The 144,179-nt window shown below is 44.6% G+C and overlaps 2 protein-coding genes and 1 pseudogene across 2 annotated transcripts; 2 read left to right on the top strand and 1 right to left on the bottom strand.

The window, feature by feature from the left end:
• LOC138637640 (zinc finger protein 850-like) overlaps window positions 1-18,038 on the top strand; it is a 136,413-nt pseudogene extending 118,375 nt beyond the window's left edge.
• A 15,019-nt stretch (window positions 18,039-33,057) lies between these two features.
• On the top strand, window positions 33,058-45,453 carry LOC138681091 (gastrula zinc finger protein XlCGF26.1-like). Its single transcript, XM_069768332.1, has 7 exons — window positions 33,058-33,139; window positions 38,489-38,599; window positions 38,707-38,874; window positions 38,958-39,081; window positions 39,197-39,294; window positions 40,770-40,821; window positions 44,030-45,453. The coding sequence occupies exons 2-7, from the start codon at window positions 38,492-38,494 to the stop codon at window positions 44,869-44,871; spliced, it is 1,392 nt and encodes a 463-aa protein (XP_069624433.1). The 5' UTR covers window positions 33,058-33,139; window positions 38,489-38,491; the 3' UTR covers window positions 44,872-45,453.
• A 23,732-nt stretch (window positions 45,454-69,185) lies between these two features.
• LOC138637639 (zinc finger protein 594-like) lies at window positions 69,186-143,588 on the bottom strand (the record flags this gene model as incomplete). Its single annotated transcript, XM_069726478.1, has 17 exons — window positions 69,186-70,451; window positions 89,142-89,907; window positions 97,757-97,814; window positions 99,965-100,062; window positions 100,178-100,301; window positions 100,385-100,552; window positions 100,660-100,770; window positions 120,309-121,303; window positions 124,136-124,222; window positions 125,556-125,616; window positions 127,688-127,785; window positions 128,408-128,494; window positions 130,111-130,171; window positions 136,532-136,561; window positions 142,980-143,077; window positions 143,193-143,316; window positions 143,400-143,588. Coding segments are annotated over 17 exons (4,026 nt in total), but the record flags the coding sequence as incomplete, so codon positions are not given.
• Between the last annotated feature and the right edge of the window lie 591 nt (window positions 143,589-144,179).

The raw sequence follows: 144,179 nt of genomic DNA, 5'->3' as shown, positions 1-144,179 counted from the left end.
CACTACAAATCTGTTTGCCTTTTTGTATATCATTATCCACCCTCTTGGCTGCACGGCCCATCACACGTCTCTCTGCCTCAGACTGTTCCAGTCTGCTATCTGGCACTCACTCTGACTTTCCCTCCAGACCAGAATGTATATATAGGGATGTTCCCCTTAAACCGGGTTTAGAGCTCCCCCTTCTGGCCTGGAGTGTGAACATGTTGTATGTTATTGGTTACCTGATAGAAGAGATCTTCGTCGCTTCCAAGCGTGACATCACTCTCCCTGTGAGGAAAACAATGCCACTGTAACAACCAGGACCCTGGGGTTTTCCCCAGCGCCCCTCTGAAAAACTCCTGTCAGGGGAGAAAGAAATGGATGTGGATTGGGATTTGGTTAGGGCCAAAATTTTCCACGCACTTTATCCCTCTTTCTGTTCTTCAAAGGTTGTGATGTATGGAAAAAGTCATCACATCATGTTGGTCACTGGTATTTTGTAGTTACGAATTATATTCAGCCAAAAAGAACCTTGTTGGTGTAAACGTTCACATTTTTTACAATATTACATATTTCTTCCATTTTATCAAATTTCTGATATTTTTTATAAAAAAGAAGCTAAAAAAAAAACACCGCAAAACATATCGCTAAAAATTTGCTGCTAACATAAAGTACAATGTGTTACATAAATTAAAAATAATCTCAGGATCCCCGGGAGATGTGGACGCTCCAGCATTGTTACCTCATAAAGTGACATCGGTCAGATTAGCAAAATGGGAATTGAAGGCCAAACTTGGCTCCGTCACTAAAGGGTTAAATAAATTTAGTATTAAAGTGAAGTCTGACGTGTTCCAAAAAAACAATCCCAGAACCACTTGGAGATGTATCGACATTCCTTAGTTATCGCCGTGTAAAGTGACACCGGTCAGATCTGAAAACCGGGTGTGAGACCAAACGTCTCCTATACGCTCTCTGATGTATCCCAGTGACCACAGGACCTTTAGTGATGTCATGGTCATGTGATCAGTCAGAGGAAGGGAGGAGTAAAGCAGTGGCACTTCCTGTCATGTGATCTCATCAAAGGTCCTACACACGCTAACATTTGCTACGTCTCTCCCATGTAATTGATCATATGACTGTGACATCACCGCAGGTCCTGTATCCACCAGGAGGAGACATCTGCAGAGCAGCGACCGGGTACGTGAGACTTGTAGTCGCTGATCATCTTCCCTTGTTTATTATAGTGCAGTGGTGATATATGTGACATAGTGTTGTGATATATATATATAGTGTAGTGCAATATTTTATACCCTTCTCAACATTGAAATTACATCACCAAGACGGAAGTCATGGGATTGTGCAAATCACAGGATGGAGACATTACTGATTTGCAAATGATGGAGAAATGGAAACAAAATGTATAAAACCTCTGGATATATTTAGTCTGGAGTCTGAGCCTCGTGCAGAAATCCCAGCACCTCTGGCCTCGGCTGCTGTTATAAGGTGGCCGGGGTGGTAGTTGTGGTGAGGAGCTGCTGCGCTTCTACACCCTGGCACCCCACAAAGGAAACACAAAGTCCCGTCTGTTGTGTGCGACAAATATCAAGCAGAACACTCACTTTAGATTCTAGGGTTTCTTCTGCTTCTGTAATCTCAGCTCCAGATTCATAGTTCACACAAACAACTCCAGACTCCATATCCATACTCAACAGTTCAACTTTACTTGGAAACAGAGCTCTTGATACAGACGTAGCACAGTTCATATACAATGACATTCCTGGAACTTTCCCTGCCTTCTCTGACAACTTCCTGAAGACACTTGTATCCCTGTATCTTCCGATAGCCTCTGCCCCGCACACAGCCCTTTTCTCTTCTGCAGCGTCCGTGCCCCTAGGTCCACCAACTTCCTCCCATTCCCCTTTGTCCGGTTTCAATTGGAAAAGATAAAAGGCCTACTGCCGGCCATAGCCACTGGATCCTCTTTGGAATGGTTACTTCATTAGATGGTAACCACTCGCAAGCTGTTCAGCCTGGGGTACCTCATTGCCTCAGCAATCCTCACCCCCACGGTTATTCATCTGCCCTCTCTCACTGCTGCATCACTTCTCCCTAAACAGGAAGTCTCACCACTATAACCCACTGCTCTGTACTGCACCTGTTGTGTGCCATGAATGAGAACAACTTGTGTATTTTCTGTGCTATACATTTAATTATGCTGTTACTGGGGAGAAGCTCTGCCCTCTGAAGTTTGTCCATGTCTCTCCTGTAGTTTATTATGTTATCCCCTCCCTTCTTCTTCATTATCAGTTTGCTGTTGCCATCTTTGGATGGACATGTATACTTCTCTGTTTGGGATTACTCTTTCCACCTGCTGCATTGTACTTAATACAAGATTTCAGAGAATATCAACTCTGTTTCTCCTGGACTTTTATTACAAGTCAGTACGGCCGAGTTAGCACTGTCTGAGGAAGCCTGGCATGTGAGTTCAACAATCATACAGTTATCTAAGGGATTGATGGCTAAGGATTTAGAAACTCATACTGCCTTGAAGAGTCAGAATAGCACCCATCTCTAACTCCTCCCAACTGGAAAACCCCTGATTCTAACTATACTTGGTCTGGCACTGTCATCTCCTATCTCTATTGTGTCCCACTAATCTATTCCCAACAGTGTTCTATCCTATTACTACCCTTCTATCTTCCATACCTTTCCCTAACCCTATGCCAAGTAAATGTAAAGTACACGACAGTATAATAATATCAAGCAAATATAATAAGGTATAGGCTCCTCCTATACATAAAACAACTCGGCACAGACGGCAACAACCGTGGCACACGCTGCAAACACGTTTCCTGCAGCGGTGCTCCAGCTGCGCAGAACGTCTGTGGAGAAAATCTAATCTACCCGAAGATTTCATCCATTATAAGTTCATGCTAAAGACATACAATTCTGCCCTTCACCTCTCCAAACAAACCTACTTCAACACCCTCATCACCTCCCTGTCCAATAACCCTAAACGTCTCTTTGACACGTTCCAGTCCCTACTCAACCCAAGAGAGCAGGCCCCAACCACGGATCTCCGTGCTGACGATCTGGCCAATTACTTCAAAGAAAAAATTGACCACATTCGACAGGAAATCATCTCCCAATCTCTTCATACCATGCACTGTCCTCCCTCCCCCACTGCATCTAGTTCACTCTCTGACTTTGAAGCAGTTACAGAAGAAGAAGTAAGCAGGCTCCTTGCATCTTCTCGCCCGACCACTTGCACCAGTGACCCCATTCCGTCACATCTCCTCCAGTCCCTTTCCCCGGCTGTCACCTCTCACCTAACAAAAATATTCAACCTTTCCCTCACTTCCGGTATTTTTTCCTCCTCATTTAAGCATGCCATCATACATCCATTACTTAAAAAACCATCCCTCGATCAAAACTGTGCCGCTAATTATAGACCTGTCTCTAATCTTCCCTTCATCTCTAAACTCCTCGAACGCCTGGTCCACTCCCGTCTTACGCGCTATCTCTCAGATAACTCTCTTCTCGACCCTCTTCAATCTGGCTTCCGCTCTTTACACTCTACTGAAACTGCCCTCACTAAAGTCTCTAATGACCTACTAACAGCTAAATCTAATGGTCACTACTCCATGCTAATTCTCTTGGATCTCTCTGCAGCTTTCGATACTGTGGATCATCAGCTCCTCCTCACTATGCTCCGCTCCATCGGCCTCAAGGACACCGTTCTCTCCTGGTTCTCCTCCTATCTCTCTGACCGATCCTTCACTGTATGTTTTGCTGGTTCCTCCTCCTCTCACCTTCCCCTTACTGTTGGGGTTCCTCAAGGATCAGTCCTAGGCCCCCTCCTCTTCTCGTTGTATACTGCCCCTATTGGACAAACAATCAGTAGATTTGGTTTCCAGTACCATCTCTATGCTGACGACACCCAATTATACACTTCTTCTCCTGATATCACACCGACCTTTTTAGAAAACACCAGTGATTATCTTACCGCTGTCTCTAACATCATGTCCTCCCTCTATCTGAAACTTAACCTGTCAAAAACTGAACTCCTCGTGTTCTCTCCCTCTACTAACCTACCTTTGCCTGACATTGCCATCTCCGTGTGCGGTTCCACCATTACTCCAAAGCAACATGCCCGCTGCCTTGGGGTCATCCTTGATTCTGACCTTTCATTCACCCCCCACATCCGATCACTGGCTCGCTCTTCTTACCTGCATCTCAAAAACATTTCTAGAATTCGCCCTTTTCTTACTTTCGACTCTGCAAAAACTCTTACTGTTTCACTTATTCATTCTCGTCTGGACTATTGTAACTCTCTACTAATCGGCCTCCCTCTTACCAAACTTTCCCCGCTCCAATCTGTCCTGAATGCTGCTGCCAGGATCATATTCCTCACCAACCGTTACACTGATGCCTCTACCTTGTGCCAGTCATTACACTGGCTACCCATCCTCTCCAGAATCCAGTACAAAACTACTACCCTCATCCACAAAGCGCTCCATGACTCAGCACCACCCTACATCTCCTCTCTGGTCTCAGTCTACCACCCTACCCGTGCCCTCCGCTCCGCTAATGACCTCAGGTTAGCATCCTCAATAATCAGAACCTCCCACTCCCGTCTCCAAGACTTTACACGTGCTGCGCCGATTCTTTGGAATGCACTACCTAGGTTAATACGATTAATCCCCAATCCCCACAGTTTTAAGCGTACCCTAAAAACTCATTTGTTCAGACTGGCCTACCGCCTCAATGCATTAACCTAACTATCCCTGTGTGGCCTATTTATAAAAAAAAAAAAAAACAATCAGGTTCCTCGCATCATGTTCTCATTCACTTTATGCAGTTAATAGCCCACTGTGTCTGTACTGCTACATACTTAGGCAGTTAACTGGTTCATGCAGCTTTACATGAACACCCGAGCCTTACACTATGGCCGGTCCGAATAACTAAAGCAATTGTTACCATCCACCTCTCGTGTCTCCCCTTTTCCTCATAGTTTGTAAGCTTGCGAGCAGGGCCCTCACTCCTCCTGGTATCTGTTTTGAACTGTATTTCTGTTATGCTGTAATGTCTATTGTCTGTACAAGTCCCCTCTATAATTTGTAAAGCGCTGCGGAATATGTTGGCGCTATATAAATAAAAATTATTATTATTATATTATTAATAAGGTTCAAAAAACTCAATGGAACAGCATATATGCAATGCCAACACAGTCAGGGGCGGGAGAGGCACATGGCAGCCTCTGTCACTCCCTTATACTGTCACTGAAGTTATTAATTATATGAGGTACGTTCTGCCGCTGAATGTACAAATCATCAAGGTCCGCTGCTGGCAGCTCCTGTGTAATCACAATGATGTCCCCGATGTTCTTGATGGAGACAAGTCCAGAGACGCTGCAGCTCCTGTGTAATCACCGACCAACGACGTACCTGATGTTCCTGATGGAGACAAGTCCGGAGACACTGCCGGCAACTCCTGTATAATCACCGACCAACGAAGTCCCAAATGTGCTTGATGGAGTCAAGTCTGGAGACACTGCAGCTCCTGTATAATCACCAACCAATGACGTACCCAATGTTCCTGATGGAGACAAGTCCGGAGACGCTGCGGCCTCAGGAGCAGGTTTAGGCCACAGAAAAAAGTCAGTCACATTTAGCAACATCAGGTCACTACACTGATGCACTGCTGGATACAGCCCTTATGATAAAGACCACAACAGCAGGAAAAAAGTAGATAAAACCTCCACTATTCTAGAGAAAACACCACAGAAAAAAACAGGCAAAGGTGCTTACCTGTCCAGGCCTCAAATCAACTGCACTATCATGGTGCAGCGGGCCCATGTAAAGATGAGAACACAGGTACAAAATACTGATGAAGCAACCACTCACAAACCGACCATTCATGGAAGGGGTGATTATATAGGACGCTAGTCACACAAGTATATGTGAGACACAGTGTTGGGATTACAGCCTATTGGTCACAAGTATACAAGTAGATGAGGCGATCTGCCGAGCACTATGTAAGAAAGCACCCCAAATACTGAGAGACACTTACCTATCATGTAACACCAACACGAGGCGTCTGATTGGCTCCAAATTTATTCTGCAGCTGGACAACGACCTCCAACATCCAGCGAGGAGTCCTGGGTGTGATGATTCAGCCCCACAGATCCCTGATCTCCCATTATCCCGTCTGTCTGGGATCACAGGAAGAGACAGAAGGATCAACACAAGCCTCATACACATGAGATCTGGGATCAGGTCTCCAAGATGTTTGGCACCAACTCCTGCCAAGACCCTCCATAACCTGTGTACAAGTGACGAGAAGAAATGATGGAGGCGATGGCAGTCACCAGATACTGATGATGGAGGTGATGGGTGGTCACCAGATACTGATGATGGAGGCGATGGGTGGTCACCAGATACTGATGATGGAAGCAACGGACAGTTACCAGATACTGATGATGGAGGCAACGTGTGGTCACCAGATACTGATGATGGAGGCAACGTGTGGTCACCAGATACTGATGATGGAGGCGACGGACAGTTACCAAATACTGATGGAATTTAGATTTCTATTTTAATTCACTTTGTATTGTGTTAATTGATACAAATAAACTATTAATACTTATATTTTGTAAAGAATTCTTACTCTGCAGTGTTTTGTCACACCTGCAAAGTAAGATTGCACAGTACTGTGTTTGCAGGTATGTGTATAGATATGTGTAAATTATGTTATGATGCTTTAGGGGTTATTTACAGTTTTGCCATATGAGGCCTTCTCGGACATGGCACACAAGGCCCCGATTCTTGTTGGGGCCCAAAATTTTGGTCACGGCTGTAAAGACTAAAGAAGCCAGAAGGGAAGTGGTGAATGCCTGATTTTACTTGTCTGATATGGGATCTGATTTTTAAGTTTTGCACTGTTATAAAGTTTTGCATTGGGCCTTGCTTTCTCGTTACTATCTTTTATGGAACATATTTATTCAAACGTGTTTAACCACAGTGATCTCCTTGTGTTCTAAGGTTCCTTATGTTTAGGACTCTTTCCCTTTATTAGACGATGCTCCTTTCCATCAGTGACCCCCCGAGGATGGAGCAGGACACAGACCACATGGCGGCTCGGATATTAGACCTCACCCTGGAGATAATCTACTGGATCACTGGAGAGGTGAGATCTTCACATCACTCTGATCTCTAGGAATAAAGCAGGGAAATGACGGGAAAGGTGAAGGATTCTTGGCGTCTGTGTAGTGATCGGCGTCTCCCCATACACAGGATCACACAGTAGTGAAGACGTCGTCTGGGGAGTGTGTGACCCCCCGTGTGTCAGGAGGGCGGAGCAGGACCCCGAGTGACATCACCGAGCCTCCACCTCATTCACTGATACATGAGCAGAAGATCCTAGAACTGACCAATAGGATCACTGAGCTGCTGAGCGGAGAGGTGAGCGCTGCCGGGAATGCTGGGACATTATACAATAACGCCGGGGGAGGGGTCTGCTAATGGCGGGTCATTGTGTGTGTCAGGTTCCTATAAGGTGTCAGGACGTCACCGTCTATTTCTCCATGGAGGAGTGGGAGTATATAGAAGGACACAAGGATCTGTACAAGAATGCCATGATGGAGGATCACCGGTCCATCACATCTCCGGGTAAGAGGAGACCTTCCTGGGTTGTAGAGAACAGGTGTGAGAGTCGTCTAGATTCCCCATCATCTGCTCATCACATATAGACAATGTATTCAGTCACTGCGGTTATTTCCTATAGATGGATCCAGTCCGAGAAATCCATCGGAGAGAAGTCCCAGTCCTCTATATTCCCAGGAGTGTTTAAAAAATGAAGAAATTGACCCTTCAGATCATCAGGTAGATGAGATTTCTGTCAATCCTCTACGCATTAAAGGGGTAGTCCGGGCATATAATTTTTATTACCTATCTTTAGGATTAATATTAATATGTGGCACCCTCAGCGATCAGCTGTTATTAGTTGTAGTGGTGGCCGGTTGTAACGATTGAATGGAGTGAGGACATCACAGCTTTGTTCAATGTGTAGCGGCCGCTGCGTAGAACTGCAGATCAGCTCCTGTTCTCCTACGTATAGTTATTCAGTCTCATTGAGATCTGAGGAATATGAAGCCAAATTATCATCCCAAACTGGTCAAGACCAGGAAATGTTTTACTTTTTTGCAGATTTGCTTTTTTGAGCTCAAAAATTCATTTTTGTTTTGGATATTCAAATTTTAGCATTTTTTTTTTTCATCATATTTTTTGTAATAACCATAAATGACAATTAAATTATTGCACATTTTTTTCCATCCCACAGCAATTATTTTTATGTAACAGCAATTAGGACCCTGCAGCTCCTGCTCCTTTCCAGCACATGGCGATTATGGAATTGCTGGATCCAATAAAAAAGGAAATGTAATTCTACTGACAAATCATAACTTGCCCTTTTTCTTTTACAGTAAAATGTAAGAAAAAATTTCCCTTAAAGGAGTTTCCTCAAGTTTTGAACTTATTCCCTATCAATATTACAGGGGATAACTTCCCAATCACTTGGGGTCTGACCACTGGGACTCCCACCAATTTCAGGTGTGAGTAGGGTAGATCTGCACATGATTTACCACAGCTCCATTCACATGACCCCAAGTTCTCGGGATCGATGGAGATCTCAGCATTCAGACCCCCAGTGATTATGAACTTATCCCCTATGTTTGAGATAAGACCATTAAACAGGTTGTCCAGGATTAATATTTATTTGCCCATCGTCTTGCTTATGGAAAAAAATACTAATAAAGACACTAATACTAAGGTATTGGTAGGATATACCAAGACTGCTGTATATTCATCATATAGTAGATGCTGAGACTGCTGTATATACATTACATAGGAGACACTGATATTGCTGTATATACATCACTTAGGAGACACCGAGACTGCTGTATATGCATCATATAGCAGATGCTGAGACTACTGTATATACATTACATAGGAGACGCTGATACTGCTGTATATACATCACATAGGAGATGCAGAGACTGCTGTATATACATCACATAGGATATGCAGTGTCTGCTGTATATACTGCAGATAGGAGACGCAGAGACTGATGTATATACATCACTTAGCAGACAGAGACTGCTGTGTATACATCATATAGGATTCGCTGGAACTGTTGTATATACATCATATAGGAGATGCTGGGACTGCTGTCTGTACATCATATAGGAGATACTGGGACTGCTGTCTATACATCATATAGGAGACGCTGGGACTGCTGTATACACATCACATAGGAGATGCTGGGACTGCTGTATATACATCACATAGGACATGGGGCTGTACTTTATACATAACAGGAGACATGAGACTGCTATATATACATCACAGGAAACATGGGGCTGATGTGTATATATCACAAAAGTCACACTGACACTGCTGCATACACTGTATGCCAGTTATGAGGCAATTTGTATTTTGGATGATCATGTTATTACTGAACATCTCCAGTACTGTCTGTCAGTCCAAAAGGATGATAAACCTGAAGTCTTGAAGGTTTAAGTAAATCACAGTGCGGTTTTTTTCTTAGCAGAATCTCTCTGGGTGCAGAATTATTGGGCAACTAAATGAAAAATGTAAATTTTCCATCTAACTCTCTATTTTCAAATAAGAACAAACAGCTCAATGTACAAAATCCATTTCTGACATTTCCATAAAAATGTCAGTGACGATATAGTAATGTATTCGCCCTCTTTCTTAATAACGGTCATAATCTAGAACCATGGAGTCTGCCAGGTTCGGAGTCCAAGACTTGGAACAATTTGTGAGTTTTCAGAGTTGGGGAAATCTCTTTTTTTGACCCATTTCGTCTGAGGGAAAACAAACTGCCTGAATCTTTAGTGTTGACGAAAGGCTTCTTTACTGTAAAAGTGGTGACAGTGCTGAATAATGTAAGAACTTCACCATAGACCAAGATCATTTCACGCAGAGAAATAACAGGAACATTTTTGATGCTGTGTAATATACGAGGTTGATTGTTAATGCTGTTTGATCACCACATGAGGGGATCCTTCTTTTTTTTGCCTGAATCTTTACTGTTGACGAAAGGCTTCTTTACTGTAAAAGTGGTGACAGTGCTGAATAATGTAAGAACTTCACCATAGTCCAAGATCATTTCACGCAGAGAAATAACAGGAACATTTCTGATGCTGTGTAATATACGAGGTTGATTGTTAATGCTGTCTGATCACCACATGAGGGGATCCTTCTTTTTTTTTTCTTCCAAATTGTTGTTTGACCTTCACCTGGATGTAAGATAATCCATAATTCCTTTTCCTTGTTTTACATCTTTACTGTGGGGTTCTTTCAGGAAAGTTCTGGTGGAACGGTGACTGGACTCGAACACACGCCCTCAGTGTCAGTGACCGGTAAGAGCCGCTCATAAGTCTTGTTTTACTGTAAGTTCTAACATTACAAAGTAACAGGTGGGTTCTTAGAGGAAACTAAGGTGTAACACATATTCTGGTTGGTTTATTTACTCCTTGTTTCCATATTTGCCTCTTCCTGGATTTGCTGCCAACAGTCTGAATCTACAATGTGCACATTCCAAAAAGAACAAAGAAAATCAATATATAAACAGGGGTGTCTAAACTTTTGGCTAATGCTCTACAAATGCAAATTTAGAGTGCAGATAGGGGGCGTAAGGGGTAACATTTCTCCTTGTGGAGAGCGACAAGCCAAGCCTGGCATGTCAAGAGTGAGGAGACTTAAAAGTCATGCATGCTCCTCTGGGAAATTAAATGTGCAAATTGCCTCTTCAGACAGGAAGAGGACTAGAACTGTAACGCCAACTTTTTGAAGCTAAAAGTCAATATCCACTCTTTAACGAGCCTTGCAATATGGCTTACGATAAATTGAAGAAATTAACCCTATACAATTTGATAGTGAAAGGATCTTTTTAAATGGGAGGATTTTATGGGAGGACTTTTTAATGTACTGTAGGTTATTTAAATTATTTATCATACTTTTTTTGTTTGCAAAAAAAGACATTAACAATGGTTGATTAAATTGGTGTCCTCATATATTTATTTTCTACAAGTTGTCCACGCAGGGGATCGTTAGTACACATGTGGATTTCTCTTTTTTAGAAATACAGAATAATAATATGGTATATATGGTATATATGAAGCGTTCTACAATGTTTATCCCCTTTCGACATCCGCTGTACATGTACGATGTAAGTTAATAATAATAATAATAATAAATTTTATTTATATAGCGCCAACATATTCCGCAGCGCTTTACAAATTATAGAGGGGACTTGTACAGACAATAGACATTACAGCATAACAGAAATACAGTTCAAAACAGATACCAGGAGGAGTGAGGGCCCTGCTCGCAAGCTTACAAACTATGGGGAAAAGGGGAGACACGAGAGGTGGATGGTAACAATTGCTTTAGTTATTCAGACCAGCTATAGTGTAAGGCTCAGGTGTTCAGTTGGGAATATCTCCATGTAGTATCCTGTTGGAAGATTTCTGGAGACCGTCTTTGGTAATTGTGGTGCAGCAAAGCAACCAGCGCTTAAAGGGAACCTGTCACAAGGTTTGTCTGATAAGAAATATGGCCATTACCTTTCAGGACTGATATACAGCATTCTATAATGCTGTATATCTGCCCCCAACCCGACCTGTAAGAGAAGAAAAATAACTTTTATTATACTCGCCTGCAGGGCGGTTCGGTCCGATGGGTGCCGCTCTTCTTGGTCCAGCGCCTCCCATCTTCTTGCAATGCCGCCCTCCTGCCTGCTTCGTGTTGATGAAGCGTCTCCTCGGCACCACTCTCCTGTGCAGGCTAAGCATCTCCTCGGCACCACTCTCCTGTGCAGGCTCACTTCTCTGCCTTGTTGAGGGCAGAGCAAAGTACTGAAGTGCGCAGGCGCCAGGAAACGTCAAAGATCCCCGATGCATGCGCACTGCAGTATTTTGCTCTGCCATCGCAGAGCAGAGATGTACGCCTGCAAAGGAGCGCTGTGCCAAGGAGACTGTGTGGATGATGAAGGGAAGCATCATCCACACGAAACAAGCGGAGGATGGGGATCGTAAGAAGATCAGAGGCACCGGACCAAGAAGAGCGACACCCATCGGACCGGAACAGCCATCCATAATCTGTCTCCTCCATATTTCTCTGACCTAATCTCCCGATATCTTCCCTCACGTGATCTCCGGTCCTCCCAAGACCTCCTTCTCTCCTCCACACTTATTCGCTCCTCACCCAACCACCTCCAAGACTTCTCCCGAATATCCCCCATCCTCTGGAATTCTCTGCCCCAACACGTCCGACTATCAACCACATTCGGATCCTTCAGACGGAACCTGAAAACCCATCTCTTCAGGAAAGCCTACTGCCTGCACTGACCCCTCTGCCTCCTCACCACTACCGGAGCTACCTCCTCACCAACACCGGAGATACCGCCTCACCAACACCGGAGCTACCGCCTCCCCAACACCGAAGCTACCGCCTCACCAACACCGGAGCTACCGCCTCACCAACACCGGAGCTCCTGCAACCCTCAACCTACTGTCTCCTTCCCCACCACCCTGTAGAATGTAAGCCCGCGAGGGCAGGGTCCTCGACCCTCTGTATCAGTCTGTCATTGTTAGTTTGCGCAGTAACATAGTAACATAGTAACATAGTTAGTAAGGCCGAAAAAAGACATTTGTCCATCCAGTTCAGCCTATATTCCATCATAATAAATCCCCAGATCTACGTCCTTCTACAGAACCTAATTGTATGATACAATATTGTTCTGCTCCAGGAAGACATCCAGGCCTCTCTTGAACCCCTCGACTGAGTTCGCCATCACCACCTCCTCAGGCAAGCAATTCCAGATTCTCACTGCCCTAACAGTAAAGAATCCTCTTCTATGTTGGTGGAAAAACCTTCTCTCCTCCAGACGCAAAGAATGCCCCCTTGTGCCCGTCACCTTCCTTGGTATAAACAGATCCTCAGCGAGATATTTGTATTGTCCCCTTATATACTTATACATGGTTATTAGATCGCCCCTCAGTCGTCTTTTTTCTAGACTAAATAATCCTAATTTCGCTAATCTATCTGGGTATTGTAGTTCTCCCATCCCCTTTATTAATTTTGTTGCCCTCCTTTGTACTCTCTCTAGTTCCATTATATCCTTCCTGAGCATCGGTGCCCAAAACTGGACACAGTACTCCATGTGCGGTCTAACTAGGGATTTGTACAGAGGCAGTATAATGCTCTCATCATGTGCATCCAGACCTCTTTTAATGCACCCCATGATCCTGTTTGCCTTGGCAGCTGTGTCTGTAATTTGTATGTAACCCCTTCTCATGTACAGCACAGTGGAATCAATGGTGCTAGAGAAAATAATAATAATAATAATAATACCAAACCTTTTGCTTATCCACCAACTAAAGTGAGAGGGTGGGAGACTCAAAGGGAACTTAGCGTTGGTGAATAGTCTAGTATGAGGGGAAGGGTTGATGAGAAGATGGAAACGTTGTTTTACGCGAGTGATATGAATTGGGGCCGATTGTTTTTAAATTAGGTTGCGGAAGGTTGTCAGACCAATAAAGAGAATTAATTTTTAAGGGTTAAAAGAAGACCTTTATCATTCACAGAATGGAAGAGTGTCTGCAGAGCTGTATACAATGTCTCTTTTATTGTGAGTCTCTCTTCTCCGTTGTGGAGATAATAGCTTCTAAAGTTTACATTAAAACTAATGATCAGCACAACTGAGGGTTACCAGAGATTTTTCTAAACAGAGAGTAGAAATGAAAAAAATTCAAAATCCCCACACCTGGATCAAACAGAAGCCTCTCCATTCTCTACGATAACACAGGAGGAGGAGACATCGCTGTTCCACCAGCAGCAGGACTGTTGCCTCCTGTGATACGATCAGAGAAAGCTTTGGCCCACAGCCCCCACTGCCCCTCTTAGCTGCTCAACCCTGCTCCTCCAAAACCAGCTTCTCCACCATGACAGAAGATCAGCTCTCCAACCTCCTGTCAAGATCACACCTCACCACCTGCACGCTCGACCCGCTCCCATCCCACCTCATCCCTAACCTTTCCACGGTCTTCACCCGAACCCTAACGCACCTCTTCAACCTCTCACTCACAACAGGTGTCTTCCCCTCATCCTTCAAGCATGCAAAGATCACACCTATCCTCAAAAAGCCCTCCCTCGACCCATCCTCTGTATCTAGCTATCGCCCGATATCTCTTCTCCCTTATGTCTCCAAATTACTGGAGCAACACGTCCATCTTGAACTGTCCTCCCACCTCTCCTCCTGCTCCCTCTTTGACCGGTTACAATCAGGCTTCTGACCCCATCTCTCAATTGAAACTGCCCTAACTAAAGTCACCAATGACCTACTAACTGCCAGGAGCAAGCGACACTACTCTGTCCTCCTCCTGGACCTGTCTTCTGCCTTCGACACTGTGGACCACTCCCTTCTGCTACAGATCCTCTCATCTCTTGGGATCACAGACTTGGCCCTCTCCTGGATCTCGTCATATCTGACAGACCGAACATTCAGTGTCTCCCTCCCCCACACCACCTCCTCACCTCGCCCCCTATCTGTCGGAGTCCCACAAGGTTCTGTTCTAGGACCCCTACTCTTCTCCATCTACACCTTCGGCCTGGGACAGCTCATAGAATCCCACAGTATGCAGTACCATCTCTACGCTGATGACACGCAGATCTACCTATCTGGACCTGACCTCACCTCCTTACTTACCAAAATCCCGCACTGTCTGTCTGCTATTTTACCCTTCTTTTCTGCTCGCTTTCTACAACTGAACATGGGCAAAACAGAATTCGTCATCTTTCCCCCATCTCACTCTACCCCTCCACCAGACCTTTCCATCAATGTCAATGGCTGCTCACTTTCCCCAGTCCCACACCCCGTGCCTCGGGGTGATCCTCGACTCTGCCCTCTCTGTCAAGCCACATATCAAAGCCCTTGCCTCCTTCTGCCTTCTCAAACTCAAAAATATTTCCCGGATCCGCGCATTCCTTGATCGCGACACCACAACAAAAATAGTGCATGCCCTTATCATCTCCCGCCTTGACTACTGCAACCTCCTACTCTCTGGCCTCCCCTTTAGCACTCTGACCCCACTCCAATCCATTCTACACTCTGCTGCCCGACTAATCTACCTGTCTCCCCGCTATTCCCCAGCCTCTCCCCTATGCCAAGCCCTCCACTGGCTTCCTATTACCCAGAGACTCCAGTTCAAAACCCTCACAATGACATACAAAGCCATCCACAACCTGTCTCCTCCATACATCTGTGACATGGTCTCCCGGTTCCTACCTACACGCAACCTCCGATCCTCACAAGATCTCCTTCTCTACTCCCCTCTTATCTCTTTTTCCCACAACTGCATCCAAGACTTCTCCCGTGCTTCCCCCATACTCTGGAACCCTCTACCCCAACACATCAGACTCTCGCCTACCATAGAAACCTTCAAAAAGATCCTGAAGACTCACCTCTTCCGACAAGCCTACAGCCTGCAGTGATCCTCAACCCACTGAACCGCCACACAACCTGCTCTACCCTCTCCTAGTGTATTCTCACCCATCCCTTGCAGACTGTGAGTCCTCACGGGCAGGGTCCTCCCTCCTTATGTACCTGTGTGCCTTGTTTTTTGCCTATGTTTAATGTATTTGTCTATATTTGCCACATGTAAAGCGCCATGAAATGGCATTATAAAAATGTATAATAATAATTGGCTGCAGTGGTCAGGTGATATGAGTATCAGATTTAGACATCTATATAGGAAAGGATTCTTAACAGTTAGAGTATTCAAATAATTGAATCCCCTACCACAATACTACATGTTCAAACTACCAGACTGCCCATTTTATGGGATAACTTGAATTGTTTTTGTGAATGTGTGAGCTTGAGGATTGTATTAATCACCTAGGCAGGTTAACGATGCAGTTAGTTTTATTTTGTCTGTCCACAGTCTTACAGCAACTCTGGGTAGATGGCCACAATGAAATGCCCCCAGTCCACAAGATCCCAACCCAGTGCCTGTAGTTCCACTGTCCCTGCACCAGGCGATACCCACTGTCTCCCAACTTTGGTTGGCCCACAGCTTTTGTATCTCCAGTCTTCAGTCACAGCCTATGCTCCTCCAGACAACGGATACCACGACCGTAACACGTATATCCAGCTCCAGCCATGAACAAACCCCCATTCCCTGGTCAGCGACCTAAATACACCAAGCCATCAACAGTCACTCCCCCCCCAGAATTGAGCACTGCCCTCGGAAAACACCCCCCCAAAGCGAACTGTGGCTGAACTCTTTCCAGGTGAGACTTATGAACCTTAAATTGACAAGCAAGCAAATCTATAATAAAACAACAATAAGATCGACGTAACCGGTGGAAAAGTCTGCATCTCTTAGAGCCGTAGACTCCACTCTACATCTATTGGTCCAATAGTCTTTAGTCTGTGGCCAGCTTCTCATAGTTTTGAACATTTGGATGTATTATATTTTGTAGTCCAGATAGTGGCAGATGTTTCTATCTCTACATAATTATAGTGTAGACCATAATGGCCATGTGGATATTTCTACCATCCTCCATGGGCGCACAAATCGCACGCTAACTCCGTCCACAAAGTACGTCTTGACGCTGGCACTGGTGTCACGACATAATCTTTCATGGCACATGACTCAGCGTTCAGTAGTGAACACTGCGTGCGTGTGCTCATAGAGCAAGAATAAGTTAAAGGGCCAGTGGCCGTCAAAATACAACTGCCGGCCCAAGCACTGCGGCCCCTGGGAATCTGCCCGGGAGCCGGATAAATGGTCATCGAGGGCAGTAAACAGCTAGCGGGTCTGAGGTTCCCCACTCATGGTCTAGACTCTCTGTGGACAACTCATAAATGTTGTTTCCATGTTTTTTCTCCACTTTTATACATGGATGTTTTATATGCTAACTGATATAACACTTGTTTTTTTGCTTCTATGCTATTGTCTAAATAATGCTTTTTGGTTAATGAAATAGAAATTATTTGACAAAATATGAAATCTTTGTTTTCGTTTTTTCCAGGTGAAGTTGAGATGAGATCCTCCAAAGGACATCACCCTTTGTTTCCCTATTATGAAGTAGAAGATAACAATATCAGACAAGATAATTTTGTGTTTCCTACTGAACCCATGGACCTTCATAGCACAGATCTATCAGATGTTGTTGGTCACGAGTCATTTTCTTTTCATGAGACAATTCACAAAAATGATGGTCCATTTTCATGTTCAGAATGTGGTAAATATTTTAATCGGAAATCAAATCTTATGGAACATATGAGAGTTCACACAGGGACCAAGCCGGTTTTCTGTTTTGAATGTGGGAAATGTTTTAGTCGGAAATCTCGTTTAAGAACTCGCACAAGGAAGAAGACATTTTCATGTTCAGAATGTGGCAAATGTTTTAGAGACAAATCGGCTATTGTTGACCATCAAAGAACTCACACCGGGGAGAGGCCGTTTTCATGCTCAGAATGTGGGAAATGCTTTGTCCAGAAATCAAATCTTGTTAAACATCAGAGAACTCACACAGGGGAGAAGCCGTATTTATGCTCAGAATGTGGAAAATGTTTCAGCCACAGATCGGGCCTGGTATATCATTTGACTACTCACACAGGGGAGAAACCGTTTTCATGTTCACAGTGTGGGAAATGTTTTGTTTACAAATCGGATCTTGTTACACATCAGAGAACTCACACGGGGGAGAAGCCATTCTCATGTTCACAATGTGGGAAACGTTTTAGCGAAAAATCATCTCTTGTTAAACACCACATAACTCACACAGGGGAGAAGCCATTTTCTTGTTCAGAATGTGGGAAATGTTTTAGCTATAAATCAGCTTTTGTTAAACATCAAAAAACTCATAACATTAACTAGGACAAGCCATTTTACTGTTCAAATTAGAGAATATGTTTCAGGTGTGATGTACACCTCCTTGATGTAAATAAACGAGAAGAATCCTCAACCTTATGAGTGCTGGTCTTTTGTATTTGAGTTTGGCGAGATTGTCAGTCGGAGTACCGGATGACTTATATTAGTAACCAATGCACAATTACACAAAATCAGATGGTAGCCAACAGATATGGTAGGAGCGTTCTCAGGATAGAGGCTGAGGTCAGGAACTAGAACAAAATAAACAGCAATTCATAAATCAAATCATACAGGTTAGGAAACTTGATCCTCTATTATCAGGCAATATTTGATGGGGTTATTTCCCTTCAAATAGGGTGATGTAATTTTTAGGGATTAATAACTCTACAAAGTGGTTGCCTCTGAGCAAGCAGTCTAGGCAGTTGCAGGAGAGGATGAAGACAATATCTAGTTGTGAGTAACTGCGTACAGTTTTGTATACGTAACAGTATCCTCTCTTTGCATAACAAATTGTGGGGCTCATTTTCTAACTATAATTTCTTATGAAACAACAAACTTAGGAGTAATCCATTTTATTGGAAAACAAAAACATATTTTTTTTATTTCAATTCTCAAAGTTGTAATGTTTTGTGAAGCACCTGTGGGTTTAAATTGAGCACCACATTGTTAGATGAATTCCTGGAGAGGTCTAACCTACAAAATGGGGTCACTTTGGGGGTATCTCCTATTTACGCAACCTCAGGAACTTTGCAGATGCCACATAGCAATCAGAATCTATTCCAGTGAAATTTGCCTTCCATAAATCAAACAGGGCTCCTTCCTTTCCAAGCCCGGCCATGTGACTAAACATTCGTTTCTGGGGGTGTTTGGGAGAAATCGCAAAACAAATTGAGTAATCCACTTTCTTCTTACGCCTTGCGAAACTGACAGATTTGTGGATACTACAACATTTTACTAGACTAGGTTTTTTTTTTTTTCTCTTTCCAATGTTATAAAGTTTTGGGCAACACCTGTGAGATGCAAATGTTCAACACACAAAAAAAATAGGGTCACTTGTTGGGAACTTCTGTGGTTTTGGACCTACAATATGTGGGCCCCTAAAAGTTACCTCTGAAGTGAAAAGGCCCAAGAAAAATTAGAATTATAAATTTCCTTGAACAAAAAAAAAATTGCTGCTAAATTTTAATCCTTCTAACAAACATTCTAATACAGTATTATCACATAAGATTTGCAAAATGGACCTTGGTTATTGACCCCTTCAGGACCCTGCAATTCTGATTTTTTTTTGGAAATTGTTTGTAAGGTGTACATTACGTGGTAAAAATGACTTTGTAATATGATTCTCATCGTCAGTATGATTACAGTGATACCAAACATGTCAGGTTTTTTACTATTTTAGTTTTGAAAAAAAACAATAAGATGGTAAAAAAAACATTTCTAGGGTTGTGCCGCTATTTTCAGAGTCCCATAACATTTTCCTTTGGGGTCTATGGAGCTGTATGAGGTCTTATTTTTTTGCGGCGCAAGACAATGTTTTGATTAATATTATTTTAGCTTAGGCCGGGTTCAGATTAGCTTTTCTGTGCGCAGCGTATGATCCGCATGCGTACATATCTTGAACATGGTGAACGCAGGGACATGCTTTTGCATGTGTTCGCATGCGGATGCGTACGCATGCGTCGTTTCACGGTGTGTGGTGGTGTCCGGCGAACCCAACATGTTGCATTTTTTGAGGCGCCAAATGTTACACAATCGTCCGCATGTGGACGAGTGCAGATGATTGCATCAAAAAAACGCATTACTGTCTATAGGAACGCATTGGTACGCAAGGAGATACGTACGCATGCGTTCGATACGCTGTGCGTACTTCACACTAATCATGTCCAGGAAATGATGTCAACACCTACAAAATCACTGATGTATGAAATGGGGTCAGGAGACAGGTAGTTCATTACCCTCAAGACTCTGGATGGAAGCACAAGACTCTGGATGTAAGTATAGAAGCTTTGAAAATGTCTGTTTATCTTTGCAGTCTGCCGTCCTGTTGCTGCCGTCCTAGTGCTGCTGTCGTCCTGGTGCTGCCGCTGTCCTATTGCTGCCGTCTTTCTGGTGCTGCCATCCTGGTGCTGCTGGATGCAAGTATAGAAGCTTTGAAAATGTCTGTTCCTCTATGCAGTCTGTACTCTGTACTATTTTTTTTCAGGTCCCTTGTAGACTGTTTGCTGCTCCGGTCCTGTTGCTGCCGTCCTGTGTACTCTGTACTAATTTTTTCTTTACCTTATAAACTGTTTTCTGCTGCCGTCCTGGTGCTGCTGCCGTTCTGGTGCTTCTGCCGTCCTGGTGCTGCCTGACTACTGTGCTGTTGGACTACTACCTGTAACGTAAGTACTGGTGTCCATTGTTCTTTTTTTTGTGCTACATTGTGTTTGGCTCTTAACAAGTTCAGTTTTTCTTATCTGTTCTTTTCTCTAGTGTTTCACTTGACTGCTGCCTTCTCTCCTAACATGTCCTTCCGAAAGTGGACATGACACAAATTATGTAATCACATTTGATTTACTGATTGGTATGTATTGACTGTCAATACTAGACATGTGTTAAATCATGTCTTTTCTTTACAGGTACCTGACAGTGCAGAAGAGCAGGAGAAGTCAAGTAGAAATGATTCTTCCCAGGGTCGTCGGACCTTTATCATAGTTGTAATTGAATTTGTTTTCTTTTTCACTTAATTTTTTTTTTTGGTATTTCATCTATAGGTTCCACAACGTGAGGCAAACGGATATCGATAACGAGGTCCTTATTCAAGCTGTGCAAGAGCGAACAGCGTTGTGGGACCCCCGTGATCGGAATCATTCCAACTCAGCCTTGATCCGACGACTCTGGGAAGAAGTGGCCAGAACGCTGTTGGATGATTGGGACCGTGCAAGGCCACAAGTCAGAAAGGATTTTTGTTAAGTATTGCAATGTGTTCTTTTACGTGTCGGTTTTGCTGTAAATGTTGGTGTCTTTTTACAATAATTTTTTTTTCTTCTCCCTTCACAGTGAAGAGAGTAAAGGTTCATTGCCGTTAGATGAAGGATCGCTTCAATAAGGACATGTGTTACGATCGCTGCGCATACTTACCCGGCTTCTCACATCCCTCGGCGCACTCGCTCTCCTGTCCAGTGCCGCTCTGCTTCCTCCTTCGCCGGCTCTCGGCGTCCAGTCTCCCTGCGCATGCGCAGTCGCGTCTCCTCCGCCGCTGAGCCCTCTGGGAGATCGCGACCCGGTGGCTCCGCCCCAACATGGCGGCGCCCATCGGGTATTTCTTCCCGGCGTCTCCCTAGGTAAGACGCCTTTGTTTGTAGGTGCACTGTCTGCCGTCAGTGTCCCTATGTCCTAGGCTCCCTTTCGCCATTCCTGTTTCCCTGCTCAGTCTTCGCTTTGTTTCAGTGTTTTGTCCAGCCAAGTTCCGTGTTCCTGCTGTGTTCCACCAAGTTCCGTGTTCCTGCCGTCTTCTGCCAAGTTCCGTGTTCCTGCTGTGTTCCACCAAGTTCCGTGTTCCTGCCGTCTTCTGCCAAGTTCCGTGTTCCTGCTGTGTTCCGCCAAGTTCCGTGTTCCTGCTGTCTTCCACCAAGTTCCGTGTTCCTGCCGTCTTCTGCCAAGTTCCGTGTTCCCGCTGTATTCCACCAAGTTCCGTGTTTCTGCCGTCTCCTGCCAAGTTCCGTGTTCCTGCCGTCTCCTGCCAAGTCCTGTGGTCCAGCCTTGCCCGTCATCGCCTGTGTTCCTGTCTTTATCAGTTAAGTCCTGTTTTCCTATTATTCCCCGTCATTCTAATAGCTCTGTAGTCTCTATCTTGGGTCGTCCCTTTGGCTCTAGCTGTTGTGTCTCCATTCCCCCGAGGTCCTGCTCCTAACGCTCCCTGTATAGGGGGTGACTCCATCTGGTCCGCTCGACCCCGGGGGCTCTAGAGTCACGACCCAGAGGGTCCACTCTTAGATTTCAGTTCGAATCCCTACAGTAAGCAAAGGCCATGGACCCCGCTGGGGCCTCTGCTGCGCAAAAAGAACTACTCTTTTTGCGGGAGAATCAGTCCCGAATAATGTCCTTTTTGAAAGCTATGGACTCTCGCTTGTCTTCGCTCCTGCCCTCTGATCCTGGCAACGCCGCTCTACTCATTGGCTTACAGCAAGAGTTAGCTCAGCAGCGTGACACCCAGGCCCATATACTTAGTTATATGTCTTCAATAGACGATCGGCTGCTTTCTATCCAGACGGCCGCTTCTACTTCTGCTCCTGCTTCTCACCCTCCACCCCGCTTGGCTAAACCGCCCCGGTACAATGGGGATCCTAAATCTTGCCGAGGATTTTTAAACCAATGCCGTCTTCATTTTGAGCTTCTGCCCCAGCATTACCCAACGGATCGGTCCAAGGTTGCTTTCCTCATTTCCCATCTGGAGGGTGACGCCTTGGCATGGGTTAATCCACTCTGTGAGCGAGACGATCCCCTAGTCTCCCGGTTGTCAGAATTTTTGGTGACTTTCCGTCTGGTCTTTGACGAACCTGGACGTCTGGTCTCTACTACTGAGGCGCTGTTTTCTCTCCAGCAGGGATCGCTATCCGTAGGCCAGTACGCTATTCAGTTCCGCACCCTCTCCTCTGACTTGGGCTGGAACAATGAGGCTTTGGTAGGTGCTTTCTGGCGGGGCCTCTCTGGGCGCATAAAGGATGAGTTAGCTGGTCGGGACACCCCTACAGTGTTGGAGGAATTAATTTCTTTAGCTACCCGCATTGACCTTCGGTTCCAAGAACGCACCCGCGAGCGGAGATTTCTTCGTCCTTCTCCTGCCTCCCGTAAGCCACTCAGCCCACAGCCTAGAGCTTCCTCTCAGGCGTCCACACCGGAACCTATGCAAGTGGACCGTCTTAAGATGTCTGAACAACGTCGTAAAGAGAGACGCACTCAGGGGTTATGTTTTTACTGCGGGAGTGCTGCTCATTTATTGCGTTCTTGCCCTGAACGTCCGGAAAACTCCTCCGCCTAGGTCAGGTAAGAGAGGCCTCCCTAGGTGTGTGTGATCCCTCTCAACCCCTTACTTTGTCCGTGCTGTTGCATATTGCGGGCAAGGGCATTTCTCTGGATGCGTATGTGGATTCGGGCGCTGCAGGGAATTTTATCAGGTTGGAAGAGGTTTTGAAATTCTCCGTTCCAGTCAAAACCTTAGAGGCTCCTGTGATTCTTGCATCTGTGGATGGTAAACCTTTACAGGAGACCATTACTCAAGTGACACTTGAGGTGGAACTTCAGGTTGGGGCTCTGCACAAGGAGAGAATTGCATTTTATGTTTTAGCGGGTCTGTCTCATCCTATGCTCTTAGGTCTTCCTTGGTTACGGAACCACGAGCCCATTTTAGATTGGCGCAATGGTAATATCTTGCGCTGGGGTGAGCTTTGTCGGGAACGTTGTCTGCTGCCGGTGCGTCCTGTGGGATCTTCCTCTAATTCTCCTACCTCTTCTTTTTCTGCCTTACCCTCTGTCTACAGCGCTTTTTCTGATGTCTTCAACAAGAAGGAGGCTGAGGAGCTTCCGCCTCACCGTCTCTATGATTGTCCCATAGATCTCGTGCCTGGAACTAATCCGCCCAGGGGCAGAATCTATCCTCTCTCTCCTGCTGAGACTCAAGCTATGTCTGAGTACATTCAAGAAAATCTTGCTAAAGGATTCATCCGCAAGTCTTCTTCTCCGGCCGGAGCAGGGTTTTTTTTCGTTAAGAAGAAAGACGGTTCTCTCCGTCCCTGCATTGATTATCGAGGCCTAAACAACATCACGGTGAAGAACAAATATCCTCTGCCACTCATTCCGGAACTCTTCGACCGTCTTCGGGGTGCGCAAATTTTTACCAAACTAGATCTACGTGGCGCATACAATCTGGTTCGTATTCGAGCAGGTGATGAGTGGAAGACTGCTTTCAATACTCGTGACGGTCACTACGAATATTTAGTTATGCCGTTTGGTCTCTGCAACGCCCCCGCGGTTTTCCAGGAATTTGTAAACGATGTATTTCGGGATCTTCTCTACTCCTCAGTCGTAGTTTACCTTGACGACATTCTCATCTTTTCTCCGGATCTCTCCACTCACAGGCGAGATGTCCGTCGTGTTCTGCAAAGGCTAAGAGAGAATCATCTGTTCGCTAAGATTGAGAAGTGCGTCTTTGAACAATCTTCCCTTCCCTTCCTTGGATATATTGTCTCAAGGTCTGGCTTAGAGATGGATCCAGAGAAGGTTTCTGCTGTCCTGAATTGGCCCCATCCTCTTGGAACAAAAGCAATCCAACGTTTTCTTGGCTTTGCCAACTACTATAGACAATTTATTCCTCATTTTTCTTCTATGACCAAGCCAATCTCTGCTCTAGTTCACAAGGGAGTCAACTCCAGTCTTTGGACCCCTGAGGCTGAAGAGTCCTTTTTGTCTCTTAAACAAAGTTTCGCTACGGCCCCTGTGCTTCATCGTCCCGATGCCAATAGACCGTTTGTCCTTGAGGTCGACGCATCCTCTATTGGAGCTGGAGCTGTACTTCTGCAAAGATCCTCGTCCGGACGTTTGGTGACCTGTGGTTTTTTTTCTAAAACCTTTTCCGCTCCTGAGCGTAACTACTCTATAGGAGATAAAGAACTATTGGCCATCAAGCTAGCCTTGGAGGAATGGCGTTATCTCCTTGAAGGGTCCCTTCATCCATTCACCATTTACACAGACCACAAGAATCTGGCCTATATTCAGTCTGCTCAAAGACTAAATCCACGACAAGCCAGATGGTCTTTATTCTTCGGACGATTTGAATTTGAACTTCATTTCCGACCCGGAAATAAGAATGTCAAGGCAGATGCTCTTTCAAGATCCTTTCAGCCTCAAGACATTGAGGATTCTCCGGCTCACATCATTGATCCTGCGAAGATCGTCACTCTTGCTCCTCTAAGAGTGTTCTCAACTCCTCCTGGCAAGACTCTTGTGGCTAATCAAGACAAGGAGAGAGTTTTATGTTGGGGTCACTCCTCCAAAATTGCAGGACATGTAGGAGTCAAGAAGACACTTTCTCTGATCTCTCGGTACTACTGGTGGCCATCTCTCCGACAAGACGTCACCAAATTCATCGCTTCTTGTCCTTCTTGTGCAAAAAATAAAGTCCCTAGGCAACTTCCTTCCGGTCTCCTGCATCCTCTGCCTGTGCCTTCCGTTCCTTGGAGTCATATAGCTATGGACTTCATCACTGATCTACCTTGTTCCTCGAATTGCTCTGTCATCTTGGTTGTTGTAGATCGGTTCTCTAAGATGGCTCACTTCATCGCTTTACCTGGTCTGCCTTCCGCTCCTGAGTTGGCAAAGATCTTTTTACACCAAATCTTCCGTCTTCATGGTTTTCCACATCATATCGTCTCAGACCGTGGAGTACAATTTACCTCACGTTTTTGGAGAGCTCTCTGCAGTCTATTGAAGGTTAACTTGGACTTTTCTTCCGCCTATCATCCTCAGTCCAACGGACAAGTGGAGCGAATTAATCAAGTTCTGACTACATATCTGCGACATTTCTCCAATGCTCACCAAGATGACTGGGTCTCTCTTCTCCCCTGGGCCGAATTCTCATATAACAATCTTCCCAGCGAGTCTTCCTCCAAAACTCCTTTTTTTGTAGTCTATGGTCAACATCCGAACGTTACTCTTCCTGTTTCTCTTTCCTCGGGGGTACCGGCAGCGGATTTCTTGTCCCGGGAATTCTCTACAATTTGGAATGAGACCAAGGTGGCTCTTGAGAGAGCTAGCCTTAATATGAAAAAGTTTGCTGACAAGAGGCGTTTGGATGCTCCGCCATATTCTCCGGGTGATAAAGTTTGGCTTTCCTCTCGCTATATCAAGCTTAAAATTCCCTCTTGCAAACTGGGTCCCCGCTATATTGGTCCTTTTCCCATCTTGAGTCGCATTAATGATGTCTCTTATAAGTTGAAGCTGCCTGCCTCTTTGCGCATTCCCAACGCCTTCCATGTGTCTCTTCTCAAACCTGCAGTCTTTAATCGCTTTCACTCCGCTACCTCTCCCTCTCCTCAGCTCTGTACTTCTGATGGAGTCTTTAATGTTAAAGATATTCTTGCCAAAAAGGTAGTCAGGGGTAAAACCTACTTTTTGATTGATTGGGAGGGATTTGGTCCTGAGGAGAGGTCCTGGGAACCTCGAGAGAACATCAATGCTCCTCTCATCATGAAAAGATTCCTTTCTAGCCTTAAGAAGAGGGGGACTAAGGAGGGGGGTACTGTTACGATCGCTGCGCATACTTACCCGGCTTCTCACATCCCTCGGCGCACTCGCTCTCCTGTCCAGCGCCGCTCTGCTTCCTCCTTCGCCGGCTCTCGGCGTCCAGTCTCCCTGCACATGCGCAGTCGCGTCTCCTCCGCCGCTGAGCCCTCTGGGAGGTCGCGACCCGGTGGCTCCGCCCCAACATGGCGGCGCCCATCGGGTATTTCTTCCCGGCGTCTCCCTAGGTAAGACGCCTTTGCTTTGTAGGTGCACTGTCTGCCGTCAGTGTCCCTATGTCCTAGGCTCCCTTTCGCCATTCCTGTTTCCCTGCTCAGTCTTCGCTTTGTTTCAGTGTTTTGTCCAGCCAAGTTCCGTGTTCCTGCTGTGTTCCACCAAGTTCCGTGTTCCTGCCGTCTTCTGCCAAGTTCCGTGTTCCTGCTGTGTTCCACCAAGTTCCGTGTTCCTGCCGTCTTCTGCCAAGTTCCGTGTTCCTGCTGTGTTCCACCAAGTTCCGTGTTCCTGCTGTCTTCTGCCAAGTTCCGTGTTCCTGCTGTGTTCCACCAAGTTCCGTGTTCCTGCTGTCTTCCACCAAGTTCCGTGTTCCTGCCGTCTTCTGCCAAGTTCCATGTTCCCGCTGTATTCCACCAAGTTCCGTGTTTCTGCCGTCTCCTGCCAAGTTCCGTGTTCCTGCCGTCTCCTGCCAAGTCCTGTGGTCCAGCCTTGCCCGTCATCGCCTGTGTTCCTGTCTTTATCAGTTAAGTCCTGTTTTCCTATTATTCCCCGTCATTCTAATAGCTCTGTAGTCTCTATCTTGGGTCGTCCCTTTGGCTCTAGCTGTTGTGTCTCCATTCCCCCGAGGTCCTGCTCCTAACGCTCCCTGTATAGGGGGTGACTCCATCTGGTCCGTTCGACCCCGGGGGCTCTAGAGTCACGACCCAGAGGGTCCACTCTTAGATTTCAGTTCGAATCCCTACAACATGAAAGAGGAGATTCGGGTTCGAAGTGGTGTTGCTCAAAGGCTAAGGAAATACAAATACCACCGTAACCTTGCTTTTCTGAGGCCTGCACTTGCTCAGCAAAAGTGAGTATCCTTTGTGTTGTCTTACTATTATTTAAACTTTTAATTTTTTTACTAATGTTTTTCATTTATTTTTAACACGAAACCTAGTGTAGCACCGCAGAACCTGGATCGTACTCTGTTGGAGCGGCCCCTCATCGACCAGCCAAAGAACAAGCCCAGTCCCAATCATCCACCAGTAATGGAGCAACCAGGCAGGCTTCACAGGCTGGGGAACAGGAAGCCGGTCCTTCTGGTTTTCCGCTCTCCCAGCCCTCTGCCACTACTTTACTTGTGTCTGCTTGCCAGCGGCAGAGGGCCTGGGAGAGGTCAGTCATGCCCGAGTTTTTTCACTTAAGCTCGGTCTTCCAAGCTGGGATGAAGGCAGTTGTAGAAACACTGGTGGTGATACTCCGTTGTCCAGCATGGCTTCTCCTAAGGACTCAGCGGTACCTTCTTTAGAAGACACAGCGGTGACAGCGCGCAGCCGTACAAGCAGCAGCGGATGCTCCAAGCAGAGCAGATCCTCCACAAGGAGCGCTAGAGAAAAGAGATCCGATCGATCTACCTCTCAGCCTGTGCGTCCATCTCCTCTTCAGCCGGTACCTTGACCGAAAGCTTCACTGGGGTGAGTGTATTTCCCACCCTATTAAGCTGATTGTTTTTCCCTCTTTCTTCTATGCTCCCTAGGCAAAAAGAACTGAAAAATCTAAGCATAAACAATGTGCTTTATGCTCCCGGCCCCTCTTAGATAGTTACACAAAAAGGATGTGTCACACATGTATTGAGTCCACCTTACGTGAAGATTCCTCAGTAAGGTCAGAAGATATTAGATAAGTGATCAGAGAGGAATTACGAGCCTTAAGGGGTTCCGATAGTATTCCAGAAATTAAAACCAGGAAAAAATATGATTCACCAAAATCCAACCATTCCACTGATAATGAGGATAAGGATACGGATATATCCCAGGAATACCTTTCCTCAGAAGGTGAACAAGACACATGCTTTCCAACAGAAAGCATTGATAATCTCGTTAAATCTGTCCGAGACACCATGGGTATTAAAGATTCCAAAGACCCCAAAACCCCACAGGACATCATGTTCGCAGGCTTATCAGAGAAAAAAAGACCAACCTTTCCAGTAATTGCAGCAATCAAAAAAGCCAGGGGCAAAAAGGGTTGCTTCATCATCAAAAAGGCGCTATCCCTTTAATGACGAGGATGTGTCTACATGGACAAAAGCCCAAAAAGTAGATGCTGCAGTAGCATTCACATCCAGAAAATCTTTACTACCAGTAGAGGATTCTCGTTCCTTACAGGACCTGCTGGATCGTAAAGCTGACTCCCTTCTAAAGAGGTCATGGGAATCATGTACAGGGGCATTTAAACCGGCAATATCAGCTACATGTATGGCAAGGTCCATGTTAGTCTGGTTAAATGATCTAGAGGAAGGTTTAAAAGGCGGTCTCTCCAGAGATAAACTAATCCCTTCCATACCTTTGATTAGAGGTGCTACAGCCTTCCTGGCGGATTCCTCTGCTGACTCTATTTGGTTAGTAGCTAAATCAGCAGGCCTAACCAACGCAGCACGCTGAGCACTTTGGCTAAAGGGTTGGAAAGGAGATGCTCAGATAAAATCTAAACTCTGTGGCCTACCATGCCAGGGTGAGTACCTGTTTGGTACAAATCTAGATGAAATTCTCCCATAGCGGGCGAGAGGAAAAACGGATTCCCTAATAATTATTTTCCATCTTATAGGAGAGCATTCCAGAAACCTATATTTAATAAGAGCAAGGATTTTAGAAACCAGGACCGCTGGGCCAATAAAGATACCAATCAAAAAGGTGCATTTTTTGGAAAACGTCCATTTAAAATGGAAGACAAACCACGTTAGGACAGATTTACCAGTGGGTGGTAGATTGTCTTTTTTCTCCCAACAATAGGAATAGTAGCATCCAACTCATGGGCAACTAGCCTCGAAACTTCAGGCCTAAAATTAAAATTTGCCCAAGTCCCTCCGGACTCCTTCCTGTTGGCTTCTCTAAAATCTCAATGTCAACAGGAGTTTTTGGAGCAGGAAATAATAAATCTCCTATCCAAAGGGGTATTAGTAGAAGTCCCGTTTCATCAGAGGGGAAAGGGATTTTACTCCCTTTTATTTTTGGTTTCAAAACCAGATGGGTCAAATAGAACTATAATAAATCTTAAGAAATTGAATATCTTCTTAGAAAACCAAACCTTCAAGATGGAGTCTATCCGATCCACTGTAAAACTTCTGTTTCCCGGGTGCTTTATGGCAGTCCTCGACCTCAAAGATGCGTATTACCATCTACCAATTTATATCGAACATCAGCAGTATCTTCTTGTGGCGGTCATGATGAAAGGACAAGTATGTTATTTTCAATATACAGCAATGCCCTTTGGACTATCAATAGCTCCCAGGGTCTTTACCAAATGAATGTCAGAAGTGATGTCATCATTAAGGTTAAAAAATACCCTTGTAGTCCCATACTTAGACGACCTTCTAGTGGTGGGAATTTCCCATTCACAGTGTCAGCAATGCCTATTTGATACAATTTCATCTCTGCAGGAATTGGGATGGTTAATTAATTGGGAAAAATCCAGATTGTCTCCAACAACCCGCCAAACATTCCTGGGTCTTTTCTTAGACTCCGTGAGTCAGAGGTGTTTCCTTCCAAAATCTAAACAGCTAAATCTAAACAGCTAACAATAAGGAATAAAGAACAATCAGTAGTTAATAACCCTATAATTTCCCTCAGGGAAGGCATGTCCCTTCTTGGTTCCTTTACATCATGCATTCCGGCTGTCCCATGGGCAAAATTCCATACCAGACGGCTGCAGTATACCAAACTACAGGAAGGAGAGAGATTACAGGGTCATTTAGAAATGAGAGTCCTCAGTGGTTGATACCTTTTAATGGCTAACTGAAAAGATGGTAACAAATTGCAGCTTTCGAGACTACATACATCTCTTCATCAGGCAAAGACTAAAACAAATTCTGAAGAATCACATATTTATGCACAACATAGTATAGGGTCATTTAGGAAGTCATCTATCCCTACCGATAGAAGTAATCGAGTCCCTGACCTGGTGGCTAAAGCCAAATCATCTTGTAGGTGGGGTCCCTTGGGTGGTTAAACCCTCAAAAACAATTTTTACTGATGCCAGTCCTAGTGGTTGGGGAGCACATCTAGGAGATCAGATAGTTCAATGGCAATGGTCTATGAGTGAGTGAAACGATTCATCTAATGAAAGGGAACTAAAAGCCATCTATCATGGCATGTGTAAATTCCTTCCGCAGTTACAAGGAACACACACAAGAATATTGTCAGACAACATGACATCCGTCGCGTACATAAATCATCAAGGAGGAACGAGATCAGGAGCTCTCATGTCTATAGCAGACAACATCCTAACTATAGCTGAGAAGCATCTTCTATCCTTGTCAGCACTGCATGTCAGAGGAGTGGACAATTCAAAAGCAGATTTCCTCAGCCGTCACACCCTCCACCAAGGAGAGTGGGTACTCAACCGTCACATCTTTAGAATGATAACAGAGAGATGGGGCACACCCGAAATAGACCTTTTCGCAACAAGGAGCAACAGACAAGTCGAAAAATTCGCTTCACTGTTTCTGACAGACAACCCCAATATCCTCGATGCCCTCCAAGTTCCGTGGACATAGCGGCAAGCATATTCATTTCCTCCAATGATACTCCTTCCGACAGTAATCAGGAAGATAAGGGAGGACAGAGCAAACGTGATTCTCATAGCACCATTTTGGCCCTAGAGACCATGGTTCTCCTGGCTCAGAGCCATGTCAATCTCGGATCCGTGGATTCTCCCAGAGGATCAGGATCTCCTGTCCCAGGCCCTTCTATCACCCTCATGTGAAGGGCCTACGGTTGACAGCCTGGAATTTGAGAGGCAGCTAGTAAAGCTAAGAGGCTTTTCAGAAAAATTAATTGATACCCTTCTACTGAGAAGGAAAAAGAGCACAACAACTATATATGTAAGGGTATGGAGGAAATTTCTTAGTTTTTTTTCCCAGCAGCTCTGTCAAAAGAAATTCCCATTTCCGTTATCTTAGAGTTTCTCCAAAGAGGGCGTGATTTAGGCCTATCAGTTTATACTTTGAAAGTACAAGTATCTGTGCTGGGGGGCCTTATATAGTCACAATATTGCAGGAGACAGGTGGATAGCCCGATTCATTTCAGCATGTCAAAGGTCAGAACCAGTCCAAATACAGGGCATTTAGTTAATAAGTTTTTTTGCAAAAAAAGTATGTTAAGCTGCTCCACCAATCGCCAAGGTATACCTTAACATACTTTTTTTTGCAAAAAAAACGTATTAACTAAATACCCTGTATTTTTTCATTTTTTGACTAGCACTTGCTTATTTACTGTGACTTTTTTGCAACAGAGTATTTTTTTACCTCTCTGTGCGCTTTTGTGTTTTCAAGTTCTTTGGTGGTGTGAACAGGTTCCTACAGACTTGTTCGCTATGCAGGTGGCCCATGTGTTTTTGGTTTAAGAATATTGGATTACCTACTAAATCTAGTGGGCGGTTCCTCTCATTCTCTGTAACGCAACTGTGGGAGCGAGGGGGACCGCCCCTTTTATCTCTCCATAGGGTTTCCTGTTTCTAGGGGCGGATCCCCTCTCTCAAGTGGGTGCTGTCATGGCTCCATAAAAGAGTATTACCAGTAAGTAATCAGGTTTTTTCTGCCTAATGGTTTAGAATTCTGTGACACACGCGTGGTGTCAATATGATTACTGCATCCTTAGATTAATTTATTTAGGGGTGTAGTTTGTAAAATGGGGTCACTTGTGGGGGTTTCCACTGTTTAGGCACATTAGAGGCTCGCCAACGGCGATATGGCGTCCGCTAATTATTCCAGACAATTTTGGGTTCAAAAAGTCAAGCGGTGCTCCTTCCCTTCCAAACCCTGCCGTACAACCAAACAATAGTTTTCAACCACATATGGGGTACTGGCATGCTCAGGAGAAATTGCACAACAAATTTTGGGGTCCATTTTCTCCTGTTACCCTTGTGAAAGTAAAAAAAATTGGGGCAAAATTAAAATGTTTGTGATGAAAAGTAAAACGTTCATTTTTTCCTTCCACATTGCTTCAGTTCCTGAGGAGCACATTGAGGGATACAGTTTTTAGAATGTGTCACTTTTGGGTATTTTCTGTCATACAGACCCCTCAAAGTCACTTCACTTGTGAGGTGGTCCCTAAAAAAATGATTTTGTTGGAAAAAAGAGAAATCGCTGGTCAACTTTTAACCCTTCTAACGTCGTAACAAAAAAAAATGATGTTTCCAAAATTTTGCTGATGTAAAGTAGACATGTGAGAAATGTTATTTATTACCTTTTGTGTGATAGAACGCTCTGATTTAAGCGCATAAGAACTAAAAGTTTAAAAATTTCAAAAATGTTCCAAATTTTCACCAAATTTCCATTTTTTTTCACAAATCAAAGTCATATCGAAGAAATTTTACAATATGTACATGAGAAAATTTTCTCAGAATCAGTGAAGCTTTCAAAAAACAAAATGAGGCTCTGTCATTAAGCTACAAAGAGACTTGATCCTTAGAGGGTTAAGGGATTGAAGGGCTTCTGAGTGTTTTTAGTTGCGTCCCAGTGACTACAGGACCTTTGGTGATGTCATGGTCATGTGACCAGTGAAATGAGGGGAGGAGTAAGGCAGCGGCACTTCCTGTCATGTGACTTCATTAAAGGTCCTAAACTCGCTAACATTTACTCCAATGTTGTGTAACTGATCACATGACTGTGACATCACCTCAGGTCCTGTCCGTAGCAGGAGGAAACATCTGTTTAAGTGATCGGTCCAGGTACGTGACACTTGTAGTCAGGGCTCTTTCTTTGTTTATTACAGTGCAGTTGTTATATACGTGATATAGTGTCGTGATCTATATATATTATAGTATGTTATATACCCTCCTCAACATTGAAATTACAACACCAAGAAGGAAATGTTATGGATTGATGGAAATCGCAGGATGGAGATGATACTGATTCGCAAATAATGAAAACATTGACTCAACATTTTCCAAACATCTCGATTTATTCAGTCTGGAGTCTGAGCCACGTGCAGAAATCCCTGGCACGTCGAGCCGTGGCTGCTATCACTGAGGTTATTAACCCCTTCAAGACCTTGCCCTTTTCCATTTTTGCGTTCTCGTTTTTCGCTCCCGTCCATCCCAGAGCCATAACTTTTTTATTTTTCCGTCAATATGGCCATGTGAGGGCTTGTTTTTTGCCGGACGAGTTGTACTTTTGAACGACATCATTGGTTTTACCATGTCGTGTACTAGAAAACAGGAAAAAAATAATTCCAAGTGCGGTGAAATTGCAAAAAAAAAGTGCAATCCCACACTTGTTTTTTGTTTGGCTTTTTTTGCTCGGTTCACTAAATGCTAAAACTGCCCTGCCATTTTCATTCTCCAGAACATTACGAGTTCATAGACACCAAATGTGTAGGTTTCGTTTTATCTAAGTGGTAAAAAAAATTCCAAACTTTGCTAAAAAATAAATAAAATTGCGCAATTCTCCAATACCCATAGCGTCTCCATTTTTTATGATCTGGGATTGGGTGAGGGCTTATTTTTTGCTTGCCGAGCTGACGTTTTTAATGATACCGTTTTGGTGCAGATATGTTCTTTTGATCGCCCGTTATTGCATTTTAATGCAATGTCGCGGCGACCAAAAAAACGTAATTCTGGCATTTTGAATTTTTCTCGCTACGCTGTTTAGCGATCAGCTTAATCCTTTTTTTTATTGATAGGTGGGGCGATTCTGAATGTGACGATACCAAATATGTGTAGGTTTGATTTTTTTTTTTTATTTTGAATGGGGCGAAAGGGGGGTGATTTAAACTTTTATATTTTTTTATTTTTTTCATATTTTTTTAAACTTTATTTTTTTAACTTTTGCCATGCTTCAATAGTCTCCATGGGAGGCTGGAAGCTGGCACAACTGGATTGGCTCAGCTACATGGGAGCGATGCATAGATCAATCCTATGTAGCTGAATTGCAGGCTTGCTGTGAGCGCCGACCACAGGGTGGCATAGCAACCATAGAGGTCTCAAGGAGACTTCTGGTTGCTATGCCAACGCATCGCTGACCCCTGATCATGTGACGGGGGTCGGCGATGCGCTCATTTCCGGCCCAATGGCCGGTTAAATGCCACTGTCATGGTTTGACAGCGGCATTTAACTAGCTAAAAGTGGCGGATGGATCACGATTCCACCCGTCGCTATTGCGGGAACATGTCAGCTGTTCAAAACAGCTGACATGTCCCAGCTTTGATGCGGGCTCAGAGCCGCAGCCCGCATCAAAGCGGGGATACCGACCTCTGCAGTAATAGTACGGCTGAGGTCGGGAAGGGGTTAATGGACTACTTTGTTAGCTGTGTCCGCTACGTGGCATGTGGAAGAAGGTGCTCTGGTTAGATGAGATGAAAGGAGAACTTTTTGGGCTAAATGCAAAACGCTATGTGTGGAGAAAAAGTAACACTGCACATAACCCTGAAAACACCATCCCCACCGTCGCACATGGTGGCAGCATCATGCTTTTCTTCCGCTGGGACAGGGAAGCTGATCAGAGGTGATGATAAAATGCAGTAGAATTGAGACTGGGGTGGAGGTTCACCTTCCAGCAGGACAACAACCCAAAGCATCCTGCCAGAGCTACAATGTATGGTTTAGAGCTCATACTCACTTGCGTGAAACTCGGATGAGTCTAGCACAGCAATACCCGGCACTGCACCTAGTACAGAAGAGCGGAGCATGCAGCTGCATGTATTCCTATGTGGCTGCACGCTCCGATCTGAGTGCCAGCAGCAGCGACGGGTATTGCAGTGCGAGACTCATCCGAGTCTCGCACAAATGAGTATGAGCCCTTTGATTAGAGCATATTCAAGTGTGTGAACGGCCCAGTCACAGGCCACACCCAAATCCCAGAGAATCTGTGACAGGACGTGAAAATTGCTGATGTCAGACGTCTCCATTCCAATCTTACTAAGTACGAGTGTGCAAAGAAGAAGGGGAAAATGTCACCTCCAGATGTGCAAAGCTGGGAGAGACAGACCCCAAAAGGTGGTCTTATAAAGTCTTGATTTAATGGGGCTGAATACAAATGCACCTCACAATTTTCAGATTTATATTTTTAAAATATTTAGAAAACCCTGTATCTTTTCCTTTACACTTCACAAATACTCGCAACTTTGTGTTGGTAGCACAGAAAATCCCAATAAAATACATTTAAGAGTTGTGGTGTAATGTGAAAGCGTGGAAAAGTCACAGGGTATGAATACTTTTTCTAGGTACTGTGTATATATACACTGCTCCAAAAAATTAAGGGAACACTAAAATCCCACATCCTAGATGTCACTGAATTAAATATTCCAGTTATAAATCTTTATACATTACATAGTAGAATGCGTTGAGAACATTAAAACCTAAAAATGATCAACGTAAATCACAATATCGCACAGAGTTCTGAAGTTGGAATGATGCTCAAAATCAAAGTGGAAAATGAAGTTGCAGGCTGATCCAACTTCAGCGGAAATACCTCAAGACAAGGAAATGATGCTCAGTAGTGTGTGTGGCCTCCACGTGCCTGTATAATCTCCCTACAATGCCTGGGTATGCTCCAGATGGGCTCCTGAGTGATACATAGTAACATAGTAACATAGTTAGTAAGGCCGAAAAAAGACATTTGTCCATCCAGTTCAGCCTATATTCCATCATAATAAATACCCAGATCTACGTCCTTCTACAGAACCTAATAATTGTATGATACAATATTGTTCTGCTCCAGGAAGACATCCAGGCCTCTCTTGAACCCCTCGACTGAGTTCGCCATCACCACCTCCTCAGGCAAGCAATTCCAGATTCTCACTGCCCTAACAGTAAAGAATCCTCTTCTATGTTGGTGGAAAAACCTTCTCTCCTCCAGACGCAAAGAATGCCCCCTTGTGCCCGTCACCTTCCTTGGTATAAACAGATCCTCAGCGAGATATTTGTATTGTCCCCTTATATACTTATACATGGTTATTAGATCGCCCCTCAGTCGTCTTTTTTCTAGACTAAATAATCCTAATTTCGCTAATCTATCTGGGTATTGTAGTTCTCCCATCCCCTTTATTAATTTTGTTGCCCTCCTTTGTACTCTCTCTAGTTCCATTATATCCTTCCTGAGCACCGGTGCCCAAAACTGGACACAGTACTCCATGTGCGGTCTAACTAGGGATTTGTACAGAGGCAGTATAATGCTCTCATCATGTGTATCCAGACCTCTTTTAATGCACCCCATGATCCTGTTTGCCTTGGCAGCTGCTGCCTGGCACTGGCTGCTCCAGGTAAGTTTATCATTAACTAGGATCCCCAAGTCCTTCTCCCTGTCAGATTTACCCAGTGGTTTCCCGTTCAGTGTGTAATGGTGATATTGATTCCCTCTTCCCATGTGTATAACCTTACATTTATCATTGTTAAACCTCATCTGCCACCTTTCAGCCCAAGTTTCCAACTTATCCAGATCCATCTGTAGCAGAATACTATCTTCTCTTGTATTAACTGCTTTACATAGTTTTGTATCATCTGCAAATATCGATATTTTACTGTGTAAACCTTCTACCAGATCATTAATGAATATGTTGAAGAGAACAGGTCCCAATACTGACCCCTGCGGTACCCCACTGGTCACAGCGACCCAGTTAGAGACTATACCATTTATAACCACCCTCTGCTTTCTATCACTAAGCCAGTTACTAACCCATTTACACACATTTTCCCTCAGACCAAGCATTCTCATTTTGTGTACCAACCTCTTGTGCGGCACGGTATCAAACGCTTTGGAAAAATCGAGATATACCACGTCCAATGACTCACCGTGGTCCAGTCTATAGCTTACCTCTTCATTAAAACTGATTAGATTGGTTTGACAGGAGCGATTTCTCATAAACCCATGCTGATATGGAGTTAAACAGTTATTCTCATTGAGATAATCCAGAATAACATCCCTCAGAAACCCTTCAAATATTTTACCAACAATAGAGGTTAGACTTACTGGCCTATAATTTCCAGGTTCACTTTTAGAGCCCTTTTTGAATATTGGCACCACATTTGCTATGCGCCAGTCCTGCGGAACAGACCCTGTCGCTATAGAGTCACTAAAAATAAGAAATAATGGTTTATCTATTACATTACTTAGTTCTCTTAGTACTCGTGGGTGTATGCCATCCGGACCCGGAGATTTATCTATTTTAATCTTATTTAGCCGGTTTCGCACCTCTTCTTGGGTCTCCTCCCAGACCTGGACTAAAGCACTAAAGCATCCGCAAACTCCTGGACAGTCTGTGGTGCAACGTGATGTTGGTGGATGGTGCGAGACATGATGTCCCAGATGTGTTCAATTGGATTCAGATCTGGGGAATGGGTGGGCCAGTCCATAGCTTCAATGCCTTTATCTTGCAGGAACTGTTGACACAGTCTAGCCACATGAGGTCTGGCCTTGTCCTGCATTAGGAGGAACCCAGGGCCAACCGCACCAGCATATGGTCTCATAGGTGGTCTGAGGATCTCATCTCGGTGCCTAATGGCGGTCAGGCTACCTCTGGCGAGCACATGGAGGGCTGTGCGACCCTCCAAAGAAATGCCACCCCACACCATTACTGACCCAGTCATGCTGAAGGATGTTGCAGGCAGCAGATCACTCTCCATGGCGTCTCCAGACTCTGTCACGTCTGTCACATGTGCTCAGTGTGAACCTGCTTTCATCTGTGAAGAGCACAGGGTGCCAGTGGTGAATTTGCCAATCCTGGTGTTCTGTTTCAAATGCCAAGCGTCCTGCATGGTGTTGGGCTGTGAGCACAACCCCAATTTTGCCATATGGGGCCCCTCTGGGACTTGGCACACAAGGCTCTGTGCTTGTAGGGGGCAGGAATGATGTTCATAACCCTAAAGACTAAAGAAGCCAAATGTGGAGAGAGGTACATGTTTGACTTTTTTTTCTGCTCTTGGGTCTGATTTCATATTGAGGGCGCTATTATAATGTTTTGTATGAGAGCAAACCTTTCTCGTTCCAAACTTATATGTAAATTTACATTCAGATTTGATTTTCCTCGGATTCCTCCTTGCTTCCCCACGTTCCTTATGTTCGGGAATTCTTCTTCTTAATAGTTGATGGTCCTTTCCATCAGTGACCCCCCGAGGATGGAGCAGGACAGAGACCACATGGCGGCTCGGATATTAGACCTCACCCTGGAGATAATCTACTGGATCACTGGAGAGGTGAGATCTTCACATCACTCTGATCTCCAGGAATAAAGCAGGGAAATGACGGGAAAGGTGAAGGATTCTTGGCCTCTGTGTAGTGATCGGCGTCTCCCCATACACAGGATCACACAGTAGTGAAGACGTCGTCTGGGGAGTGTGTGACCCCCCGTGTGTCAGGAGGGCGGAGCCTGACCCCGAGTGACATCACCGAGCCTCCACCTCATTCACTGATACATGAGCAGAAGATCCTAGAACTGACCAATAGGATCACTGAGCTGCTGAGCGGAGAGGTGAGCGCTGCCGGGAATGCTGGGACATTATACAATAATGCCGGGGGAGGGGTCTGCTAATGGCGGGTCATTGTGTGTGTCAGGTTCCTATAAGGTGTCAGGACGTCACCGTCTATTTCTCCATGGAGGAGTGGGAGTATATAGAAGGACACAAGGATCTGTATAAGGACGCCATGATGGAGGATCACCGGTCCATCACATCTCCGGGTAAGAGGAGACCTTCCTGGGTTGTAGAGAACAGGTCTGAGAGTCGTCTAGATTCCCCATCATCTGCTCATCACATATAGACAATGTATTCAGTCACTGCGGTTATTTCCTATAGATGGATCCAGTCCGAGAAATCCCCCGGAGAGAAGTCCCAGTCCTCTATATTCCCAGGATCGGCCAGAGAAGGAGGAAGATGTCCCCCGGCATCATCAGGTAGATGAGAGACCTACAAATCCTCTATAGCTGAAGGGGTTGTCCTGGCATGTAATTGTGATGACCTATACTCTCGATATCAGATAAGGAGGAGGTCTGGCACCTGGGGCCCCCAGTGATGAGCTTTTATTAGTTCTTGCATACATCAGCTCTTATTTGCTTAAATGTAAATATTCAACCAGTTTGAGTTCTGCAGAAATTGGAAGCCACATTATCCCCTTATCTAGTTCACGACCAAACACTCTTTTTGTGTGTGCATGCAGAATTAAGAGCTTTAACATTTTTTCTCATTCAGATATTCAAATAATTTTTGCATCTTTTTTTCATCACATGAGAGGTCTAATTATTATGTTATTTACATTATTTTTCTTTTTGCTGATATTGCTGTTGGGGGAGATATAACGAGAAAGGAGTGAATGAGGTTTTTTTTTGTTTTTTTCATGACCAAAAAGGAAAACTAAGATAGATTTTAAAATGTGTTCCGTTTCCACAGCAAACATTTTTACATACCGTATAGTTTGTTGTTTTGTTTTTTTAAATAGACTAGAAACAGCAACTCAGATATAGGAGGAATCTTTCTATTTTTTTGCTAATTTTCTTTTTTCTTTTTGCTTTTTTTTAGTCATTTATTTTTCATTTATTTCACATGTTAAGCACCCATATGGTCATAAAAGACTTTTGGAGGCATTACAGCATTTAAGTATATTTTATGTGTATCTTATTTCCCCTGTAACTAGAGCTTAACATACAAGCCCCAGTTACAGGCTCCTGTCTCCATAGCAGAGCTGATTGCTGTGTCTGGAGGAGGAGGACGTCGCTTCCACTTATACTGTATGCGCAGCGCTCATTCAACAATTTGTGTACAACAGTCAGTAGAGCAGATATGGTAATAAACTGAAAAGTTTACTGCTGGGCAAAGGGGGTGCATAGAAATCGAGGGACCCCCTAGCAAAGGTCGAAATTAGACACAGTGGGAATCTCCATAGAAAAGGCTCTGCCTTTTCTATGGAGATTCCCACTGTCTAATTTCGACCTTTGCTAGGGGGTCCCTCGATTTCTATGCACCCCCTTTGCCCAGCAGTAAACTTTTCAGCACTTTGTGCCACAGTACCTTTTATGTGGGATTGAAATTGTTGGGCTAGCATATCTTGTGAAGAGATTCCTGGGGGGAGAACAGGAGGCATGCTGGAAGATGGAAGGTTCAGTCTCCAGTGGTGATGAAAGGCTTCTTTACTGGAGCTTGGAGCTGAATAACGTAAGGACTGGTGTTACTGGGCCACAGCGTCCAGTTCACGATAGACTGAGATTATTTTACCTAGAGAAATAACCAGAAAATATCTGTCTGTGTAACATACGAAGTTAAATGTTAATGTCTGATGTGACAACAATGTGGTATTTGATCTTCAGCGGGATATTCGATAAAAGACAATTCCTTTTTTTTTTCTTCTCGTTCCTTTATTGTGGGATTCTTGCAGGAAAGCTCTGGTGGAACGACGAGTGGACTCGAAACCCCCACGTCAAGGACCGGTAAGAGCCGCTCGTAAATCGTCTTTGACTGTAAGTTTCTTTATTAATGTGATCGAGTCCTCATCGTTAACAATTCGTTTAGTGCCATCGTATTCCCCGGCACTGGCAACATTTTATACAGTATGGACAGATACAGAAACAGTCAGTACAAATGTCGATTGACAGTGAAGGCCCCATGATAGGACACCATGACTGGTCACCACACCAGGTCCTCCCAGGATCCCAGCGTCCTGTTATAAGGTCTTTTTCTACAACATTCTAAATTAGAGAATTTAAACAGAGGCAGGAATAGAGCGTTATCGACAGCAAGCTGCTGGTTTAACCCTTTAAGTGTTGGAATTTTTCTCTCTTCTTCTTCTTCCAAGAGCCATACCTTCATTTTTTTTTATATATATATATTTCATTGTGCGTAACCATATGAGGTCTTGTTTTCTTTTGTCGGACGATTTGTACTTTTGAACAGCCCCATCCATTTACTTGAAAAAAATTAAACATTCTAAGTGTGGTGAAATTGAGAAGGAAAACCCCCATAATTCCGCAATTGGTATTTGGGTTTTGTTTTCATGGCGTCCATTGTGCAGTAAAATGACCTAGTGATGACCTAGTAATATGTTTCTACAGGTCAGTACAATCACAGTGATTACAAACTCGCAATTTTTTTTATTTATTTAAGTCATGAAAAAAATGTGTAAATTGGTAAAAAAAAAAAAAAAAAGAAAATTTGCCATTTTTTAGAATTTATAATGTTTTTAATTTTTGATCAATGAAGCTGTATGAGGGCGTTTTTGGCACAGTGAGATAATGTTTTCATTGATTCCATTTCTGGGACAGACGGGACATTTCAATTGCTTCTTATTGCACTTTTTTGCACAGTTGTGCTGACCTAAAATCCCTGGCACGTCGGATTACGATTTTTTTTTTTATGTCATTTGCCATGGCAATACCAAATATGTGTATTTTTGTTATATTTTTTAATATCTTTATTTTAAATAGAAGAAAAAGTGGGCAATTTGAAATTCAATCTTTTCTTTTTAAATTGTATAAAACATTTTTTTTTGTATTTGTTGGTCCCCTTAGGGGACCTGAACCTGTGATCATCTAATAGCCTATACTATATACTGCAGTACAGCTGTATTGCAGTATATAGTAAACATCACGGTTTCCTACGAACACCAGCCACAGGCTAGACTTCATTGGCTTTCTGTAATGAAAGGCATGGGGGTCTTTATCAGACTGCCGCTTGTGATGACAACCCATCAGCACCCCACAATCGATGCACGGGGGAGCCAATGAGAACTTGGAATGGTGCGCCCATGTGCCGTTCGCTGTAAATTCCGCTGTAAGAGATTGAAAATGGCATTTAACAGGTTAACAACGACAAAGCTTTTAGAGACAGATGATGTCTGAATAACAAAGCCATCATCTGCTGGGAATGGGGTGGGCTCAACTCTTGAGCCTGCTCCATACACCCATTATCAAGAGACCCTGTAAATATACAACATTCTTTGTTAACCTTCGTCCGGCTGAGTAGGTACAACTGTAACTATTCCGTTTTAAAATTGCAATAACTTATTTTTTTTCGAAAAGCCGTAGAGGGCTGAAATTTCGTGACATCTCTGCAGTTTTGAAGATGAATGAAACTTGGCACTCAATTTTTGAGAAGAAAAGCGTCTTAGTTTATTGATGCATCCAGACAAACAAAACCGCTAAACGTTTTTGGTCCACACCGGACCTTCGTCAGAGCGTTTCTTAGACATTGACTGGATGAGGAAGCTAATAAGCCTGAATGAGCGTCAGCCAGAGCACGGGATATAGGAGCTGCAGTCTGCTGCATGATCACAAAGGAAGGTGAAGCGCCAGAGGAGAGGCACAAAGCCTGGAGGGAGTAACGGCGCTGGATCCTGAGCGCTAGTAGTGCAGAGCAGAGGAGAGCGTGTTTCCTTACCGTATCTCTGCAGTTTTGGTCCAGAATATATTGGCCAAATTTCAATAAAATATATATGAAGGTACAATTGTACCTCTGCAGCCTGTTAACGTTGTAAAATTATGCAGCCTGACGAAGGTTAAGGGGTTAATTGTGTGAACTGTAGTTATATAATGGATGTGAAGATGCAAAACTAAATGGATTCACACACAGTTTCTAAATTAAGTAATTCAGTTCACTAAAATAGTAATGAAAAAATACATGCAAAAGAATAAAAAAAAAAACATACAAAATAGCAAAAGAAGTACAATATACCAAAATATATTATCAACAATTAGAAGGATGTAACGTGGCGAGGGGCGATAGCCATGGGCAAGGTACTCGTGTTTCATGCCCAGTCACGCTACATGAAAATGAGGGTCCTGGCTGTGTGAGTGTGCTTCTATTAGCTGAGCGATGCGCCTCTGCAGACTGCATGGTGCCTCTGTGCCGGGCAGGCCAGGACCAGATGTTACGAAGACAAAAATAAACTTCTTTTTACTGAACATGAGCTTGATAAGAGCTATGTACATCACATAACAGTCACACTTCTTCATAAATGTTTCTCTGGATGGAATCCACCTGAAAAGGATGTTTTGTGCGTGTGCCCTTTTGCATTTCACACCTATATCCTGAAAGCTGCATGAAACCATTTCATTGTGGGTATAAAAACTAAGGAAGAATGGGATACGGCACCGACTAGTAAAGATGTTAATTGTTAATTAACCATGTCACTCTTATTACGCCCAGTCTAAAAAAATCGAACCTCCTAAATATGTTCGTTTTCCTCTCTGTCGATGATGAATGTTATCTGAACATGCTCGTGTGCTAACCGAGTGACTTTTGCTTACTCAAATAATATGTTCAAATCCCCGCGGCTGTTCGACAGCGACAACACATGTGGGGAATGCCGAACAAACAGGTAATCCCTGCTTGTCTTGCGGCTGTTTAACAGCCGCGGGGACTTGAACATATTTTTCGAGCACACTGAAGACACCCGGTTAGCACCCGTGCGTGCTCAAATAACACCTTATCCAAGTACATTCACTCATCACTAAACTACTTGTACTTGGGAAGTGTTGAATTCGACTCGTAGACATTAATATAGGAGAGTGCTCTTTACACGCGACCTTATTATTGTAATTTTTTAAATATTGTTGTCTTTTCCATTATGACATAATATATTGTGTAGTCCAGATAGAAACAGCTACCACTAAGTTATATTTGAGATTTTTTTTTTTCCAGGTGAAGTCGAGATGAGATCCGCCAATGGACTCCACCATTTTTCTCCCTATTATGAAGTAGAAAACAATAGCTCCAGAAGTGATAATTCTGGAATTCCTAAAGAATCCATTTTCGGTCACAGCAGAGAACGGTCTACCGATACTGCTGATCGCAGTTCACTTTACTTTTACGAAAGGCCATTTTCATGTTTAGAATGTGGGAAATACTTTAGTCGCAAATCAAATCTCATGGAACACCTGAGTGTTCACACAGAGGAGAAGCCATTTTTTTGTTCACATTGTGCAAAATGTTTTAGTCAGAAATCAAAGCTGAAGAAACATGAAAAAAGTCACACACAAGAGAAACCGTTTTCATGCTCAGAATGTGGGAAACATTTTAGCCTTCAATCGGCCCTATTTGTACATCAGAGAATTCACACAGGGGATAAACCATTTTCATGTACTGAATGTGGAAAGTGTTTCAGTCGGAAGCCACATCTTAAGGAACATCTAAGAATTCACACGGGGGAGAAGCCACATTCATGTCCTGAATGTGGGAAATGTTTTAGTCACAAACCACATCTTGTGGGACATCTTAGAGTTCACACAGGGGAGAAGCCATATTTATGTTCAGAATGTGGGAAATGTTTTAGCTACAGATCGGGCCTGGTATATCATCTGAGTACTCACACAGGCGAAAAGCCATTTTCATGTACACAATGTGAAAAATGTTTTGTCTACAAATCAGATCTTGTTAAACATGTGATAACTCACACGGGGGAGAAGCAATATTCATGTTCACAATGTGAAAAGCGGTTTAGCCAGAAACGAACTTTTATTAAACATCAGAAAACTCATGAATAAAAGAAGACATTTTAATGTTTAGGTTGTAGGAAATGTTCCAGGCTCCTCACGAAAGTAAAATAAACATGTGGCCTGAAGTTATTGTGTTGAAAAAGTCTCCTGGGACACTTTAGAGATGTGGACATACCACTGGTTCCACGACCAAATCCATGTAATGTCAGTGTGCCTGGAATAAAGATTATAGGGGCTCGCCTACTGTACATTTTGCTACCCCACGTCATAAAAATTGGTGATGTGTTCAATATTTATTTAATCTTCTGTATCCTGGATTCTGAATGGAGAGTGATGACAATTTGTCTCTTCCGAACGCCCCATAGGTGTTGGTTTGGGGTCAGATCATTGTTCTCTCTACCACTGAATTGCTGTCACCCTGTTCACATCTGAAAGTTCATGATCCCATCAGTGTCTTATACCCTCCGACACCAGCAGCTCATGTTCCAACACTTGAGGACACGGCTACCGGCAGGTCTCACTGTGGGCATCATGTATTTAGAAAAATTAATTTAGAAAATTCCATGGCGTCTACCGTAAAACAGGAAAAATATATGTTTGAAACGTGTTAGCCAACAAATAGAAAAATAATAAACATTTGACAGTCCTTAGTGGCTGATCTCTTTTAATGTCTAACTAAAAAATAGTTACAAACACCATCATTCAGTTTTTTTAAAAGTTCGACTCAAATTTTTATATTTTTCTACATTGAAACAGAGAAGGGAGACTCCGCAGGGACAGATCCTGGCAAGCCAATGGAAAATGAAGAAGAGGGGGATTTTGAAGGGACAATACAGACTATTCTGATTCTATTCTGATTCTTGTGGACTCCACAGGGTCACTAGTGATGGGTCGTTGTTAAATAGTAATTATTCATTTTTACTCTCAGCTCTGTACGGAGTATATTTGCTGACATGACATTTAGTTACATAGTTACATAGTTATTAAGGTTGAAGGAAGACTATATGTCCATCTAGTTCAACCCATAGCCTAACCTAACATGCCCTAACATGCCCTAACAGGTTATTCTTGCACACTTAGCATGGGTGGATATCGTCACACAACTTCTGTTATGTGAGCCATATACAGTGGGGCAAAAAAGTATTTAGTCAGTCAGCAATAGTGCAAGTTCCACCACTTAAAAAGATGAGAGGCGTCTGTAATTTACATCATAGGTAGACCTCAGCTATGGGAGACAAACTGAGAACAAAAAATCCAGAAAATCACATTGTCTTTTTTTTAACATTTTATTTGCATATTATGGTGGAAAATAAATTTGGTCAGAAACAAAATGTCATCTCAATACTTTGTAATATATCCTTTGTTGGCAATGACAGAGGTCAAACGTTTTCTGTAAGTCTTCACAAGGTTGCCACTGTTGTGATTTCTGTGGTCGAGCTCCCTCCTGTGGTCACAAGTGGTACTTCGGCTGATTCTGTCTATGGGCTTCCGTTGGTGGATGTGAGTGGTACTGCGGCTTCTGAGTTTCCTTCCTCAGGTGATGAGGTTAAGTCGTTAGGTGCTGCTCTATTTAACTCCACCTAGTGCTTTGATCCTGGCCTCCAGTCAATGTTCTAGTATTGGCCTTGCTTCATCCTGGATCGTTCCTGTGGCCTGTCTTCTCAGCATAAGCTAAGTTCTGCTGTTGTTATTTTGTTGCTATTTTTTCTGTCCAGCTTGCTATATTGGTTTTGCTTGCTTGCTGGAAGCTCTGAGACGCAGAGGGAGCACCTCCGTACCGTTAGTCGGTGCGGAGGGTCTTTTTGCCCCTCTGCGTGGTAGTTTGTAGGGTTTTGTGTTGACCGCAAAGCTATCTTTCCTATCCTCGGTCTATTCAGTAAGTCGGGCCTCACTTTGCTAAATCTATTTCTTCTCTATGTTTGTATTTTCATCTTAACTCACAGTCATTATATGTGGGGGCTGCCTTTTCCTTTGGGGAATTTCTCTGAGGCATGGTAGGCTTATTTTTCTGTCTTCAGGGCTAGTTAGTTTCTCAGGCTGTGCCGAGTTGCATAGGGAGCGTTAGGCGCAATCCACGGCTGCCTCTAGTGTGGTTTGATAGGATTAGGGATTGCGGTCAGCAGAGTTTCCACGTCTCAGAGGTCGTTCTATGTTTTTGGTTATTGACAGGTCACTTTGTGTGCTCTGAACTTCTATGTCCATTGTGGTTCTGAATTACCTATTCATAACAGTACTGGAGGCCAAAAGTACTATGCTTCTCAATAGAGGGAAAAAAGAAGTTCTGAGACCATTTTTTTTTCTTTGCACTTTTTTTTCCCCTAGACATTTGGGTGGTTCAGGACACAGGTGTAGTGATGGACATTAAAGGTCTGTTTTCATGTGTGGATCATCTCACTGCAAAAGTACAAAATATTCAAGACTTTGTGGCTCAGAATTCTATGTTAGAACCAAGAATTCCTATTCCTGATTTGTTTTCTGGAGATAGAGCTAAATTTCTGAGTTTCAAAAATAATTGCAAACTGTTTTTGGCGTTGAAACCTCGCTCCTCTGGTGACCCAGTTCAACAAGTTAAGATCATTATTTCTTTATTACATGGCGACCCTCAGGACTGGGCATTTTCCCTTGCTCCAGGAGATCATGCATTATGTAATATTGATGCGTTTTTTCTGGCGCTTGGATTGCTTTACGATGAGCCTAATTCTGTGGATCAGGCAGAGAAAAATTTGCTGGCTCTGTGCCAGGGTCAGGATGAGATTGAGATTTATTGTCAGAAGTTTAGAAAGTGGTCCGTGCTCACTCAATGGAATGAATGCGCGCTGGCAGCTATTTTCAGAAAGGGTCTCTCTGAAGCCCTTAAGGATGTCATGGTGGGATTTCCTATGCCTGCTGGTCTGAATGAGTCTATGTCTTTGGCCATTCAGATCGATCGACGCTTGCGTGAGCGTAAATCTGTGCACCATTTGGCGGTATTATCTGAGCATAAACCTGAGCCTATGCAGTGCGATAGGACTTTGACTAGAGCTGAAAGGCAAGAACACAGACATCAGAATGGGCTGTGTTTCTACTGTGGTGATTCCACTCATGCTATCTCTGATTGTCCTAAGCGCACTAAGCGGTTCGCTAGGTCTGCCACCATTGGTACGGTACAGTCGAAATTTCTTTTGTCCGTTACTTTGATCTGCTCTTTGTCTTCCTATTCTGTCATGGCATTTGTGGATTCAGGCGCTGCCCTGAATTTGATGGACTTGGAGTTTGCTAGGCGCTGTGGGTTTGTCTTGGAGCCCTTGCAGTGTCCTATTCCATTGAGAGGAATTGATGCTACGCCTTTGGCCAAGAATAAGCCTCAGTATTGGACCCAACTTACCATGTGCATGGCTCCTGCGCACCAGGAGGATATTCGCTTTCTGGTGTTGCATAATCTGCATGATGTGGTCGTGTTGGGGTTGCCATGGCTACAAGTCCATAACCCAGTATTAGATTGGAAATCAATGTCTGTGTCCAGCTGGGGTTGTCAGGGGGTACATGGTGATGTTCCATTTCTGTCTATTTCATCATCCACCCCTTCTGAGGTCCCAGAGTTCTTGTCTGATTACCGGGATGTATTCGATGAGCCCAAGTCCAATGCCCTACCTCCGCATAGGGATTGTGATTGTGCGATCGAGTTGATTCCTGGTAGTAAGTTTCCTAATGGTCGATTGTTTAATTTATCTGTACCTGAGCACGCCGCTATGCGGAGTTACGTAAAAGAATCCTTGGAGAAGGGTCATATTCGCCCGTCGTCATCGCCACTGGGAGCAGGGTTCTTTTTTGTGGCCAAGAAGGATGGTTCACTGAGACCTTGTATTGATTACCGCCTTCTAAATAAAATCACGGTCAAATTTCAGTACCCCTTGCCGCTGCTATCTGATTTGTTTGCTCGGATTAAGGGGGCTAGTTGGTTCACCAAGATAGATCTTCGTGGTGCATATAATCTTGTGCGTATTAAACGGGGCGATGAATGGAAATCTGCATTTAATACGCCCGAGGGCCATTTTGAGTACCTAGTTATGCCATTCGGACTTGCCAATGCTCCATCAGTATTTCAGTCCTTTATGCATGACATCTTCCGAGAGTACCTGGATAAATTCCTGATTGTATACTTGGATGATATTTTGGTCTTCTCGGATGATTGGGAGTCTCATGTGAAGCAGGTCAGAATGGTGTTCCAGATCCTGCGTGCTAACTCTTTGTTTGTGAAGGGATCAAAGTGTATCTTTGGTGTTCAGAAGGTTTCATTTTTGGGGTTCATTTTTTCCCCTTCTACTATCGAGATGGACCCTGTTAAGGTCCAGGCTATTTATGATTGGACTCAGCCGACATCTCTGAAGAGTCTGCAAAAGTTCCTTGGCTTTGCTAATTTTTATCGTCGCTTCATCTGTAATTTTTCTAGTATTGTTAAACCATTGACCGATTTGACCAAGAAGGGTGCTGATGTGGTCAATTGGTCTTCTGCGGCTGTGGAAGCTTTTCAAGAGTTAAAGCGTCATTTTTCTTCTGCCCCTGTGTTGTGTCAGCCAGATGTTTCGCTCCCGTTCCAGGTCGAGGTTGATGCTTCTGAAATTGGAGCAGGGGCTGTTTTGTCGCAAAGAGGTTCTGATGGCTCGGTGATGAAGCCATGCGCCTTCTTTTCCAAGAAGTGTTCGCCTGCTGAGCGAAATTATGATGTTGGCAATCGAGAGTTGTTGGCCATGAAGTGGGCATTTGAGGAGTGGCGTCATTGGCTTGAAGGAGCTAAGCATCGCGTGGTGGTCTTGACTGATCACAAGAACTTGACTTATCTCGAGTCTGCCAAATGGTTGAATCCTAGACAGGCTCGTTGGTCGCTGTTTTTCTCCCGTTTTGACTTTGTGGTTTCGTACCTTCCGGGCTCTAAAAATGTGAAGGCGGATGCCCTGTCTAGGAGTTTTGTGCCCGACTCTCCGGGTTTGCCTGAGCCGGCAGGTATTCTCAAAGAAGGAGTAATTGTGTCTGCCATCTCCCCTGATTTGCGGCGGGTGCTGCAAAAATTTCAGGCTAATAAACCTGATCGTTGCCCAGCGGAGAAACTGTTTGTCCCTGATAGGTGGACGAATAAAGTTATCTCTGAGGTTCATTGTTCGGTGTTGGCTGGTCATCCTGGAATCTTTGGTACCAGAGATTTAGTGGCTAGATCCTTTTGGTGGCCGTCTCTGTCACGGGATGTGCGTTATTTTGTGCAGTCCTGTGGGATTTGTGCTCGGGCTAAGCCCTGCTGTTCTCGTGCCAGTGGGTTGCTTTTGCCCTTGCCGGTCCCGAAGAGGCCTTGGACACATATCTCTATGGATTTTATTTCGGATCTCCCCGTCTCTCAAAAAATGTCGGTCATTTGGGGAGTTTGTGATCGCTTCTCTAAGATGATCCATTTGGTACCCTTGGCTAAATTACCTTCCTCCTCTGATTTGGTGCCATTGTTCTTCCAGCATGTGGTTCGTTTACATGGCATTCCGGAGAACATCGTTTCTGACAGAGGTTCCCAGTTTGTTTCGAGGTTTTGGCGAGCCTTTTGTGGTAGGATGGGCATTGACTTGTCTTTTTCCTCGGCTTTCCATCCTCAGACAAATGGCCAGACTGAACGAACCAATCAGACCTTGGAAACATATCTGAGATGTTTTGTTTCTGCTGATCAGGATGATTGGGTGTCCTTTTTGCCGTTGGCTGAGTTCGCCCTTAATAATCGGGCCAGCTCGGCTACCTTGGTTTCCCCGTTTTTCTGCAATTCTGGGTTCCATCCTCGTTTCTCTTCAGGGCAGGTTGAGTCTTCGGACTGTCCTGGTGTGGATACTGTGGTGGACAGGTTGCAGCAGATTTGGACTCATGTAGTGGACAATTTGACCTTGTCCCAGGAGAAGGCTCAACGTTTTGCTAATCGCAGACGCTGTGTGGGTCTCCGACTTCGTGTTGGGGATTTGGTTTGGTTGTCATCTCGTTATATTCCTATGAAGGTTTCCTCTCCTAAGTTTAAGCCTCGTTTCATTGGTCCGTATAGGATTTCTGAGGTTCTTAATCCTGTGTCTTTTCGTTTGACCCTTCCAGATTCTTTTTCCATTCATAACGTATTCCATAGGTCATTGTTGCGGAGATACGTGGCACCTATGGTTCCATCTGTTGATCCTCCTGCCCCGGTTTTGGTGGAGGGGGAGTTGGAGTATATAGTGGAGAAGATTTTGGATTCTCGGGTTTCGAGACGGAAACTTCAGTATCTGGTTAAGTGGAAGGGTTATGGTCAGGAAGATAATTCCTGGGTCTTTGCTTCTGATGTCCATGCTGCCGATCTTGTTCGTGCCTTTCATATGGCTCATCCTGGTCGGCCTGGGGGTTCTGGTGAGGGTTCGGTGACCCCTCCTCAAGGGGGGGTACTGTTGTGATTTCTGTGGTCAAGCTCCCTCCTGTGGTCACAAGTGGTACTTCGGCTGATTCTGTCTATGGGCTTCCGTTGGTGGATGTGAGTGGTACTGCAGCTTCTGAGTTTCCTTCCTCAGGTGATGAGGTTAAGTCGTTAGGTGCTGCTCTATTTAACTCCACCTAGTGCTTTGATCCTGGCCTCCAGTCAATGTTCTAGTATTGGCCTTGCTTCATCCTGGATCGTTCCTGTGGCCTGTCTTCTCAGCATAAGCTAAGTTCTGCTGTTATTTTGTTGCTATTTTTTCTGTCCAGCTTGCTATATTGGTTTTGCTTGCTTGCTGGAAGCTCTGAGACGCAGAGGGAGCACCTCCGTACCGTTAGTCGGTGCGGAGGGACTTTTTGCCCCTCTGCGTGGTAGTTTGTAGGGTTTTGTGTTGACCGCAAAGCTATCTTTCCTATCCTCGGTCTATTCAGTAAGTCGGGCCTCACTTTGCTAAATCTATTTCATCTCTATGTTTGTATTTTCATCTTAACTCACAGTCATTATATGTGGGGGGCTGCCTTTTCCTTTGGGGAATTTCTCTGAGGCAAGGTAGGCTTATTTTTCTGTCTTCAGGGCTAGCTAGTTTCTCAGGCTGTGCCGAGTTGCATAGGGAGTGTTAGGCGCAATCCACGGCTGCCTCTAGTGTGGTTTGATAGGATTAGGGATTGCGGTCAGCAGAGTTTCCACGTCTCAGAGCTCGTCCTATGTTTTTGGTTATTGACAGGTCACTTTGTGTGCTCTGAACTTCTATGTCCATTGTGGTTCTGAATTACCTATTCATAACAGCCACACACTGTTGTTGGTATGTTGGCCCATTCCTCCATGCAGATCTCCTCTAGAGCAGTGATGTTTTTGGCTTTTCGCTTGGCAACACGGACTTTCAACTCCCTCCAAAGGTTTTCTATAGGGTTGAGATCTGGAGACTGGCTAGGCCACTCCAGGACCTTGAAATGCTTCTTACGAAGCCACGCCTTCGTTGCCCTGGCGGTGTGCTTTGGATCATTGTCATGTTGAAAGACCCAGCCACGTTTCATCTTCAATGCCCTTGCTGATGGAAGGAGGTTTGCACTCAAAATCTCACGATACATGGCCCCATTCATTCTTTCATGTACCCGGATCAGTCGTCCTGGCCCCTTTGCAGAGAAACAGCCCCAAAGCATGATGTTTCCACCACCATGCTTTACAGTAGGTATGGTGTTTGATGGATGCAACTCAGTAATCTTTTTCCTCCAAACACGACAAGTTGTGTTTCTACCAAACAGTTCCAGTTTGGTTTCATCAGACCATAGGACATTCTCCCTCTGGATCATCCAAATGCTCTCTAGCAAACTTCAGACGTGCCCGGACATGTACTGGCTTAAGCAGTGGGACACGTCTGGCACTGCAGGATCTGAGTCCATGGTGGCATAGTGTGTTACTTATGGTAGGCCTTGTTACATTGGTCCCAGGTCTCTGCAGTTCATTCACTAGGTCCCCCCGCGTGGTTCTGGGATTTTTGCTCACCGTTCTTGTGATCATTCTGACCCCACGGGGTGGGATTTTGCGTGGAGCCCCAGATCGAGGGAGATTATCAGTGGTCTTGTATGTCTTCCATTTTCTAATTATTGCTCCCACTGTTGCTTTCTTCACTCCAAGCTGGTTGGCTATTGCAGATTCAGTCTTCCCAGCCTGGTGCAGGGCTACAATTTTGTTTCTGGTGTCCTTTGTCAGCTCTTTGGTCTTCACCATAGTGGAGTTTGGAGTCAGACTGTTTGAGGGTGTGCACAGGTGTCTTTTTATACTGATAACAAGTTTAAACAGGTGCCATTACTACAGGTAATGAGTGGAGGAAAGAGGAGACTCTTAAAGAAGAAGTTACAGTTCTGTGAGAGCCAGAAATCTTGATTGTTTGTTTCTGACCAAATACTTATTTTCCACCATAATATGCAAATAAAATGTTAAAAAAACAGACAATGTGATTTTCTGGATTTTTTTTTCTCAGTTTGTCTCCCATAGTTGAGGTCTACCTATGATGTAAATTACAGACGCCTCTCATCTTTTTAAGTGGTGGAACTTGCACTATTGCTGACTGACTAAATACTTTTTTGCCCCACTGTATATTGCTATAGGACATTCAGGGAGGGGCTCATCACTCTCGCCATTCGGGGGTCTCTATGCTCAAGAGCTGATGTGCTCCTGGGGTCCATTATGTCCTGGACTTTGATTAATGGATAAGAAGTTGACATGCGATTCTTCGGCCTACTTTAACTTGGAGGGACACTCATGGACAAGCAGCTGATAAAACTTCTACACAGGATCCAGAGAAAGATGGATGAATAAACCACAACCAATTTAATTAACTAACCATCAGACTAATTCACATGTTTTATATTTTGTTGTAATGATTCTTTGAGGACAGCCCAATAAACCACTACAATTTTTTAGTACCGTGATGTTTTCTTTGGAGCATCGCATCTGGTAAGAAGTCCTGAATAAATAAATATACGGAATATATATATATTTAACAGTGAAGTGATTCAGATAATTAAAAAGAGCCAGACTGACCATCACTAAAAGTCACACAGCTCCATCCTGCAGTATACAGCCTCTCCAGTATACACAGCCCCATCCTGCAGCTCCTCACTCCTCATCTATACACGGCCCCAATCTGCATCTTCTCACTCCTCATCCATACACAGCCCCATCCTGCAGCTCCTCGCTCCTCTCATCCATACAAATCCACATCTTGCAGCTCCTCACTCCTGTCATCTATTCACAGCTCCATCCTGCAGCTCCTCACACCTCTCATCCATACAAATCCACAACCTGCAGCTCTTCACTCCTCTCATCTATACACAAACACAGCTCCTTCCTGCAGCTCCTCACTCCTGTCATCTATTCAGAGCTCCATAGTGCATCTCATCACTCCTCATTATTATTTTTTATTAGAACACAATTGATTCCATGGTGCTGTACATGAGAAGGGGATACATACAAAATACAAATAGAAATTACAATGAACAAACTAAAAGTGACAGACGGGTACACTCCCTGACAGAAGTTAAGTCGCTTATCCATGTTATGTAAATAAAAGCTTATAACCTGGCATTAAATTCATCCATTGGTTGTATAAATTATTCTTTTGAAAGCTGAAACCTTCCGAAATGTGGTTTAGGTTAAGAAAATAAATTGGCATCAATGTAGAAATATTGATCAGTTAATGGACACAGAATGGTCAGATTTTGGCAACACAAAAGTTTTGTCACTTGGTCATATAATGCACACAATCCTAGTTTAAATCCTCACCTGTGCTCAGTAAATTATCGGTTAATTAGTGTGTGTGTATAAAAAGAAATTCAGCACCCCAGACCTTCGCTTGAACTGCAACTTGAGCTCTGACAACATGCCAAAAATCCACCCTATGACCAAAGCCTGGATTATCAAGAGGCTGAAGACCAGATCCACTGCAGAGGTGGCTGGCACCTTTAATGTGTCTCAGCATCAAGTACAAATAATTAAAAAAAGATTTGAAGAGACTGAAGATGTGTTTGACAAGCCCAGGTCTGGCAGATCCTGCTAGACAACTGCTCAGGACCAGAGCTCCAACAGGCCTGGTCACCTCAAGTCCCTGTGTCGGCTAGAACAGTTGTAGGATTCTGTCTCGAAATGCCCAGAAGCCAGCACTAAACAAAAGGTAAATAAAAAACCGTGTGGCATTTGCAAAGTCCCACAGCCTGCTAAACGGATGCTGGAAAAGTGGCAGAAGGTGGATTTCTCTGCTGAATCTTCAGTAGAATTACACCACAGCCGCCACAAATACTGCAGGAGACCTACATTTGGTGGTGGAAAGATCATGGTCTGGGGTTACATTCAGTTTGGGGGTGTGCAAAATATTTGCAAGGTGGAAGGCAATATCAATAGCCTAAAATATCAAGACGTATTAGTTACCTCTTATATTCCAAATCATAAAAGGGGTCAAATTCTGCAGCAGGATGGTGCTTCATCTCATACATCCATCTCTATAACAAAGTTCCTCCAGGGAAAAAAAATCAAGGTGCTCCAGGACTGGCCAGCCCAGTCACCAGACATGAACATCATTGATCATGTCATATTAAATATGACTCTAATAGAACCACAACTTCATTCACCAATGTTATGCAACATATATTTGCATTTTAAGTTAATTATTTGTTTGAATATCACATTACTTTCTGTGGGCGACAAAACTTTTGTCTTGCCAAAATTTTACCATTCTGTGTCCATTAACTGATCAATATTTCTGCATTGATGTCAATTTATTTTCTTAACCTAAACCACATTTCGGAGGGTTTCAGCTTTTAAAAGAATAATTTATACAACCAATGGATGAATTTAACGTCAGGTTATAAGTAGTGATGAGCAAGTATACACGTTGTTCGGGTTTTCCCGAGCACACAATCGGGTGATCTCTGAGTATTTGTTAGTGCTCGGAGATATAGTTTTCATTGCCTCAGCAGCATGATTTACGACTGCTGGACAGGCTGAATACATGTGGGAATTCCCTAACACAGGCATTCCTCACATGTATTCAGCGTATCTGGCAGCCGTAAATCATGCAACTGAGGCGATAAAAACCCGAGCAACGGGTATACTCGCTCATCACTAGTTATAATCTTTTATTTACATAACATGGATAAGCGACATAACTTCTGTCAGGGAGTGTAGGTGCGGGGGTCGTAGCAGCTCCAGTAGTGGTGAGGTGGCTGTGGGGTCATTTCAGGTTGTAAGCTGTTTCTGTTGAAATGTTCGAATGTGGTGGATAATCGGACGTGTTGGAGCCCAGGGTCCCAGAGGTTGGGGATACTTGGAAGAAGTCTACCAGGCGATTGGATGAGGAGCGTATGATTGTGGAGGAGAGAAGGAGGTCTTGGGAAGACAGGAGATTGCGTGGTGGGAGATATCTGGAGATTAGTTCATAAAAATATGGGGGAGACAGATTATAGACGGCTTTCTATTTCAGTGTTAGTAGCTTGCAGTGGATACGTTGTGGAATTGGGAGCCAATGAAGGGATTTGCAGAGGGGAGAAGCGGAGAAATAGCGAGGAAAGAGGTGGATTAGTCAGTCAGCAGAGTTAAGGACAGACTAGAGAGGTGCGAGAATGTGAGCAGATAGGCCACAGAGGAGGATATCGCAGTTGTCGAGGCATAATGAGGGCATGCACTATTATTTTAGTAGATTGAGGGTTGAGGAAATGTTGGATTCTGGAAATATTATTGAGTTGGAAGCAGCAGGAGGCGGTGAGAGCTTGGATGTGCGGTTTGAAGGACAGGGCAGAGTCAATGGTCACTCCGAGGCAGAGGACTTCACATACAGGGGAAAGCATGATGTCATTAATTGTGATAGCTCAGGTAGTGAATATATGTCAGACGGAGGAAAGATAAGGAGTTAAATTCTGTCTGTATTGAGCTTTAGGAAGCTAGAGAAAAAAAAGAGGATATGGCTTATATCTGGGTCAGAGAGGTAGATCTGAGTGTCAGCAGCGCACAGATGGTACTTGAAGTGATGAGACTTTATGAGTTATACCAGGCCAAACGTATAGATGGAGAAGAGTAGGTGTCCCAAGACAGAGTGAGGATGGGATGAAGAGGTAGTGTGGAAGTGGGAGATGCTAAATGTACGGTTAGAGAGGTATGAGGAGAGCCAGGTCTGTGATACCGAGAAATTAAAGGATCTGTAGTAGCAGGGAATGGTCAACTGTGTCGAAGGTAGAGGACAGATATAGAAGGGGGAGATTAGAGAATTGCCTGTTAGTTTTGGCAGTAAGTCGTGGCAATTTTAGTTAGGCCAGTTTTAGTGGAATGGTGGGGGTGGAAGTCGGATTGAAGGTTGTCACAGAGTAGGTTAGATGATCCATGCTCAAGGTCCCCTTGGTCTAAATGATAAATTGGTCATGTCTGTATGGTTATGATCTATGTTCTACTCCTGTATATTTGATTTCATTGTGTTTTGTATGTTATTTGCACTATTAAGGTTTAGCCACTTCCTAATCCTTGTTAAAAGGAAGTGTTGTAACACCCTGTCTGGTCAGTAGCAATCCCTGTACTGCGTAGGTCTACACGTAGCACCAAGAGTCAAATCCCAACTCGTTACAAGGACTAGAAATGTCAATAATTACTGTTATTTGTTTGAATTTCTTGCTTATCTGTTACAGGCTTAAAATGGACATTGAGGTAATGGACAATGCTTACCCAAAAACTTTCATTGTAAATAGTTTGGCACCCTCATGGTGCACATGGATTCTGCCCACTTGCGGCATGGGTAGAACCTTGTTTGCTTCATCTGACCAAGGACTATACCAGATGGATTTTTTAAAACATGTTTTTTGCAATGTACAAGTGTCCTCACGTTCCCTAAGGGGAAGCCAGAGTTTATTATTGTTCAAATGTTTGCCAAATTGTTTGCATTATATAACTTGTATTTTGTTATTCTCTTTTCCCAGTCCAGGAGTACTGGATTTAAAGGGGGGAGGGGGATGTGGCACCCCAGGAGTTCGGGTACCACAGTTGTGCTGTCTTCCTCACGGGGAGGATAGTGCTATGTCTGGAGACAAGTGAGGTTTCCTTTGGTAGGTTTACACACACACACAACACCTTCCACTTCCAGGCCAGGAGGGGGATCTCCAAGCCCTGTTTTAGGCAGCTTCCCTCAATAAAGATCCTGGTTTGGAGGTGAAGAAAGCTCAGTTTGTAGCAGAAGTCTGTGTGCGAGGACAGACAGGAGTGGAGCACAGAGGAAAGAGAGAGCTCCAGGAGGCCATGAGTAGGCCTCTGAAGAGTATCAGCGCAAGAATCCGGGTACCGGGAGCCCGAGGCTTTTGTGGATTATATAACACAGAGCAGAACCGGAGGGCATTGTTCTAAAAGGACTTTGCCCATAATTACCTGTGGCACAGCAGCACCTAGGAGCCTGGAGTCACCGAGAACAGACCCCAGTTCACACGGCCCAAGCTGCCTGCCATACAGGTACCTGTCCTAGGAGAGCAGAACGATTAAAGACCTTGTTGAGATACTTAGTGGCAGCAGGGACTTAGAGACAGAAAGCACAGAGTGGTAGGCTCCTACCTGACTTACCCAGGGGAACTTGCTTGTCTCTGGACTGTCCGGACTTCTCTGCCTGCCCTGTGGTCTGGTGCCCTGGACTGTGGATGCTGAGGTCTTCAGTAAAGGTAAAGAGACTGCAACCTTGTGTCCTCGTTCTTCTCTGCACCTCTCACTATACCACCATCTACACACCTGGAGCCCTGGGGATATACTTCACCTGTGGAAAGATATACCATCTAGCTGCCATAACATCACCCCTGCGGACCCCTTAAAGCAGTCGGTCCCCACTGACCGAATACCACAGGTGGCATCATGAACATAAACTTTATCCCTTTAAAGACCTTTCCCCTTTTATATGGGTGCCCAGGGCCACGTACCTGGTCACAGCCACCGTGACATCCCCCTGTGAACACCGGACCCGGTACCGAGTACCCCTAGCCCGCAGTGTAACTCAATAGAGGCAAACTACCACCAGGGAAGATGGCATCTGAGGATCTTTCTTCAATGCAAGTTTTAATACCTTCTACTTCAGAAAGTGATATTGATGATAGTGACAATTATGGTTGTGAATTTATTGTTCAGATCTGTTAGCTCGAGTCTCAGGTATGGCAAGGGCACCTCTACATTGGTGATAATTTAGTGGAAGACATGCCTGAAAAAGAAGAAAAAAGAATAAAAAGGTAAAGAAAACAACACAACAGGAGATGAGACTGGTCTATGTTACCCATCATGTGGTGCCGATATATAATCGCCTCCGGGTGCGCCCCACTTAACATCCCTAGCCTTGTCTCTGAAGCAAGCCCAGAGGGTAAGAGTGGAAAGAGGAACGTTAAGATGGCAAAGGAAGCAGTAGCAAGGAGAATATGACAGGCTTGGCTGCAGGGCTGAAAAGATCAGAGGCTCAGCAGTGGACAACCAACCCCGGGGGTCTGGCACTGATGTCTCTTCCCCTGGGAGGGTTGAAGTGGTTAGGACACTGGTTGTCTTTTGAACCACATGTTATTTGTGTTGACCGATTTCTTAGGATAGTAGAGAGATGACCATTGTCAGGTGTTAGGATGGACAGGGCTACACCTCGAACCACTCTGAGGGTGGTAGGTTTCAATAATGTCGCTATATTTGATAGATAGGTAGAGTTGATGATGTTGGAGGTCTAGTAGTGTTCAAAAGTTTTACAGAGGTGTAGAAAAAAATAGGCAACATAAGAATGATTTCAAAACTTGAATGTTGATAGATTATTGTTATCAATTAATGATATGCAAAGTGAATGAACAATATTTTGTGCAATCACTCTTTGCCTTTAAAATAGCTTAAAAACTTTAGCACAGTACCATGGATGGCTGTCTAGAAGCATTCGGGTCAAAGTATTCCTCTTGCTGGGAGGAAATCCTGATTTTGGTCTGTTGGACACTGTATCAGGGGGAAAAACCTCTTGGCATCAAATTCAGCCAGAGGAATTATCCCAAGCAAAACTGTGAAAGCAAGCTAGCGATTGCCACCTAGAAGATGAACAAATGGTAAGATTAGTCCTTCAGCGAAAGGGAAACCTGAATAAGGACTACAGGACTACTTCCTTTGTTAATTTAATTGGACCATGTTCATGTCCTGCCAGCCCCTCTTTTGACTCGGGTCTACTGTTTGTTCTTTCAACTGTTATATCTGAATCAGAGGGAGGTCACTTACCATAAGAGGAGACTTAGGGTACCGTCACACTATACCATTTCGATCGCTACGACGGTACGATTCGTGACGTTCCAGCGATATCGTTACGATATCGCTGTGTCTGACACGCAGCAGCGATCAGGGATCCTGCTGAGAATCGTACGTCGTAGCAGATCGTATGGAACTTTCTTTCATCGCTGGATCTCCCGCTGTCATCGCTAGATCGGTGTGTGTGACACCGATCTAGCGATCTAGCGATGCGATCCAGCGATGCGTTCGCTTGTAACCAAACATCCGGTAACTAAGCGCAGGGTCGCGCTTAGTAACCCGATGTTTACCCTGGTTACAAGCGTAAAACTAAAAACAAACAGCACATACTTACATTCTGGTGTCCGTCAGGTCCCTTGCCGTCTGCTTCCCGCACTGTGACTTCCCGGCCGTAAAGTGAAAGCAGAGCACAGCGGTGACGTGCTTTCACTTTCACTTTACGGCCGGCAGTCACAGTGCGGGAAGCAGACGGCAAGGGACGTGACGGACACCAGATGTAAGTATGTGCTGTTTGTTTTTTTTTAGTTTTACGCTTGTAACCAGGGTAAACATCGGGTTACTAAGCGCGGTCCTGCGCTTAGTTACCCGATGTTTACCCTGGTTACCCAGGGACCTTGGCATCGTTGGTCGCTGGAGAGCTGTCTGTGTGACAGCTCCCCAGCGACCACAATACGATTTACCTACGATCACGGCCAGGTCATATCGCTGGTCGTGATCGTAGGTAAATCGTATAGTGTGACGGTACCCTAAAAGAGTTGGGTATGGGTAACCCTGCTGTAACCCTTGTGAATACTTTCATGAAGATCAACCTCTAAAACTTCTGGAAAGAGAGTTCTCCTCGATGGGTATTCACCTGCAGAGAAATGTTTCAGCGTTTCTTTCAGAAATGGGAGAAAGGAAGGCAAGTGAAGGATCTTTGCACACCGCATGGACATCTTTCGAATTATACCACCCTGGTTCTGAAGGTAATTCGCAAGTGGGGTCTAGGATTGTATGAAATCAGATAAACTCCTTGACAAAACGGTTCTGTTTTCAGAAAGTCTCTGGTACTGAAGGATTGCCCAAATCGGAATCTTGGAGTTGGTTCACATCCTTTGAATTCTATTAGGATCTTCTTGAAGTTTTGGGTCTTGGCATGGTGCTGCTTCCCGCGAAAGCTGTGTGCAAGAAACAATTTGTATAGAAAGCTTGAGGATTTGAACTGTCAATAAGAGGAGTCCAGTAACATGCTGGAAAGCATGGAGCACCTCCTGCTTATCTCTTTAATACAGAGCTGTACAACTGGGAGAGTGCCTCCATTGAAAGGTCTAGGATGGTCGATGGTTCTTAATAGTCCTGTTGAGTAGTTGAGATTGGGACACTATATTCTTAGTGTGTTTAGTTGTTAAGTACCATATGTGGAGTGTACGGTGCTTGAACTCTAAGAGGGAGTGAGGTGATTAGGAACTCAGTGACCTGGTAAAGGTGCGCTCTCTGGTGTATGAGAGACTGGGCGCACGTAGGATCTCTTTTATCTGGAAGGGTTTCTCATTTAGTGTGACCAAGTCTAGTCATCTCCCTTGCTGGTGGTGGAAGGTGGGTAACACCGTTTTGTTTTGGTTAGGTAATGTGTAGTATAGGGCAGGAACCAAGCTTGAGATTTTGCGAGTGGGGATAAGTTTTGTTTTGTATTGTTTTTAATTGTTTTTAGGTTGTTCTGATTTTTGGATATACAGTATGGTACGCTATGGGTTGAAATGTTGTGCTTTATGTTAATTTATATTAACAGGTACCTTCTGCATTTTAGGTTTGAGAGTGTTTAGTTATAGATGGGTTTACCTTAGATTTTGTTGCCTTTTTATATTCCTCTTCTTGATTCGAGCAGTGTAACAGTTTTTATTGAGATTAGAGTTGTTATTAATTGTTTTTCTGTCTTCATCTCCTTTTCACGGTGCCTTGTGTGACTGATGAGTTCATGTGTGTTGTATTTTGTAGTGTACAGAGTGGGAAACACAATATAGCATAAAATAATTTTGGGTGATGTGTTGTGATGGTGGAGATGATGATGTGATGGGCTGGGCTAGTGGCTGGACGTGTATTTTTTATTTCTACATTTATCATTTTGTTTATTTGTGAGATAAACACTAAAGATGATGTACAAAGTGACAGGAAATTCTGGACTTATGTATGTTATGCTTACGGTTTTTGAGTTTTCCTATTTGCCCTAGTTGTAATGTTTTTTTCTATTCCTAATGAAAGAGTTCTATCATGGCCAGCAGTGACGTTTTCAGCAGTTTCTGTGGGATTGGACTAGTTAAGATAGACAGTGTTGTGAAGAGACTCCTTGGGTGAGGACATGATGACGAGCACTAGATGACAGAAGGTACAATCTCCAGCATTGATGGAAGGCTTCTTTGCTGTAAATGCAGTAATAGTTTTAAATAATGTAAGAACTGGTGTTGCTGAGCAGAGCATGAACATCACGATAGATCGAGCCGTGTCTATATTATATTATACATTATCGTGTGAAGTTTTATACCGGCGCCATCAAAATCATGGTGTCCTATCGCAAATCAGGTTTATTAATAAAACATACAAATGTTTTACTGTTTGAAAAAAACAAACAATGAAACAAGAACAATGCATGAACGCAACTAATATACCAAGTGGTTTCTCCAAATACAACCCAAAATACCACTTTTACTGACGTGTCAATTTCAGAATTTTTCACCCCTTCTTGACATGATCCGTAGCTTGACAACAGCGTCTGGCAGCGTTCCTGAGGAATGTTGTGTGTGATTTACCCTCCAAACCTGGCATCAAAAGTCAAGTAATTTACACAGTGAATCAAGAACACAACCTCATAGATAATATTTTCCTTTAAAAGATGATGGTCCTGTAGTCTCTAAATTGTACGTGTTCCCCATGTATACGGGACTCTCACCGGTAACATTTCCCTTTAATAGACGATGGTCCTTTCCATCAGTGACCCCCCGAGGATGGAGCAGTACACAGACCACCTGACTGCTCGGATATTAGACCTCACCCTGGAGATAATCTACTGGATCACTGGAGAGGTGAGATCTTCACATCACTCTGATCTCTAGGAATAAAGCAGGGAAATGTCGGGAAAGGTGAAGGATTCTTGGCCTCTGTGTAGTGATCGGCGTCTCCCCATACACAGGATCACACAGTAGTGAAGACGTCGTCTGGGGAGTGTGTGACCCCCCGTGTGTCAGGAGGGCGGAGCAGGACCGCGAGTGACATCACCGAGCCTCCACCTCATTCACTGATCCATGAGCAGAAGATCCTAGAACTGACCAATAGGATCACTGAGCTGCTGAGCGGAGAGGTGAGCGCTGCCGGGAATGCTGGGACATTGTACAATAACGCCAGGGGAGGGGTCTGCTAATGGCGGGTCATTGTGTGTGTCAGGTTCCTATAAGGTGTCAGGACGTCACCGTCTATTTCTCCATGGAGGAGTGGGAGTATATAGAAGGACACAAGGATCTGTACAAGGACGCCATGATGGAGGATCACCGGTCCATCACATCTCCGGGTAAGAGGAGACCTTCCTGGGTTGTAGAGGAGAGAAAGGATTTTGGAATCAACTACAATAGATTCACCCTTTTTCATCAGATTATTACACCTCTATAAATTGCGTTTCTGTTTTTTGCTCCCCTCCTTCCCAGAGCCATAACTTTTTTATTTTTCAGTCAATATGGCCATGCTTGGGCTTGTTTTTTGTAGGACAAGTTGTACTTTTGAACGACACCATTGGTTTTACCATATCCTGTACTAAAAAAATGGGAAAAAATTTCTAAGTGCGGTAAAATTGCAAAAAAAAGTGCAATTCCACAAAGGTTTTTGGGATTTTTTTTTACCATATTCACCAAATTCTAAAACTGACCTGCTATTATGATTCTGAAGGTCATTACGAGTTCATAGACACCAAATATATCTAGGTTCTTTTTTATTTAAGTGGTGAAAAAAGAATCCAAAGTTTGTTAAAAAAAAGCGCACCATTTTCCAAGATCCGTAGCGGCTCCATTTTTCGGGATCTCGGGTTGGGTAAGGGCTTATTTTTTGCGCGCCAAGCTGATATTTTTATTGACACCATTTTGGTGCAGATAAGTTCTTTTGCTCTCCCGTTATTGCACTTTAATGCAATGTTTCGGTGACCAAAAAAAACGTAATTTGGGCGTTTTGACTTTTTTTTCTCACCATGCTGTTTAATGATCAGGTTAAGCCTTTTTTTTTATTGATAGATCGGGCGATTCTGAACGCAGTGATACAAAATATGTGTGTTTGATTTTTTTAATTGTTTTAATTTGAATTATATTTTTTTATTTTTTAAATATTTTTTTATAACTTTTTTTTTAACTTTTGGCATGCTTCAATAGTCTCCATTATAATAGATGAAATGTGGATTACATCCGCGCTGCTGCGACAAATAATAGATCCAGATATACTTGTAAAATGTTCGGGTGGTTTATTCAACGCGTTTCGAAGCTCATGGCTTCTTCTTCAGGAAGTTTCCACACAAAGATATCTTTGTGTGGAAACTTCCTGAAGAAGCCATGAGCTTCGAAACGCGTTGAATAAACCACCCGAACATTTTACAAGTATATCTGGATCTATTATTTGTCGCAGCAGCGCGGATGTAATCCACATTTCATTTATTATAACGGTTCTGAGAGGTCGCAGCGCCGACCTGTGGATCTGCAGCAGCTGACAAACTACACGCTTGTACTGTGTACTGCCAGGTGAGCAGTTCTCTCACAATTGATCAGAAACAATCCTGGGGATAAGACCCTATTTGCGCTTTTTTTGTCTCCTATCTTTCAATACTATCAATATTCTCCATAGGAGACTAGAAGCTGCCATAAAAATAAGGTGATGCTCCAACTCCTTAAAAATGTAAACGTTATTAGTCCTGGTTAAAAAAAATGTTGCAGCGGTGAAAAAACTCCCTGTACAATGTGATTCCAAGGGGTTAAAGTGACGCGTTTCGATCTGAGACCAGATCTTTATCAAAGCTGCCACAACCTGATACATACAGGCGATGATCAGATCACCTGCATGTAGCAGAATATCTCACTTACTATGAGCTCCGACCACCAGGCCATAATCCGATCGGCTCTGCTACATACAGACGATGATCAGACCACCTGTATGTAGCAGAATACCTCACTTGCTATGAGCCCCGACCACCGGGCCATAATCCGATCGGCTCTGCTACATACAGACGATGATCAGACCACCTGTATGTAGCAGAATACCTCACTTGCTATGAGCCCCGACCACCGGGCCATAATCCGATCGGCTCTGCTACATACAGGCGATGATCAGATCACCTGCATGTAGCAGAATATCTCACTTGCTATGAGCTCCGACCACCAGGCCATAATCCGATCGGCTCTGCTACATACAGGCGATGATCAGATCACCTGCATGTAGCAGAATACCTCACTTGCTATGAGCCCCGACCACCGGGCCATAATCCGATCGGCTCTGCTACATACAGGCGATGATCAGATCACCTGCATGTAGCAGAATACCTCACTTGCTATGAGCTCCGACCACCGGGGGGCGCTCACAGCAAGCCGGCAGTGACAACCATAGAGGGAGCCGCTCCTTCTGTCTGCCCTTATTCACACACTGAGGTCACCTGAGGTCCTGAACAGTCGCCTGACTCAGGAGCTCGGGGCGTGATAGAGTCCCTGTAAAAAGGCTCACGCTGACCGTCATGCAGGCCCCTGTCTCAGGACAGGGGGAATAGAGGACTTTGCAGGAAGCCTCAGGCAGCAGGGACCTCACCTTTAATGTCGGTAGTTGGAAAGGCTCACGGACCTCTACTGTGACAAAAGGACGATCCATTGCCTCTGAGCCGGCCGGACCACCATCATCCGTGCCTGGTACCCTGGACTGTGGCCAGCAACCTACAGTAAACCAGGTAAAGATTTACAACTTATCTCCTCCATTTATTCACCGGCACATACCATCATCTCTGCCACACACCATAGGACCCCTGGGGACCCCGCTTCACCTGTGGGAAGTGAAACACCCATGCTGCCACAACATCCCCCAGGGGACTCATTAAATGCAGCGTCGGTCCTAGTACTGACCGAACTCCACAGGTGGCTTCACGACAAACTTTGAACATTTTCCCCTTTAACGTTGGAGCCCAGGGCCAAGGACTGGGTCGCAGCCACCGTGACATCCCCCTTGCGACAGGACCTGGTACTGAGTACTCCACTGCCCTGCGGGTGACTGATACTACAGACACTACACGTGTATATTATAGAGGATGATATAACACGTACCGGTGATGTACAGGCACTACACGTGTATATTATAGAGGATGATATAACACGTACCGGTGATGTGCAGACACTACACGTGTATATTATAGAGGATGATATAACACGTACCGGTGATGTACAGACACTACACGTGTATATTATAGAGGATGATATAACACGTATTGGTGATGTGCAGACACTACACGTGTATATTATAGAGGATGATATAACACGTACCGGTGATGTGCAGACACTACACGTGTATATTATAGAGGATGATATAACACGTACCGGTGATGTACAGGCACTACACGTGTATATTATAGAGGATGATATAACACGTACCGGTGATGTACAGGCACTACACGTGTATATTATAGAGGATGATATAACACGTACCGGTGATGTGCAGACACTACACGTGTATATTATAGAGGATGATATAACACGTACCGGTGATGTACAGGCACTACACGTGTATATTGTAGAAGATGATATAACACGTACCGGTGATGTACAGGCACTACACGTGTATATTATAGAGGATGATATAACACGTACCGATGATGTACAGGCACTACACGTGTATATTATAGAGGATGATATAACACGTACCGGTGATGTACAGGCACTACACGTGTATATTATAGAGGATGATATAACACGTACCGGTGATGTACAGGCACTACACGTGTATATTATAGAGGATGATATAACACGTACCGATGATGTACAGGCACTACACGTGTATATTATAGAGGATGATATAACACGTACCGGTGATGTACAGGCACTACACGTGTATATTATAGAGGATGAGATAACACGTACCGATGATGTACAGACACTACACGTGTATATTACAGAGGATGATATAACACGTACCGGTGATGTACAGGCACTACACGTGTATATTATAGAGGATGATATAACACGTACCGGTGATGTACAGACACTACACGTGTATATTACAGAGGATGATATAACACGTATCGGTGATGTACAGACACTACACGTGTATATTATAGAGGATGATATAACACGTACCGATGATGTACAGGCACTACACGTGTATATTATAGAGGATGATATAACACGTACCGGTGATGTACAGGCACTACACGTGTATATTATAGAGGATGATATAACACGTACCGGTGATGTACAGGCACTACACGTGTATATTGTAGAAGATGATATAACACGTACCGGTGATGTGCAGACACTACACGTGTATATTATAGAGGATGATATAACACGTACCGGTGATGTACAGACACTACACGTGTATATTATAGAGGATGATATAACACGTATTGGTGATGTACAGGCACTACACGTGTATATTATAGAGGATGAGATAACACGTACCGATGATGTACAGGCACTACACGTGTATATTATAGAGGATGATATAACACGTACCAGTGATGTACAGACACTACACGTGTATATTATAGAGGATGATATAACATGTACCGATGATGTACAGGCACTACACGTGTATATTATAGAGGATGATATAACACGTACCGGTGATGTACAGACACTACACGTGTATATTATAGAAGATGATATAGCACGTACTGGTGATGTCCACACACTGTGAGTTGATATAGCAACATAGAAGAAACCAAGCTTCCTCAGTGTACCACATATAATCCAACATGTCTTCTTCAGACACTCACTTTGGCTCTTCTCTAAGGACTCTGTTTTTCAATAAGTTTTCACAATGAGAACACACTCCTCCAAACTGTTAACAAATGAAGAAGGAATTCGGCAGGAGTGAAATGCAAGCACCACACATAGACCTTCCTGCACGTCGGTAGTGAATCTTATAGAGGATATGACCGACGGGGCGACAAGTTGGTGAGGTCACTCGACGTGAGGATATTTCTGGACGATGTCGCGGAGGTTCCTTGTACTCTCACTTCTCATTAACCAAAGTATGTTCAGAATGGTTGACGTCTCTTTTATAAGTTACAGCAATTTTTCTGGACAAAGTAGCGAGTGAATCACTCTGTACTATGACAAAGCACGCAACCCTTCTTATAGTATTAAGGTACGCTCTAATGGCCTCCAATCTGATCTCCATTCACTGACAATTTGCTGAACTGTTTTGCACAACTCATTGCACCTGGCTTGGATTGGCGTCTCTGTATGATATAAGATTATTAATGATAGCACGTGGGAAAAAAGTTTTCTGATGTTTTTATATAAATACATACTTGTCTGGTGGCGAGGAAACAACTACCTCTATTCGAAAGAACACTTAGCTAATACAAGACATACTATCACTTTACTATACGATCATACAAATAGTTAATGTGTGTATGTTCACGCAAAGATCACTTCTAACAAAGATGCTGGTGGTCAAGATGGCCGAGAGAAGACTCATGACTGAATCAAGCAAATCCTAATTCTCCTTCAAGCTTAAATCACAATTTATATAATGTGGAGGCGATCACGGGCCCCAGTGACGCACCTTAGCACTTAACATCAGAGTTTTGACAGCATTTTAACAATTATGAGTGATTCCACTGTTTGTACATATGATCTTAGACTGTTGTCCTTCACCCAATATGTTACACTATTTGTTAGCTTGATAAAGACCGTTGCACATATGGAACATCAACATTCTGAAGTCCTGTAAATTAACTTGGCTTCCCAGCTCGATGTTTCAACACACACTTGGAGGGTTTAGTCCATGCCCAGTGCATTTCAGGTCCTAATATAGACTTTCCATTGACTGCATTTCCTTTAGTTCAAAGACGTCCTTTACATTATCTTGCAGATTGGGTCAAGTCTTAAATGCAAAGTAACAAAGCCTGATTTTGATCAATATCTTACTTATTGTGACATGGGCGTGATAAATAATAATAATAATAATCTTTATTTATATAGCGCCAACATATTCCGCAGCGCTTTACAGTTTAACAGTTTCAAACACAACAGTCATAAGAAACAACGTTAACAATACAATAATTAAAGCAAAATAAGACGACCCTGCTCGTGAGAGCTTACGATCTACAATGAGGTGGGGGAGATGCAAAGTACAGGTGTGTATTTACAATGATGTATTTACAATCATGGTCCAGCCATCTTCAGGGGTTGGGGAATAGATGGGGATAGTGAATGGGCTACACACACACACAAACAATAATATAATATATATAAATGCTTACAGTTTCTATCCTCAAATCCGTAATCTGCTCTGATTGTGGCGTAAAAAGGATAAAATGATGAACATCACCAATCTCCTTCATTCTGAACATAAAACTGGCTTCTGCCCTGTGTGAGTTCTTTCATGTTTAACAAGATCTGATTTGAAGACAAAACACTTCCCACATTGTGAACATGCGAATGGCTTCTCCCCTGTGTGAATTATCTGATGTTTCACAAGATCTGATTTGTAAACAAAACACTTCCCACATTGTGAACACGAAAATGGCTTCTCCCCTGTGTGAGTACTATGATGATATACAAGACCAGATCTGTGGCTAAAACGTTTCCCACATTCTGAGCATGAATATGGCTTCTCCCCTGTGTGAGTTCTCTGATGTTTAATGAGATTTGACCTGTGCACAAAACATTTCCCACATTCTGAACATGAATATGGCTTTTCACCTGTATGAGTTCTCTGATGTTCAATTTGACTTGATTTGTCGCTAAAATATTTCCCACATTCTGAACATGAGTATGGCTTCTCTCCTGTGTGAATTCTCTGATGTTTAACAAGATTTGATCTCTGGACAAAAGATTTTCCACATTCTGAACATGAATATGGCTTCTCCCCGGTGTGAGTCCTGTGATGTTCAATGAGACCTGATTTGTCACTAAAACATTTTCCACATACTGAACATGCAAAAGGCTTCTCCCCGGTGTGAGTTCTTAAATGACCCTCAAGATGTGTTTTCTGACTAAAACACTTCCCACATTCAAGACATGAAAATGGCTTATCCCCTGTGTGAATTCTCTGGTGTAGAAAAAGAATCGATTGCTGGGTAAAACATTTCCCACATTCTGAGCATGAAAAAGGTTTCTCCCCTGTGTGACTTTTTACATGTTTCATAAGATTTGATTTCCGAGTAAAACATTTTCCACATTCTGAACATGAAAATGGCTTAGTCCCTGTGTGAATTGTTGCATGTTCCATTAGATTTGATTTCCTACTAAAATGTTTCCCACATTCTGAACATGAAAATGGCCGTTCATCTTTGTGAATTTGCGCATACAAAGAAAGATTTGATTTCTTTTCAAATTGTTTTTCAGGTGGAAATATTTCCCCCTGTCCGTGTCCACTTCCTTGTTGTCCAATCAGCATTTGATTAAAAGAAGGTTTCCTATGACCAGAAGAATCAGTGGACAGATCTCTGCAGTCAACTACTATTGGGACATTGGGAATTGCATCATGAGGTTGTCTGGTATTGTTATTCTCTACTTCATAGTAGGGAGATAAATGGTGATGTCCTTTGGAGGCTCTCACCTCGATGTCACCTGGAAAAAAAAACAAATATTTCTTATTTTCTCAAATAAAAATAAATTTTTATCCAATAAAAACTTTAATGATATAAAAGAAAATCTGCATCCAGAAATGAGGTTAATTGACAACATCTGTAAGTATATCGCAAATGCATGTATTAAAGTGAAGAAAGACCACGGAAAACAACAGTGTTTGTGTTGCTTGTCGGCAGAGATCCTATACGATCCAGACCATACAATAAAATATCACAATGTCAACAGACAACATAAAATTAAAAATGAACCCTTTCCTATGTAACTGCAGATATTTTGCTTGTGTCTATGTGAGTTATTGTGTAAATAGACCATTTTGTCTTCGATGTCAATGACCTTCCACTGTCTCTGTACATTCATTAGTTTTCCGTATCATTGATGATATTTCTTCCTTCAGCGTGATCATTTGAGCAGGTAGTAAGGATAAAGCAGTGCTTCACACCGAGTTACCGCCATCAATACCGTCACTTACTGTAGGGTCAGTGCTCTGCGGCTCTGGGCTGCCGATATCTCCAGGCTCTGGCTTTGGTATTGGTTCCTGGCTGTGAGCAAAGTCCTCCATTTCTGGCACATCTCACCCTCCTATCTCTGAAGACTCAGCATTCTTCTGCTCATCAGCCAAATGGAGCAAAGAATCATCCTCCATGGAGCACAGAATCATCATCATCCATGGGGCACAGAATCATCATCATCATCCATGGAGCACAGAATCATCCTCCATGGAGCACAGAATCATCATCATCCATGGGGCACAGAATCATCATCATCCATGGAGCACAGAATCATCCTCCATGGAGCACAGAATCATCCTCCATGGAGCACAGAATCATCATCATCCATGGGGCACAGAATCATCCTCCATGGAGCACAGAATCATCATCATCCATGGGGCACAGAATCATCATCATCCATGGGGCACAGAATCATCATCCTCCATGGATCACAGAATCATCATCATCCATGGGGCACAGAATCATCATCATCCTTGGGGCACAGAATCATCATCATCCATGGAGCACAGAATCATCCTCCATGGAGCACAGAATCATCATCCATGGAGCACAGAATCATCCTCCATGGAGCACAGAATCATCCTCCATGGAGCACAGAATCATCCTCCATGGAGCGCAGAATCATCCTCCACATGGCACAGAATCATCCTCCATGGAACACAGAATCATCATCCATGGAGCACATAATCATCATCCATGGAGCACAGAATCATCATCCATGGGGCACATAATCATCATCCATGGAGCATAGAATCATCCTCCATGGAGCACAGAATCATCCTCCATGGAGCACAGAATCATCCTCCACGGGGCACAGAATCACCCTCCACGGGGCACAGAATCACCCTCCACGGAGCACAGAATCACCCTCCACGGAGCACAGAATCACCCTCCACGGAGCACAGAATCACCCTCCACGGAGCACAGAATCATCCTCCATGGAGCACAGAATCATCATCCATGGGGCACATAATAATCATCCATGGAGCATAGAATCATCCTCCATGGAGCACAGAATCATCCTCCACGGGGCACAGAATCACCCTCCACGGAGCACAGAATCACCCTCCATGGAGCACAGAATCATCCTCCATGGAACACAGAATCATCATCCATGGGGCACAGAATCATCCTCCATGGAACACAGAATCATCATCCATGGAGCACATAATCATCATCCATGGAGCACAGAATCATCATCCATGGGGCACATAATCATCATCCATGGAGCATAGAATCATCCTCCATGGAGCACAGAATCATCCTCCATGGAGCACAGAATCATCCTCCACGGAGCACAGAATCACCCTCCACGGGGCACAGAATCACCCTCCACGGAGCACAGAATCACCCTCCACGGAGCACAGAATCACCCTCCACGGAGCACAGAATCACCCACCATGGAGCACAGAATCATCCTCCACATGGCACTGAATCACCCACCATGGAGCATGCCTGCTTGATGTGGGTTGTATCAAATCTAGCAAGCTCCACAGCAGCCAGCTTTCCTATTCTCCCAGACATAGGTAGGCTATTTGCTAAAAAGATCCAAAATATGTTGATAAAAGTTAAGTCATGTAATGAAGGATCCTGTGAACTTCCAATCGGTCAAACATCGGCAGGTCAAATATCTTTCTCTATATGTAGATGGTCGACGTTTGTGGTACTGTGCAGCGCTCCGGCTATATGTAGATGGTCGACGTTTGTGGCACTGTGCAGCGCCCCGGCTATATGTAGATGGTCGACGTTTGTGGTACTGTGCAGCGCTCCGGCTATATGTAGATGGTCGACGTTTGTGGTACTGTGCAGCGCCCCGGCTATATGTAGATGGTCGACGTTTGTAGTACTGTGCAGCGTCCCGGCTATATGTAGATGGTCGACGTTTGTGGTACTGTGCAGCGCTCCGGCTATATGTAGATGGTCGACGTTTGTGGTACTGTGCAGCGCCCCGGCTATATGTAGATGGTCGACGTTTGTGGTACTGTGCAGCGCCCCGGCTATATGTAGATGGTCGACGTTTGTGGTACTGTGAAGCGCTCCGGCTATATGTAGATGGTCGACGTTTGTGGTACTGTGAAGCGCTCCGGCTATATGTAGATGGTCGATGTTTGTGGTACTGTGCAGCGCTCCGGCTATATGTAGATGGTCGACGTTTGTGGCACTGTGCAGCGTCCCGGCTATATGTAGATGGTCGATGTTTGTTGTACTGTGCAGCGCCCCGGGTATATGTAGATGGTCGACGTTTGTGGCACTGTGCAGCGTCCCGGCTATATGTAGATGGCCGACGTTTGTGGTACTGTGCAGCGCTCCGGCTATATGTAGATGGTCGATGTTTGTGGTACTGTGCAGCGCTCCGGCTATATGTAGATGGTCGACGTTTGTGGCACTGTGCAGCGCTCCGGCTATATGTAGATGGTCGACGTTTGTGGTACTGTGCAGCGCTCCGGCTATATGTAGATGGTCGACGTTTGTGGTACTGTGCAGCGCTCCGGCTATATGTAGATGGTCGACGTTTGTGGTACTGTGCAGCGCTCCGGCTATATGTAGATGGTCGACATTTGTGGTACTGTGCAGCGCCCCGGCTATACAGTGCCTACAAGTAGTATTCAACCCCCTGCAGATTTAGCAGGTTTAATAAGATGCAAATAAGTTAGAGCCTTCAAACTTCAAACAAGAGCAGGATTTATTAACAGATGCATAAATCTTACAAATCAAAAAGTTTTGTTGCTCAGTTAAATTTTTATAAATTTTAAGCATAAAAGTTTGGGTCAATTATTATTCAACCCCTAGGTTTAATATTTTGTGGAATAACCTTTGTTTGCAATTACAGCTAATAATCGTCTTTTCTAAGACCTGATCAGGCCGGCACAGGTCTCTGGAGTTATCTTGGCCCACTCCATGCAGATCTTCTCCAAGTTATCTAGGTTCTTTGGGTGTCTCATGTGGACTTTAATCTTGAGCTCCTTCCACAAGTTTTCAATTGGGTTAAGGTCAGGAGACTGACCAGGCCACTGCAACACCTTGATTTTTTGCCTCTTGAACCAGGCCTTGGTTTTCTTGGCTGTGTGCTTTGGCTCGTTGTCTTGTTGGAAGATGAAATGACGACCCATCTTAAGATCCTTGATGGAGGAGCGGAGGTTCTTGGCCAAAATCTCCAGGTAGGCTGTGCTATCCATCTTCCCATGGATGCGGACCAGATGGCCAGGCCCCTTGGCTGAGAAACAGCCCCACAGCATGATGCTGCCACCACCATGCTTGACTGTAGGGATGGTATTCTTGGGGTCGTATGCAGTGCCATCCAGTCTCCAAACGTCACGTGTGTGGTTGGCACCAAAGATCTCGATCTTGGTCTTATCAGACCAGAGAAACTTGAACCAGTCAGTCTCAGAGTCCTCCAAGTGATCATGAGCAAACTGTAGACGAGCCTTGACATGACGCTTTGAAAGTAAAGGTACCTTACGGGCTCGTCTGGAACGGAGACCATTGCGGTGGAGTACGTTACTTATGGTATTGACTGAAACCAATGTCCCCACTGCCATGAGATCTTCCCAGAGCTCCTTCCTTGTTGTCCTTGGGTTAGCCTTGACTCTTCGGACAAGCCTGGCATCGGCACGGGAGGAAACTTTCAAAGGCTGTCCAGGCCGTGGAAGGCTAACAGTAGTTCCATAAGCCTTCCACTTCCGGATGATGCTCCCAACAGTGGAGACAGGTAGGCCCAACTCCTTGGAAAGGGTTTTGTACCCCTTGCCAGCCTTGTGACCCTCTACGATCTTGTCTCTGATGGCCTTGGAATGCTCCTTTGTCTTTCCCATGTTGACCATGTATGAGTGCTGTTCACAAGTTTGGGGAGGGTCTTAAATAGTCAGAAAAGGCTGGAAAAAGAGATAATTAATCCAAACATGTGAAGCTCATTGTTCTTTGTGCCTGTACTACTTCTTAATACTTTAGGGGAACCAAACAGAATTCTGGTGGGTTGAGGGGTTGAATAATAAATGACCTTCTGAAAAAACTTTTCCCAATTTTAAATAAAAATAAACAAAGAAATAACATTCTTTTTTGCTGCAGTGCATTTCACACTTCCAGGCTGATCTACAGTCCAAATGTCACAATGCCAAGTTAATTCCAAATGTGTAAACCTGCTAAATCTGCAGGGGGTTGAATACTACTTGTAGGCACTGTATGTAGATGGTCGATGTTTGTGGTACTGTGCAGCGCTCCGGCTATATGTAGATGGTCGATGTTTGTGGTACTGTGCAGCGCTCCGGCTATATGTAGATGGTCGACGTTTGTGGTACTGTGCAGCGCCCCGGCTATATGTAGATGGTCTACGTTTGTGGCACTGTGCAGCGCTCCGGCTATATGTAGATGGTCGACGTTTGTGGTACTGTGCAGCGCTCCGGCTATATGTAGATGGTCGACGTTTGTGGTACTGTGCAGCGCCCCGGCTATATGTAGATGGTCGATGTTTGTTGTACTGTGCAGCGCCCCGGCTATATGTAGATGGTCGATGTTTGTTGTACTGTGCAGCGTTCCGGCTATATGTAGATGGTCGACGTTTGTGGTACTGTGCAGCGCTCCGGCTATATGTAGATGGTCGACTTTTGTGGTACTGTGTAGCGCTCCGGCTATATGTAGATGGTCGACTTTTGTGGTACTGTGCAGCGCTCCGGCTAACCACAGTCAGGTAGAGCGATCCATCTCGGTGTGACATCACCCTATATAGTCCAGGTCCAATAACCTTTCCAAAAAATTACGATTATATAAGCTGATCTAGTCTCAGGATCACATTATACATCCACCACATAAACAAATTTAATTGTTTATTCTTTTTAATAATAGAAAAATAAAAGTGTTAAGGCAATATCCCTCATCCTCTACAACCCAGGAAGGTCTCCTCTTACCCGGAGATGTGATGGACCGGTGATCCTCCATCATGGCGTCCTTGTATAGATCCTTGTGTCCTTCTATATACTCCCACTCCTCCATGGAGAAATAGACGGTGACGTCCTGACACCTTATAGGAACCTGACACACACAATGACCCGCCATTAGCACACCCCTCCCCCGGCGTTATTGTACAATGTCCCAGCATTCCCGGCAGCGCTCACCTCTCCGCTCAGCAGCTCAGTGATCCTATTGGTCAGTTCTAGGATCTTCTGCTCATGTATCAGCGAATGAGGTGGAGGCTCGGTGATGTCACTCGGGGTCCTGCTCCGCCCTCCTGACACACGGGGGGTCACACACTCCCCAGACGACGTCTTCACTACTGTGTGATCCTGTGTATGGGGAGACGCCGATCACTACACTGAGGACAAGAATCCTTCACCTTTCCCGTCATTTCCCTGCTTTATTCCTAGAGATCAGAATGATGTGAAGATCTCACCTCTCCAGTGATCCAGTAGATTATCTCCAGGGTGAGGTCTAATATCCGAGCCGCCATGTGGTCTCTGTCCTGCTCCATCCTCGGGGGGTCAATGATGCAAAGGACCATCGTCAAAGGAAAGGATTCCTGAACATAAAGAACCTGAGAAAACAAGGTGGAATTGGAAGAAATCACATTTGAAAACATATTTTACAGAAAAAGTAGTAGCTACATAGTGCAGTCCCCCATAATAAACTTTAAACTTGAGCCCAGAAATCAGAACTCAGATCAAACATAAAAAAAATAAAAAATCAGACAATTACATTCTTTTCCTCGCTCCTGACTTCTCATCAATACGACCCAACAAATAATGTACCTACTGTATTTATAACATGACAGTAAAGCATCTAGACTCCTGAACACTGAAGTTGTAGTATCAAGAAGGAAAATGTGTGGAATTCAGAAAATCACAGGACACAGACGTCACTGATCCCCAAAAAGACAAAAAAAGGAAACAAAAATTCAAAACCTCTGGATTTATCCAGTCTGAGCCTCGTGCAGAAATCCTGGCACCTCCGGCCTCGGCTGCTGTCACTGAAGTCATTAATGGTCGTCTGAGGAAGGTTCTGCCACTGAATGGACTTGGGCAAATCATCAAGATCCACTGCTGGCAGCTCCTGTGTAATCACTGAACAATGATGTCCCCGATGTGCTTGATGGAGACAAGTCCAGAGATGCTGCAGCCATGGGAGCAGGTTTAGGCCACACAGGAGGCTCACAGCAGCTCCAGTAACATTCAGCATGATATCCTGGGACACTTTGGAGACATGTCTGCACCACTGGTTCCACGACAAAATCAGAGCCGTTATGAAAATTAGAGGGGTCTACCAACCATATATTGTGCCCCCCCTACATCATAAACCTGGGGGTAGGACCAGTGTGACATTGTCTTATGAATGGGCAATTGTACAAAAAGCTGCCGGCAGCGGATCCTGATGATTTGTACAATCAGAAGCAGAACCGTCCTCATACGACCATTAATAACCTCGGTGACATCAGCCAAGGCCGGAGGTGCCGAGATTTATGCACGAGGCTCAGACTCCAGACTGAATAAATCCAGAGGTTTGAAAATTTTGTCTCCATTTTCCATTATTTGCAGATCACTAACCTTTCCATTCTGCGATTTCGAGACTTCAGAACTTTAATAATAATAACTATTATTATTATTTCTATAGCAGCAGCATATCCTGCAGTACTTTACATTACAGAGGGGACTTGTACAGGCAATATCACACATTACAGGGTAAACACATAATTCAACAAGAGTGATGACCCTGCTGCTTACAATTGTCCTGGGTAATGCATTCCAGAGAATTGGCGCAGCTTGCAAGAAGCCCTGAAGAAGGGAGTGGGAGGATCGGATTATGGAGGATGTTAATCTAAGGTTATTAGCAGAATGGAGAGCACATGTAGGGTGGTAGAAAGACAAGGGAGGAGATGTAGTTGGATTCTGAACCGTGGAGTGCTTTGTGAGTGAGAGTGATAAGTTTCTATTGAACTCTATATCTGATGGGCAACCTGTGGAATGACTGGCACAGGGTAGAAGCGTCGGTGTAACTGCTGGACAGGAATATGTTCCTGGCTGCTGCATTCAGGACAGATTGGAGAGGGGAGAGTTTAGTAAGAGGGAGAACGATCAGTAGAGAGTTACAATAGTCCAGACAAGAAGGAATAATAGTGATAGAAAGAGTTTTTACGGAGTCAAAAGGTAAGAAAAGGTAAGACAGAGGGCGTGCTTCTGGGGAGTATGGGGAGGAAATGGCAATATCGGGCACAGGTAGGTTAGTGGAGGGAGGAAACACAGGGAGACAGTGTTAGAGATAGTGGAGAGACAATCCCTGGTGCTTTGTAGTGAGGGGTGATGTCAGATATTATATATACACTGTACATACTATATACATATATAAATATCACTATATCAGGTATATCACCACTGCACTGATATAAACAAGGAAAGAAGATCTGCGACTATAAGTGTCACGTACCCGGACAGGTTGATGCTCTGCAGATGTCACCTCCTGGTGGATACAGGACCTGCGGTGATGTCACAGTCATGTGATCAATTACACGGGAGAGACACTTAGTAAATGTTAGAGACTGTAGGACCTTTTGACATCACATGGCCACATGACAGGAAGTCCTACTGCTTAATTCCTCCCCTCACATGACATCACCAAAGGTCCTGTGGTGATTGAGAGACAACAAAGACCTGCGCAGATCCATTTAACCCCTTAATGCAGCAGCTTATTCGGGATGATTGGTTGCAGACGCATTACTCCAATCTGACATTTTACATAGTAATGTGGAGGTGCCTGTCTCCTTATAGGGGGGGCACATGACCTGCTGGTGTCGAGGGTCTACATGCCATTGATGGTATCTTGAATTCATAGATGAGCTGCTCTATAGTGATAGAGAAGATATCACGATTTTATTTATTTTGCTTTATTATTATACTTTGCTTATATAGCGCCATCATATTCCACACCTTTGCAAACATCATCACTGCCTCCAATGGGGCTCACAATCTAAATTCCCTATCAGTATGTCTTTGGAATGTGGGAGGAAACCGGAGAACCCGGAAGAAACCCACGCAAACACATGGAGAACATTCAAACTCCTTGCAGATGTTGTCCTGGGTGGGATTTGAACCCAGGACCCCAACGCTGCAAAGCAACAGTGCTAACCACTGAGCCACATATGAAGAGACAAGTTGTCATTAGTGATGGGTGAACATGGGCTAATTTAAATAGATTCTATTCTATCATACTGAAGTTAGCTGCAATTATGGTGGGCTTAGCTGCTGTAGTAGGAATAGTGTATTAGAGGTACATAGGCTGTTGATTGTTTTACAGTCCTTGGGGCTACGCTAAACGAAACATCCTTTTCAGGGCTAATTCAAATACATTCTATTCTCTGATAATACTGCTCTTATCTGTTATTTGTGTAGGGTTAGCTGCTGCACTAGGGATAGCATATTAGAGGCATCTAATCAGGGAATATTGCTGTTAGGGCACACAGGATGCGTGTGTTGTCATCTCAATGGTCTGCTGACAAATTGTAGATGAGAGGTTTACAGCCGGAGAAATACACAGAACAAGAGCAAGTCGTGTCTCAAATGATTTCTGATTTTATTGGTCAAGTAGCACGGTTTTTTTTAGAGAGAAATAAGGTACTTTCCACACATTACATCATTTTTTTTCTAATAATTAATGCAAGGTATTGCAGTTATTGCTGATTACACATGTCCTATGTCATCTTTACAGTCCTTGTTGTGCAACCTAAAACCAACAGTCCGTATCAGGGTTACATCTATTCTATTCCCTATTAATATCGCCATTAGCTGCATTTAGTGTAGGCATAGGTGTTGGAGGAGGTATAGTTTTGGATTAGAGGAGGAGGACAAGAAAAAGGAGAAACCATGAACTATATACCCTTTTTTGGGAAGGAAAAGGGCGAATGGAAATAAACCTGAAAAAAAGGAACATTTTTATTGACTTTATGTCCCGCTGCTGTCATCCAGTGGGGTTGAGAAGTCTGGGCCAATCCAGGCCTTGTTCATTTTGATAAGATTCAGGCTGTCAGCATTTTTGCACCTGTTTTGGCAAACCTTGTTGCATGCTTTGGAAAATGACCTCAGTCTCTGTCCCCAGGAGCAACCTAAAGCACACTTTGGTGCTTTATGTACTATTTACAGGGGAACATACCATACGGGCTATTCAGGAGGCCTTGCACCTTATGAACCGTGTTAAGGACAACTTGTGGCTAGCCATAACACATCTGGTCATGAACTGGGAGATGTCCATCCAGGACTTCTGCAGGCTGGTCCACAGCCTGCTCAGGGACTATAACATAATGTACGGATTGGATATCGATGAAGAGGACTAATACCCCTCTCCTTCCCTCAATATGTACTTTCTTCCTCATTCTCCACCTAGTCCACATACAAAGTTTCCTCTTTAATTGTGAGCAGCGGGTGTTTGAGTAGACACAGAAGCGGTATGGTTACACTGATTGTAGCATCATCACCGCTCACCATCTTGGTTGATTCCTCAACGTTTTGTATAACCTTACAGATGCCAGACATCCATGCCCACTCATCGGCTGTTATGTGCGGAAGCTGACCAGAATACTGATGGGCATGTTGTAGCTGGCATTCAACCACTGCCTTCTGCTGTGCACAAAGCCTTTCATTAGCTTTTGAGGATATTTTGGTCTACTTCACTTTTTCAGGCAGGTCCTATTTAAGTGATTTCTTGATTTAGAACAGGTGTGGCAGTAATCAGTTAAAGTTTTGTGTTTTTTACCTTGTCTGTCTCGTGTTTTTGAATGTCCTATGTGTTGTACCATCTGCAGTGGTGAGGCTAGCATCCTTGTCTAGCAGTGCACTAGCCAGGGCAGTGCGAGGTGACAGTGAGTGACGAGGTTTGTGATGGCGGCGTGGGGGAGGGCCCGATTAGGGTGTTAGGGGAGTGCAGGGACAGACTCAGGTTGGAGCTCAAGAAGTGTCCATCCCTCATTCCCTATCGGTAGGGCCTTCCTCTCCCCATTTCCATCCCGTTGAGTGTGTGTTGTGCAGTCCGCTGACCGACCCCCAGTTGGGTTGTTACATTTCGTGACAATATGGTGTATTTGTATGCTGCAAAGTTAGAAGCCTTTAAAAATAGAAGTATTAATAGTTTATTTTTTATCAATTATCAAAATGCAAAGTGAATCAACAAAAGAGAAATGTAAACCCCATAAGTATTTAGTACGACTGTGTTTAACGCTTACGTAGAATACGTTTCTCTGAACGAACCCTGAAGTAAGTTTTCACGCTTTTGGTACACACTTTTCCATTACTTTCTTGCAGTAAAATCAGCTTTTTTTTTACATGCAGATTTTGTCAGTGTTTGGGCGTTGTATCATTTTTAACCTTCAGTGTTTCATCAGTTTTTTCTATATACAGTCAGTCACAGACATAGGTTGCCGTCAGTGTGCTTTCCAAAATTTTCACAAGTGCACAGGCTTGCATTGGTGGGATTGATGTGTGACTGGGGTGAGAAACATATGTCCCTGGTCCCTTTCTGCTTGGAACACTCAGCCTGCAGTAAGGCTACGTTCACATTAGCGTTACGCTAATGTGCGTCGCTGTTGCGTCGGCTACGCAGCGGCGACGCGCCCCTATGTTTAACATAGGGGACGCGTGCGTCTTTTTGCACGCGTTTTCCGACACGTGCGTCGTTTTAGATGCTAGCGTCGGACGCAAGAAAACGCTACAAGTTGCATTTTTCTTGCGTCCGATTTCAGCAAAAAACGACGCACGCGTCGCAAAACGCGCGCGTTTTTGCGCGCGTCTGCGCGCGTTTTTCCATGCGTCGCCGACGCAACAGCGACGCGACGCTAATGTGAACGTAGCCTAAGATCATAGATGTGGGCACAGCTCCACAGACTGTAACGGGAATATGTGGCATCCATGAAAAACTCGTACATATAAAGTGAATGAGGTCTTAGTGTGAGTTGTTTAACTGCCAAAAACATTCAGGCCACGTTCACACGTTGCGCATTTGGTGTAGTTTTACGTGTGGACTTGCTGGGTCCTGCAGGTAGAGCAAGCTCAGTAGCTGAGCACACTGTGCAGATGCCAGCTGTAATATACATTAATATAATATAAATTAACCAGCTCGGATAACGGCGTAATAAGAAAAATAATGAAAATGCCAGAATGCATTCTTTTCATCACCGCAATAGAGCAAAAAAGTGCAATCTGTGATCAAAACAGCTATCCATAAAAACAGCAGCTCGCCTCGCAAAAAAAACAAAGGTCCCTCACACAACTCCTATTGATGGAAAAATTAAATGAAAACGTTATGGGTCTCAAAAATGTCGACACAAGCTATTTATAAATCACCCAATCAGGTAATCCAGTCTGCGGTCTGGGCTGTCAGAAGTCAGGAGTAAAGGAAGATGATCCCGGGATCCAGAAAGTGTGGGGAGGCCCCACGCGTATCGCTGCTAAGCGCAGCTTCGTCAGGGGACGAAGCTGCGCTTAGCAGCGATACGCGTGGGGCCTCCCCACACTTTCTGGATCCCGGGATCTTCCTTTACTCCTGACTTCTGACAGCCCAGACCGCATTACCTGATTGGGTGATTTATACTCATACCTTGTATTCTTCCTACCATTGTGCCACATATCCTGACCTTTGTGGGCACTTTTCTATAGCCAGGGTTATATCTTTGTCTCACCTGACCACCTTGCTTTATATTTATATTTTTCCTTTGGTTTAATTTATCTTTTGCTGGTATTATCCCTTTTTTTTTTTTTTTTTTCCTATTATGGTCCCTTGATAGTCACTGGCTCGTCTTCCATAGCAGGGCTACTCATTCATAGTGGGGGTATCTGGGGACGCCCAGACCCTCTGTGCTCTTTTATAGGTTTGTACTATTATATCTGTATTATTGAATTATTGAGCCACATTTTTATAGGGCTTAGGGGGTTTTATTCCCCACTTTACAGGTCTCCCTTATATGCTAATTATTGATTTTCATATATAGGTATTTTTTGGTTGCCATTATTGTTGGGTTGTATAGTACATATATTACTATTTGTATTTTGGGCTGTCTTTCATGAGTATTTACCATGGGACCAGGGGTGTGGTTTTTATATTTTAACATGCTTTTATTCTAATGTATGTGTCTCTGTTTTCAATAAACTTTTTGTAATTTGTTGCTACTCAGCTTTCATTTTTCTGGGTGTGAGCTCCGTTTGCATGTCTGCTTTTCTTGGTTGCTTTATTATGTCCTTTTGACTATGCATGGTGCTGCACCCCTTTATAGATCTACTATTAGCATAATATTATGTTTGCCCAGCTGTGGTGCTCCCTATTTTTCTATAAATCCCCGAATAGCTGGTTTTTGGTCATTCTGCCTCACAAAAATCGGAATAAAAAGCGATCAAAAATTGTCATGTGCCCGAAAATGTTACCAATAAAAACGTCAACTCGTCCCGCAAAAAACAAGACCTCACAAGACTTTATGGACCAAAATATGGAAAAATTATAGCTCTCAAAATGTGGTAACGCAAAAAATATTTTTTGCAATAAAAAGCGTCTTTCAGTGTGTGACGGCTGAAAATCATAAAAATCCGCTAAATAACCTGCTATAAAAGTAAATCAAACCCCCCTTCATCACCCCCTTAGTTAGGGAAAAATTTAAAAAATGTATTTATTTCCATTTTCCCATTAAGGTTAGGGCTAAGGTTAGGGTTGGGGCTAGGGTTAAGGCTACAGTTAGGGTTGGGGCTAAAGTTAGGGTTTGGGCTAACATTAGGGTTGGGGCTAAAGTTAGGGTTTGGATTACATTTACGGTTGGGAATAGGGTTGGGATTAGGGTTAGGGGTGTGTTTAGGGTTACTGTTGAGATTCGGGTTAGGGGTGTGTTTGGATTAGGGTTTCAGTTATAATTGGGGGGTTTCCACTGTTTAGGCACATCAGGGGCTCTCCAAACGCGACATGGCGTCCGATCTCAATTCCAGCTAATTCTGCGTTGAAAAAGTAAAACAGTGCTCCTTCCCTTCCGAGCTCTCCCGTGTGCCCACACAGGGGTTTACCCCAACATATGGGGTATCAGCGTACTCAGGACACATTGGACAACAACTTTTGAGGTCCAATTTCTCCTGTTACCCTTGGGAAAATACAAAACTGGGGGCTAAAAAATAATTTTTGTGGAAAAAAAAAGATTTTTTATTTTCACGGCTCTGCGTTATAAACTATAGTGAAACACTTGGGAGTTCAAAGTTCTCACAACACATCTAGATAAGTTCCTTGGTGGGTCTAGTTTCCAATATGGGATCACTTGTGGGGGTTTTTTACTGTTTAGGTACATTAGGGGCTCTGCAAACGCAATGTGACGCCTGCAGACCATTCTATCTAAGTCTGCATTCCAAATGGCGCTCCTTCCCTTCCGAGCTCTCCCATGCGCCCAAACTGTGGTTCCCCCCCCCCACATATGGGGTATCAGTGTACTCAGGACAAATTGAACAACAACTTTTGGGGTCCTATTTCTCCTGTTACCCTTGGGAAAATACAAAACTGGGGGCTAAAAAAATAATTTTTGTGGGAAAAAAAAGATTTTTTTATTTCCACGGCTCTGCGTTATAAACTGTAACGAAACACTTGGGGGTTCAACGCTCTCACAACAAACCTAGATGAGTTCCTTAGGGGGTCTACTTTCCAAAATGGTGTCACTTGTGGGGGGTTTCAATGTTTAGGCTGGGCGGCACGGTGGCACAGTGGTTAGCACTGCAGCCCTGCAGCGCTGGGGTCCTGGGTTCTAATCCCACCCAGGACAACATCTGCAAAGAGTTTGTATGTTCTCTCCGTGTTTGCGTGGGTTTCCTCCGGGCACTCCGGCTTCCTCCCACATTCCAAAGACATACTGATAGGGATTCTAGATTGTGAGCCCCATCGGGGACAGTGATGATAATGTGTGCAAAACTGTAAAGCGCTGCGGAATATGTTAGCGCTATATAAAAATAAATATTATTATTAGGCACATCAGTGGCTCTCTAAACGCAACATGGCGTCCCATCTCAATTCGTCAATTTTGCATTGAAAAGTCAAATGGCGCTCCTTCCCTTCCGAGCTCTGCCATGCGCCCAAACAGTGGTTTACCCCCACATATAGGGTATTGCGGGAGCCCACGCCAATTTTTTCAGTGATTTAACCCTTTAACAGCTAGATCCCCCAAATTTTACACACAAACACTTGTAACATTACTAATGAGGAATATGTAAAAAAATAAAGGATATTAAATGGTTTACTGTATATAAACCATGTCTCATATCCTGTCGGGTTTGAGGAGATAGCAAAAGCCGGTAATTGAATTACTGGCTTTTCTGCTATCTAGCGCTGCATGAAATATAAATATATATACGTCTCACTGACATATATTTATATCCCTATACTATGTGTAGACATTTATTCTATCTATTCTATTCTGTCAGTGTGATTTTACTGTACACCGCACTGTTTCTATAGAACACCGCTGCGTATTTCTCGCAAGTCACACTGCTGGTCCGTGTGTAATCCGTATTTTTCTCGCCCCCATTGACTTTCATTGGCGGATTTTTTGTGCAATACGGTGACAAATGCAGCATGCTGCGATTTTCTACGGCTGTACAAGACCGTATAATACGGATGCGTAAAATACGGCAGATAGGAGCTGCCCAATAAAAAATCATTTGTCCGTGTGCAATGCGTATTTTCTGCGCCTCTCCGTAAAACTCGCTAGTGTGACGCCGACCTTACTCACACGTCTTTCGGGTCCTTCTCTTACAGCCTCCTGCGTCAGTCAGGCACAGGTTGAATCTGCAGCAGGTCGCCCGGCCAGGGCACAGCAGGATACCAAGAGGATGGTTTTCCTGTCCCCACACTTCTTTTCGGCTGATGAGTGACCATGTGAGAAGCGCACAGACAGTAAACGAACAGTGAGGGGAGCAGGAGCAATAAATGTAGACACATAGTCTTGGTAGGGCCGGCCATACATGTGGTGGCATACTATGTGGCTTCTTCAGTACAACAGCACAGTTCATCCCCTCAGGATTCCTCTTCACTTCTGTCGCTACGTGGCTGCAGCAACTGGCCTTACAGATGTCCCCATTTACGTTATTACAAGTATTTTTGAATATTTTTTCTTACATTATTACTTAGTACCACTGTAACGTGTTGTGTGACGGTAGCAGTAGGCGAGGTACTCATCTTCAGCGCCACAGATCGATACATGAAGATGAGGTCCTGGCTGGATGTGTGGACTTTGTCTACAGGGACACTACGATCTTACAGGTTCCATCATGTTGGTGACTTCAACTGGCCAGGACTTACTTGAGGACTTTGTACAATAGATAGCCGGTACATAACTTCATGAATGTTTCCTTTACAACATGGAACATCCCCACACACGGTCTCTTTACCTCTTCCAGGCTTACTTGCTTTTGTCCCCAAATTGCTCGTGTTCCTGCCCCCAGATGCCTTCACAGGGATACCGTGATTGATAGGGGCTACAAGATTGCAGTGTCTGGTTATACAAACTCCTGCACTGATTAGAACTGCTTCACCATCCTATTGAATAGTACAAGTTTTCTCTGCTCTGTCAATACAAAGATTTATCAGTGCAGTTGATCTCCTGTAGCTCTCCATCCTGAATTTTCTTAGCTGTTCTGAGTTGGCCACTCCTATCTGATATATATGCTCGTCACTGGCACTTATTATTATTTATTTATATAGCACTATTTATTTCATGGCACTTATAGTGCCAGTGATAGTTTCTGCATTTCTTGATTTGGAGTTGGAGAAGTTCAGTGTTTGGAGTAAGCGTTTGGAGAGTTTTTTAGGAGATTTCTACATGGAGTTGGTTTGAAAGTTTATTCTTATCCTCTCCAATTTGGTTTGTGGCTTCCATTCCTCCTGTTTCCCACTGTTGTTTTGTGAGTGTATTTACATTATTGTAGTTTTCTTTTATACCTGTTTGTTTACCCGTCTGGTTGGTGTTTTCCAATACAGTTTGGTCTCACACTTCACTGGGTGGGCCATGGAACAGATAGGGGTTAAGATAGAAGCATAGCAAGGTACGAGACCCCGCATATCAAGGTACGAGAACAGGGACAGACTAGGGTGTCCTCTAGTTTGAGGGGAAACGTGGGCAACACTTCCATCTTTTTAAAATGTTGCCTATTTTTCTTTAAAACTGTTTCACGTGCAGCAATGATGATAATGATGATGTTTTGAGCTCTGCAGGACTGACATTAGGTAAAATGGTTGAGCTTGTGTGTTTCCTCTACATTCTGACAGCTTTTGAGCATACTCCAATAGCAGCTATTATATCATCTGCTCACAAGCTGAGAAGTGTAGAAGCCGATTTACCTATGAAAAGTTTTGAACTTTTGACAGTATGTCAGCTCCTCGTTTTCACGATTCCTCCTCTCAGTGAGTGATTGCTGTACTGTCGTATGGAAACTGGGTCATGTTGAGTTGTCAATGTTTTGATTGACAGCAATCTGTCCAATCTGTGACTTGGAGGTACGGGACTTATTTCAGGTGTTCTGGAGATTGCCCAAGCAATTTAACTGAGCTGCCTGCCTCTGATCCCTGCCTGACAGACGTAGTTTGTGCTTCCTGGTGTTTGCCTGATTCTGTTGTTCTGATCTTCTGCTGCCTGATCCTTGGAACCTGTTCAGACTATCCCTTTGTCTTGCCCTCTTTTCTTTGATCCGATATCCCCTGGTATATTGATCCTGGTGCTCAACTAAAATTAACGTCAGTTTAATTCAACTAGTTTGACAGTAAATACACATGCCAATATTAGTTATTAGTTGCAAATAGCCTCTTCAGAAAGAAAGAGAATTTGAATTTTAGCTGCACCTGTTAGGGATAGCAATTTTAAAAGTCAATATCGACTCATTATTGACCCTTGCAAAATTACTTAGGATGAGAAACTAAACCAGGATTTTCATTTTGCAGATATGTGTTTTGGGGTGCTTGCCCCTCATCATTGCAAAGCTGGAGATCTGATTTGGCTGGATGAGAGGCCTCTGACATCAGTTGTAAAGAGGAATCATTCTTCCCTGTATAGAGTGCTAAGCTGGCATATAGAGACTAATAGCCCATGCAATGCTCCTCTTGGAATTAAATATGCAAATAGCCTCTTCAGAGAAGATGAGTATTCTACAGCCACCTATTGGATGTAGAAATCCTTAAAGTCAATATCAACCCTTTAAGAAGCCTTATCACATGACTTTAGCCCATATACAGGGATCTAGACTTACACAGGTGCCCATGGCCTGGGGCCACAGAGTCAGCTGCTGACTGGTGGAGCAAGCTGTTGGGAAGAAAGGTCATCACACTGGATTGATACCAAGAGGTCACGGGTGGTGAAAATACAAGCAAGTCCGAAAACGGGATAAGTCAGGAGATCCAAGAGAAGCAAGGTCCACGGTAAGTCTTTAGATCAGATAAGCAGAACTTATTGACTGTCAGTGGAAGTCAGAGGCAGCCCAAGGGTTTAATTAACAAGCAGTCCTGCCAAGGTCTCAGAAGGAAGTAACCGAAACAAAATAAGAATTAACAGCATGGCTCCCTGACTTAGCAGCACCAACAGTCCCAGAAATTTAACATGACTGTCAGTCACCCACAACAAAAAGCGGTGCCTCCCAATGACTGAAGTAGAAATATAGGCGACAGAAACTGTCACTCACAGATGTCACAACACTGATACAAAAGACCGTCTCTAACTTAGTGAAGTTGAAGACTCTTCTTGTTTATTTATATCAAGGAGATGAACATCACAAAGTTCCACACCTGAGACATTTTCTCCAATCAGAACACTAAAATGTCTTGTCCTATTTGTGAGTCCTATGATGTTTAATAAGAGTCGATTTGTCGCTAAAACATTTTGCACATTCTGTACATGAATATGGCTTCTCCCCTGTGTGAGTAGTCAAATGATATACAAAACCTGATCTCTGGCCAAAACATTTACCACATTCTGCACATGAATATGACTTCTCCCCTGTGTGGGTTCTCTGATGTATAACAAAACTTGATTTTTGGACAAAGCATTTCCCACATTCTGAACATGAAAATGGTTTCTCCCCTCTGTGCATTCTTAGATGTCCCACAAGATGTGGTCTCTGACTAAAACATTTCCCACATTCAAGATATAAAAATGGTCTCTCCCCTGTGTGAGTTCTTTGATGGTCAACAAGACCCGATTTTTCGATAAAACATTTCCCACATTCTGAACATAAATATGGCTTCTCCCCTGTGTGACTTCTTAGATGTCTTTTAAGATTTGGTTTCCGAGGGAAACATTTCCCACATTCTGGACATGAAAACGGCTTATCACCGGTGTGAAATCTCATATGTTCCACAAGACCAGATTTCCGACTAAAATATTTCCCACATTCTGAACATGAAAATGACTTTTCGTTTTTGTGAATTCTCTCATGCAAAGACATTGATCTGGGACAAGAAGTATCTGTAACTAAATCTGTGCTCTGAAGGACTATGGGTGCTTTGGCTGACATAGTTTGTCTGATATTGTTACTTTCTACTTCATAATAGGGTGACAAATAGTGATGTCCATTGAAGACTTTCGACTTGACTTCACCTGGAAAAAAGAAACAAAACTTATTTTTGCAATTTTATTTTTTTATTAACCAAAAATCTTTATTAAGGCAATAGCATAATGGCAAGAAAACTAAATACAATATTAGAAATCTATGTATAAAAGTGGAGATAATCCATAGAAGACATACTGTTTATAAGTTTTGTTGTCTCCAGAAAGTCTAAACTTATTGGTTGTAGAGATAGTGGCAGATGTTTCTATCCAGACCACAAAATATATAATATGCACAAAGGACAACAGACAATAATGGCCCAAACAATTCCATAAAACCAATAATATAGGCAGCGTGATAGTTTGAACATGTAGTATTGTGGTAGGGGATTCCATTGTTTGACTACTCTAACTGCAAAGAATCCTTTCCTATATAGATGTATAAATCTGATGACGCACTGCTCAAGTCACCTGACCACTGCAGCCAATCAAAGGTTGCAGCTGTTGGTGGATTGGTGACGTCCCCACTAACTGTGTCATGAATTTTGGGGTTCAAGTCCCATCAAGAACAAAATATGCAAGGAGTTTGCATGTTCTCCACGTGTTATTTTTGGGTTTCCTCCAGGTTCTCTGGTTTCCTCCCACAAGCCAAAGACTCATAGGGAATGTAGATTGTGAGCTCCAATGGGGACAGTGATGATATCTGTAAAGTGCTGCAGAATATGATGGCGCTATATAAGTGAGCAAAATAAATACAAATTGGACCACAGTCCAGAGGTCCTAAAAAATAGAAATTCAAGATGTAAAACTGCCTAAAAAAAAGTCAGCCCATTAACCCCAAAATAAACGTATGATGAGACAAACTTCATCTCTCATTGTTGATGTCTGTTGTAAGCAACAAAAAAAAATTTAAAAATTAATAAAGCACCACACTAGCGGTTTGTTTTTTAAGTGCTGAAATGGCGATTTAAATGGTAAACTCCCTGCTCCCATTCTTTTTTTTTAAATTAGATAAATTTTTATTGACAAAATTCAAATTAACAGACAAAGTGCAATTTTGTCAAAACAGACATGTTTACATATTTCAAATTACTCCCTTACCCCTCCATTCCTCTCCCTCCCCCTATTATAAATATATGATCAACAACAGGACAGTAATATACCGTAAATACTCGAGTACTATACTCGAGTAAATTTTTGGGCTGAAAGTGCCCCTCTCGGCTTATACTCGAGTCATGGTCGGCGGCAGGGTGAGGGGGAGAGAGGTCTGTCGCATACTTACCAGCTTCCGGGGCTCCTGGCGCTGCACCATGGTCTTCGGTGCCGCAGCTCTTCCCCTGTTCAGCGGTCACTTGGGACCGCTCATTAAAGTTATGAATATGGACTCCACTCCCATAGGGGTGGAGCCGCATATTCATTCCTCTAATGATCGGTAACGGTGACCGCACCGCTGACAGAGGAAGAGGCTGGGGCACCCGGAGACCATCTGTCCGGGAGAAGGAGCCAGGGACGCTGCAGCAGGTGAGTATTACATATTTACCTGTCCACGTTCCACCCGCCGGGCGCCACTCCGTCTTCCCGTCCTCTTGCTCTGACTGTTCAGGTCAGAGGGCGCGATGACGTATAGTGTGCGCGGCGCCGTCTGCCTGAACAGTCAGTGCGGAGAGACGCCGAGACGGGACGCTGAGGAGCTGCGGGCAGCACAGATTTATATGGAGCGTCTATGGGGCCATAATGAACGGTGCAGAGCATTATATATGGCACAGCTTTATATGGGGCATCTACGGGGCCACAATGAACGGTGCAGAGCATTATATATGGCACAGCTTTATAAGGAGCATCTACGGGGCCATAATGAACAATGCAGAGCATTATATATGGGGCACAGCTTTATATGGAGCATCTAAGGGGCCGTAATGAATGGTGCAGAGCATTGTATATGGCACAGCTTTATAAGGAGCATCTACAGGGCCATAATGAACGGTGCAGAGCATTATATATGGCACTGCTTTATATGGAGCATCTATGGGGCCATAATGAACGGTGCAGAGCATTATATATGGCACAGCTTTATAAGGAGCATCTACGGGGCCATAATGAACGGTGCAGAGCATTATATATGGGGCACAGCTTTATATGGAGCATCTATGGGGCAGTAATGAATGGTGCAGAGCATTATATATGGCACAGCTTTATAAGGAGCATCTACGGGGCCATAATGAACGGTGCAGAGCATTATATATGGCACTGCTTTATATGGAGCATCTATGGGGCCATAATGAACGGTGCAGAGCAATATATATGGCACAGCTTTATATGGAGTATCTATGGGGCCATAATGAACGGTGCAGAGCATTATATATGGGGCACAGCTTTATATGGAGCATCTATGGGGCAGTAATGAATGGTGCAGAGCATTATATATGGCACAGCTTTATAAGGAGCATCTACGGGGCCATAATGAACGGTGCAGAGCATTATATATGGGGCACAGCTTTATATGGAGCATCTATGGGGCAGTAATGAATGGTGCAGAGCATTATATATGGCACAGCTTTATAAGGAGCATCTACGGGGCCATAATGAACGGTGCAGAGCATTATATATGGCACAGCTTTATAAGGAGCATCTACGGGGCCATAATGAACGGTGCAGAGCATTATATATGGCACAGCTTTATATGGAGCATCTATGGGGCCATAATGAACGGTGCAGAGCAATATATATGGCACAGCTTTATATGGAGCATCTATGGGGCCATAATGAACGGTGCAGAGCAATATATATGGCACAGCTTTATATGGAGTATCTATGGGGCCATAATGAACGGTGCAGAGCATTATATATGGCACAGCTTTATATGGAGTATCTATGGGGCCATAATGAACGGTGCAGAGCATTATATATGGCACAGCTTTATAAGGAGCATCTACGGGGCCATAATGAACGGTGCAGAGCAATATATATGGCACAGCTTTATATGGAGCATCTATGGGGCCATAATGAACGGTGCAGAGCATTATATATGTCACAGCTTTATAAGGAGCATCTACGGGGCCATAATGAACGGTGCAGAGCAATATATATGGCACAGCTTTATATGGAGCATCTATGGGGCCATAATGAACGGTGCAGAGCATTATATATGTCACAGCTTTATATGGAGCATCTATGGGGCCATAATGAACGGTGCAGAGCATTATATATGGCACAGCTTTATATGGAGCATCTATGGGGCCATAATGAACGGTGCAGAGCATTATATATGGCACAGCTTTATATGGAGCATCTATGGGGCCATAATGAACGGTGCAGATCATTATATATGGCACAGCTTTATAAGGAGCATCTACGGGGCCATAATGAACGGTGCAGAGCATTATATATGGCACAGCTTTATATGGAGCATCTTATGGGGCAATAATGAACGGAATGGAGTATCTATTTTTATTTTTGATATTTATCGGTAGCTGCTGCATTTCCCACCCTAGTCTTATACTCGAGTCAATAAGTTTTCCCAGTTTTTTGTGGCAAAATTAGGGGGGTCGGCTTATACTCGGGTCGGCTTATACTCGAGTATATACGGTACATTAGAATAGCATTCTACGCTTTCCACAGTGTTTCAAAGGTTTCCCCCCCTTGTCTTTTTTCATAAATACTCTTTTCCATATTAACAATAAGATCAGACTGTCTGTAAAATTCTCGCAGCGTCGGCGGTTCTTCACTTATCCAGTATCTGGCGATCAATTTCCGTGCAACAAATAATCTGGTTATTGCCAGTTTATGACAATTACGCACCCGGATCTCCTCCACATAGCCCAAAATGCAGATCACAGGGGCCCTTTCAATTTTACAACCATATATTCTCAATTGCTTCCCCCACATCTAACCAATATGAGTTCAGCCTCGGACATTGCCCCCTCGGACTGACACCTCGGACATTGCCCCCTCGGACTGACACCTCGGACATTGCCCCCTCGGACTGACACCTCGGACATTGCCCCCTCGGACTGACACCTCGGACATTGCCCCCTCAGACAGACACCTCGGACATTGCCCCCTCGGACTGACACCTCGGACATTGCACCCTCGGACTGACACCTCGGACATTGCCCCCTCAGACAGACACCTCGGACATTGCCCCCTCGGACTGACACCTCGGACATTGCCCCCTCGGACTGACACCTCGGACATTGCCCCCTCAGACAGACACCTCGGACATTGCCCCCTCGGACTGACACCTCGGATATTGCCCCCTCGGACTGACACCTCAGACATTGCCCCCTCGGACTGACACCTCGGACATTGCACCCTCGGACTGACACCTCGGACATTGCCCCCTCGGACTGACACCTCGGACATTGCCCCCTCGGACTGACACCTCGGACATTGCACCCTCGGACTGACACCTCGGATATTGCCCCCTCGGACTGACACCTCGGACATTGCCCCCTCAGACTGACACCTCGGACATTGCACCCTCGGACTGACACCTCGGACATTGCCCCCTCGGACTGACACCTCGGACATTGCCCCCTCGGACTGACACCTCAGACATTGCACCCTCGGACTGACACCTCGGACATTGCACCCTCGGACTGACACCTTGGACACTCAAGAGTTCTGTCCCAACCCGGCTCTATACCGCCTATATGGAGTTCTATATACTCTATGGAGCGCGTAGATCTGCGAGAGTCTCCCCGGGTCACAATGATAACGGGGGGATATATTCCACAATATCTTCCCATGTATCCTCCTCTATCCTCCCCAACTCTTCCTCCCATTTCTCTTTTGCTGTGATCCGGTACCTGTTTAGAAAGGTATATAACAAATCTTTGTAAATATATGAAAGCACCCCTTTTGTTCCCCCCTTCGCGCAAACATAGTCCACCAGAATATCTTTATGACTCTCCATATTGACTGTTTTCCTCTGTTATGTAGGCATGCCTCAGCTGTCTATATGGAAACCTACAGACCTCCGGTAACCCGTAGATCTCTTGTAGTGTCTCAAAGGGTGTCAGTCCTTGTGCATCTTGTATTTGGGCCATATAGTGAATACCCAGTAACTTCCAATTTTTGAATTCCCTCATTTTAATAAATTCCGGTAATATTTTGTTATACCATACAGGAGAAAGATTTGTCAGGAGCCTTTTTAATCGCCTCCCACGCCTTTTGTGGGATAGGCCGTTCCAAACTTCCTAAAACGACCTGCCTCCAAGCCCTGAACTAACGGATCCCTTCCCAAAAACGGAACCAAAATCCTCTGAGCCGAATCCATGCCATTCACCTCCCTCCAGCCTCTCATCTGCTGACCCTGCGCTGCCAAAAAATAGATCCAAGGGTTCGGAAGTGCCAGTCCCCCTCCGTCCTTAGGCCTCTGCAATAATTCCAGCCCGATTCTTGGCTGTTTTGATGGTGCGAAACCATCCTTGGGGCAGCCATATGGGGGTATTGTGCAGTACGTACCCCTGCCCCCGCTCTTACACTCGCCTTCACCTTTTACTGACGGCACTCCAGTCCCGCGGCTCCATCTTGTGCCCGTACCGTCTGACCGGCCAGAAATCACAAGTTACGTCACAAGAACTCAATGCAAGTAAATGAGAGCCGGAACGAGGCTTTCATAGACTTGTATTGGAAAGTGACCTCCGGCTTACTCCATGACACACGGGAGCTGCCGGAAGGTCACTTTTCGATTGGATGGAAAACTATGAAGATGGCGGCAGGTGAGTATGAGACAGGGGGCAGGGGAATTACATTTAAAGCTCCACTCCAGCCGTGTATTAAAAAAACAAAACAAAACGGTGGAGTGGGGCTTTAAGACAAAAAGTTAAATTAATAAAACACCTAATTTTCTACTTTTCACCTTCTAGGGATCCTGTCACTTCTACATTGAAAAGGGCCAACTTATAGGTACAATCTGATTTTACCAGTTTAATATTCTTAGTTTCAGTCTTGATTTAGCCTTTCAGGGAAAGCAGGTACCAGAACATTGCTAAATTGTCACTTCAGAACAAGCGCACGATCAAGGCACTTGTCATAATTTTAGAAATGTCTCTATGGACCCTTCTTCCTGCTTAGAAACATCAGAAGGACAAGGAGGATATAAAAGAGTTAGACAGAGAGGAGTCCAAGGAAACGGCAGGATGGAAAGTCAGCTCTTATCCACCTGGGCTCCTGGGTATGAGACATGTTCACTGCTATATATATATATATATATTTATTCCTACATATATACATGAGACATGTTTATTGCAGTTTTACTTTTTATATCTGGTACGTTTTTTCTATTCTCTTGCATGTATTATTCATGATCCTTTCAGTGACCTATTATATCATTTAGCCATTGTGCGTGAATCCATTTAGTTTTACATCTTAAAATCCATTATAAAAACAATTACGGTTCAGGTGAATAAACCAGCGGCTATCTGCCATAGTGAATGTAAATGACGTTCTATCCATGTCCTGTTTAACATTCTCCATTTTACTATGTTGGAAAGAAAGACACAAGAACTGGACATTAAACCAGTGGAAATCTGTACTGGGGTCCAATGAGTCAAAATCTGAGACCTTGAGAATTGAGTACCATTATTATTGGGGGATGTGAGATTGGACTATGAATATTGTAGAGTTGACTATGAAGGGCATAATGCAGTCATAAATGATGATCTTCCTGGATTTGTGAAAATGACCAAATGGTGTTTCCCAAATAAACGTCACTAAGGTGCTAACATTACGTCCTTACCAAAAGTTATTATCCATTAAGTGTTACTAGGTGGTCAACCATAGGATTGCTATGGCAGTCAGTGGTTCTTCGGAGACTTGACGCAAAGTAGGTGCGGCACAAAGGAAGGAAAGAAGGTAAAGGGTGCCCTGACGATGGGGAGAAGGGAGACCCCTAAACACTAACCTGAGACTGCACCCTTCTCTCTCTATCGTCCCTAGACGGGTCCTTCCCCCTGGGCTCCATCATGTGTCTAAGCCCTGGCTGGTCCTGAGCTAGCCCTAGCTAGTGAGTAGGGCAGCAAGACAGTAGTTTCACTACTAAGGAAAGGAAACACAGGAAGGGAGAAAATCAGGGAGAAATAAAAAGTAACGAACTCCACAGCTTAAACTGGAACAGAGAGGACAGCATAGAAAACCTATAACCGGAATAGGAGACGGCTAGTAGTAAGCTTAAATAATGGAAGGAAGTGGCAGCAAACTGTAGCGCTGAATGGCAGTGGAGTAGCCTGCATACCTGCCATGGCCTCACTTGTAAATTCACTTTGCAGTAATATATTGGGATCATCATGTACACTGCAACAGGACAATGCTTCCAACAAACCTCAAGGCTACGTAAGGAGCATGTGACAAAGAAGGAGAAAGTTGGAGGCTGCCTCAGCTGACATGGCCTCTACAATCGCCTGACCTTAGCCCAACTGAGATGGTTTGGGATGAGAAGGCAAAGCAGCCAACAAGCGCTCAGCCTGTCTGGGAGCTCCTTCCACACTGTCCAAGCCATTCCAGATGTTGACCTGATGAAACTGCTGAAAAAACGCCTAAGGGGTGTAAAGCTGTCATCAGAGCAAAAGGGGGGTGCAATGAGGAATCTAAGGTGTAACACATTCTGATTTGTTTCATACGTGTTCCTTCACTCTTGTTTCCGCATTACTTTGTGGTTTTGCTGCCTTCAGTCTGAATCTAAAATGTGCACATTCCAATAAGAACAAGCAAAACCACCGCATGCACAGGGGTGTACAAACTTTTGGCTGGTGCTGTATCTGTCCATATTGTATCACACTGTAGAAGTGCCATGGAATATGATGTGATATGATGGCAATAAATGAAATATTCACGATGAGGAAGTGATCTCATTAATACAGAAATTTACAGTAAAACAAGACGTATGGACGGCTCTTACCGATCACTGACACAGATGTGAAGGTTTCGAGTCCACACGTTGTTCCACTGGAGTTTTCCTGCAAGAATCCCACAGTGAATATGAGAGAAAAGGGAAAAAGGAATCCTGGATTATCTTAAATCCGGGTGAATGAGAAAAAAAGAAATGACAAGTAAAGGAGAAGGATCTCCTCAATTGATGATCAAGCACAATTACCAATCAACCTCATCATTTACACATTGACGGAAATGGTCCTGATAATTCTCTGTATGAAATGATCTTGATCTACTGTGAAGTGGACGCTGTGTTCAGTGACACCAGTTTTTCAGCATAGTCACCACTTTTACAGTAAAGCAGCATTTCATCACTGCTGAAGATTGACTCTTCCCTCCTTCAGCGCTCATCATGTCCTCCCTCAAGAAGTCTCTTCTCTAGACATCCTAGCCCGGGCTCATACATCGTGTTTCCATTATCATATGAATGGCAAGGTGTGTGTGCGTCACTTACCTGGGTAACAGATGGTACCAAGGTGATCTATCGGAAGGAGACAAGGTGGCAAAGGTAGAGCGATGCTCTGGATCATGTTCTGCTGGGAAACCTTAGCTCTCGGCACAGATATGTACAATATGTGACATGTGCCAAGACCAAGTGTCCCTTTCATCACAGTGAAAGTTCTATGCTAGTAGCCCTATTACAGCAAAATAATGTGATCTAACTTTTTCTAGACCGTCCTATGGCTTTAACCATCCGGATGCTCCACGTTACTCTGCAGTGACATTCTACAATGTCACTGCAGAGTCAACAGCTGTACAAGATTGTGGAAGAAGAGGAAGCCGGCTGTGAGGGGCGGCTGGACCCCAACAGAGAAGATAGAAATGGTATATCGCCATCTTGGCTGTCCTGATTGAGCACTGTGTATACAGTAAAAGAAGGGCTGACAACACCTTCTCCTCTGGAGCCAGGAATCATGTGACAACCGGGCGTTGGAAAGTAGCAGGAGCTGCTGAGTCCTAATTGTTGTTTCCAGCTCCACAATCTCACATGTATCTTACATAAAAATAATTGCTATGGAAACGGAACACATTTAGAAATGTAATTTAATTGCCCTTTATAGTGGTTAAAATTATAAATAAATGACAAAAAAATGGGACATGCACATGGCGAAAAAAATGAATAAATTATAGGAATGACCGAACTAGTAGAACTTCAGAGTTCTTAAAAGTACATGTGCGAAAAAAAACCCCGAAAATGTGCCTGGTTGTGAACTGGTGTGTAGTAGAAAAATAAAAAACTAGGAAAAGAAAAACAGCGCAACAGGGTTTTATCCGAGGGAGATAAAAATGTTAAATACGGTTATACTAATCTGATTTAGTTACGTATACACAATATTTCCATGACTTCTAAATCCAGCTGCTGCAGGTCCAACGGGTCCTCAGACCGGGAAATCACAGATGAGGAGGATAATCTGCGCTGCGGTATCACATCTGATAGATCCAAGTCCAGACAGAAAGTATTTGTGGTTTTTCATTATTCCTCCGACGCGTTTTCGAAGTACCACAGACTTCTTCATCAGGACAAGAAAACCAGAGTTTACAACACAGTGCGGCTACATTTATAGTGATGAAAGATCATCACGGTTCATCAGAAAAAAAAGAATAAAAGGTTTTACAAGTTTGGTAGAATAGAATTGACATATAGAAAAACATAAACAAACTATTACCATTTTTAATTTATATTCTCTCATGTTGATTCCAAGGGGAAGAAAATAAAAAGAAAAAAGAGAACAGGAGAAACATGGATGTGATTGTAAGAAATATCTGTCTAGGTTTTGTGGATCCGATTGTTCATTCTCTAGGACTTCGAAATGCGTCGACTGAATGAAGAAGAACCGCCAATACTTTCTGTCTGGACTTGGATCTATCAGATGTGATACCAGCAGCGCAGATTATCGGCTAATTCTCCTTCTCTGTAGTTGTGAACTGTGAGATGAGGCTTTAGCTTCGAAATTCCCCGGATCTCAATCAGATTGAATATTTATATGTAAGATAACAGGAGCTGATCTGCAGTTCTCCGCAGCGGCCGCTACATACTGAGCACAGCTGTGATGTCCTGACTCCATTCAATCCTTACATCCAGCCACGGCCAGAGCTAAAAATCTGATATCAATATTATATGTCTGGACAACCCCTTTACTCTGTAGAGGAATTGTAGAAATCTCCTCTCATCTACCTGATGATCCCGGGGGACATCTTCCTCCTTCTCTGGCCGATCCTGGGAATATAGAGGACTGGGACTTCTCTCCGGGGGATTTCTCGGACTGGATCCATCTATAGGAAATAACCGCAGTGACTGAATACATTGTCTATATGTGATGAGCAGATGATGGGGAATCTAGACGACTCTCAGACCTGTTCTCTACAACCCAGGAAGGTCTCCTCTTACCCGGAGATGTGATGGTCCGGTGATCCTCCATCATGGCGTCCTTGTACAGATCCTTGTGTTCTTCTATATACTCCCACTCCTCCATGGAGAAATAGACGGTGACGTCCTGACACCTTATAGGAACCTGACACACACAATGACCCGCCATTAGCAGACCCCTCCCCCAGCGTTATTCTATAATGTCCCAGCATTCCCGGCAGCGCTCACCTCTCCGCTCAGCAGCTCAGTGATCCTATTGGTCAGTTCTAGGATCTTCTGCTCATGTATCAGTGTATGAGGTGGAGGCTCGGTGATGTCACTCGGGGTCCTGCTCCACCCTCCTGACACACGGGGGGTCACACACTCCCCAGACGACGTCTTCACTACTGTGTGATCCTGTGTATGGGGAGACGCCGATCACTACACAGAGGACAAGAATCCTTCACCTTTCCCGTCATTTCCCTGCTTTACTCCTAGAGATCAGAGTGATGTGAAGATCTCACCTCTCCAGTGATCCAGTAGATTATCTCCAGGGTGAGGTCTAATATCCGAGCCGCCATGTGGTCTGTGTCCTGCTCCATCCTCGGGGGGTCACTGATGGAAAGGACCATCATCTAATCAGGGTCCTGTACATAAGGAAACTGAGGGAAAAAGGAGAAATTGGTGAAAAATCTCACCTGAAATAATCTTTTAGTTGTCAGTTATGAAACTGTGTGGCCATTATACAGAACTTTATAATCGCGCCTCCTACTTAATATCAGATCCCAGAACAGACACAAAGTCAGACTTCTACCTCTCCTCATTCAGGGCTTCTGTAGTTTGTAGGGTCCTAAACATAATTCCTGGCCCAGATGCTGATTAGGTGATGGGCGGTCACCAGACACTGATGATGGAGGCGACGGTCAGTCACCAGATATTGATGATGGAGGTGACGGGCGGTCACCAGATATTGATGATGGAGGCGACGGGCGGTCACTAGATATTGATGATGGAGGCGATGGTCAGTCACCAGATGCTGATTATGGAGGTGACGGGCGGTCACCAGATACTGATGATGGAGGCGACGGGTGGTCACCAGATATTGATGATGGAGGTGACGGGCGGTCACTAGATACTGATGATGGAGGTGACGGGCGGTCACCAGATACTGATGATGGAGGTGACGGGTGGTCACCAGATATTGATGATGGAGGCGACGGGCGGTCACTAGATACTGATGATGGAGGTGACGGGCGGTCACCAGATACTGATGATGGAGGTGATGGGCGGTCACCAGATACTGATGATGGAGGAGACGGGTGGTCACCAGATACTGATGATGGGGGAGACGGGTGGTCACCAGATATTGATGATGGAGGCGACGGGCGGTCACTAGATACTGATGATGGAGGTGACGGGCGGTCACCAGATACTGATGATGGAGGTGAAGGGCGGTCACCAGATACTGATGATGGAGGGGACGGGCAGTCACCAGATACTGATGATGGAGGCGACAGGCGGTCACCAGATACTGATGATGGAGGCGACAGGCGGTCACCAGATACTGATGATGGAGGCGACGGGCAGTCACCAGACACTGATGGAGGCGACGGTCAGTCACCAGATACAGATGATGGAGGGGACGGGCGGTCACCAGATACTGATGATGGAGGTGACGGTCAGTCACCAGATATTGATGATGGAGGCGACAGGCTGTCACTACATACTGATGATGGAGGAGATGGGCGGTCACCAGATACTGATGATGGAGGCGACGGGCGGTCACCAGATACTGATGATGGAGGAGACGGGCAGTCACCAGACACTGATGATGGAGGCGACGATCAGTCACCAGATACTGATGATGGAGGTGACGGGCGGTCACCAGATACTGATGATGGAGGCGACGGGCGGTCACCAGATACTGATGATGGAGGCGACGGGCAGTCACCAGACACTGATGATGGAGTCGACGGGCAGTCACCAGACACTGATGATGGAGGCGACGATCAGTCACCAGATACTGATGATGGAGGCGACGGGCAGTCACCAGACACTGATGGAAGCGACGGTCAGTCACCAGATACAGATGATGGAGGAGACGGGCAGTCACCAGACACTGATGATGGAGGCGACGATCAGTCACCAGATACTGATGATGGAGGTGACGGGCAGTCACCAGACACTGATGGAGGCGACGGTCAGTCACCAGATACTGATGATGGAGGAGACGGGTGGTCACCGGATACTGATGATGGAGGCAATGGGCAGTCACCAGATACTGATGATGGAGGCGACGGTCAGTCACCAGATACTGATGATGGAGGCGACGGGCAGTCACCAGATACTGATGATGGAGGCGACGGTCAGTCACCAGATACAGATGATGGAGGCGACGGCCAGTCACCAGATACTGATGATGGAGGCGACGGGCAGTCACCAGATACTGATGATGGAGGCGACGGTCAGTCACCAGATACTGATGATGGAGGTGATGGACGGTCACCAGATACTGATGATGGAGGCGACGGTCAGTCACCAGATACTGATGATGGAGGAGACGGGCAGTCACCAGATACAGATGATGGAGGAGACGGGCAGTCACCAGATACTGATGATGGAGGCGACGGTCAGTCACCAGATACTGATGATGGAGGCGACGGTCAGTCACCAGATACTGATGATGGAGGCGACGGTCAGTCACCAGATACTGATGATGGAGGCGACGGGCAGTCACCAGATACTGATGATGGAGGCGACGGGCAGTCACCAGATATATATATAGATATGTTTGTGTGCATTATACTGGGACATTATATATAACACGACGCTTCTTCATTGTTCTTCATTGTCCCAATCTCCAGCCCTTCGGTCACATTACAGCTAAATATTTCACAAATTCATTGACTGTTGTCGCCATTTTCCACACCCCTGTTCCACGTTTCCTGCACAGTTGTCTCTTGGTCTTGTTTCCATGAAGACGACTGCTGATCAGACTTTTCCGGACACTAAATGGGGGGAGCTGATTCCACGGGTTACTGTCGGTTCTGAGCTGATGGCACTGCTGGACATTTTCTGATTTTGAAGGTCAGTAACTAGTGAAGGTGCTGGGATAAGGTGTTATGTGCTCACCGAGTGTCTTCGGTCTGCTAGAGGAATAATAATCTATATACATAATTGTCTAAGGGTCACTTCCGTCTGTCTGTCCTTCTGTCACGGTTATTCATTCGCTGATTGGTCTCGGCAGCTGCCTGTCATGGCTGCCGCGACCAATCGGCGACGGGCACAGTCCGATTAGTCCCTCCCCTACACTCACTGCCCGGCGCCCGCTCCAGAATCCCCTCCACTCACACAGGGTTAATGGCAGCGGTAAAGGCCCGCGGTGTAACGCACTCCATTACCGCTGCTATTAACCCTGTGTGTCCCAAACTATTTACTATTGATGCTGCCTATGCAGCATCAATAGTAAAAATAGGTCATGTTAAAAATAATACTAAAAAAAACAAACACCTGCTATACTCACCCTCCCCCGCCTTTCTCGCTTCTCGCCACGTTCCTGGGATCGCTCCATTGCAAGCGGTAGCTTCCGGTCTCAGGGCTGGTGTGCGACAAGGACCTGCCGTGACGTCACGGTCATGTGACCTGCGACGTCATCACAGGTCCTGCTCACACCAGCCCTGGGACCGGAAGCTACCGCTTGCAATGGAGCGATCCCAGGAACGTGGCGAGGAGCGAGAAAGGCGGCGGATGGTGAGTATAGCAGGACTTCAACGGGCCTTCGGAAGGTGAGTATATGTTTTTGTTTTTTTTTAAGTCTCTATACTACGTGGCTCTGTGCTGTATACTCCGTCGCTGTGCAATATACTATGTGACTGGGCAATATACTACGTGGCTGGGCAATATACTACGTGGCTGGGCAATATACTACGTGCCCGGGCAATATACTACGTGGCTGGGCAATATACTACGTGACCGGGCAATATGCTACGTGGCTGGGCAATATACTACATGACTGGGCAATATACTACGTGGCTCTGCTGGGCAATATACTACATGACTGGGCAATATACTACGTGGTTCTGCTGGGCAATATACTACGTGGCTGGGCAATATACTACGTGGCTGGGCAATATACTACGTGGCTGGGCAATATACTACGTGGCTGGGCAATATACTACGTGGCTGGGCAATATACTACGTGGCTGGGCAATATACTACGTGGCTGGGCAATATACTACGTGGCTGGGCAATATACTACGTGGCTGGGCAATATACTACGTGGCTGGGCAATATACTATGTGGCTCTGCTGGGCAATATACTACATGACTGGGCAATATACTACGTGGCTGGGCAATATACTACGTGGCTCTGCTGGGCAATATACTACGTGACTGGGCAATATACTACGTGGCTGGGCAATATACTACGTGACTGGGCAATATACTACGTGGCTGGGCAATATACTACGTGGCTGGGCAATATACTACGTGGCTGGGCAATATACTACGTGGCTGGGCAATATACTACGTGGCTGGGCAATATACTACGTGGCTGGGCAATATACTACGTGACTGGGCAATATACTACGTGGCTGGGCAATATACTACGTGGCTGGGCAATATACTACGTGACTGGACAATATACTACGTGGCTGGACAATATACTACGTGGCTGGGCAATATACTACGTGACTGGGCAATATACTACGTGACTGGGCAATATACTACGTGGCTGGGCAATATACTACGTAGCTGAACAATATACTACGTGTCTGGGCAATATACTACGTGACTGGGCAATATACTACGTGACTGGGCAATATACTACGTGGCTGGGCAATATACTACGTGGCTGGGCAATATACTACGTGAGTGGGCAATATACTACGTGACTGGGCAATATACTACGTGACTGGGCAATATACTACGTGGCTGAACAATATACTACGTGTCTGGCCAATATACTACGTGACTGGGCAATATACTACGTGGTTCTGCTGGGCAATATACTACGTGACTGGGCAATATACTACGTGGCTGGGCAATATACTACGTGGCTGGGCAATATACTACGTGGCTGGGCAATATACTACATGACTGGGCAATATACTACGTGGCTCTGCTGGGCAATATACTACGTGACTGGGCAATATACTACGTGGCTGGGCAATATACTACGTAACTGGGCAATATACTACGTGGCTGGGCAATATACTACGTGGCTGGGCAATATACTACGTGGCTGGGCAATATACTACGTGGCTCTGCTGGGCAATATACTACATGACTGGGCAATATACTACGTGGCTCTGCTGGGCAATATACTACGTGACTGGGCAATATACTACGTGGCTGGGCAATATACTACGTGACTGGGCAATATACTACGTGGCTGGGCAATATACTACGTGGCTGGGCAATATACTACGTGGCTGGGCAATATACTACGTGGCTGGGCAATATACTACATGACTGGGCAATATACTACGTGGCTCTGCTGGGCAATATACTACGTGACTGGGCAATATACTACGTGGCTGGGCAATATACTACGTGACTGGGCAATATACTACGTGACTGGGCAATATACTACGTGACTGGGCAATATACTACGTGGCTGGGCAATATACTACGTGGCTCTGCTGGGCAATATACTACGTGGCTCTGCTGGGCAATATACTACGTGGCTGGGCAATATACTACGTGGCTGGGCAATATACTACGTGGCTGGGCAATATACTACGTGGCTGGGCAATATACTACGTGGCTGGGCAATATACTACGTGGCTGGGCAATATACTACGTGACTGGGCAATATACTACGTGGCTGGGCAATATACTACGTGGCTGGGCAATATACTACGTGGCTGGGCAATATACTACGTGGCTGGGCAATATACTACGTGGCTGGGCAATATACTACGTGGCTGGGCAATATACTACGTGGCTGGGCAATATACTACGTGGCTGGGCAATATACTACGTGGCTGGGCAATATACTACGTGGCTGGGCAATATACTACGTGGCTGGGCAATATACTACGTGGCTGGGCAATATACTACGTGACTGGGCAATATACTACGTGACTGGGCAATATACTACGTGACTGGGCAATATACTACGTGTCTGGGCAATATACTACGTGACTGGGCAATATACTACGTGGCTGGGCAATATACTACGTGGCTGGGCAATATACTACGTGGCTGCGCAATATACTACGTGGCTGGGCAATATACTACGTGACTGGGCAATATACTACGTGGCTGGGCAATATACTACGTGGCTGGGCAATATACTACGTGGCTGGGCAATATACTACGTGGCTCTGCTGGGCAATATACTACGTGACTGGGCAATATACTACGTGGCTGGGCAATATACTACGTGACTGGGCAATATACTACGTGGCTGGGCAATATACTACGTGGCTGGGCAATATACTACGTGGCTGGGCAATATACTACGTGGCTGGGCAATATACTACATGACTGGGCAATATACTACGTGGCTCTGCTGGGCAATATACTACGTGACTGGGCAATATACTACGTGGCTGGGCAATATACTACGTGACTGGGCAATATACTACGTGACTGGGCAATATACTACGTGACTGGGCAATATACTACGTGGCTGGGCAATATACTACGTGGCTCTGCTGGGCAATATACTACGTGGCTCTGCTGGGCAATATACTACGTGGCTGGGCAATATACTACGTGGCTGGGCAATATACTACGTGGCTGGGCAATATACTACGTGGCTGGGCAATATACTATGTGGCTCTGCTGGGCAATATACTACGTGACTGGGCAATATACTACGTGGCTGGGCAGTATACTACGTGGCTGGGCAGTATACTACGTGGCTGGGCAGTATACTACGTGGCTGGGCAGTATACTACGTGGCTGGGCAGTATACTACGTGGCTGGGCAATATACTACGTGGCTGGGCAATATACTACGTGGCTGGGCAATATACTACGTGGCTGGGCAATATACTACGTGGCTGGGCAATATACTACGTGGCTGGGCAATATACTACGTGACTGGGCAATATACTACGTGACTGGGCAATATACTACGTGACTGGGCAATATACTACGTGACTGGGCAATATACTACGTGGCTGGGCAATATACTACGTGGCTCTGCTGGGCAATATACTACGTGGCTGGGCAATATACTACGTGGCTGGGCAATATACTACGTGGCTGGGCAATATACTACGTGGCTGGGCAATATACTACGTGGCTGGGCAATATACTACGTGACTGGGCAATATACTACGTGGCTGGGCAATATACTACGTGGCTGGGCAATATACTACGTGGCTGGGCAATATACTACGTGGCTGGGCAATATACTACGTGGCTGGGCAATATACTACGTGGCTGGGCAATATACTACGTGGCTGGGCAATATACTACGTGGCTGGGCAATATACTACGTGGCTGGGCAATATACTACGTGGCTGGGCAATATACTACGTGGCTGGGCAATATACTACGTGGCTGGGCAATATACTACGTGGCTGGGCAATATACTACGTGGCTGGGCAATATACTACGTGGCTGGGCAATATACTACGTGGCTGGGCAATATACTACGTGGCTGGGCAATATACTACGTGACTGGGCAATATACTACGTGACTGGGCAATATACTACGTGACTGGGCAATATACTACGTGACTGGGCAATATACTACGTGACTGGGCAATATACTACGTGGCTGGGCAATATACTACGTGGCTGGGCAATATACTACGTGGCTGGGCAATATACTACGTGGCTGGGCAATATACTACGTGGCTGCGCAATATACTACGTGGCTGGGCAATATACTACGTGGCTGGGCAATATACTACGTGGCTGGGCAATATACTACGTGGCTGGGCAATATACTACGTGGCTCTGCTGGGCAATATACTACGTGACTGGGCAATATACTACGTGGCTGGGCAATATACTACGTGACTGGGCAATATACTACGTGGCTGGGCAATATACTACGTGGCTGGGCAATATACTACGTGGCTGGGCAATATACTACATGACTGGGCAATATACTACGTGGCTCTGCTGGGCAATATACTACGTGGCTGGGCAATATACTACGTGACTGGGCAATATACTACGTGACTGGGCAATATACTACGTGGCTGGGCAATATACTACGTGGCTCTGCTGGGCAATATACTACGTGGCTCTGCTGGGCAATATACTACGTGGCTCTGCTGGGCAATATACTACGTGGCTGGGCAATATACTACGTGGCTGGGCAATATACTACGTGGCTGGGCAATATACTACGTGGCTGGGCAATATACTATGTGGCTCTGCTGGGCAATATACTACGTGACTGGGCAATATACTACGTGGCTGGGCAGTATACTACGTGGCTGGGCAGTATACTACGTGGCTGGGCAGTATACTACGTGGCTGGGCAGTATACTACGTGGCTGGGCAGTATACTACGTGGCTGGGCAATATACTACGTGGCTGGGCAATATACTACGTGGCTGGGCAATATACTACGTGGCTGGGCAATATACTACGTGGCTGGGCAATATACTACGTGACTGGGCAATATACTACGTGACTGGGCAATATACTACGTGACTGGGCAATATACTACGTGACTGGGCAATATACTACGTGGCTGGGCAATATACTACGTGGCTCTGCTGGGCAATATACTACGTGGCTCTGCTGGGCAATATACTACGTGGCTGGGCAATATACTACGTGGCTGGGCAATATACTACGTGGCTGGGCAATATACTACGTGGCTGGGCAATATACTACGTGGCTGGGCAATATACTACGTGGCTGGGCAATATACTACGTGGCTGGGCAATATACTACGTGGCTGGGCAATATACTACGTGGCTGGGCAATATACTACGTGGCTGGGCAATATACTACGTGGCTGGGCAATATACTACGTGGCTGGGCAATATACTACGTGGCTGGGCAATATACTACGTGGCTGGGCAATATACTACGTGGCTGGGCAATATACTACGTGACTGGGCAATATACTACGTGACTGGGCAATATACTACGTGACTGGGCAATATACTACGTGACTGGGCAATATACTACGTGACTGGGCAATATACTACGTGTCTGGGCAATATACTACGTGGCTGGGCAATATACTACGTGGCTGGGCAATATACTACGTGGCTGCGCAATATACTACGTGGCTGGGCAATATACTACGTGACTGGGCAATATACTACGTGGCTGGGCAATATACTACGTGGCTGGGCAATATACTACGTGGCTGGGCAATATACTACGTGGCTCTGCTGGGCAATATACTACGTGACTGGGCAATATACTACGTGGCTGGGCAATATACTACGTGACTGGGCAATATACTACGTGGCTGGGCAATATACTACGTGGCTGGGCAATATACTACGTGGCTGGGCAATATACTACGTGGCTGGGCAATATACTACGTGGCTCTGCTGGGCAATATACTACGTGACTGGGCAATATACTACGTGGCTGGGCAATATACTACGTGACTGGGCAATATACTACGTGACTGGGCAATATACTACGTGACTGGGCAATATACTACGTGGCTGGGCAATATACTACGTGGCTCTGCTGGGCAATATACTACGTGGCTCTGCTGGGCAATATACTACGTGGCTGGGCAATATACTACGTGGCTGGGCAATATACTACGTGGCTGGGCAATATACTACGTGGCTGGGCAATATACTACGTGGCTGGGCAATATACTACGTGGCTGGGCAATATACTACGTGGCTGGGCAATATACTACGTGGCTGGGCAATATACTACGTGGCTGGGCAATATACTACGTGGCTGGGCAATATACTACGTGGCTGGGCAATATACTACGTGGCTGGGCAATATACTACGTGACTGGGCAATATACTACGTGACTGGGCAATATACTACGTGACTGGGCAATATACTACGTGACTGGGCAATATACTACGTGTCTGGGCAATATACTACGTGACTGGGCAATATACTACGTGGCTGGGCAATATACTACGTGACTGGGCAATATACTACGTGACTGGGCAATATACTACGTGTCTGGGCAATATACTACGTGACTGGGCAATATACTACGTGACTGGGCAATGTACTACGTGACTGGGCAATGTACTACGTGACTGGGCAATGTACTACGTGGCTGGGCAATATACTACGTGGCTGGGCAATATACTACGTGACTGGGCAATATACTACGTGGCTGGGCAATATACTACGTGACTGGGCAATATACTACGTGGCTGGGCAATATACTACGTGACTGGGCAATATACTACGTGACTGGGCAATATACTACGTGGCTGGGCAATATACTACGTGGCTGGGCAATATACTACGTGGCTGGGCAATATACTACGTGGACATGCATAGTCTAGAATACCCGATGCGTTAGAATCGGGCCACCATCTAGTAATAATAATAATCTTTAAATTATGAGGAATATGTCCGAGTCCCCGCGGCTGCACGTCTGGGACATATTATTGGAGCACCCGAGCATGCTCAGATAACACCTTATCCCGCTCACTCATCCGCTGCAGTTTTCTCCTCAGTCCTCAGCATTGCTCGTTCCTGCAGCCGGTTACACCGAGTGGCGGAAGCTCCAGATCCCCCGGTGTCCTAGGAGCGGATTATTCCACACACCGGACTGTGAGCGGATGAGTCCGGGGTCTCCGCGGCTGCAGCGTCTCCGGACTCGTCTCCATGGAGCAGTGAGGCCGTCACTGGCCGGAGATCCTTCCTCAGACGCCATTAATCACCTCAGTGACCGCGGCCGAGGCTCAGACTCCACAATGGAGAAATCTGGAGGTTTCCAGGTCAGGAGTCTCCGTCCTGTGACCGCAGAATGTCGCGGCTTCTTCATGTGGTGACGTCGGTGCTGCGGAGCCGCCGCTGTATGTGACCGACACAACAACGGGGAGAAGCGAGAGGAAGAGAGAGCGGAACATGGACGACAAGTGTCCCGTACCCGAGCGTGTGCGGACGTCACCTCCTGGGGGGACAGGACCTGCGGGGACAAATACGGGGGACGAGGGAGAGAGCACAGGACCTGCGGTGACATCACAGGATCACATGACAGGAAGTGCCGCAGGATAACTCCTCCCCTCCTCTGACTGATCACATGACAGGAAGCCCGCAGTATAACCCCTCCCCTCCCTGAGCACATGACGTCACTGAAGGTCCTGCAGTCGCTGCTGGGATACATCAGATCACACAGGTCCAGTAGTCATTAGGATAAATATCGCGGTCTCGTCCTTTCCCCTGTGCACAGTTGTGTTTCTCGGCCGGTTGATCTCATATCTTCCGTGTGAAGTCTTGGCGCAGACTGATGGTGGCCGTAGCTCCGGGAGTCTCCTCAGCGGCCATGGTTCATCCATAAATCCGTTCACTCCCGGACAAGTCTCCGTTTCTCACTCCTGATGTTCCGAGTTCCATCACTTTTCAGTTTTCCTTCGCCCCTGGGTGTGTGTTATTTCTTTGTGGCGACGACTTATACTATTGAATCATGACACCGTTCATTCATTTTGCCACATAACGTGCTGGAAAATGGTCCCAAAAATTCAAAGTGCGGCTCATCGGCCGGAGTCCCAAGATAAAACATCGTGTAGATAAAACAAACATTGCATGGATAACATAAAACACGGCATAGATAAAACATCGCATAGATAAAACATCGCATAGATAGCATAAAACAAACACCGCGTGGATAAAACACTGCGCAGATAAGATAAAACATCGTGTGCATAAAACATCAGATAGATAAAACATCGCATGGAAATACATCACCTAGATAAGAGAAAACATCACACAGCACTCGGACCAGTATTCCTCTATGGGGAGCACGGACACTCGGCCCACGCTCGCAGCAGAGCAGGAGGCGAGGGGCATTAGCACAGATCGCATCCGATGCTCTCGTCTGACCCCGGCCTTATGGTAAATATTGATACTTTGCTTTATTATTCAGACAATTTATTTATCTTCGATTAATTTAATATTTTAAGTGTTATTTATAAAAGCAATAACACAGGACATGTTTTAGGGAATTCGGCAGTTTCCTTGATTTTTGACCTTGTTATTCCCAACTAACATCTCCTCCCTTAGGTAATGTAAGAAGCCACTTTCCTTATCTCTGTGGTTATAATAAAGACTGGGCATCTGAGAGCAGACCGGCCCGTACACTGACACCGGTCGTGTGCCTTTGTCTCCGATTGATCGACTCTGATATGATCAAAACCGGCAAACGGGTGAAACCTTTTGAGTTTCCCCTAAAGCTTTCCACATCACAGTGAAAAAGAATCTAATTCCACAATGTGTTTTTTTTTGGCTTCTGTTTTGCCGGTGTTCATTGTATGGTGGAAATGACCTTCTGACATGATTCTCCAGCTTTGAAATTGCAAACATTACAGAAATTAATTCAAATTCCATTTTTTTTTTAATTTAATTTTTGTAAATTTAGTGGTGACCCCGACTAATTTATTTGCCTACTGCCTTCTTGCTGAAAATCCCATATTTGGTCCCCTGTAGGTGCAGTGAAAATGATGACATTTTGGGGCCTCGTGCTTCATTATTGAAAAAGCCAAATATTTTTCAATGTTGGAGTGTTGATATTTTATATGATGCTTCAGTTTTCCATGTCTATGACCTGGACGTTCCTTGAGACAAATGTAAAGATTTACATAATAATGGTAGTTCACGGTGTCCATGCTGACATGACTCTAACTCTTATCTCTTTACAGACATCACCATCAAGGCTCACAATCTACTGTATATTCCCCATCTTTGGAGTGTGGAACGAAACACGGGGAGAACATATAAACTCCTCTGGTGGGATCTGATCCCAGGATTTCAGCCCTGGAAGGCTGCAGCTCGCTGCCTCATTGGAAGGGGAGGCTTAATTTCTCACAATAGTCGCCCAGTATGAGGGCACAGTACAGAATTAAAGTGTAGAAATTGTGTGAGAGTACCTCAGGTAGCACTCATAGAGTTAGGGTGGTTTCACACTTGCGTTTTTGTCTGCAGCGTTTTTTTTCAAAAAAACGCATGCGTTTTTTTTTCCTATCTTTAACATTGAAAACGCATGCGTTTTTTTGTGTACGCGTTTGGTCGCGTTTTTTGACGCATGCGTTTTTTTACTGCATGCGTTCATTTTCTGAAATGCTACTTGTAGTATTTTTAGAAGCGTTTTTTGGACCAAAAAAAAACGCATGCGTTTTCATGCGTTTTTTTTTGGGTCTAAAAATACATTGGAGTCAATGGGGACGCATGCGTTTTTTGGTGCATGCGGTTTTTGCGGTAAAAAACGCATGCGTTTTTTTATTAAAAAAACAGAAAACACACTGATATGCCACCCCCCAGCATAAAGGTGATAAAGGGAACCTAACCCTACCCCTAACCCTAACCCTACCCCTAAGGGATCCTAACCCTAACCCTACCCCTACCCCTAAGGGATCCTAACCCTAATCCCTTTATGGTTAGGGGTAGGGTTAGGGGTAAGGTTAGGGTTAGGATCCCTTAGGGTTAGGGGTAGGGTTAGGGGTAGGGTTAGGGGTAGGTTAGGGTTAGGGGTAGGGTTAGGGGTAGGGTTAGGGTTAGGATCCCTTAGGGTTAGGGGTAGGGGTAGGGTTAGGGTTAGGGGTAGGGTTAGGGGTAGGGTTAGGATCCCTTAGGGTTAGGGTTAGGAGTAGGGTTAGGGGTAGGGTTAGGGGTAGGGTTAGGGGTAGGTTAGGGTTAGGGTTAGGATCCCTTAGGGTTAGGGGTAGGGTTAGGGGTAGGATCCCTTTAGGGTTAGGGTTATGATCCCTAACCCTACCCCTAACCCTAACCCTAACTATTTCTGTTTATAGTGGGTTTTTTACTTTATTTTGATGATTGGCAGTTGTCACACATTTTTCTGCATGCGTTTAAAAAACGCAAACGCATGAAAAAACGCATGTAAACGCGGTAAAACGCCGCGTTTTTTTCACCACATGCAAAAACGCATGCGTCAAAAAAACGCAGCGTTTACACGCGTTTACATGCGTTTTTTCACCATGCGTTTTTTTGCGTTTTTTACCGCAAAAACGCACCCGAAAAAACGCCAATGTGAAACCAGCCTTAGAGTTTATGAAGGAAAAGTCACTCAGATTGAACCCCTGAATGTTCTCCCTTCGCAGGAGTAGCTGACAAAGATGTTACGGATTTAATATACCCACTACTAGACCAGGGTTGCTACCTCCACATGGATAACTTCTAAACCAGCATCTCACTCTTCATGTCCTTTGCCAGAAAAAGCAGAGTGGCCTCCCAGATTTGATCCTGGGGTACAATAAAAACATGGGGAGAGTGATCTCTTTGATCAAGTGCTGAAGCCACACAGTGCCAAGTAAAAAAGTATGCTACATAAAGCATTCGTCACGGACTGGTAGATTCCATCAGTTTCTGGAGGTAATAATCAAGGGCCACATATTTGGAAATCAGGAAGAGGAGGGCCACAGTACTTCTAGAACTGAAGATTCATGTATTGTACCAAGGCAACACATTCTGGTGAATTTCCCCAAACTGCAAGGAAATGTCCCACAACTCCCTCTGAAGACAGAATTTTCAGAGATTTTCTGGGCTGCTGAGATGAGAGTGGAGCAGATGGATGGGCCGTGGCTTAATCACTAACGGGCACAGACCTCCACTTCAGATCAGACACCAGCAAGGTGGAGGTGGGCACTGCTATGGGCTGGGATTATTGAAGATAAGCTGGTTGAAAACGGACTTAAAATCAGCTCCCAAACCCACTGCTATTTTTTAGGAGACATTTTCTTCCAGCAGTGGTGCAGGGAAAAAGTCTGCATCTTTCAAGAAAACTATGATTTTTCTGCAGGACAATTCTCCACTGCTCAAGTCCAAGAGATGCCTCGAAATTAAAGAATAATGACACGGCCCTGTCCTCACCAGACCTAAACCCTAGTGAGAACTTGTGGCCCTTCTTACATGGGAGATTTACAGTGAAGATACACAGTGCCATGTCTGACCCATCTCTGAGACTGTGGTTGGTGCGGCCTAAAAAAATCGTCAACAGATTAAGAAACTGACAGACTCCATGGATGGAGCGTATATGACTGTTAATGAAAATAGCGGCCATTTTACTATATTGGGCACTGATATTTTTTATGGAAATGTCCAAAATTTATCTTCGTACATTTTGAGTTGTTTGGTTATTATTCAGACTTTAGTAGATGAAAATAAACAATTGAGATGGGAAATTGTACGTTTTTCATTTAGTTACATAATTCTGCACGTCCAAATATTCTCCTAAGAGACAAAAAACTCCCTTTTACTTTCTTAAATATTAAGCTTTATTAATCTTTTGGACTGTGCAATTGTAAGTGCACAGTGCCATATGATGACTGTAGTATACTGACAGGATAAAATGTTGATGGGAGGAGAAGGAGCAGTATATGTATATAAAAGTATATGTATGTAATATCAAAAAAGCATTGCTCACATAAAGAAGAACTTTAGGTATAAGGACTAAAATGAGTTCTTATGTAGTGGTTATGTTGCTAAACTCTTTAGCATTCTAGTTCTGTAGCTAAAATAAGTCGCATTTTGCCTGATCACTGCTGCCTATGAATGGTCCATGAAAAAGACACTGCAATAAAGCCAGGGGAGGATTGTTGTGTTATGAGATGTAAACATTGGTCAGGCAGTTGTCAGAACTAGTGATGAGCGAATATACTCATTACTTGAGATTTCCAGAGCACGCTCAGGGGTCCTCTGAGTATTTTTTAGTACTCGGAGATTTAGTTTTTCTTGCCGCAGCTGAATGATTTACATCTGTTAGCCAGTTTGATTACATGTGAGGATTCCCTAGCAACCAGGCAACCCCCACATGTACTTATGGTGGCTAACAGATGTAAATCATTCAGCTGCGGCAAGAAAAATGAAATCTCCGAGCACTAAAAAATACTCTGTCACCTAAGCGTGCTCGGGAAATCTCGAGTAACAAGTATATTCGCTCCTCACTAGTCAGAAAGTCTCTGAATTAAGCAGAGATGCTGGATGCGCTGACTGCTCGGATGCTGTTATGAGCAACTATCAGAGGTAGTGAACGAGCAAGAGACCGGATTAAAGAGGATATCTGGGACTTAAAAAAATTGTGTCTAAGCACTAACATTGATGTAGTTGCTAACAGAGGCAACTACTTGTCTGTTGTACCCGGTGCCGGTCATTGACCGGTTTCTCTTCCTATTGACAGGACGGGGCTACTGGCGTCATGCTGATTGACTGCCGACTCCCCGTTGCCCAGTTGGAGGAAGCCGGATGTGAATCAATATGACGCCAGTAGTCCCGCTCTGTCAACAGGAAGTGAAACCGCTGCTCTGTTGAGTCTTCCCCCAACTAAGCAACAGGAAGCCGGCTAACAATCAGCATGACCCCAGCAGTCCCGCCTTGCCAACAGGAAAAGAAACTGCCACTTTGTTGACATGACGTCAGCGGAAGTCTAGTGACTGCTCTGTGCCGGTGGAGAACGGGGTCGGGCACAACAGGCAGATGGGTAGCATCTACCTACCCGTTAGTGATTAGGCCCATTAGGCCTGGATATACCCTTTAACTAACATGAGATATACTTACATAAAGTTATCCTGCCTGAACACTGCTGCTTTGGAAGCCCCAAGAAAGAACAAGACGTGTCCAGCAACCCGCACTCTGCAGTCATTCATGCCTCAGGTCAGCTTCTGTTTAGACTGCGCAGATTAACATTTTTGATGTATGCGCAGTACAAACTGTGGGAAAACCATTTTATCTTCAAGATGCTACGGATGGCGTTAAAAAGCACCTGTTTTTTACAGACTGTCAGTGAATCTACGGGCGGTTGGTACCCAGCCCTTCTGGTCCTTCCTTCGTAGACCTGCCCTTATCCTGTGATTGTAAAATAAAGGTGTCTATTACTGTTGGCTTATTTCTTACATAACCGGCCTCTAACCAGCCACCACATGGCCTGAATCCAGTTGTACAACTTCTCAACTGAAAGATCTTCCTGAAACCAATGATCGACAACTGCGATTCTGTGTCCGATTCCTTTGTAAGATATTTTCTGTCTTTCGCAATCATGCTACAAATTTTACAAGTTGCAAGGAAACATCCTTTATTAATATCTTTAAAGGACCTGACCACAAGTTATACATTACACATGATAACATAATGAATAACATAGAATGCCAAGATAATATTTTATGATATAACATTATTCTTATTCTACAGGAACACAACTGGATGATCATTACAGAGGAAAACCGAATACATTATGAACCTTTCAAAGCATAAAAGTAGGAGCCTGCATCAGAGAGAATCACAAAAACTTTGTTTAAAGGAGTGGCCTGGTACCTAAAAAATGTCCTAAATAGCTATATTTACACCCCAACCACTTTTCTAAATAGCTTTATTATAGAATACCCTACACTTCTCTGAATCTATCCAATCCTGAAATGTGTCTTTCTTTACTTCACTCCCTGTAACGTTTCGTTTGAGAGGAGTGTCACACAGGATGTCACAGGAAGCTGGGGCTGCACTCACTTCCCCACAGTGTCTATCACCCCTCCTGGGACAGGATGTCATCTGGGGGCAACATTGCAGTTACTTAATGCAGTTTCTTGCATCACTGCCATCTGAAGATGTCCTGGATCCATGCTGAAAGCTACTGTGGGAGATGTGAATGCAGCGCCAGGACTTTGCAATCATCCCCACCCGGCAGCAGGGTTGGAGATAGAAGCAGCGTAAGTGACACCACCACCCCACAGCTTCTAGCACCACCCTCAAATGAATCACATTCAGGGTGCAGTACTCACTAGTGACACACACAGCTTCTATCACTGCCCCTAATAATACATTTGAGGGCGGTGCTAGAAGCTGTGGTGCAGCACTGATGTCACTCACTGCTTCTATGTCCGCCCCTGATGAAATCTTGTTTCACAGTTAAAAGCTGTGACGGAGACAGAAGCAGAGTGCTGACGCTGCTCTCACCTCTACCGTGGCATTTATCACCATTGATCCAGGGCATCGTCACAGGGCGGCGATGCAAGAAACGATAATAACTGCAGCCCTGGCCTCTGATGACGTCCTGTCCAGGAGGGGTGATAGACACTGTGGGGAAATGTGTGCACCTCGAGCCTTCTGTGATGTCCTGTGTGAAATATCACAGGAAACGAAGTAGAAAAAGAAAAACATTGAGGGAATAGCTAAATAGGGAAAAGTGTAGACTATTTTATAATAAAGCTAATAAGAAAAGTGATTAGGGTGTAAAGATAGATATTTAGAAAGGACATTTTAGGTACCAGACCACCCCTTTAAAAGATACACACTAGTGATGAGCGAATGGTCTCGGATGTTATCTGAGTATCTTGGGTATGCTCGAATAATCTGTTCGAGTCCCTGCGGCTGCATGTTTTGCGTCTGTAAGGCTAAGTTCACATTTGCATATATGTGCGCAGCGTATCATCTGCAAACGCATTCCCAAACGCATGTTTACGCAGCTTTTTTTATCCACATCAGCTTACGCATGACGGCAAAAAAAAAGCTGCGTATGCATGCGTTTTTTCGATATTTCCAGGAGGGTGTGTCTCAATCAGTTCCTGAGAGATAAACGAAGGCATTCACCTTGCAACTGTAGTCATCAAATAAACGGCCTTCTTCAGTAACAATAACTTCAGGGACAAAGGAGCGTTTTCATGAACGTAATGGAGTATCAGCGGCAAAATAGCAGTAAATGCTTGTAGCAAGGTATAAGTGGGAAGCCCTTGGAGATGTGCCTGACAGTAACGCGGCATCCACCGCGTCACTGCCGGACACGCCGGCACATCTAGGGCTTCCCACTTATATTGGACACACCAACGTGGACATTATACCTTGCTACAAGCATTTACTGCTATTGTGCCGCTGATATGCCCATTACGTTCATGAAAACGCTCCTTTGTCCCTGAAGTTATTGTTACTGAAGAAGGCCGTTTATTTGGGCCGAAACGTTTATTTGATGACTACAATAAATTGCAAAAACTACATATGAGGCCTGTCCCACACGTCCAGATAATTCCAGTACCGGAAAAAATCGGTACCGGAATTATCCGTGTGCTCACGTGGCACATCAGTGTGGCACACGTGCGGCGTCCGTGTGCCGACTGGGTACCACACACACCGTGCAGGAGACAGCGCTACAGTTAAGCGCTGTCCCCTGCATCTATCTGGTGCTGAAGCCGCCATTCATTTCTCTCTAGCAGCGTTCGCTGGAGGGAAGATATGAAAAATCTTTTTTTTTTTTTTGGTGTTTAAAAAAAAGATCCGTCCCCAACCCCCTCCCATCCCCTGTGCCGTGCCATGCCCCCCCCCCCCCCCCTGTTAATAAAATACTTACCCGGCTCCCTAGCTGCTTCCTCTCCTCGCCACAGCTTCTCCTGTATGAGCGGTCACGTGGTGCCGCCTATTACAGTGATGAATATGTGGCAAAACATGCAGCCGCAGGAACTCAAACAGATTATTTGACCACACCCAAGATACTTGTATAACTCCCAAGCATACTTGGATAAAACGTTATCCGAGCATGTTCACTCATCATTAATACACACATTAACTTAAATACATGTATTTTGTGCTAAAAATGTTTCTACTTTGTTCAATTACAAATGTTGCACTGATCAGATTTTACAGGCTGTTTCCATAGACATTGCTGGCTGACTATCCTAACTAATTCTGATGTAAGATTTGTAGCCCTTTTTTATCTGTTTTTTTTTCTTTTTGGCTCCTTTTCGCTGATTTATGGTTTTCATATTTCAACACAGAGGAACATGATCAACAGCTCATTTGTCCAAAGTGGGGGCAGTGCAGGAAATGTTTACTGTGACTGTACTGTATACTACGCTAAAATGAGTGAACCGTCTGTTAGGTTCCGTCCTAACCCAAAGCCTCAAAAGGCGGGTGGATCAGACAGAACAGAAGACAATGAAGGGAAAGAACACAGAGGGTCATGCAACTGGACTGTGATGTGGGCACAGAAACAGTGCAGGTAATTAAAGTATATCAGAAAAAGGCTAGTATGGAGCTGTCAAAACACATAGCTGCTAGTCCATAAGTAGTGGACAACCCCTTTAAAATGGTTACTCTTGTTTGTGAGTTCTCTGGTGTCTAATAAGATTGGATTTGTTGGCAAAACACTTGTCACAATCTCTACATGAAAATGGCTTCTCCCCTGTGTGAGTTCTCTGATGTTTCACAAAACCTGATCTGAAGGAAAAACGTTTCCCACATTCTGAACATACAAATGGTTTCTCTTTCGTGTGAATTCTTAGATGTTCTATAATATGTGATTGATGACTAAAACACTTCCCACATTCAGGACATGAAAATGGCTTCTCCCCTGTGTGAGCTCTCTGTTGGTGTTGAATAAGACCAGTTTTTTGGCTAAAACATTTCCCACATTCTGGACATGGGAATGGTTTCTCCCCTGTGTGAGTTCTTAGATGCTTCTCAAGATGTGATTTGTTACCAAAAAACTTCTCACATTCAGTACATGAAAATGGTGTCTCCGCTCTGTGAACTATGCGGAAATGTTTAACGAGACATGATTTGTCTCTAAAACCTTTTCCACAATCAGGACATGAAAATGGCTTCTCACCTGTATGAATTCTTTGATGTATAACAAACCCAGATCTGTGACCAAAACTTTTCCCACATTCTGAACACGAGTATGGTTTCTCCCCTGTGTGACTTCTGAGATGCTCCACAAGATTTGATTTGTGACTAAAATACTTCCCACATTCAGAACATGGAAATGGCTTCTCTCCTGTGTGAAGTCTTTGATGTTTCACAAGATGAGGTTTCTGACTAAAACATTTTCCACAATCAGGACAAGAATATGGTTTCTCCCCTGTGTGACTTCTCTGGTGTTTAACAAGGCTCGACTTGTGGCAAAAACATTTCGCACATTGTGAACATGAATATGGCCTTTCATCTGTGGGAGTTTTCTCTTTCGCAGAACTATTTGATTTCTTTTTAAAATGTTTTCCCCTTTGAAATTTGCCCCCCCTTTTATGTTTAGGTTTGTCTTTGCCTATCGGATTAGCTGAAGCCATCTTGGATTCTGTGATCTCGTCACCTGAAAAAAATAATAATAAAAATATCCTATTTTTGCAAACATTCCTTTTTATTAATGAAGAAACTTTATTAACACTATAAAGAAAGGAAAAAAGTAGCAATGCTATAGTCAAGCTGGTGTTCAATTTGAGTAAGTTTATCACAAAAGGATGTAGAAAAGTAAAGGTTAGTGATGAGCGAACGTGCTCTGTCAACGTGGAATCCGAGCATGCTCGGGTGTTATCTGGATATCTTGGGCGTGCTCGAATAATATGTTCGAGTCCCCTCAGCTGAATGATTCGCGGCTGTTAGTCAGCCACAACATGTGCGGAGATTGCCTGCTTGTTAGGGAACACTACCATGTGTTACGGCTGTCTAACAGCCACAAAACATGCAGCTGCAGGGACTCGAACAAGATACTGGGATAAGACCAGAGCATGCTCGAATAACACTTCATCCGACCAAGTTCGCTCATCACTAGTAAAGATCAATCAAAGGGTTCATGGCTAGAAATGAGTAAACTCCTAAACTATAATCTTTTGTTTAAACCACAGCAGATGATAATATCAGGATCATATAACTGTGCCAAAAGCAAATGCATAAGGTGAGAGAAGCCAGAACTAAAAGTTAGGGATTAATATCTGGATCGGTGTATTGATAGGTAGGCATTAGTGATGAGCGAGTGTGCTCGCTACTCGACTTTTCCGAGCATGCTCTGGTGTTCTCGTAAATTATGTGTCACCGCAGCTGCATTATTTTCGGCTGCTAAACAGCCTGAATACATGCAGGGATTGCCTGCTTGTTAGGGAATCCCCACATGTATTCAGGCTGTCTAGCAGCCGAAAATCAAGCAGCTGCGGCGACGCAGACATACTTTACGAGCACGCCCAAAATACTCGGAGAATACCCAAAATCTTGAGTAACGAGCACACTCACTCATCAGTAGTAGGCAATCAAAGAGGATCAAAAGAAGTAGCAACAGCAATTACAATAGTGTGGATATATCCGGAGACAGTGTGAGAGGTTTGAACCAATCGATAGATAGGCCAAAGGGAGTCATTGTAAAGTGGTTTATAAGGAGTCTATACGTCTAGAAAGGTATAACGATATGATAGAACTGCAGAGAAAAAGACATGGATCACACAACCAAAAATCATGTTATTCTAATGCCGATTTACGAATCAGCATGAGGTGAACATGAGCGCTGGCGTGTACTTCGGAGGACACAGCATGAACTTCAACCCAATATTGCGGCCAGCATGCAGCCAGTGGGTAAGGAAAGGGTGAATCAAACCCCCGAAAACCCCGCCCATATGACCGCAAACCTGTCCCGCCAAATTCAGGTGACAGGTTCCCTTTAAGGCTGTAAAACTTTAGGGACCCACTGAGAGGGTCGCTGTGACGTGGTAGCGGCTCCATACAGTCTGATCAGAATGTTACACTAAGAACCTCATGTTCAGTTTTGTACATTTTTGCCTAGCGACAATAGATCAATGTATGATTCTTATGATTCTTGGATTTACGGTTGAAGGATTTATTCTACCATTCTAGTATAACTATACGACTTTATATTGTGTAAGGAGGGATATTTGAGTTTCTGATTTATCAGTCCTGCAATGGGTGCATTTACCCTGGTTGATTATTGCGAACGAGTGCTGTTGGGAACACTTGGTTCTCAATATTTAGCTAGTGTAAAAAGGCCGCCAATCACTTGACGAAACAGTGACCAATTACCAAAAAAAATCATCTGTTTTTCATGTGAAATTATTTTTAATCTTGCTTCAAAATCATCATTCTCGGCAGCACGTAGTCCTGTGTAAACAGCGACAGTCTATGCACACACTGAACAATCATTTCAACAACCGTTCTATGTATATTCAAGTGACACTGTCTAAACCGGCTGCGAAATGACCATCGATGGGCTTCTATGTAGCCGATCAGCAGTCATTTGTGGACAACAATCGTATAGTCTAATGGCACAAAAAGCCAAAGAAAAAAATAAGAGTTGGGGGATATTGTGGCTGGAAAAAAAAGTGACAATTGACTGGAGACTTGTAAGTGAGGAGCCATAAGAGGTGCTGTGTGACATTAAGGGGGTGAAAGGGAGATTAATGGATTACCGTATTTTTCGGACTATAAGACACACTTTATTCCCAAAAAATATTTGGGGGAAATAGGGGTGCGTTTTATAGTCGGAATAAACTCACAAGTAGTGCGGTGGCAGCAGGAGTCAGGCGATTCTGTGGCGGTGCTGGTCCAACGCTGCAGGGCGATGATCACACTTCCTTCCCGGGCTGGTGCAGCAGGTGCCGAGATCTCAATCTGAGCATGCGCAGCCCCCGGCAGCCATTTTCCCGGAGGCCACTGCATCACAGCAATGGATGTGCGTGGACTTTGGGCTTTCAGAAAATGTCGGTGGAGCCCCCGCACCACTGAACCTACCGCACCAGTCTGGGATGGGAGTCATATCGCCGTACCAACTAACACAACCTGTGACCACGATCCACCAGCGCTGCCGATCCCCCGCTGAATTTGGACTGTAAGACGGACCCCCATTTGACACACTAATTTTTTCCCCCTATTTTCCTACTGAAAATTTGGGGTGCATCTTATGGTCCGGTGCATCTTATAGTCCAAAAAATACGGTAATAGGTTTTAACATAAAAGGTTAAAAACATAAATAGTAATGAGAACAAGTGACTTAAGATAGCGCAGAGGAGGAAGCTAAGGGTGCGTTTAATTTAAGAATGGGAACAAAAAAATAAGTGGTTGGTAGTAGTGATGACAGTAGGTGGGAAGAGGTGATTAGAAGGGGGGCAGGTGAGGGAATTCAGTCAGTTTAGACTCAACTCACCTGTAATTATGATTGTGGTCCACTCTTCTGATTCAGGTTCCTCCTTGATCTTGACATTTGCATCGACTGTCGAAACACCATCTGCATCTGCCAGACAAGAGGAGACAGCACTGAGCCAGATGGAAGATGCATTCTGATTAGTGATGAGCGAATATACTCGTTACTCGAGATTTCTCGAGCACGATCGGGGGTCCTCCGAGTATTTTTTTAGTGCTCGGAGATTTAGTTTTTCTTGCCGCAGCTGAATGATTTACATCTGTTAGCAGCATAAGTACATGTGGGGGTTGCTACGGAATTGGCCTGGTTGGCTTTGTCAAGTTTTGCTTGCACTGAAAAGTCATTAATTTTTCCTTTGCTTGTGGCTGGTTTATGAAGCATCAATAAATCAGCATGGACATTTAAATGGACACGCTTCCTGTGTTGCTTCACGACGCATCCAAATGTGTAGCAATACCACAATTAGTGTTAGAAGTACGGGCAGCGTTCCCAGGGAACATGTGTGACGGTTACAGAGGTACTGCATGTCATGGGTGAAGGTGGCCATAAGCCAGGAATATATCATCAGACAGCATGGAGGACCTGGTGAAACACCTGGTGCACGCCCAGAAGCAGCAGTAATAACAGCAGGAGATGAATAAACTGCTTATGCAACAGATCCAGCAACAATCGCAGCAGCACCGCCAGCAGCAGCAGTAGTTTGATCCACTAGAGGCGGTTTATGGCAAGGTGACAACTCCGACTCCACGATCCACTGATAAGAGGAGCCCTGCAGAAAACGATTGGGGGTGAAGACAGAGGTCTTTTTGACAGTTTTTCAAATGGGCGCCAAGAAAGAGAGAAACTTCCTCCAGAACGACGGGCAGAAGTATTGGCGCCATACTTAATGGTGGAGCCTCAGAAAGCCTACTATGACTTAGCCTTGCAAGACACTAAAGAATATGTCAAACTGAAATTTTGGCGCTTGGAGGTGACGATGACTGTCAGAGCGCAAATGTTTGATCTGCTGTCCAGAGTGGACATTGGAACTGCCCAAGGTACTGAGTACGACGAGGGCAATGAATCAATGAATATTAGAAAACTTGGCTTATACTCGAGTATCTACGATATTCTTCCTTTGCTTGTGGCTGGTTTATGAAGCACCAATAAACCAGCATGGACATTTAAATGGAAACGCTTTCTGTGTTGCCTCATGACGTACCCAAATGAGTAGCAATCCCACTTTTTCTTTTTCAATTCACCACTTAAAAATAAGCTATATAAAAGTTTGGCATTGCCGTAATCACACCGGTCTGGAGAATAATATTTTTAGCTCACAATGAAGACCATAAAACCACAACCCAACCCACAATGGCCATTTCATTGCTCTTGGAATTGTTTTCACCATTTTCCAACAAGAACAAGATTTATGAGCGACTCTTACCGGTCACTGACGCTGATGATGGGTTTTTCTCGGGTTCACTTGTTGTTCCATCAGAACTTTCCTGAAAGAATCAAATATTACAGACATAAGAAAAGGGGCAAAAGGCTTCAACCAATTAGCCATAAAATGAGACGGATCACTCAGCCTTGACCAGGGGCGGACATATCATTGGTGTGGCGAGTGCAGCCATACAGGGGCCCGATAGGTAAGGGGGCCCACTTTAACCTTCAAATCAGCAACAAATCTGTTACAGACACAAAGAGGGGCCATATAATGTTCTTAGGGTATGTGCACACGCTGCGGATCCGCAGCGGTTTCCCATGAGTTTACAGTATAATGTAAACCTATGGGAAATGAAATTCGCAATGCCCATGCTGCGGAAAAAGCCGTGCGGAAACACAGCGGTTTATTTTCCGCAGCATGTCAATTGTTTGTGCGGATTCCGCAGCGGATTTTCACCTGCTCCAATAGGAAACTGCAGGTGAAAACCCGCAGCGGAAACCGCACTAACAACCACGATAAATCCGCAGTAAAAACCGCAGCGTGGGCACATGTCCTTAGACAGGGGCCCACTTCTGGCAGGAGGAGATGTCAGAGGGGCGCAGACCCAAACCCTGGACTGTCTGCTCCCTCTGGGACAGTTGGGACTAGAGATGAGCGGATCAATTCACGGGTCTCTGGTCCGGCGCCCAGGTCAGTGCTACCTGGCGGCTGATCAGGAGCCGGTAAATCTCTCACCATCCTACATTTCATCACCCAGGGCCGGTGCGACATCTGTGCGTCCGGCTCATCTCTAGTTAGGACCTGTGGATTATTTTTGTTCTTTCATTCACAGTCGGAGCCTCCAGAACTTTCTTATCTTGATGTAGCTTCACTATACGACATCTGGCTTTTTGGAGCCTGTAAGGCCGTGTTCACACGTAGCATAAATACTGTGTTTTTGTTTTCTGCAGGATCTGTACCAAACTACGCAATAACAATCTTCTCTGGTTATTGATGCACTTTTTATGCCTTTTCCCCCTTATTTGATGCGTTTCTGGTGCTGATGTGAAGTTGCGGTTTTAATGTGTTTTTTATAGTACAGAAAAGTTCTGATTTTGCACTAAAAGTAACTGCAGTTTTTTAAATGTGGTGTTTTTAAGAAGCCTCCGGAAAAAAAAAAAAAAGCACCAAAACCGCACAGTTCAGCAGCGTCTTTAGACCACAGGGGCCGCAGTTTTCATGAAAATCACATCCACTTTGCTTGGACTGTTAAGCACAGCAGAATTTCTGTGCAAAAAGCGCATAAAAAAACTGCAGCATTTACAGGATTTCATTAAAACTCCATCTTCGGTGCATTGAAAAACGCTGCTGAATTCTGCGGTGTTGGTGCTTTTTTCCTCCATAGGCTTCTATGTGGAGCTTGGAAAAAACACCTAAGGGAAATAAAAAGCAGCTGCATTTTTAAGTGCAGAATCAATGTTTTTCTGTATTATTAAAAAAAGCACAAAAAATGCATCAAATAAGAGGGTAAGGGCATAAAAGAAACGCAATAATCTCAGAAGATTGTTATTGCATCGTATGGTGAGGACACCTGCAGGAAAAAAGGTAGGGAAAAAAACACATTTACATGTGAGCACGGCCTCAGCATTACATTTGTATTATTTTTTTTTCTCTATTAAACCTATAAAAAATGTTTGTGATGTTTATTATTTTTAAAAAAGTGCAGAAAAATTATATTATTGTAATTGTTTTTTCATCATTTTTAGTAATTTTATAGGAAGAAAAAAAAAATCTCTTTTACTTTCTGTTTAGAATACAGAGACATAAAAATACACTTCTATGTACAGATGTTTCTCTATGTAATCTGCCTGCGGAGTCAGAGCCTGCAAAACAGATCAAGTGCACAAAAATCTACCAGCGCAGACATATGAGGCCCAGTCCCCTCAGGAAGCGGAGCTACGGAGAGATGAAGATGTTGGAAAGAAGGCAATATTACAAACTGGAACAAGCCCTGACGTTCCGGGATGGCGGGACTGAGCCCTCAAAATCGGGAGAGTCCAGCTGAATCCGGGACGGTTGGGATCTATGATTTATTAGAAGCCTCATTACATCGATCTGTAGAGGATTTGTAGAAATCTCATCTCATCTACCTTATGATCCTGGGGGACATCTTCCTCCTTTTCTGGCCGCTCCGGGGAATATGGAGGACTGGGACTTCTCTCCGAGGGATTTATCGGGCAGGATTCATCTATAGGAAATAACGCAGGGACTGAATACATTGTCTATATGTGATGAGCAGATGATGGGGAATCTAGGAATGCTCCTGGGAACATCATCATTACTCTCGGCAGCACGTCGTCCTGTGTAAACGGCGGCCGTCTACGCAAACAGAACAATCATTTCAACGATCGTTCTGTGTACATACCAGTGCGACACACTGTCTAAACAGGCAGTTAAATGACCATTCATGGGCTTCTATGTAGCTGATCAGGAGTATTTTATGGACAGCAATCATGTAGTCTAATGGCACAATAAGTCAAAAAGAAAAAGAGTTGGGGGGGACTGTGGTGAGAAAAAAAAAAAGAGAAATGACTAGAGATTTGTAAGCAAGGAGCCATGAAGGGTGCTGGCTGACTTTAAGGAGTGAATATGGGATTAATAGGTTTTAACATAAAAGGTGAAACACAGGAATAGAAATGAGAACAAGATGGCGCCGAGGAGGAAGCTAAGGGTGCGTATAATTGTATAATTTGGAAATGGGAACAAAAAGATAATTATGAGATGGGGAAATGGGAGTTAGTGGTTGGTAGTGGTGGTGACAGTAGTTGGGGTGAGGGGATTAGGAGGAGGGCAGGTGAGACTCAATTTACCTGTAATTATGATCGTGGTCCACTCTTCTGATTCAGGTTCCTCCTTGATCTCGATATTTGGATCGAGTGTTGAGACACCATCTGCATCTGCAAGACAAGAGGAGACAGCACTGAGCCTGATGGAAGATGTTTTCCGATGCAATGAAGCTGAGGGGGAAAGTCATTGTGGGCAGGGAATATGGGGAATAGAGATGACAGAACCTTCCAAGGTTCGGTTCGCTGAATGGACCCCGAACCCCATTAGATTCAATGGAAGGCCAAACCAAATGTATACACAACACCTTAAGGGGTGACAAAAAGCTTCCCAAACAGCTATAATAAAGGACGGACACCACGAAATGTGGCATCAATTGACCCACAGTAGAAATTTGCTAATCAGCCATGGGCCATGCATGAGGTATCAGGGTCTAGCCCACCATTAAGAGCTTTGAATTGAAGTCTCAATTAACCCCTTTCTGCTATCGGACGGAATAGTACTTCCGATGGCAGATCCCCTGCTTTGATGTGAGCCCGCATTAAAGCCGGGACATGTCAGCTGTTTTGTACAGCTGACATGTGCCCGCAATAGCGGCGGGTGGAATCGCGATCCACCCGCCGCTACTAACTAGTGAAATGCCGCTGTCAAACGCTGCAAGCAGCATTTATCAAACACTTCCGGCCATTGGGCCGGAAATGCGCGCACCGGTGACCCCCGTCACGTGATCGGGGGTCATCGATGCGTTGGCATAACAACCAGAGGTCTTCTGAAGACCTCTATGGTTGTTGATGCCAGATTGCTGAATGCCACCCTGTGGTCGGCGCTCATAGCAATGCAGTATATCTGCTACATAGGAGCGATGTGAGCATCGCCTCTATGTAGCAGAGCCGATCAGGCTATGCCAGCTTCTAGTCTCCCATGAAGGCTATTGAAGCATGGCAAAAGTAAAAAAAAAAAATATATGAAAACAATAAAAGTTTAAATCACCCCCGTTTCGCCCCATTCAAAATGAAACAATAAAAAAATCAAACCTACACATATTTGGTATCGCCGCGTTCAGAATCGCCCGATCTATCAATAAAAAAGAATTAACCTGATCGCTAAATGGCGTAGCGAGAAAAGAATTCAAAACGCCAGAATTACGTTTTTTTTGGTTGCCGCGACATTGCATTAAAATGCAATAACGGTCGATCAAAAGAACATATCTGCACCAAAATGGTATCATTAAAAATGTCAGCTCATCACGCAAAAAATAAGCCCTCACCCGACCCGAGATCCCCAAATATAGAGACGCTATGGGTCTCAGAAAATTGAGCAATTTTTTTTTTTTTTTTTAGCAAATTTTGGAATTTTTGTTCACCACTTAGATAAAAAAGAACCTAGACATGTTTGGTGTCTATGAACTCGTAATGATCTGGAGAATCATAATGGCAGGTTAGTTTTTTGAACCTAGCAAAAAAGCCAAACAAAAAAACAAGTGTGGGATTGCACTTTTTTTGCAATTTCACCGCACTTGGAATTTTTTTCCTGTTTTCTAGTACACGACATGGTAAAGCCAATGGTGTCGTTCAAAAGTACAACTCGTCCAGCAAAAAACAAGCCCTCGCATGGTCATATTGATGTAAAAATAAAAGGTTATGGCTACGGAGAAATAACAAGGATATGGATCAGTGATCCTATTAATAAGTAACTTTACCGTAGAACAAGATTTTTGAGCGACTCTTACCGGTCACTGACGCTGATGATGGTTTTTTTTCGGGTTCACTTGTTGCTCCATCAGAACTTTCCTGCAAGAATCCAATGTTATAGACATAAGAAAAAGGAAAAAAATAGGAGCCTGGGTTTAGCTTATATCCAGGCTTGAAACAATCAGCCCTAAAAGGAGACAGATCAGCCTTGACCAGGGGCGGACATATCATTGGTGTGAGGAGTGCAGCCATACAGGGGCCCGAGGGGTAAGGGGGTCCACTTTCATCTTCAAATCAGCTAGTAGGTCCTGTGACAGACACACAGAGTGGCCGTATAATGTTCTTACACAGGGGCCCACTTCCGTCTGTGTCCACCACTGGCCTTGGTCTTTGTATAGGCCTTATTGTGAAAAGCTGCTCCCAAAACTTTTTGCATATACTGTATATCTCTGTACAATTTGATAATGTCTGCCTCGTAGACAGAATGATCTGCTGCTAGCATGTTGTTACCACCGCACAGCCCTGACCGCACCCCAATCCAGGCCCATTTACCACAGGGGCGGTGGCAGTGAGAGACAATCAGACGCCCAAGACTGCAGGGCCAGGACAGTCCACTGTATCTAGGGCAGTTGGGACTAGAGGTAAGGGGACCAATTAACGGGTCTCTGGTCCAGTGTCCAGGCCAGTGGTACCGGGGGGCTGGATGGCAGTCCCACTAATCTCTAAACATCTGGTGTTTGATCACCCAGGGCTGGTGTGATGTCACCTGTACGTCCCGCTCATCTCTACTTGGGACCTGTGGATTTATTTTTTGTTCCTTCATTCACAGTCGGAGCCTCCAGATTTTTCTCATCCTTCGATCTGGCCTTTTTGAGTCTGTAGGCTGTGTTCACACATAGCATAAAATTAGAATTAGACTTACCGGTAAATCGGTTTCTAATAACCCTCCACTACAGCACCACTGGAGGATGTCACCACACCCCAATAAGGACAGGAAACACAAAAGAAGTCAAACAGCCCGTCTCACAGGACCATAAGAGTGTGAATGCTTAAAAATATATCTATCATCACCCAATTCAAATTAAAACAAGAAATAATTGAGCAACGGGAGGGAATTACCCGTGCTGTCGTGGATGGTTATTAGAAACCAAATTACCAGTAAGTCTATTTCTATTTTCTTCAATTACCCTTCACAACAGCATCACAGGAGGAATACCAAAGACTAATGTTAGGGAGGGACAAAGCCTGGAGAACTTTTCTCCCAAAGGCCAAATCTTTAATGGACATTAAGTTTAGCCTATAATGTTTGGAGAAGGCATGGACCAGGTACCAGCTCTGCTGATCTGCTCGATGGCCCACATTCCTCTAGTGGAATGAGCCGTAAGTTTTTCTGGAGGCGACAGGTTCTGGTTCTGATATGCTTCAATAATTTTTTTTTTTTTTAAATCCAGTTGGCAATAGTGTTTTTTGATGTTTTCTTTCCTTTATTCTGGCCATATAGCTGGACAAACAGATTCTGGACTTATCTCCACGGTTGCGTCTTTTGGAGATAATGAAGGACCACTCTTCGTACGTCCCAGAGAATGGAACTTTTCCTCCCTCTTATTTGCTGGGTTCTGGCAGGAGGAGGAAAGAATTATCTCCTGTGACCTGTGGAACTCTGACACCACCTTGGGCAGGAAGGATGGGTCAAGACAAAGAACAAGTCTGTCCTCTAGAACTGTCAAATATAGTTCATTGATTGAGAGGGCATGAAATTCACCCACTCTCCTGGCTGTAGTGATCGCTACCAGAAAGGCTGTCTTCCAAGACAGTTTGTCCAGTTCTATCGAAGATAAGGGTTCAAACGGTGGAAGCGTAAGACCGTTAAGCATAATATTAAGTTCCCAGGAGGGGACTAGGTTAATCAATCTAGGACGAAGACGAGAAGCCGCATCTATGAACCTCTTCACCCAACGATGGTCAACCAGGCTCTGGTCAAAATATGAACTTACGGCTGCGAACTGAACTTTGAGGTTGCTAGGTTTGAGGCCCTTTTTCAGGCCTTCTTGAAGGAAGTCTATGATCTGAGCGATGTTTGATTGGCAGGGGTCTGGAGAAGTAGGCACACACCATGGCACAAAGGTTTTCCATATTTTATGATATATGGCATTTGTCACCGGCTTTCTGCTGTTCTGGAGGGTGCAAATAACTCTGTCTGAGAGGCTTTTAATTTTCAAAATTATGAATTCAGAAGCCAGGAGGTCAGACAAAGGCTTCCTGGATCTGGGTGGTGAAGGAGGTTTCTGATTGGTGGGAGAATCAGGGGACCTTCTATATTAAAGGTTGCTCAAGGTGCCAAACCAGCTTCTCTTCGGCCAGAATATAGATCTGATGTCATGGAGCTGAGGATTGACATCACGAACCTTACAGACACTAATTTTGGGCTTCGTAGGAAGGCTATCCTGGATCTTAGTTGGATCTGCTTTTCTATAAGGAAGAAGAACGTTTGTCTGCGAGAATCTAGTAGAAAACCTAGGAACGTCGTTGCCGTGGCGGGAACCATATCTGATTTTTAATGGTTCACCATCCATCCCAGAGATGTTGGAATCTGGGTTTTTGTTTATAGATGTTCTTGAAGTAATAGCATAGAGGAAGCCACAAGCAGCAAATCATTGAGATATGGGATTATATAAATATTTTCACTCCTTATGGAAGCCATGACTTCTGCCATAAACTTTGTGAAGATTTGCGGTGCTGATGATATTCCTAATGGTAGAAAACTGAATTGGTAATGCACTACTTGTCTTCTTCGGGCAACCGCGAACCTTAAGAATATCCGATAGGATGGATGAATGGGGACATAATACGCATCCTGTAAATCGATAATTGCCATGATGAAGTCTTGTCCTATCAGGCGTACTGTTGACCTGATGGACTCCATCTTGATCCTCCTGTATACGATGCGCTGGTTCAGAGGTTTCAAGTTTATTATAATCCTGTGGACACCGTTTGGTTTCTTTATAAGGAAAAGTTGGGAGTAGTGTTCCCTGCTTCTCTCTGCTTCTGGAGCTGGGGAGATTACACAACCCTTTAGACTGGACATCAGGGCATTTGGAAGCTTTGGAGAAGAGAGATGGGTTATCTTCACCCTCTGTGGAAGATAGGAAGAGAATTCTATTTTTACTCCCGACTGGACCGATTTCAGGGTCCATGGGTTTGCGCAAATTTTGCGCCAATGGGGGAGTAATTTTGAAATGCGACCTCCTACTGTACTGGCGACCTTGGGAGAGAAATATATTTCTGCCATGCACTCCTTTTGGATAACTCCACCGGCCTGATTTTCCTGTCTCTCTGTGTGCTGAGGTGGTTGTTCCTGAGAAAGTCGAAAAGAGATCTCTTTCTGAAGCTTTTTGGCTTGGAAAGAGATTTTGTCTTGTATGAGGTCTTCTCTGATAGGTCATCGAGCGCCGGTCAAAACATGTATTCTCTCTTAAAGGGAATAGGACAGAGCTTTAAAGTTACATCATGGCTCCATGATTTCACCAGAGTGCACGTGTCACAGAATTTGATAGAACTGACAAAATTGCTGCCACCCTTACTGATTCTGCCAGAAAAGCCGTGGCTTTCTGGAGGAAAGGTAAGGATGTTAGAATATCCTCTTTGGGAGCATAGTAAGGTGTTCTTCTAACTGATCAAGCCACCGAGACATTGATCATGCAACACACGTGGAGACGACGTTTGTCTTTAGCTGGGCTGCTGAAGTCTCCCAGAATTTCCTTAAAAGGCTGCCCACCTTGCACTCCAGAGGATCCCTCAGCTGAGAGGAATCTTCAAAAGCCAAGGTTGTCTTGTTAGCCACTCTTGCTACCTGATTGTCAATCTTCGATATTTCAAACCAACATCTTGTAGTTTCCTCATCCACTGGGAACCTGTCTCTTGGTTCGACGAGAATACTCAGGCTCTTCTCCGGGGATTACAATTCATCCAAGATTAAGTCCTGGATGTTTATGTGTATGGCAAATACCATCTCTTTTGACTGGAGGCCACCGAAAACTCTTCTTGAACTGTTTAGGTATTCTTCTCTTCCTCTACCTCCATAGTCTTCCTTACTGCCGTATGAAATTCCTCCATATCCTCGGAGGAAAAATAATATTTTTTTATTATCCTGGATAACTTCTGGGGCTGGGCTTAGTTCACCCTTTTCAGGAAGTTCTTCCAGTATGGACATCTCTTCTTAAGATTCTGAGTCCATATCTTTTTCCTGGCTAATCTTTCTTTTCTTAGCCCCTGAAGGGATACTGGGAGTGGGTTGGTAGAAAGAGGCCACGGAAGATTGGATTTCCTGGTGAACTATCCCATTGATCTCCTCCATTAAGGAACGCTGTTCATCCTTACCAATTTTTTCAGTGCATTTCTGGCATAGAGGTTTTTGATGAGAGGATGATAGGGTTTTTTTTTTTGCATAAGTTGCACATTTGCGGCTTGATGTTTTAGTTTCTCCTAAAAGACAGGGGGGAACGAAAATAATGGTAGCACAGACAATAACCTGAACCACAGAGAAGGAAACCCTAATGCCAGGAAACTTACTGGGACTGGAACAGCGCTGGGCTCTGCAGACGCGGAGCAGGAAGAACTTAAATCCTCCATGAAATAATAGCAGGGTTGGTCCTACCTTAGGGTGTTTTCTGTCCAGGGCTTTTATATAGGTGACTGGACCCAGCGCCTTCCTCTTATTAGAGGGACTTCTCCCCCCAATATCCAGCTGTGTGGCAAGGAGTGAGAGGCCCATTCAATCACCGGTGGTCATCCCTGACGAAAAACTCTCTGAATCAGGCCGCTGTGTTCCAACGCAAACCAGAAGTGACGTCATAAATAGGTGCCGGGCATCCGACGTCATGCGTCATGCGCTTCAGCATGGGAACAAGGCGGAAATCCTGTAGCAGATGCGCCCAGCGCCCCAAGTCGGCAAGGACGGCACTTGAGGAGGAAGACTGAAAACCCACCAGACTATACCTGCAGGCGCAAACTGAATGAGGAGTCCTGAGTCCTTAGGAGACGTGAGCAGCATTGGAGAGGAGAGGTATGCAAAGTCGATCTCCGCTGCCTGGTTATAGGTATTTATTAAAATCGTTGTCAACCGCCAGCACCACAGGATAACCTCTTCATCCCAATAGGGACAGGAAAAAACACTGAAGAGAGGGTGTAGGAGGTGTTTTTTGACATCTTTGTGTTTCCTGTCTCTGTTAGGGTGGGGTGACATCCTCCTGTAGTGCTGTCCTGTGGGGGGTTATTGGAGAAAACTGTCCTTTTGTTTTCTGCAGGACCCACACCATGCTACCCAATAGCAATCTTCTCTGGTTATTTCTGCATTTTTTTTTGCCTTTTCCCCCTTATTTGATGCATTTTTTGTGTAGATGTGAAGCCGCGTTTTTAATGTGTTTTATACTAAAGAAAAGTTTTGATTCTGCACTTAAAGATGTAAATGCAGTTTTTTACATGTCTTTTTTTAGGCTCTACATAAAAGACGAGAGAAAAAAAGCACAATTCAGCAGTGTCTTTAGACCACAGGGGGCGCAAGCTTTCATGAAATCACATCTACTTTGCATGGAGAAATAAATTGCAAAATTTCGGTGCAAAAAAAGAAATCTGAAAAAAGCACAGCATATACATTACATGTGAACACAGCCTAGATGTCTGAGCAAAGTGGATGTGATTTCATGAAATCTCCCCCATCGGTGCGTATTTTGGTGCATTTTTTCTCTACAGGATTCTATGTGGAGCTTGAAAAAAAACACAAGCAGCTGCATTTTTAAGTGGAGAATCAAAGCTTTACTGTATTATTAAAAACATAAAAAATGCGGCTTCACTAGTGCCCCAAAAGTGCATAAAATAAGGGGGAACGCTCACAAAAGATACGCAACAAACACTCAATAATAAGAGAAGATTGCTGTTGCGTCGTGTGGTGAGGACACCTGCAAAAAATGTGCAGTAAAAAAGAGAAACATTTAAGTTACGTGTGAACACGGCCTCAGCGTTGTATTTTTATTACTTTTTTTCTCTATTAAACCCATAAAATCCATACATGGATCATGCCATTTTTTTACGCCATTTACCGATCCCCATAAATAATCTGATCATTGTGTTGTGCGGGTCGTTACGATTACATGCACAACAAATAAGTCTGTTATTTGTTGAATTGTAATGTTTATTTATTTATATATTTTTTTAAAAGCAAGTTAAAACTGACATTATTGTAATTGTTTTTCATTATTTTTTTAGTCATTTTATAGGAAGAAAAAAAAAATCTCTCTTATTCATTCTCCCTCTAGAATACAGAGAAATAGAAATACACAGCTATGTGCAGATGTATCTCTATGTAATCTGCCTGTGGAGTCAGAGCCTGCAATACAGAACAAGTGCACAACATTCTCCCAGAGACATTACCAGAGCCTGTGGCTTAGCAGCTTTAGTTTCTACCTGTAATGTTGAAGATTGTGGGTTTGAGACCTGGGGAGACAAAAAAAAAAGAGAAAATTACTTTTTGTAATTGCTTTTTAGCATTTTTAGTAGTTTTATAGGAACAAAAAAAAAAAGTGAAGATTTTGGGTACCTACCGTAAAATCTCTTTCTTGGAGCCTTCATTGGGAGATACAGGAAACCATGGGTGTATGCTGCTGCCACTAGGAGGTTGACACTATACACAAAAAAGTTATCTCCTCACCGGCAGTATATACCCACCAACTGGCAGGAAGCTCGTTAGTTAATGAGAAAGCAGTAGGAGAAGCAACAGGTATCCAACTATCATAACATAACCACAACGAACAATAAACAAGGGAGGGTGCTGTGTCCCCAAATGAAGGTTCCGAGAAAGAGATTTTACGGTAGGTACCCAAAATCTTCATTTCTCTATCGCTTCATTGGGGGACACAGGAAACCATGGGACGTCCAAAAGCAGTCCCAAGGGTGGGTAAAGGTAGTACCGTCAAGTCAGAGCTCGGGTCACTGCTGCTTGCAGGACCTTTCTACAGAGATTCGCATAAGACTAAGCCTACATGTGAACCTTGTAGAACCTGGAAAAGGTATGTCAGGAAGACCATGTAGCAGTCTAACAAATCTACGAGACCAACACCTGGTGGTGGGTGACAGAGGAGGCCCCCACTGAGCGAGAGGAGTGCGCTGTGCCCTTAAATGGATGTGATCTGTCCATTAGTCGGTAGGCTTCAGAATGGCAGAGCGAACCCAGCTGGCCTCAATAGACTTGCAAACAGCCAAGACCTTTACGAGTACATTCTGGGATTAAGAAGTGAATCTGCGCATCTGATTGGTGCTGTCCTGGGACGGTAGATACAGAGAACTCTACCAGGTGCAGTTTGTTTAGCGACCACTCTTGATGAAGAAAAGGAACAAAAAATGGACAAAAGGAAGAAAAGAGAAAAAAAAACAGTATCCTTAATGGGGAGAAATGCAAAAAAAACACTTTAGGGAGAAAGGTTGGTATCGGACGTAAAACTACCTTGTCCTGGTGACACTCCAGATAAGAAGGAACGACATGAGATCTGTGAGTTTGGAAACTCATCTGATAGAAAAAATGGCTATAATTTTTCGAAAGTGAAAGGAAACAGCAGCCACCTGTCTCTTGAGAAAACTCAAGGACAGGCCAGATCTCAGTCCCAAATGTAAGAAGGAAAAAATGGAAAATAGAGGAAAGACCCTCGGAAAGGTCTGATTAGTTGCATACCAGCAACCAAGAACATTTTCCACTAACGGTGGGAAATGCGAGAAAAAGAAGGCTTCATAGCTCTGAACATGGTCTGGATAACCTAATTGGAGAATTTGGTTGATTTCAGAAACATGGTCTTAGTCATGCCATTAAATAGAGCGACTGAGAATTCTGCTGGAATAGGGAACCCTGCGAGAAAAAATCCGGGAGATCCTGAAGTCTCTACGAAGTGCCTGTGAGGAAGTTGATTACTTCTACATACCCGAGTCTTCTGGGGCGATGAGAATGATGGGCACTCCCTCAATCTTGATCCTCTGGACTACCCTAGAGGTCAGTGTTAAGGGAGGCAACAGCTACGGAAGGGAGAAGTGAAGCCAAGGAATTACCAAAGCGTCAGTGCCGATTGCTAGCGGGACGTGTGATCTAGAGACCACATGAAGAATCTTGTGACTTAGACTTGACTCTATTAGGTTGATGTCGGGAAACCCTCAAAGGAGCCACATGTTGTGGGAGACTCCATGATTCAGGGACCACTCGCTGGCGACGGGAGCCTCTCGGCTGAGAAAATTGGCGGCCCAAATCTCCACTCTTAGGTGCAAGTGCCAAGATCATAACCGAATTCATGGCACTTCTGACAATACTGCTTGACATAAGGTAATTCCTTCAAGGTTCATAGGTTCACCTCTGTCACGTCTGTGACATTGTCGGTTTGGACCCGAAACGAATGGCAGAGAATAGGGTCTTGCAAGAAAAAGTAGAGCAAGAGGGAGGGACCCAAAATCCAGAATGTCCTGGACTGTTTAAGTTCTGAAAAGCTGCTCCCTAATTGAGAAGATTGGCTTCTGTAGCAGCGATCTTCCGACATGGTGTGGGAAAGATTTTCTGCAATTGACTAGAGGAGATTAAGTCCACCAGTCTAGAGACTTATTTATCCGGAGAGGGGCGTGATTATTCGATAGAGGGAGTGAATCGACCAGTCCCATCTTGATGGCAGAAATGGTTTTTTTTTTGTTTTTTTTTAAAGGACGCATATGAAAGTAGGCAAATAGAACTGCTTCCATTGATGCAACCATCCTACCTAGGACGCTCACACAGAAGCGGAGCGAACGTGCAAATGTGCCTCTGAGGGAGAGAGTCCCACGTGATAGGATCAAGGGTTTTTCCTTGGGTAGAAAAAAAAACTCTTGATCATGCTGGGTCAAACAGCGTTCCCAAAAAATTCAATATTTTGGGCAAGAGACTATTGGGATATTGATAACCCAGCCAAGATGGGAGAGGTTACCAGAATGCAATTGCAGCGCCCCAGAGTCCTGGTCGTTGCAGTAATGTTGTTCTTCCACCAGGGGGAGCGATGTTACGTCTGATGGCACCAAAGGAGTTCACCCTGCCAGGTATCACAGCCACACACACTTCACACGCCGGTCCACCAGGGGGAGCTAAGGGTTCTATGTACTAGGCCACTCCTCACACTTGGGTAAAACTGGTGGGTTGGTTAGGATGTCAGACAGTTGGAGCCAGGAGGAGGAGAGGGAGAGAAGCAGACTGGGCTCGGCCCAGGGAATTCCTGTCAGGCAGACAGAGGAATAAGAAAGAACATCAGCGGCTCAGTAGAAAGGACACGGAGTTGCGCCTGCAACCCATGCGGCAGTCTCCTAAGGAAGGACAAGAAAGGAAGTGTGCCGTAGTGAGTGAGCACAGAAGTCATAGCAACAGGAGTAAAACACCAGTGGGAGACCAGCTAGAAGCAGGCTGCCTCCCACTGAGCGCATATCCGGTAGCCGGAACACCGAGGGAGTAATAGACTCTACGCTTTACTTCAGAGACCGGCAGGACAGTCGATTTCAAGTTGGCTGTCCGACCTAAACACCTAAGCAGACAAGGTGGCAACGTGGAGGAGGGGCATCTCTAGGGTCCCTATAAAAAAGCCTCAGGCCACCACCGTCATACGGGTTATGTCCTATCCATCTGGGGGACAGAGAGAGAGAAGTAACAAGAGTGAGGACCTTATGGTAGCTAATGCAAGTAAGGACCTACTACGTTACTGTGCGCAAGGGGAAGGCTACTGATTTCCACCTGGATAAGGGGACTCTGGGAATTGCCATCAGACCGGCCGGACTCTGCCTGCCCTGTCATCCGGCACTCTGGACTGTGGATGCTGAAGCCTTCAGTAAAGGTAAAGAGACTGCACCCCTGTGTCCTCGTTATTCACCGGGCCTTGCACCATCCACCATCACCATCTACACTTCTGGGAAGCCCTGGGGATATACTTCACCTGTGGGAAGGTATACCATCTAGCTGCCATTCCATCACCCCAGCGGACCCCTAAGCAGCGTCGTCACCCTGACCGAATACCACAGGTGGCGTCACGAACACTACCGTTATCTACGAACTCTGCCTTTTATTGGGCGCCTCTCATAGGGCCACGGTCCGGGTCCTCGCTGAGGGAACTGAAGGACCCGGTACCGAGTACCCCATTGCCCTTACGTGGGGGCGATCCACAATCATGAGAAAAGAGCTCCAAATTCCTTGGAAAGGAGTCCGCGGCAAGATCTGAACTTAGAATCCAGGTGCCAAGGAACGACAGTGTCGAGTAGAAAGCCGGAAAAAAACACTTAAATGGCGAAAAGGGACAATGCTGATGTGGACTCTAAATCACTTTGAGGACGACTGGTCCAGTTTAAGGAAATTAGTACTGATAACTTGAGGTATCTTGATAGCTCTTGATCGATTCAGACCAGACCATAGCCAGGGATTCCGTAAGTTGGAATGGGCTGTCCGGGTGAGACAGCGCTGGCCCCGAGAATTGTAATTTAGTCACCGAGAGGGAAAAAACACAAGAGTACAACTCTAAATGCTGAGAATGATACAATCTTTGCCATAGAAGAGGACTCCTTTACGTGATGTTTGGACATCAGATCCAAGGCTAAAGAGGCTCTCGTGCTCTTGCCTGCGGCTTGATAAGAACAAAGTGATATCCAATCTGTAAAGAAGACGTAAGTAGGGAAACAGACAAAGAACTGAGATTGCGCTAGACCCCCTGGACTGCACAATGATCAGCCATAAAGATAATTGTAAAAGTAGGACCTGACTCACTGGATAGTGGACAGAGCACTAGAAACGCTGCGGCTGTTAGTCATTTTGGGTCTAACTACTGGCTAGTGGGTAGCGCAGCTGGACTGCATTGCGGAAAGCAATGTGGTTAAGTGTAGATGGAGGTCCTGACCTGTTGGATAATTCTTGGCAAATCATATTCACTGGATGGAGGACAAGACCCCTGGGTCATAACCGTAATCGAGGTTGGGTTATGTGGTAGATAGTGAGTCTGACTTGCTGGATAGCAGGCAGAGCGTTTGGACAACTGCTGCAAGCAGTCATATGGTAGATGATAGATGGTGTGACTGACTTACTGGATAGTGGAGAGAGATCTTACATTTGCTGCTGCGATCGGCCATGTGGTACATGGTAGATGGTGCATCCGACAATGGATGGTGGGCAGGAAACGTGGACCGCCGCTGTCACTGACCATTAGATACATGGTAAATGATACATCTGACTCACTGGATAGTGGGCAGGAAACGTGGACCACCACTGAAAACGACCACGAGGAACGTGACAGGTGGTGCATCTGAGTCACTAGATGGTGCATTTTAAATGGTACGTCTGACTCACTGGATAGTGGACATGAGACATGGACCACTACTGCATTCGACCATTAGGTACGTGGTAGATGGTGCATCTAATAAACTATATAGTAGTCAGAAAATGTGGACTGCAGGTGTGATCGACCATGAGGTACGTGATAAAAGGTACATCAAATTCACTGGGTAGGGGACCAAACACTAGCGCTGCTATCCCTATAGCACCTAAAGTCTAATTACCCAAGGATGGAAAAGCTGGAGAAGAAATGTACAGACTCTGCAGGAGCTACATTGGGAATGACTAGATATTGTATACATAGAACCAGACAGGGACTAAATTTAGAAAACCGTCCATCGGGAGAGCAGGGTGGTGAGAAGCAGGCCCAGGAACCAGCCAGGGACTAAATTTAGAAAACCGTCCATCGGGAGAGCTGGGTGGTAAGGGGCCGCGGTTGCTCTATAACTGCATCATGATTTTACGTAAAAAACACCATATCACTATTTTGTTTAAGGGGACCCCCCTCCTGTTTTCCCGGGACTTTTAGGGAGAGATACCTGTCCTGAAGGACCCGTAATCCTTCTTGGCAGCACGATAAGGAAGACGGTCATCAGACATCCTGGAAAAACGGGCGGCTGGAGGGTATCTGGTCCCGGGGCTATATGTCGGGCAGCTATAAGGTACCGACATCGTCTTCCCACCCTGCACGTCTGGCTCTGTAGCGACCGGGCTAGGGTGTAGTGGTGAGGACCAGTCCGCATCTTCCTCTGTGCGAATGCTTCAAACACTCTTGATGTGTTAGGGGACATGGGTTTCCTGCCTGGTAGACACAAGACACGAGAGGGTACAGTAGTGACGCAATCACACACTGTGCTCCCGGTCTCTAGGGGATAGAGCGGAGTGATCAATTACACTCCGTCGCTCAGAATCACAAGCTGTATCTGAAAAATAAAGATCATTAATAAAACATAACAAAACCTAAAGGTAGAAAGGGGGCAGAGAGCAGCCCGGTGTCCACCTCCTACTGACACTAAGCTACAGCTCATGAGCTTCCTGCCAGTCGCTGGGTATATACTGCTGGGGAGGAGATAACTTTTTTTTTTGTGTATAGTGTCTACCTCCTAATGGCAGCATCATACGCCCATGGCTCCTGTGTCCTCAATGAAGCGATAGAGAAAAAAAATCTGGATAAAATGTACACGTATAATGTACGTATGGGTTCACTGCCTGCAATACATCTCAATATTACCATCTTATCCTAAGCTTATCATTATGAGCTGTGCCTCATAGCTAGAGCTGATGCCTGCGAACATGGAGGCATGCGTTGAGAATAAGAGAATAAGTGAATATTATAAGTCAATTTATTTCAGTGCAGACACAAGTGGCCCCAGTCCCCGAGGAGTAGGAGCTACGGAGCGGAGAGGGGCGAGTATTAGAAGCCGGGATGGCAGGACTGACACCTCAAATTGGGACCGCCCCGCTGAATCCCGGTCGGTTGGAATCTATGGTTTATTAGAAGCCTCATTACATCAATCTGTAAAGGATTTATAAAAATCTCATCTCTTCTACCTGATGATCCCGGGGGACATCCTCCTCCTCCTCTGGCCGATCCTGGGAATATAGAGGACTGGGACTTCTCTCCGGGGGATTTCTCGGACTGGATCCATCTATAGGAAATAACCGCAGTGACTGAATACATTGTCTATATGTGATGAGCAGATGATGGGGAATCTAGACGACTCTCAGACCTGTTCTCTACAACCCAGGAAGGTCTCCTCTTACCCGGAGATGTGATGGACCGGTGATCCTCCATCATGGCGTCCTTGTATAGATCCTTGTGTCCTTCTATATACTCCCACTCCTCCAAGGAGAAATAGACGGTGACGTCCTGACACCTTATAGGAACCTGACACACACAATGACCCGCCATTAGCAGACCCCTCCCCCGGCGTTATTGTATAATGTCCCAGCATTCCCGGCAGCGCTCACCTCTCCGCTCAGCAGCTCAGCGATCCTATTGGTCAGTTCTAGGATCTTCTGCTCATGTATCAGTGAATGAGGTGGAGGCTCGGTGATGTCACTCGGGGTCCTGCTCCGCCCTCCTGACACATGGGGGGTCACACACTCCCCAGACGACGTCTTCACTACTGTGTGATCCTGTGTATGGGGAGACGCCGATCACTACACAGAGGACAAGAATCCTTCACCTTTCCCGTCATTTCCCTGCTTTATTCCTAGAGATCAGAGTGATGTGATGTGAAGGTCTAATATCTGAGCTGCAATGTGGTCTTTGTCCTGCTCCTTCCACGGGGAGAAGCTATTCATGGATCCATCATTTAATAAAGGAAAAGAGTCCTGAACATAAGGAACCTGCGGAAACAAAACATATAAATATCATAGAGATATTGGAAGAAGGCAGGAGGTAGGGTCCTGGATGGCAGCTATGTGTTACTGAGATGGTTTTATTTTTTACTTGATTTTGGTTCCGGGGTTTAGGAGCGACCAAAAGAGCCTGGATGGGAAGAGTCGCTCCAATACAACAGTCTTAATGGCTTAATAAAATGCACCTGGTCTAGTTCAAGTAGTAGAGAGCGGAGGCTGGAGCAAAGGAACAGCGGACTGACAATCTGTACTGCAGCCTGAGAGGTTCCTATCAGGCCCGGATCTAGGGGTGGGCCCAAGGGGCCCGGGCCCTGGGCCACCCACCAGGTGGGGGCCTCCCACCAATATAGGGATAAGTATCTCAAAACATGTAAAATACACGTCTCT

The sequence above is a fragment of the Ranitomeya imitator genome, chromosome 5 (assembly GCF_032444005.1).
Source record: "Ranitomeya imitator isolate aRanImi1 chromosome 5, aRanImi1.pri, whole genome shotgun sequence".
Taxonomy (NCBI): Eukaryota; Metazoa; Chordata; class Amphibia; order Anura; family Dendrobatidae; genus Ranitomeya; species Ranitomeya imitator.
The sequence above is the reverse complement of the archived record's forward strand: the minus strand, read 5'-3'. Positions and strand labels throughout refer to the sequence as shown.

Excerpts from the sequence above, each read along its gene's own strand:
- LOC138681091 (XM_069768332.1), top strand. The coding sequence starts at position 38,492 with ATGGTCCTTTCCATCAGTGACCCCCCGAGGATGGAGCAGGACAGAGAC. Across the intron at positions 38,600-38,706 it reads TCTACTGGATCACTGGAGAG|GATCACACAGTAGTGAAGAC; the intron begins GTGAGATCTTCA and ends CCCCATACACAG. Across the intron at positions 39,295-40,769 it reads ATGTCCCCCGGCATCATCAG|GAAAGCTCTGGTGGAACGAC; the intron begins GTAGATGAGAGA and ends GGATTCTTGCAG.